The sequence below is a fragment of the Phyllobates terribilis genome, unplaced genomic scaffold, assembly GCF_046119375.1.
Source record: "Phyllobates terribilis strain yellow unplaced genomic scaffold, ASM4611937v1 Scaffold_9__5_contigs__length_417890890, whole genome shotgun sequence".
Classification (NCBI taxonomy): Eukaryota; Metazoa; Chordata; class Amphibia; order Anura; family Dendrobatidae; genus Phyllobates; species Phyllobates terribilis.
In genome coordinates this window covers 354,986,996-355,131,174 of record NW_027362769.1, presented here as the reverse complement: position 1 = coordinate 355,131,174, position 144,179 = coordinate 354,986,996, and positions in this window count along the sequence as shown.

The following is a 144,179-nucleotide window of genomic DNA, read 5'->3' as shown; positions in this document are numbered from 1 at the left end:
ACCCCACTCGCCCCGCTCCCACTCACATGCGCACTGGGGTCGATGTGTTTTGTTTTTTGGGAACACTTACTATGCAATGCTTTATTTCCACCTTCCATGTTACCAGTGCTGTTGGTATTGCCACCTGCAGGTGGCATCTTCCCTGCCGGGGGGTTCTGTACACAGTGTGCTGCCGGCCCTTTAAGGACCACACTGCATGCTTTAAGCAGTGCAGCACCACTGCTCTCAGTATTCCTGGAGCTTCCTGCTTTACTGGCAGGAAGAGAGCCAGGCGTAGCTCCTCCCCCTGCACCTTCCAGCCCTGCTGCAGCTTTCCTGGATACCTGCACTGCCGGAGGCCCTGACCCAGGTAAGCCCCCAGACACAGGGGACCCCGACACGCAGGCACCCGCAGCAGCCCCCACATTGGTGCTGACCGCAGCTGCGGTCAGTACGGCTCCGGGAGCGGCGGCGGCCTCCGGCACTAAGCCCCACCCACCGGACGTGGTCACGCCCACATGGGCAGACCCGGCCCGGGAAGCCACGCCCCCAGCGCCCGGCAGCACGGCTCTCTGAAGCTACTCCTACATGGGCGGGCCCCGCGTGCAAAGCCACGCCCCCTGCACCTGGCAGCACAGTGTGGCCCTCTGAGGCCACTCCCACATGGGCGGGGGACGCCAGGGACGCCACGCCCCCTGAAAACGTCCGCGACGGGACCCCCAAAGCTGACCCGGAGCCGGGTCTACTCTCAGGGGTCCCCGGTCCAGCGGCACCAATTCCCAGAGGCACAGCACCCCCCCACAATCACTCCCTTGGCCACAAAGAGCTTGGCCACAGCAACTCCAGCGGCCGGCCCCAGGCTAGGCCACTCCCCCTCGGCGTCCACCGGCGACGGAGCCCCCGGCGCCGACCCATTACTGGGCCCCTGCGCCGGGGGCCCCGACTTCGCCGCAGACCCCGCCAGGGGAGCAAGCCCCACCACCTTCTTTTTATGAGCCTGCTCTACCGGAGTCGCCGGCCACGCACCTTATGCCTTGCCAGATGCCTCAACAGGTGCATGGGTTCCCAAATGTGATCCAGTTTTTTTAACGGATCCGTGAGTGGGGGGCCCAGACACCTTCCCAGCACACGCTGCCGGAGATGCGGCCCCGGCTGCAGGTGTGCCGCCAGCAGTGCGGGTGGCAGCGGCAGTTACGCTCGCCGCCCCCCGCACGCCAGCAGGCACACCAGGTGCCAGGCTAGTCCCCTCCCTCACAGGGGACCCAGCCTGAGCACCACCACAGGTTTTGCCCGCCGCTGGGCCGCCCTCCGTGCCATGCTCCATGTCAGACACATCCGACACACCACCTTCGTTACTACAAACAGAGGCGGCGCTCTGCGTGCCATGGCCTACATTCTCCCCTGCAGACCCACAACAGAGCCTGAGCCGGGGTGGGTAGCGGGTGCCGCACAACGGGACCGAGGGGCCCCAGAGAGGGGGACATACACAAACTTATGTGCCACAGATGTTTTTTGCTTTTTCTTTACTTTCTTCCTCTTCGTCCCCCTCCCGGTTGCCTCATCCTCGCAGATCTCGTCCCCGAACGTCAGCTGGTTAAAACGTATCGGGGACTCGATCTGCCTGATCTGTTTCATGACGAGGCAACCCCCTCACTGCTGCTACTACCGCCCTCCTCATCCTCCCCTTCGCTCCCGCTGCCCTCTGAAGGGCCAGAATCAGACGGGAGAGCCATCTGCTCAGTGGCTATCCCGCTATGCGATGCCTGGAGATCACTTACCAGGCCACCAGATGGCGGGTAGGGTGCGACCTCCTCCTCACAGTCCTCTTCCTCCTCCTCATCCTCCACCACCGCCACCTGGCTGGAGCTCCGTGACCCCTCCAGAGATCCACTGGCCATGGCTCTGAACCGGTCATCATTCTCGAGTTTTTCCCGGAAAGGCCCGCTGCCGGCCAGGATGGTACACCGCCGGCTCTCCACCTCCTGAATGATTTCCTTGATCTTCCTGACCGCGGTGGATAGCTCAGGCTTTTTGCTGCTAGAGGCCCTTTCGGACCTCTCCTGAGCTACCCTCAACTCCCCCTAGAGGGATTTTAGCTTCCTAGAGGCGTCCTCATACTCGCAGAGGTGCGCATGGATGTGGGAGCCATAGCTGACCGTGGACTCCTTTGCCACCTTGGTGCCCCAATCAAGGGGCACCGCTGCAGCACCCCTGCTCGTACTCGGCCTACCTCCGGGGGGAGGAGCCACCGCGGCCGTGGCCTCGGGGGTCCCTCTGGTCTTCATGCCGGACCCCTTGCCTTTTCCGGACCTGGTCCTGGTCATCCCGGCCGGGATGGTATTCCTCCCGCCCCCCGCTGGCTTGGACCGGTGAGCAGGAGCCGAGGGCCCAGCCCCGGAGGCCAATCCACGAACAAGCCTGCTTTCCTGGGAAGGGGGCAGACAAAAAGTCCCAGATGGAAAAACAAAACCTCCCTTCCCAGGAGCTCTCTCCACACCCCAAACACAGCAGCACATGGCAGGCTCCGCCTCTTCTTCTTCCTGCTACCACGGCTGCTGGCATAAGACTTGCCCTCCAATAGATCCTTGTAAAAGAATTTAAAGTGTACTCATTCAAATTAGAGAGACAATTTAAATTACAGAGCTTAGACCAGCCTCCACCGCGGAGGCGAACAGTTCAGCGAACATACCGGTGTTCGATGAACCGAACTGAACCCGAACACTACGGGGGTGACTCAACACTACTGTTAACGACTAGACAAAACTCCGCCTATTTCAATACATGGAGGATTAAAAGCTATATAATCTTTTTTTTTGTTTCAAGTAATTTTTGTGATTTTAGCGATGCATAAGCCATTAATTTTATGCCATTTGTATTAAAAGTTTATTCCCACAATCATGTTATTTTTCACAAAGCACAGTAAATGCATACTTATTGTTCTTATACAGACTGAAACCAGCATAATGTTTCTTTCTTGTACCTTTGTGTCTATTTTCATCTCTATCTGCCCCTTTGTGCGTTTAACATTACATAGCTGATGTGGCAGTCCTATTCTTACACTGTTAAAACTACATTTCCCACAGCACCCTGCTACTTCTCAGTGCTGCAGATAACACCCTCCCTGACCTGTGTGCTCCTGGCTAGCCCCACCTCTCAGAGTTATCATCAAGCTATTTGAAGTGTAGATGTGGCACTCCAGGGGTCTGGTTTCCACAGTAATAGCAGTATTACGTCTGTGAGCAGGTGGGAGGTCTCCTGGGCAGGAATCCTAAGCATGCCACACCTCCTGCCCAGTCCTGGGAGGGGAAGAACTTCCCCTATATAAACTGGGGCTGAGCAGGGTTAGAGAGAGGAGTTCCAGACAGAGACGGAGTCTGGTCTGGACACGCAGAAACAGGGACAGATAGACATCAGGAGCTCTGTAGGAGCCAAGGAGAAGCGCCAGGGGCTGGAGCTGTTCAGAGCTCGCCCTGGGAGAAGGTACAAAAACCGGACACAGGAGTCCGAGGCTGTGGGGACTAAGATATACCCAGCAGCAGAATCCATCCGGCAGGGGATTCCAGGTCCTCTGGCCATAAAAGCCCGGAGGCTCAGTCACAACGAAGGGACCAGCACCGCCATCCCGGAGCGGAGGCTAACAGGAGGCCCCAGGTCACCAGCCATACGGGTGAGCACCACACGGTATACCCAGGGACGTGGGCTACTTGTAACCGCTGAAAGCAGGGTAGCCAGGAAGGGTACAGACTAACGGGAAGGCCTACAACTCCACCTGGCCAGGGGGACTCCGGCTTACTCGCAGACTAACCAGGCCCCAACTACTAGCCAGTACTCCCGGGGGAATTTGCCTTGTACCATCAGTAAAGACCCTGAACTGTACCCTCGCGTTTCCGTGCTTCCTTGTCGCACCGTTAGTGCTGGGACATCCACACCATCACTCCCAACATCATCCACATCCGCTGCCCTGAGGCCATACCTCTCCCGTTGGGGGTTATATCAACATTGCTGCACACCTATACCACCGGCCTCAGCGGTCTGCCCTGCAGCGGCGGTTTCATAACCGCATTCAACGGGTGGCGTAGTCGGACACTAATACCATCATACCAATAACCACCACTAAGTTTGACCACCCTGGGCGCGGACCGGGTCACCGCCACACGAAGACTACTACCCCCATCGGATCCGGCTCCGGGTATCCCCCGCGCGCACGCGCGCCGCACTACAGCACTGGCCCAGGGGGTGAGTCAATTTTGGCGTAGTCGGCAGGATTACGTGCCCGCAACCACCGGGTACTGCGTGCCTGAAAAAAGAGACTTTTATACTTACCTGTGGTGAAGTTTCCCGCCGTCCGGAGTCGTTTCCCGCCATCTGGAGCCGATTCCCGCCATCCGACGCCATCTTCTGCCTTCTTCCCGCCATCCGTGGAGTTTTCCCGCCATTGGACGCCATCTTGAGGGCGCCGTGCGGGAAGAAGAGGGGCGTGGACTCCGAAAGCCCGCGAGAACTGAATCCCCGCCTCACGTCCGGACGTTGCGTAAGGTCCTGGAAGGAGCCCAGCAGACGCCGACGTCACAGGAGCGCGACGGAAGGTCCTCAACCCTGACGATCCACTGCGGAGCCGCGGCCTACGGAAGAGGATCATCGCAAGGTAGGCCACGGTCCACTAGGGGGGAGGAGGATGTCGGATACGGAGGAGAGATTCACCGCCACAGCCGCCGCCAGCGCCACCGCTGCTGCGGTCATGCCTTTCACCATGCCCTATATCCCGGGGGCAGCCTGGCTACCCCAGTACTCAGGGGAGTCACATACCCTAAATTACTTCAGAGAAAGGCTGGATAGCCTCTTCCAGGTGTATCCCCTCACGGAGGCGCAAAAAGTGAGCATCCTGGTGGCCCAATTAATCGGGGCAGCCCAAAGGGAGGTAAAGTCCTGGCCACCTGGGAGGAAGAGGACTGTCAGAGACATACTAACCCGGCTGAAAGACACATTTGACACCCGCACCTCAGCCGAAATAAAACTAAGATTTTATGGGTGCAAAGAACGGGCACATGAGAGTATAAGAGACTATGCTCTAAACCTACAAGAGGCCCTGAGAGCCATTAAGCAGGCAGACCCTGACAGCGTGGGAAATGAAGATAAGCTGTTGACTGAACAATTCATTGAGGGTCTACTGTGCAATGCCCACCGAACCCAGTTGCGGGCAATGGCCTTACAGGACCCTGACCTGGACTTTGCACAGTTCAAGGACAGAGCCATCCGGGTGCTCCGAGAACCGGCACCAGGTGGCGCTGTGACCCACAGGCGCCCTGCTATCACTTATCACCAGGAGACGGCGCCCTTGTCTGCAGGGCCTGTGGGAGCTGATGCGCAGGCTTTAAACAGTGACCCGGCTACAGACCTGCACCATCAGGTCCAAGAGCTAACTAAAAGCATTGCCGCGCTAACCCGAACTGTGCAGTCTTTACAGGTTTCTACTGCAGGGAAGATCGAGCTGGCATCCGGACCGGAGGACATCCCGTGGCGCCGACCAAGGAGGACCCCACCTGCCAGAGGAAGACCCAGCGATCGATACAACGAGGACGGACGACCTATTTGCCGCCGCTGCAATCAACCCGGACATGTGGCAAGGTACTGTCATTTAAACGGGCACAACCTGGGGTAGAGGGCCAACCCCCAGGCATAAGACCATCAGGCCCATCAAACTGGCATGAAAAATACGTAGGGGGACGTCCAATCTTGCCTGTGGTACTGGATGGCATTCCTATGAGTGCCCTACTAGACACTGGGTCACAGGTCACCACCATCCCGTACGTGCTCTTCAAGCAGTACTGGAATGATTCGGACATAACCCGCTACCCAGACGACGACCTGAGTATCATCGCCAGCAATGGTCAGCCCGTGCCGCAGGTGGGATTCAAGGAGGTGACCATTAAAATCGGTAAAGTCGAACTGGCGGCACAAGGACTGATTATAGTGGACATAGACCGTCATGAGAGTCACCCTAGAATCACCCTGGGAACCAATGTAATTGAAAATTGTCTTGCAGAGGTGATTCTCATTTTACAGCAGGTTGCCAAGAACGCCAGTTCCGGCCAGCAGCGTGTGCTCCAAAAAGAGATCCGGGCACTGATGAAGCGGCAACAGGTGGAACTATCTGGTGGTGAGATAGGTAGCGTGAGAATGTGTGACCCGTTCCCTATTGCCATGCCCCCAAAAAGTGAGATGATGATTTGGTGCCGGGCAGCTATTGGTCTAAGAGGTAGAGACTACCAAGCAATGGTAGAACCCGTCTACTCAGGCAGTAGGCCCACCATTTTGACAGCACGGGGGGTGGTCGATGTACGCCATGGGAGGGTGCCCGTTCGCATCATAAATATCGGTGAGAGAGAAGTACACCTGCCCCGGTATGCCACGCTAGCTAAATTGTTCACCATAAACCAGAATTCTGTACAGGCCGTGAAACCCTTGCCTCCATCTCAACCAGAGGAAAGTAACGGCTCTAAGAAACCAGTGGGGGACTGGTGTCAGCAACTACATCTGGGTACTGACTCCACTCCCTCACACCAGAAACAAGGAGTCTATCGGGTGGTTCAAGAGTACGAGAGAGTGTTTAGTAAACACCCGTTAGACTTCGGGCGAGTAAAGGGGGTAGAACACCACATCCCCACGGGAGACCATCCTCCCATAAAGGAGAGATACCGACCCATACCCCCTGCACACTACCAACACGCCAAGGGGATGCTTAGAGACATGAAGGAGGCTGGGGTAATCAGAGACAGCTGTAGCCCCTGGGCAGCTCCACTAGTCTTAGTGAAAAAGAAGGACAACACTATGAGAATGTGTGTAGACTACAGGAAGGTCAACCGTATCACACACAAAGATGCGTACCCGTTACCAAGGATAGAAGAGTCCTTAGCTGCATTAAAATCTGCTAACTTCTTCTCTACTTTGGATCTCACTAGCGGGTACTGGCAGGTTCCTGTAGCAGAGGCAGACCGGGAGAAGACCGCATTCACCACCCCGATGGGTCTCAGCGAATTTAACTGCATGCCGTTCGGGCTCTGCAACGCACCAGGAACCTTCCAACGGTTGATGGAATGCTGTCTGGGACACCGGAACTTCGACACGGTCCTGTTATACCTGGACGATGTCATCGTCTATTCCAAGACCTACGAGGACCACCTGAAACACCTGGCAGAAGTGTTCGAAGCTCTGGCAAACTACGGCCTAAAGGTGAAACCCTCCAAGTGTCATCTCCTGAAACCAAAGGTGCAATACCTGGGACACGTGGTGAGTGCTGACGGAGTGGCTCCTGACCCTGATAAGATCACCGTAATTAAGGACTGGCCAAGACCCTCCAGCATAAAGGAAGTGCGGCAGTTCCTCGGGTTGGTAGGCTACTACCGAAGATTCATTCCCGGTTTCACCAAAATGGCAGCCCCTATGCAGGACCTCCTGATAGGTCAATCTCGAAAAGCCAAAAACCAGAAGCCGCCCTTTAGGTGGGAAAAGCTGGAAGAGGAGTCCTTTTGAAGGCTGAAGATGGCCCTCCAGGGGGATGAAATCCTGGCATATCCAGACTACAGCCAGCCCTTTATCCTCCACACGGACGCAAGTAACATCGGGCTAGGAGCCGTGCTGTCCCAGATCCAGCAAGGAAAAGAATGGGTAATCGCTTACGCTAGCCGAAAGCTACGACCCACCGAGAGGAACCCTGAGAATTATAGCTCATTCAAGCTGGAGTTCCTGGCAGTAGTGTGGGCAGTGACCGAACGTTTCAAGCATTACCTTGCCTCCTCCAAATTCATCGTGCACACGGATAACAACTCGTTGACACACCTGGACACTGCAAGGCTCGGTGCTCTGGAACAGAGATGGATGGCTCGCCTGTCCAACTTTGAATTCACCATCAAATACCGGGCAGGACGCTCAAATGCCAACGCGGATGCCCTGTCTAGAATGCCGAACTTACCGGACGTAGGGGAAGATCCAGAAGATCTGGAAGAAGTTGAGCTCCCTGCGTTCCACCGTCATGGGATTACCCTGTATTCCAGCCGTGTGAAGGACAGGCGCTCCGCGACGTTCAATCCCTTGCCCCACTACAACTGGGCGGAGACGCAAGACAGTGATCCTGCAGTCCGCCTGGTGAAGGAAATGCTGACCCAAGCCGATGCCAGTCTGGACCCAGACGCCCCAGAGGAGACTAAGCAACTGTGGAAGGAGAAAAGTAGGCTGTTCCTCTACAGGGAGAAGTTGTGCCGGAGAATGGTTAACTCTCGAACGCATGAGTTGACCTGGCAGGTAGTGGTCCCCAGACGAGACGCGGCTATGATTCTGGAGGCGTACCACAACGGAGCAGGACATTTCGGGTGGAAGAAGCTGGAGTTCTTATTGCGTGAACGGTTCTACTGGGTAGGCATGAGAGGAGCCATCGAGAGGTGGTGCAGAGACTGTGGACCGTGCCACCTAAGAAGGAAGGACCGTGCCAGCCAGAAGACTCCCTTGCAGCCCATCATCACCCGACAGCCACTGGAACTGGTAGCCCTGGACCATGTGAAACTGGCTCCAAGCAGATCTGGGTATGTCTACGCCCTCACAATCGTAGATCATTACTCCCGGTTCCTGGTGGTGGTCCCGGTCAAGGACTTAACGGCTCAAACAGCAGCTAGAGCCTTCCAGCAGCACTTCTACCGTCCACACGGGTACCCGGACCAAGTGCTGACAGACCAAGGGCCAGCCTTCGAAGCGGAAGTCTTCCAGGAGTTCTGCAACCTGTATGGCTGCACGAAGATAAGAACAACGCCCTATCACCCACAAACTAATGGACTCTGCGAGAAGATGAACCAGGTGGTGATAGACCTCCTGAAAACATTGCCCCTGGAAGAACGCAGTATGTGGCCTGAGAAGCTGCCTGATCTGGTGGACCTATACAACCACATCCCTGTAGGTTCTACCAACTGTACCCCGGCTTACCTAATGAGAGCGAGACCTGGTAAGCTGCCTATCGACCTGGATATGGGAGTCCTGACGCCCGAGGACACCTCGCCAGAGGCAGACTGGGATACAGGGTGGCGGCAGCAGTATCGGAAAGTGCAGGAGAGCGTGGAGCGAAGTCTGTCTCAAGCTAGAGAAAGGCAAGAGAGGGCTTATAATCAGTATGCTCCCGCTGTTCCCCTGGTACCTGGAGAGCAGGTCTTGAAGAGGAAAAGACGGCTCCACAAGTTGGACGACCAGTGGGAGAAGGACCCATACACCGTACTGCCATCAAGCCATGAGAGCCCAAAGATTTGCGTGATCAGTAAGGATGGAAGAGAAACCACAGCCGTTGTCTCCAGAGACCACCTGAAGAAGTGTCCCGAGCAGCTGCAAAGCCCTGAAGAAGAAGATCAAGAAAACCCTCGACCCGCAGAGGAAAGGGAAGAAATGATCAGGACTGTACTCGGAGACTTCCCCCGGTCTTGGACACAAGTAAACGGTGCTGTCGTGGTACCCGTCCTCACCTTTCTCCAGCCAGCCCCGCAAGTGCCTACAGAAGAACCAGTAGAGCTGGAAGAGCAGCCGGCCCAAGAGGCAGAAGAGTCCACACCAGCAGTACAGGAGGATCAACCCTCTGCTAGTAGTGAGCCTGCCGTGCCCCTAGTGAGCCAAAGAGTGCGCAGAAAGCTGCCCAGCCTGCCCATAACACCTCCTACACCCTGTAGTGCAGGACCAGTTAGTGAGCTCCGTAGGTCCACTAGGGTTACCAGAGGCCAGATGCCCGTACGTTGGAGAATCTAAGTTGGCTAGTTGCTTTAACTATTTTATGGTTACCTGTTTTGTTGTAGCCGTTGCTAATTATGTTTTTCAGTTGCAGATTTCTTTATATGGACTGACAGGTTATGGACAGTGAGCAACCGGAACTCTGTTGTAAATATGTTTGGAGCGTAACCCAGGAATGGACTACAGACTGTTAAAGACTCGGGGCAGGACAGACCCCTACCTGGTTACGGCTCCCTGTTCTTTGGTGAAATGGACACCCTTATTGCTTCCCGGTTACGGACACGCCGTGACCATCTCATGTATTTAATTGTTATTGTTTATACCCTGTTATGTTTAGTCCGGGAGTACTAAATTTCACTAGGGGGGAATGTGGCACCCCAGGGGTCTGGTTTCCACAGTAATAGCAGTATTACGTCTGTGAGCAGGTGGGAGGTCTCCTGGGCAGGAATCCTAAGCATGCCACACCTCCTGCCCAGTCCTGGGAGGGGAAGAACTTCCCCTATATAAACTGGGGCTGAAGCAGGGTTAGAGAGAGGAGTTCCAGACAGAGACGGAGTCTGGTCTGGACACGCAGAAACAGGGACAGATAGACATCAGGAGCTCTGTAGGAGCCAAGGAGAAGCGCCAGGGGCTGGAGCTGTGCAGAGCTCACCCTGGGAGAAGGTACAAAAACCGGACACAGGAGTCCGAGGCTGTGGGGACTAAGATATACCCAGCAGCAGAATCCATCCGGCAGGGGATTCCAGGTCCTCTGGCCATAAAAGCCCGGAGGCTCAGTCACAACGAAGGGACCAGCACCGCCATCCCGGAGCGGAGGCTAACAGGAGGCCCCAGGTCACCAGCCATACGGGTGAGCACCACACGGTATACCCAGGGACGTGGGCTACTTGTAACCGCTGAAAGCAGGGTAGCCAGGAAGGGTACAGACTAACGGGAAGGCCTACAACTCCACCTGGCCAGGGGGACTCCGGCTTACTCGCAGACTAACCAGGCCCCAACTACTAGCCAGTACTCCCGGGGGAATTTGCCTTGTACCATCAGTAAAGACCCTGAACTGTACCCTCGCGTTTCCGTGCTTCCTTGTCGCACCGTTAGTGCTGGGACATCCACACCATCACTCCCAACATCATCCACATCCGCTGCCCTGAGGCCATACCTCTCCCGTTGGGGGTTATATCAACATTGCTGCACACCTATACCACCGGCCTCAGCGGTCTGCCCTGCAGCGGCGGTTTCATAACCGCATTCAACGGGTGGCGTAGTCGGACACTAATACCATCATACCAATAACCGCCACTAAGTTTGACCACCCTGGGCGCGGACCGGGTCACCGCCACACGAAGACTACTACCCCCATCGGATCCGGCTCCGGGTATCCCCCGCGCGCACGCGCGCCGCACTACAGCACTGGCCCAGGGGGTGAGTCATAGACTTTACCCTATTCTTCTGTGCATTGCAAGATCTTTTATATTACCCCGTCTGGCCAATTTTATGCACTGTCATCTGCATCAGTATAGCTGCCTGTGTGCTTTTACATCATTGATCTGTAAGTTGGCTTGCAGCAGAGCTCTCCTGTAATACACTCCTCCAAAATTGATCTTGGAATAACTAGGCAGAGCAGAACTGAGCTGTGTTTTATGCCTGCTGCAAATAGATCTGTGAGTGAAAAAGCTAATTCGGCTCTGAAGATGCATAAAGCACAAGATAATCCCATGCCATGTGCATCAACTGAACATCATATCTGATCTGTCTACAGCAGGGATCAAACACAGTTGAGCTCTATTATAAGAACACTTTGTGATTTTGGGAATAACTCTTTAAATAATAACTACACTTTGAAGAAACTTTTCAGAATAATCCAGTATTGCTTACCAGTTTGCAGACATCCCTGAATTGCTATGGACGCTGAGCGGGTGGGTGGTCACTTGCTACTATGATGCCTTCCATACACAGCACACACAGACATGAGGGATTTCTGTTCTATTTTTCTCTGTAGTACGCAGACAAAAAGAGCAGAGCTAATGTGCTTACTAGAAAGCTTCAACACTATGTGTTTCTGTGCTTATGTCTCGCTTTGTTTCTCTCACCACCTCTCCCTCCCCTCTCCATTAACATTTGTTTAGAGTGGATGATGAGTTCAGAAGGTAGAAGAAGGAGAAATGGCTCATAAGTGAAGAAAGAAGAAAGTTTTTCTGAATACAAAAATTAAAAAAATTCTTACGTTCATTTGTACCATGGATTAATGAAAAGTTTGTAAGGAGATAAACATGGTTGAAGGGACAGTAGAGTGGTTCAGTGGTTAGCATGGTTTCCTAGCAACTCTGGGGTCCCAGGTTCAAATCCCACCAAGGACAACATCTGCAAAGAGTAGGTATGTTCTCTCCGTCTTTGCATGGGTTCCCTCTGGGTACTTCCCACGCTACAAAGACATGTTGATAGGGAATTTAGATTGTGAGCTCCAATGAGGACAGTGATGATGATGTCTGCAAAGTGCGGTGAAAATCAATGGTGCTATATAAGCAAGTATAATAAAGAAATGAATAAATGGAGTGTGTATGTAGATGTTGTTCTCTCGTCCTCCATGTCTTACAATTATCCTGTCACTTGTTAGCTGGCATGATATGGTTAGAACGTGAGCGCTCCGATTTACCTGATCCCGTCCACAGTGGCATAATTTGACGCTCATGAGCCCTAAAATCCCATAACAGGATCCACAATTATCACAGGTCTTTAATAGCATTGACCTTCTGATATGGACCAACGGGACCATTTGAGCACCCTTATGCAACCGCAACTCCTGCACCTACTATAATTTGGACCCTGTCCCTCCAATACTATAGAGCAAAGAGAAGCATCACAAGATAGTTAGAAGAGATGAACATTGTCCTGTTGAAAGACTTACCAGTGTATAAAATCAGTCGCGTATGCAACTGATTGTGAAGATGCGTAAAGTGCACATCACTTAGTAAATACTGAAAGATTGTATAAAACCTATGAAAAGCTAAATGTGGCTATAAAAGATTATGAACAAAGTAACTGAATCACCTACAGATATAATAATTGGATCTTCTCTTATATCAACAACATATTTGTGCTTTGTCATTAGTGACTGGGCTGCTTTTTCATGTGAATACTAGATGGTGGCCCGATTCTAACGCATCGGGTATTCTAGAATATGTATGCGGCCGACCGGGCTCAACTAATCAGTGAAGCAGTATTTAAATGGGTTGTGCACTACTTAAATTAACCCCCCAATGTATCCCCCCGGGGCCCCTAATGAATTTTGGAGGACCGGGGAGCGAGGCTGCCGGTCGGGGTACTTCTGCTGCGAGCAGCCGGGAGATGACCGGCTAGCACAGGGTGAGCGTGTGAGGGAGATGACCGGCTAGCACAGGGTGAGCGTGTGAGGGTGAGCGTGTGAGGGTGAGCGGGTGAGGGTGTGCGTGTGGAGGTGTGCGTGTGAGGGTGACCGTGTGAGGGTGAGCGTGTGAGGGTGAGCATGTGAGGGTGAGCGTGTGAGGGTGTGCGTGTGAGGGTGTGCGTGTGAGGGTGAGCGTGTGAGGGTGAGCGTGTGAGGGTGTGAGTGTGAGCGTGTGCAGGTGTACGTGTGAGGGTGTGCGTGGGAGCGTGGGAGGGTGAGCGGGTGAGAGTGTGAGGGTGAGCGGGAGAGGGCGAGCATGTGGTTGTGAGCGTGTGAGGGTGAGCGTGTGAGGGAGAGCGTGTGAGGGTGAGCGGGTGAGGGTGAGTGTGTGAGGGTGAGCGGGTGAGGGTGTGCGTGTGAGGGTGAGCGTGTGGAGGTGTGCGTGTGAGGGAGAGCGTGTGAGCATGTGAGGGTGACGGTGTGAGGGTGAGCGGGTGTGAGGGTGAGCGTGTGAGGGTGTGCGTGTGAGGGTGTGCGTGTGAGGGTGTGCATGTGAGGGTGTACGTGTGAGTTTGAGCGTGTGCGGGTGTGCGTGTGAGGGTGAGCGTGGGAGAGTGTGAGGGTGAGCGTGGGAGCGTGTGAGGGTGAGCGTGGGAGCGTGTGAGGGTGAGCGTCTGAGGGTGAAGGTGAGTGTGTGAGGGTGAGCGTGTGAGGGTGAGTGTGTGAGGATGAGCGGGTGAGGGTGTGCGTGTGAGGGTGAGCGTGTGGAGGTGTGCGTGTGAGGGTGAGTGTGTGAGCATGTGAGGGTGACGGTGTGAGGGTGAGCGGGTGTGAGGGTGAGCGTGTGAGGGTGTGCGTGTGAGGGTGTGCGTGTGAGGGTGTGCGTGTGAGGGTGTACGTGTGAGTTTGAGCGTGTGCGGGTGTGTGTGTGAGGGTGAGCGTGGGAGCGTGTGAGGGTGAGCGTGGGAGCGTGTGAGGGTGAGCGTGGGAGCGTGTGAGGGTGAGCGTCTGAGGGTGAAGGTGAGTGTGTAAGGGTGAGCGTGTGAGGGTGATTTCCCGGCTGCATCGCCGCTGACCTCCATGCGGCAGATGAGCCGCTAACGGCCGCCATCTTGTTCTGAAATCCCGCGTCGCTGATTGGCCGCGGCCGGACCAATCAGCGACGCAGGATTTCCTGGACAAAAGGACAGACAGACAGACGGGAGAAGAAAATTATATATATTAGATGCCAATAAAAAAATTGCTTGTGCATCTATCAGTGTCAGACAGGGGTGCCAAGGGCCCACCGGTAACTTTGACACTGTGGGCCCACTGTTCACCCACATGCAAATATCAAATTTTTCTCATTCACAAATTTATATAATAATACACTGAGTAGTTTGTTAAATGACTGAGGAGATGTACATAGTGAATCAAGTGCTCATTAGTGTTGAGCCACCCCCATAGTGTTCGGGTTCGGTTCGTCGAACACCAGCATGTTCGCCGAACTGTTCGTCGAACACCGTCGAACACCGTTAAAACCAATGCAAGCAAAAAAAACACATAGAAACACATAGAAAACACATAGAAAACACCTTCAAAGGTGTCCAAAAGCTGACAAACTGCTCAGAAGACACAACTAACACATGGAAAAGTGACAAGTACATATAGTCATACGAAAAGAAAAGAGGTGGAGGAGTAAAAGGAGGAGGAGACACAGATATAGGCATGTCATGGCCTTCTAAAATCAAGAAAGGCTGGAGTAAAAATCTAAAATCAGCCTACCAACACCCACACGTCGTGACAAGAAAATTAAAAATAGAAATATCTTTAGGTAGAATGGCGGTTCCATTCAGAACACTTTCCGTACAAGACGTAGTGGTATCCCCGTTGGGAGTCATGCCAAAAACGGAACCCAATACATTTGGACTAATCCACCATTTGTCATATCCAAGGGGCAGGTCAGTAAATGACAACATCGACGCGGAACCAAGTACAGTAGTATATACTGTACCTCCTTTGACAAGGCAATCAGGCGGGTCAAGAAGTTGGGAAGGGGCACCCTAATGGCCAAAACAGACATTGAGGGGGCGTTCTGGTTACTTACTACCTGTGCCTCCGAATAGTGTCCGCCTATTGGGCTGCTTCTGGGAAGGAGCATACTATATAGATCGCTGTTTGCCCATGGGGTGCTCCACATCCTGCTCACTATTTAAGGCGTTTAGTTGCTTCCTCGAATGGGTCATCATGGACGTTTCTAAGGGGGCACATATTATCCCTTACCTCGACGACTTCTTATGCCTGGGCCCAAAAGATTTGCCACAGTGCGAATACACACGGTAGTCCACCTGTGAGAAGGAGAGAGCTGGAGGGAGAGCGGACACCACAGAGCCGAGGGGTTAGATGGAGAACGGAAGAAGGAAAGAGGGCGTGGGAGGTAAGGGAGTACGGTGGAAGGCCGACCTGAGCTCCCCCACGTTCCTGCTGGGCGGAGAACGGCCCTGGGAAGAAAAGCCGCTTGCGCATCCCTTTGAGGTTACGGGCGTGAGGGGGCAGAGGGACTACGCTGGAGTGCGAAGCAAATACGGCCAGGCCGTTCTGCCCGTGCGACCTCCGTGTCGCCGGGTTTGTGCCAGAGCCGCGGTAGACCCTGATGGCCAGTCCCCCTCTCCCAATACTGGTGCATATCCGCTGGTGGGTCGAGACCCCCCGCGGTGAAGGCAGGTCTAAGCTCTGTAATTTAAATTGGCTCTGTAATTTGAATGAGTACACTTTAAATCCTTTTACAAGGATCTATTGGAGGGCAAGACTGGTGCCAGCAGCCACGGTAGCAGGAGGAGGAAAAGGCGGAGCCTGCCATGTGCTGCTGTGTTTGGTGTGTGGAGAGAGCTCCTGGGAAGGGAGGTTTTGTCTTTTCCATCTGGGACTTTTTGTCGGCCCCCTACCCAGGAAAGGAGACTTGCTGTGGGATTGGCCTCTGGGGCTGGGCCCCCGGCTCCTGCCCCCCGGTCCAAGCCGGTGGGGGGCGGGAGAAATACCATCGTGGCTGGGATGACCAGGTCCGGAAAAGGCAAGGGGTCCGGCATGAAGACGAGAGGGACCCCCGAGGCCACGGCCGCGGCGGCTCCTCCCCCCGGAGGTAGGCCGAGTACGTGCAGGGGTGCTGCAGCGGTGCCCCTTAATTGGGGCACCAAGGTGGCGAAGGAGTGCACTGTCATCTATGGCTCCCGCATCCATGCGCACCTCTGCGAGTATGAGGACGCCTCTAGGAAGCTAAAATCGCTCTGGGGGGAGTTGAGGGTAGCTCAGGAGAGGTCCGACAGGGCCTCTGGCAGCAAAAAGCCTGAGCTATCTGCCGCGGTCAGGCGGATTAAAAAGGCCATCCAGGAGGTGGAGAACTGGCAGTGTACCATACTGGCCGGCAGCGGGCCATTCAGAGAAAAACTGGACAACGACGACCTGTTCAGAGCCATGGCCGGTGGATCTCTGGAGGGGTCTCTGAGCTCGCGGGGTCTTCCTCCTCAACCTCTGGCGGCGGTGGAGGTTGAGGAGGAAGAGGACTGTGAGGAGGAGGTTGCGCCCTACCCGCCATGTGGTGGCCTGGTAAGTGATCTCCAGGCATCGCATAGCGGGATAGCCCCTGAGCAGATGGCTCTCCCGTCTGACTCTAGCCCTTCAGAGGGCAGCGGCAGCGAAGGGGAGGATGAGGATGGTGGTAGTAGTGAGGGGGGCTGCCTCGTCATGAAGCAGATCAGGCAGATTGAGTCCCCGGTACGTTTTAACCAGCTAACGTTCGGGGACGAGATCTGCGAGGATGAGGCAACCGGGAGGGGGATGAAGAGGAAAGCGAAGAGAGCTATGAAAAAGAAAACATCGGTAATAGAGATGAGCGTTGTTCGACTCGAACTGTTCGCCAATCTCAAATTCGAGCTGTTTTGGGCGGTGTTCGAGCCGTTCGGCAAACACGAACGATTTGAGAAAAATTCGGCTGTTCGAGGTTATGTTCGATAACTGTTCGTGCACCAAAATCATAACTGGATTTTTTCTCAGTAATGATGAAAATTAATGTTAATACGCAGTTTGAGTGTACAGCGGGGTGGGGGGAGGGGCAGGGGATGGATCTCTGCAGGAATAATGAAGATCTCCATCAATCTGTCAGCCTATCAGCAGCGCACACACGGAGCGAAGTGCTTTTTTTCACACAAGCAAGGGCATGTGTCATTGGCAGTGTATGTCACATCTCCTTGCCCTATAAGACCAAGCCATTTTCCCCGTCGCCACCATTTTCTCACTGCTGCAGCTGCGTGTTAGACGGCACCGCTGTTGCTGTGTGCGCTATACCTTGTTAATTTCAAGTCAATTTTCGCACATATCTACAGATAGCTTGGGAGTAGGGAATAGTTGTGATTGCAGTCCTTTTAAGGACTAGGTTACAGCATTTCCTACGACTTTTATCAGGCAGGTCTGTGCTCTTAAATAGATAGATTGTGGGAGTAAAGACTAATTGTAATTGGAGTCCTTTTCAGGACTAGATTACATCAGTCTGGTCTGTGCCAGTGCTGTGCAAGTTTTTTTCACAGCATTTGGCTGAATCTAGCAAAGCTAATCCTTTTTGGCCTATTGCAGAGTGTGTTAGTCAGTGGAGTAGCCTATCTGTGTTGCAAGATATACCACCTGTGTATAGAATACCAATTTTTTTACTGCACCTAGTGAAGTAAAATCTTTTGGGCATAGCATCATTCTATTAGTCCATCTATACTGACCTCCATCAGGTTGCAAATTGAATATAATTTTTTTCTGCATCTAGCTCTGAAAAAATATTTGGGCTTCTAGCAGTGTGTGGGATTTGTTCTATTAGTCCATCTATACTGACCTCCATCAGGTTGCAAACTGAATATAATTTTTTTCTGCATCTAGCTCTGAAAAAATATTTGGCCTTCTAGCAGTGTGTGGGACTTTCTCTATTAGTCCATCTATACTGACCTCCATCACGCTGCAAATTCAAAATAATTTTTTGTCTGCATCTAGCTCTGAAAAAATATTTGGCCTTCTAGCAGTGTGTGGGACTTTCTCTATTAGTCCATCTATACTGACCTCCATTAGGTTGCAAATTAAAAATAATTTTTATCTGCATCTACCTCTGAAAAAATATTTGGGCTTCTAGCTGTGTGTGGGACTTGTTCTATTAGTCCATCTATACTGACCTCCATCAGGTTGCAAACTGAATATAATTTTTTTCTGCATCTAGCTCTGAAAAAATATTTGGCCTTCTAGCAGTGTGTGGGACTTTCTCTATTAGTCCATCTATACTGACCTCCATCAGGTTGCAAATTAAAAATAATTTTTATCTGCATCTAGCTCTGAAAAAATATTTGGCCTTCTAGCAGTGTGTGGGACTTTCTCTATTAGTCCATCTATACTGACCTCCATCAGGTTGCAAATTAAAAATAATTTTTTGTCTGCATCTAGCTCTGAAATATATTTGGCCTTCTAGCAGTGTGTGGGACTTTCTCTATTAGTCCATCTATACTGACCTCCATCAGGTTGCAAATTCAAAATAATTTTTTGTCTGCATCTAGCTCTGAAAAAATATTTGGCCTTCTAGCAGTGTGTGGGACTTTCTCTATTAGTCCATCTATACTGACCTCCATCAGGCTGCAAATTAAAAATAATTTTTATCTGCATCTACCTCTGAAAAAATATTTGGCCTTCTAGCTGTGTGTGGGACTTGTTCTATTAATCCATCTATACTGACCTCCATCAGGTTGCAAACTGAATATAATTTTTTTCTGCATCTAGCTCTGAAAAAATATTTGGCCTTCTAGCAGTCTGTGGGACTTTCTCTATTAGTCCATCTATACTGACCTCCATCAGGTTGCAAATTAAAAATAATTTTTTGTCTGCATCTAGCTCTGAAAAAATATTTGGCCTTCTAGCAGTGTGTGGGACTTTCTCTATTAGTCCATCTATACTGACCTCCATCAGGTTGCAAACTGAATATATTTTTTTTCTGCATCTACCTCTGAAAAAATATTTGGGCTTCTAGCTGTGTGTAGGACTTGTTCTATTAGTCCATCTATACTGACCTCCATCAGGTTGCAAACTGAATACATTTTTTTTCTGCATCTACCTCTGAAAAAATATTTGGGCTTCTAGCTGTGTGTGGGACTTGTTCTATTAGTCCATCTATACTGACCTCCATCAGGTTGCAAATTGAATATAATTTTTTTCTGCATCTAACCCAGCCAATAGTTTTGGCCTAATACCACAGTTTGGCCACTCAGCTCTGCTCGGTTCCCATCAATTGTTTTTTTGTGCAAACAACTCCAGAGTTGTGAATTAGTTAACCACCAAAATGAGTGGAAAAAGGCCTGCTGCTGGTGGAAAGGGGAATAGGCGTGTTGGGAAGGGGAAAAAAGGTTGTGTCCGTGGGGTAGGTGTTAAAGCAACAGTAACATCTGCAGAAGAAAGACCATCTTCCAGCCAAACTAAAATGTCTACTTCTTTTAGCGGACAATGTGATAAGATCCCTTTCTTACGGCCACGCCAATCGCTACAAATTCCAGATGAGGCACAAAAACAGCAGGTGCTTCAACGGATATCAAGTGCTCCTTTAAGTGGGCTCTCCTCCACATCAACTTCAACATCACAAATACTCCAGTCCTCAAAGGTGTCACCCCAATCGCACTTGCTTCCTCACAGCTCCCAAATCTCCAGCTGCCCGTCTGAGTATGAGGTAGAACAGATGGTTGAGTCTGCAGAGCTGTTTACTCATACTATAGCCTGGGAATCAGAGGTCGACTCCAGCGCTTCTGTGAATCCAGACGAGGAAATGATCTGCACTGATGCCCAGAATCTTTATGAGTCAGATCCAGGACCAGACGCAGAAGGTTCTGACCATAATGTAGACCCTCATTCCCAAACTGTAACTCCTGATGGTGGAGACAATGAGGAAGACGATGATGAGACTCAAATACCTGATTGGAGCGACAACTTTAGTTTTTTGTCAGGGCAGGAACAGGTTGGCTCTGAGGACGACGGGTGTGATAACGCACAGGGTGATGATGATGAGGTTGGAGATCCCACTTACTGTCAACCCACAGTCAGCCAAGAGATGAGGTCAGCAGAGGAGGTGGAGGAAGATGCTAGTGACGACGAGATCAGGTTGCGCCTTCCTGGACAGAGACGTAGTACTGGAAGCACGTCAACAACTGCATCTTCAAACACAACTCTGCCTCTCACCACAAGTCATGGTGGCTCTTCAGGTCGCATGGGTGCTAAGCCTTGCATAGCCTGGGCATTTTTTCAGATCGATAAAGATGACCCAACTCGTGTTATCTGTAACATTTGTCAGCAAAAGCTAAGTAGAGGCCAAAAAATACATAGTTTGAGTACTTCATGCATGAACCGGCACATGGACATGAAGCATAAGTTGCAGTGGGAAGCTCAGTGTGCTACAATGCGGCTTAGCCGGCCGGGCCAACCACCGTCTGCCATATCTTGTGCATCCGCGGCCTCTTCATCCTCTGTGACTGGGGGGACAGCAGTCACACCTGTTTTGGGGCGCAGACCTGCCACCTCTTTACCCGCAACAGCCAGCGTGATTGGCAGGTCATCATTTTCTTTGGAGGTGGTAACACCAGCTGGTCTTGAGCGCTGTCCGACATCGATAGCACCACCTTTGGATCAAGGCAACCTAACATGTCCGCCTGCATCTTCCTCACAGACCGGCAGTTTGCCGGGGACACCCTTATCAACCCCGTCTAAGCACAATAGCCAGCCCTCGGTCCCTCAGATGTGGACAAGTAAAAGACCATTTCCTCCTAGCCATGAGAAAGCTAAGAGGTTGAATTTCACTATCTGCAAGCTCTTGGCTACAGAAATGCTGCCTTTCCGCCTGGTGGACACAGAGGATTTTCGAGACCTTATGTCCGTCGCAGTGCCCCAGTACCAGATGCCCAGTCGGCACTACTTCTCAAAGAAAGGTGTGCCTGCGCTCCACCAGCATGTCGCACACAACATCACCGCTTCTTTGAGAAACTCTGTGTGTGACAGGGTGCATTTCACCACAGACACTTGGACGAGTAAGCATGGACAGGGGCGTTACATGTCGCTGACTGGGCACTGGGTAACTATGGTGACAGTAGGACAAGGGGCTGCTGTCCAAGTCTTGCCGTCCCCACGAGTTGTGCGTCAATCCTCTTTATGTCAAAGTTCCTCCACTGCTTCTGCCTTCTCAACCTCCTCTCGGTCTTCCACCTGCACCCAAAGCCTGTCTGGTCATGCCACAAGCTTTCTAACTGCGCAGAAGGGATCCTGCACACCTCCTTACTATGCTGGCAGTAGGGCTCAACGTTATCAGGCGGTTTTTACTTTGAAATGTCTGGGAAATGTGAGTCACACAGCTGAGGAGTTGTGGTCAGCTCTGGAGAACTAATTTCATGAATGGTTGTCTCCACTGGACCTGAAACCAGGGAAGGCCGTGTGCGACAATGCTGCAAACCTGGGTGCGGCCCTTCGCCGGGGCAATGTCACACACGTGCCTTGTATGGCTCACGTGTTGAACCTGGTTGTCCAGCAATTTTTAGCCCACTATCCCAGACTAGATGGCCTTCTGCAGAGGGCACGGTCGCTGTGTGCTCACTTCCGCCGTTCGCATCCCACAGCTCAGCGACTTACATCTCTACAGAAGTCGTTGGGCCTGCCACTTCACCGGCTAAAATGCGATGTGCCTACCCGGTGGAATTCAACTCTGCACATGTTGCAGCGACTGTGGCAGCACCGACAAGCCCTGGTGCAATACGTTCTGACGTATAGCCTGGGCCAACGAGATCCAGAGGTGGGGCAAATCACGCTGGAGGAGTGGTCTCAGATCAGGGACCTATGCACCCTTCTGCACAGTTTTGAAATGGCGACGAAGATGTTTAGTGCTGACGATGCCATTATCAGCATGACTATTCCGGTGACTTACATGCTGGAGCACATGTTACACAGAATTCGGAGTCAGGTGGTGGCACAAGAGGAGGTGGAGGAAGTAGAGGAGGAGGAGTTGTATGCGGAAGGGCTAACATCTGCAAGGTCCAGACGGTCGGCAGCACCAAGGCGGCAGGCATGTGAGGGTGGGGGAGATGGTTTTACCAGGGCACATGGTAGCAGCCAAACTAGTGAGGAAGGTGCAGGAGCCCAGGAAGAAGTGGAGGATGAACTGATGGAAGACTCATCAGATGAGGGAGACCTTGATCACTTTCTGTTGTGCGAGGTTGGGGGGAGAGGACAGAGGAAGGAAGCATGATTGTTACCTCGCCACCAACACAACAGGGACTTGGTGCTCCTGGATGCGCAACACACATGAGTGCCTTCTTGCTGCACTACCTGCAACATGACCCTCGAATTGTGAGAATTAGAAATAATCCTGACTACTGGGTTGCCACACTGTTAGATCCCCGGTACAAAAGTAAATTTGCAGAAATTATTCCTGCCATAGAAAGGGATGCACGCATGCAGGAGTATCAGCAGAGACTGTTGCAGAATCTTACATGTGCTTTTCCACAAAACACCAGTGGTGCACGTAGTGAATCTCACAGTTCCAACTTGCCAACCGTGGGACCGTCAAGTGTTCAGCACTCAAACCGTAACAGAACCACAGTATCTGCTGGTAACATCAATTTTGCGGAATCATTTCACCACTTTTTTAGCCCATCCTTTGCAAGGCCACAGGAGACAAGAAGTCTGACACATAGTCAACGCCTAGAGACGATGGTACAGGAGTATCTCCAAGTAAACATTTAAGCCATGACTGTGTCACTGGACCCTTGCTCTTTTTGGGCTTCCAATCTGGATAAATGGCCGGAGCTAGCCACTTACGCCTTGGAGATCTTGTCATGCCCCGCAGCCAGCGTTCTGTCTGAACGTGTGTTCAGCGCTGCTGGTGGTGTGCTGACAGATAAGCGCACGCGGCTCTCCACTGATAATGTAGACAGACTCACGTTCATAAAGATGAACAAATCATGGATCCGAAACGACTTTTCTACCCCTGTGTCATCCTGGGGAGAGTAAAAGCTTGATGATTGGTTAAAATCACCCTACCAACCGTTTTAAGCTTTCAAATTACTAATCATGTTTATCTGTATCTTGGCTGGAAAATAATTTGGGCTTTGTAGCAGTGTGCAGCACTGATTCTATTAGGCCATCTATAATAAGCTCCACCAGATTTAAAATGACTAATCATGTTTATCTGTATCTTGACTGGAAAATAATTTGGGCTTTGTAGCAGTGTTCAGCACTGATCCTATTAGGCCATCTATACTAAGCTCCACCAGATTTAAAATTAATAATAATTTTTAGCTGGATCTAGCCCGGAAAATAATTTTGGGGCTCCGAGATGCGCAAGACACATAAGTGCCTTCTTGCTGCACTACCTGCAACATGACCCTCATATTGTCAGAATTCGAAGTAATCATGACTACTGGGTTGCCACACTCTTAGATCCCCCAAACTTTTCGATCAACCTTTTCATTTTAATAAAGACCAAAAAAATGGTCAATTTTGAAATTATAAGCATTAGCAGGTTATTAGAAACTGAAATCAAACAGTTTTCAACTCAAGACTTTATTCTAGGTGATGTTACATTTTCACATAGGACCCCTTGTTCGAAAGGAGCTTCTGAACTCTCTCGTCCATTGAATTTGTCAGGTTTTGGATGGTTTCTGCTTCAATTGTTTTGCATGAGGACAGAATACCCTCCCAGAGCTGTTGCTTAGATGTGAACTGCCTCCCGCCATCATAGACACTCCTTTTGATGATGCTCCAGAGGTTCTGAATGGGGTAGAGGTCAGGGGAGCATGGGGGTCACACCATAAGTTTGTCCCCTTTTATGCCCATATCAGCCAGAGATGCAGATGTTTTATGTGCAGCATGAGATGGTGCATTATCATGCAAAAAAAATGATCTTGCTGTGAAATACACGGTTCTTCTTCTTGAACCATGGCAGGAAGTGCTGTTTGAGAAAATCCACATACATTATGGAGTTCATCTTTAGCGCCTTCAGGGATCCTAAAGGGGCCGACAATCTCTCACCCCATGATTCCAGCCCAAAACATTACTCCACCTCCTCCTTGTTGGCGCTGTAGCCGTGTTTGCGTGGGGTGTCCATCAACCAGCCATCCTCCACTCCATCCATCTGGACCATCGAGCGCTGCACGGCACTCATCCGTGAACAAAACAGTTTTGAAATCAGTCTTCATGTAATGTTTGGCCCACTGGAGCCGTTTCTGCTTGTGTGAAGTGGATAGAGGAGGTCGACAGGATGGCGTATGCACAGCTGCAAACCTCTGAAGGACCCTGCATCTTGTTGTTCGGGGGACGTTGGAGGCACCAGCAGCTTCAAAAACTTGTCTGCTGCTATGACAAGGCTTTTTTGCCGCTGCTCTTTTAACCTGACGTAATTGCCTGTAGGAAAGAGTCCTCAATTTGCCCTTATCAGCACGCACACGTGTGTACTGTGAATCAGCTACATACTTCTTGATTGCCAAGACACTTCATCCTGATCATCGCACAATGTTGATTGTAGTCATGCCTTGACCTAAACACTCCACAATTTGTTGCTTCTAAGCAGCCGACACATCCTTTTTCTTTCCCATTTTGGCAGAAAATGTAGGCTGCTTAATAATGTGAGACAGCCTTCTTAAGTAGTCTTGCCTTTCATTGGACACACCTGTCAAACTAATTAGCACAGGTGTCTGCAATTGCTTACAGTGATATAAAGAGCCCTGACACACATCACCATCAATGAGTTTAACTGACAAGCAAACAAATTCTTCCCTTATCACTCCTAAACACTTTTTGCATAATAATTTGGAACACAGTGTACATGTGCTTTTCCACAAAACACCAGTGGTTCACGTAGTGAATCTTACAGTTCTAACTTGCCAACCGTGGTCTGTATGGAGTTGTTCAATAAATGCCCAAAATTAAGATAACATAGATGGGAGAGGTCTCTATGAATAGGAATTCCTAAGTATTTGATACCCTGTGAGGGCCAGGCAAGGGGAAAGTTGGACTGGATGGAATCCTATATGGATTTGGGGAGGGAGACATCGAGGGCCTCAGACTTCGCTGCATTGATTTTAAAATTTGACCATGTAACAAAGTGATCTATTTCAGCCATAACAGCATGGATGGATATATGTGATTGAGTGATATATACTAGGACATCATCAGCAAATAGAGAGCACTTGTACTCGGTGCCTCCCACCTCAATCCACCTAATATTGGGGTTATGGCGAATTGATGAGAGCAGGTGCTCCGTCACTAGGATGTATAAGAGAGGGGACAGAGGACATCCCTGCCTTGTCCCATTGGTGATTGTGAAAGGTGATGAAAATGTTCTGATGCACCCCCTGGGCCTTGGGACACCCGGAGCCTGACCCTTTTTGGTGGATGCTGGTGGTTGTAGTCTTCGTGGCGGCGACCCGGTTCCGTGGCTCAGGGTGGTCAAACCAGTGGCGGAACTATTTATGTGGTTTTGATGTTTAAATGTCCGACTAAGCCACCCGTGGATTGCGGTCAGAGTGAATCGCCGCTGCAGGGCAGACCGCTGAGGCTGGTGTTGTGGGTGCAGCAGAGCGTAGCATAACTCCCCACGGGAGGAGTATAGCCTCAGGGCAGTGTATGCGGAGGATGGGGGTGATGGTGCAGGGCAGCAGCAGTAACGACACGGAGTCAGTGATGCAGTCCAGGGCCTTTACTCACAGTTCTTATTATCCAGACCACGTCTGCACGTAATGGCTGCCCACGTCGTACTGTGCTCACCAGGTGAGGGGCTCAGACAACTCCCAGATAACTTTGGAGCGCTTCACAGGAACCCCTTTGTGTGTCCTTTGTCTGGCCTTTCTTACCAACCCTTCTGTCCGGCTGCCTCGGGCCTCCTCTTTGTAAACTTGGCGCCAGTTTCCCTGACCCTATGTGGTGCCTTCCTAGCGGGTGTAGCGAGGGGCTGCTCCACATAAAATGTCACAGCCTCCGGTTTCTAGCTGAGGGTCGTTTCCTGCCTCCACTAGTTTCGGGGACCGGTCTCCCCCTTTGGCCTGACCCCTCCACGCAGGTGGATTCGGGCGTGCGGTGGCGACTCGCCCGTCCGCACCCCTGGGATCCCTTCATTCCTCGTTCCTGGAGCCTTCTCCACTCCTCTTCCTTCCTTCTCCCTCTTCCAGGCCTGGGCCTCTGTTACTAGGCCCGCCTCCGGAGCAGAGCTCATGCAGAGCCCCTGCTCCCTGCCACTTCTGCTCAGACTTCTCTGCACTGAACTAAGATGGTGCCCACCTTTTATACTCCCTTCTCAATGCACCCAGGAACTGCTTCCTCCCTGCTCCTGCACTACAGGGTTCCCCTTCCTCAGTGTTCCCTCCCCCCACTCCAGCCAGGGACAGGGACTGTCGTGCCCATCTCAGAGGCATATTGGTCGCCCTGCCCCACGGCAATGTGGTGTAATGCATGCAGGTGTCGGGTCCTGATCCACACTCCATCCTTACCTGAGAGTGAGATATCACACCTCTGGGTGAGGTGCAATAACTCTGTAGCAACCGAGCCCTCAGGGTGCTACAGTTCCATTTATCTTCAGCCTAGGTGACGTATTGTGATACAGGGCCGTGATTTTGGCTATAAAAGGGTCCCCTAGACCCCTACCCCAAGCTTTTTAAGAGAATCATATATGGCGTGCCAGGAGACTCTATGGAATGCTTTCTCAGCATCCAACGAGAGTATCTAATTACAAATTTTTAACTGCATCTAGCCCAGGAAATACTTTGTGCCTAGTAGCAGTGTCTGCTAGTCAGCGGATTATCCCGGCTGTTAAGCAAGCTACACCACCTGTAGTTTGGACACTTAATTTTTTCAAAGGAAATGCTTCGGGACCACGGGATACTCAGTGAAGAGCATCAGGAGGCACCCCAAGGCATAGGGGCTGGGACTGGCAGTAGGATGCCTTGCGGTGGACAGCCGAGCTCGATCCTTATAAAAGCTTTTTAACTGCAGCAGCTTTAGTGGACGCTACTGGAGCTGGAATTATGCGGCTGCTGGCATGAGACTTGCCCTCCAATAGATCCTTGTAAATGGATTTAAAGTGTATTCATTCAAATTAGAGAGACAATTTAAATTAAAAAGCTTAGAGCTGCCTCCACCACAGGGGGGCTCGCTCGACCCACCAGCGGACAGGCACCAGTATTGGGAGAGGGGGGCTGGCCGTCAGGGTTCACCGCGGCTCTGGCACAAACCCGGCGACACGGAGGTGGCACGGGCAGGAGCGGACTGAACGTGTCGGCTTCTCACTTTTTGGATTTTAGAAGGGCATGACATGCCTATATCTGTGTCTCCCCCTCCTTTTACTCCTCCACCTCTTTTCTTTTCGCATGATTATATGTACTTGTCACTTTTCCATGTGTTAGTTGTGTCTTCTGAGCAGTTTGTCAGCTTTTGGACACCTTTGAAGGTGTTTTCTATGTGTTTCTATGTGGTTTTGTTTGCCTGCCATTGGTTTTAACGGTGTTCGAAGGTGTTCGACGAACAGTTCGACGAACAGTTCGGCAAACAAACGGGTGTTCGACGAACCGAACCGAACTCGAACACTACGGGGGTGGCTCAACACTAATCGGTAACACATAAATTTGTGTATGTCCCTCTCTCTGGGGCCCGCCGGTCCCATTGTGCGGCACCCGCTACCCACCCCGGCTCAGGCCCTGATGTGAGTCCGCAGCGAGGGGGTGGGGAGACTATAGGCCATGGCACGCAGAGCGCTGCCTCTGTTTGCAGTAATGAAGGTGGTGTGTCGGATGTGTCTGACATGGAGCATGGCACAGAGGGCGTCCCGGCGGCGGGCAAAAACCATGGTGGTGCTCAGGCTGGGTCCCCTATGAGAGAGGAGGCTGGCCTGGCACCTGGTGTGCCCGCTGGCGTGCGGGGGGCGGCGAGCGTAACTGTCGCGGCCACCTGCACTGCTGTCGGCACACCGGCAGCCGGGGCCGCATCTCCGGCGGCGTGTGCTGGGAAAGTGTCTGGGTCCCTCACTCACGGATCCGTTAAATCTGGATCACTTTTGGGGACCCAGACACCCGGTAAGGCATCTGGCAGGGCAAAAAGTGCGGGGCCTGCAGCTCCGGCAGAGCCGGTTCGTAAAAGGAAGGTGGTGGGGCCTGCTCCCCCGGCGGGGTCCGTGGCAAAGTCGGGGACCCCGACGCAGGGGCCCAGTAAGGGGTCGGCACTGAGGGCTCTGCTGCCGGTGGACGCTGAGGGGGAGTGGCCTAGCCTGGGGCTGGCCACCGGAGTTGCTGTAGCCAAGCTCTTTGTGGCTAAGGGAGTGACGGTGGGGGGTGCTGTGCCTCCAGGAATTGGTGCCGCTGGACCGGGGACCCCCGAGAGTAGACCCGGCTCCGGGTCGGATTTGGGGGTCCCGTCGTGGCCATTTTCGGGGGGGGCTTGGCCTCCCTGGCGTCCACCTCCCATGTGGGAGTGGCCACGGAGGGCCGCACTGTGCTGCCGGGTGCAGGGGGCTTGGCTTCCTAGCCCATGTAGGAGTGGCCACAGTGAGCAGTACTGTGCTGCCGGGCGCTGGGGGTGTGAGTTCCTGGGTCGGGTCTACCCATGTGGGCGTGGCCTCGCCCGGGGGGTAGGGCTTAGCGCCGGCGCCGGTGGCTGCTCCTGGAGCAACCGAGACCGCAGCTGCGGCCAGTACCAGTGTGGGGGCTGCTGCTGTGGCTGATGCGGGTGCCTATGTGCCGGAGTCCCCTGTGTCTGGGGGCTTACCTGGGGCAGGGGCTCCGGCAGTGCAGGTGTCCAGGAAAGCTGCAGCAGGGCTGGATCGTGCAGTGGGAGGAGCTACGCCTTGCTCTCTTCCTGCCAGTAAAGCAGGAAGCTCCAGGTATGCTGGGAGCAGTGGTGCTGCACTGCTTAAGTCCTGCAGCGTGGTGCTTGATAGGCCAGCAGCATTAAATGTACAGAACCCCCCGGCAGGGAAGACGCCACCAGAAGGTGGCAGTACCGGCAACACAAGTAATATGGACGGTGGTAGTGAAACTGTGCCCAGAAAGTGTACACAAAAAAAGAAAAACATTGACCCCGGTGTGCATGGGAGTGGGAGCGGGGCGAGTGGGGTGATTGTGGACACAAATGGGGATGGTGTGGGTACGAATGTATCTGTGGCTGGGGATGCAAATGGTGGGGTGTCTGCAGTAGGGTGCGTGAATGGAGTGTCTGTTGGTAGCGGGGAGCACGGGGGGGGGGACTGGTCCATCTGCCCCCCCGGCCGCGAGCCCCTGGAGTTTTGCGGGGGTAGTGGCCGGGGCCTCGGGGTCCTCTCGGGGGGTTTCCTCGCCTCTGGACCTCAGGGACGGTGACTTGCGACGCCGTTTTCTGGAGGCCCTAAAGAAGGGAGAACGGACGATCAGGGTAGAGGGAAGAGAGCTGGGTCTGGCCTTTTGGCTAGACAGGCATGGCCAGGCAGCCTTCCAAGATAAAAGGGAGGGGGAAACAGTGTAGTCCCTCCCGACAGCCGAGCAGGGGGTGGCCAGGTGGAATGTGGTCCGTCTTCGGTGGAGGGGCAGTGAAGCGTGCCCGTCTAGAGCGAGGGTCGTGGAGCTCCTCCTGAAGATGGACTTCAGGGCAATTGACATCTTTGCTCTGATCAATCCTTTTGGTACCTCCATCTTTGACATCAGTTTTGTTCGGCCAGAGGGCTTAGAGCTTTTCTGGTCGAATTTTGAACTGGTGAAGGGGGAGCCCGGCTGGCGAGACTTTGCCGTACAGGCGGTGTCTCGCCAAAATGGCGTAAAGAGGGTGACCGTTCTAACAAATAACAAGTCACTCTCAGGGATCGATATTATGATGTGGCTTTCTCGTTATGTGGAAGTCACAGAGGTCCCAAAGAAGAACAGAGACGAGTTTGGCATTTGGTCTGGGGGCTGGATCTTCATGATGAAATTGAAGGTTTCAGGTGGTACTGTCACTCACATCCCCTCCTCGGCATTCCTGGGGAGGGACAGGATCCTGATCTTCTACCAGGGGCAGCCGAAGGTCTGCCACAGTTGCGGTGACCCCCGCCTCTGCAGCGCGGGCTGCAAGGTGCAGAAATGTGCCTTGTGTAGCGGGGTGGGTCATCTGGCCGCGGCCTGTAGTGACATTAGGTGTCACCTGTGTGGTGATCTAGGTCACCCGTATAGCCGCTGCCCCCATTCCTTTTCCAACGCCATCTCTGGTCAGACGGAGGAGGGCCGCGGGGGGGTCCCCAGTGGTTCATCCTCTGCTGGAACTGGAGGTGGGGGCAGGAGGGGAGCTGAGGGGTCAGGGAGGAAAGGAGAGGCGAATACACCTGCCCACCAGTGGCAACAGGTGAGGCTCCGAAGGGACAGGGGGCAGGATAAGCCTCAGGCGACAGGGGTGATGACTGTCCCCTCCTCGGAGATTGCAGCCGGTGCCTCTGAGGCCCTGGGGGAGAATGCGGTGAGCGAGGAGATCAGGAGGATGGAGAGGGAGGAGGCGGCTGCTTCCAATAACTCCTCCCAGTATGAAAGTCTGGATGAGGAGGTGGTGGAGCATCCAAAAAAATCAGGTGACAAAAGTACCAGTAGTCAGAGGAAAAAGAACAGGAAAAGGGTAAAAAAAAAACTAAAGCCCATCCCCCCCTAACTGCTACGGTGTGCCTACGGAAGGGCTCACCGGCTCCCCTCTGATCCCCCACTCCAATCGGTTCCAAGCCCTCGATGACTCTGCTGTGTCGGAGGTTGGGGGTAAGGAGCCCGAGACAACATCTGGGGTGCCTTCGGGGGGCGGTGGGGTCTGTCCCCTGGGGGACTCGGTTGCCCCTGGGGAGGGGACTACCCCGGGGTCCAGAGGCAAGGAAACGTGCTAGGAAGGAGGTGTCCGATGCTGGAGGGGCGGGCATGGACACCTCGGTATCCCTAAAGAGGAGGGGTGACTCGGGCTCCTCTCCTCCTCAGAAGGCGAAAGGAAAAAGGGGGGTACGGGGAAAAATAAGGCCATCTAACTCAATCACCCATGATGGTGGAACCTACCCCATTGACTCTGGCGTCGATTAATGTCGCCAGTATAAAGTCAGATGCAGCCAGATTTACGGCCTTTGATTTTTTCACCCCAGTTGAGGCTGACATTTTATTTTTGTAGGAGACCAGACTAACGGACATGGGGGCCATTTATAAAGCAAAGAGGGAGTGGAGGTGTGGGCCCTCATACTGGTCTCTTGCGGCCGAGCCATATAGCGGGGTAGCGGTCCTTTTTAAGGCCGCTTCGGTGGAATGCAGACGTGTGATTGAGGTAGAAATGGGGAGGTGCTTGGTTCTTGACGTCTTTATGAGGGGACAGGAGCTCCGGCTCATTAATATCTACGGCCCGCAATCTAAGTGGGACCGTAAATGTTTCTTCCTGAAGGACAAGCCCTATCTTTTTACAAGCCGGCAGGTGGTCTTTGGTGGGGATTTTAACACTGTAACTAGATCCCGTGATAGGGCAGGACCCGGAGACAGGCTGGCTTATGATAGCATAGCCCTGAATAGAATAGCAAGTGAAGCTCGCCTGGTGGATGTCCACATCCGGCACACCCCAGGTCACGGGGGTTTCACCTTTCATAGGGGTAGCAGTAGGTCTAGGATAGATAGTTTTTTTTTAAAGGAGGAGGCCGTCTCTTCTGCAGTGTCCGCTGTTGAGGTGGAATTCTCCGATTACTGTTTCATTTTCTTTTCCTTGAATGTTACAGAGATCCCCCGGATGGGGAGAGGCCTGTGGAAGCTGAATTAATCCCTGTTGGAAAAAGCTGATGTAAGACAATCCTTTGAGGAATTTTTTCAGAGTCAGGTACCTCTCTTGGGTCTCTGTAGTACGAAGTCCGAGTGGTGGGAGATCATCAAAAGAAGGGTTGCAAGGTTCTTCCGTCAGCTCTCGAGCCTCAGGGGCCTGAACAGGCACCGCCTGTATCGGGATCTGGGGAGGAAACTCGAGCAGCTCGTCTCGACTGGAGGGGACCGCGAGAAAATCTCCAGGGTGAAGGCCTTGCTCAAGGGGTGCCAGTATGATAGGCACACATCCTTGGATTTTGAGAGGGATTTCGGGAGGTACCGCTCGCCCGACCCTTACAGGAACTGCAGGATGTCAGTGAGTTGTAAGGTGGTAATAGGACTGATCGACAGTACGGGGTCCCTGAACAGATCCAAATCAGGGATCCTGGAGGTGGTCAGATCCTTCTACTCGCACCTCTTGGGGAGGAGGGAGCCTGATCGGGATGAGATGTCGGCTTTCCTGGCTGAAACCATCCCTGAGCCAGGGGATGACCCCTCTCTTCAAGTTTGGGCAGAAGCAATCAGGGAAGAGGAAGTTAGATGGGCGATTGATGGGCTCCGGCCCAAAAAGTCGCCTGGTCCGGATGGCTTAACTTCCGAGTTTTACAAGACTTTTAGGGACTCCTTGGTCCCCCTCTTGACTGAGGTGTTTAATGAGTGTCTCTCCTCGGACGCTCTGCCCAGTTCAATGAGGAAGTCAGCCCTGATTATTCTGTCAAAGGGTAAAGACTCGTCCAGTATTGAGAATTTGCGTCCCATAGCGCTTCTCAATACGGACCGAAAGGTTCTGGCAAAGGTGCTTTTTAATCGGTTGGTGAAATTCGCACCCCGGCTCCTTTCGGGGGCCCAGCACTGCTCTGTTCCAGGCCGCAGCACATTTAGTGCTGTGCTCGGTGTCCGAGAAGAAGTGGAGCAGAGCAGGGCAGGTCACTGGAAGGGGTACTTGCTGTCCTTAGACCAGGCGAAAGCCTTTGACCGGGTTAACCACGAGTACCTCTGGTCCGTCCTTCTGAGGTACGGTCTGCCCGGGAGGTTTGTTGATTGGTTGAGAGTTTTATACAATGGGGCAGAGACTTTTCCGCTCGTGAACGGTTGGGTCGGACCCCCTTTTGAGGTGAAGTCTGGTGTCCGCCAGGGCTGTCCTCTGAGCCCACTGTTATACGTGTTTGCGATTGTCCCCCTACTAAGGATGGTGGAGCTCGGACCATTGGTGGGAGTCGGGATGGACCAGGCGGAGCCAGATGCCACCTTGAGGGTAGTGGCATACGCCGACGATGTTTCCCTTTTTGTAACCTCGAGAGGGGAGGCAGATTGAGTCATGTCTGGGGTTGAGCGCTACTCGGTGGCATCCGGGTCCATGATCAACCGGGATAAGTGTGAAAGTCTCTGGCTGGGAGGGGGAGATCCTAGTTTTGATCTCCCGGACACCCTTCCAGGGCCTCAGGCCACAGCAAAAATACTAGGCATCAGTTTCGGCCCGGGGCACTACCCCCAGCAAAACTGGGAGGGCAGATTTAAGATTGCCACCCAGAAGGTGGATCAGTGAAAAGGCTGGTCCCTAACCCTGAGGGAAAGGGTTAGCCTGGCCAAAGGGTATTTGTTCCCTTTACTAATATACCTGGGCAGTGTCTGCATCTTGCCAGAGCCTCTTTGGACATGGGTCTACAGCCTGTTCTTTCAACTATTATGGGGGAATAGGCTGAACCTAACCAAGAGGGAGGTCACGTACCGCACGAGGAGACTAGGAGGGTTGGGTATGGTCAACCCAGTGGTGTTCCTAGTAAACACCTTTATTAAGGCAAACTTCGCCAACCTCTGTTTAGAGAGGGCACCTGCGTGGGTATTCTCCTGTAGGGGGTGGTTTCGGCCTTTCTTCCAGGAATTGGAGACAGGAGGGCAGGTGAAGGACCTTCGAACGCCTCATGGGCATCTTCCGGCATATGCTACCCCGGTTCTGAAGGTGATCCGTCGGTGGGGTCTGGGAGTGTGGGAGATCAGGATCTTGTCAAGGAGGTTACTTGACAATAGCGTCCTGTTGACCCACTTTCAGAAGCCCCTGGTGCTCAAGGATTGCCGAGCCGGGATCTGGAGGTAGGGCTTGGGTTATTGAACTCTAAACGGATCCCCTTGAAGTTTTGGGACTTGGCTTGGCGCTGCTTCCATGGGAGACTGTATGTGAGGGACAACCTGAAGTACAGGAACTCTGATGACCTGGATTGTCCCCGCGAGGAGTGTGGCGGCATGCTTGAGAGCATGGAGCACTTCCTGCTTCGGTGTACCTTTAATACAGAGGTCTACAGTAGGGTGGGTGCTTCCATTGGCTGTCCCAGGCTGACAGGCCTTTCCTATGCTGAGTGGGCCTATGGGGCATTCAGGTCCCTTGGTTGCCGAGATCGGGGCACTGTTTTCTTAGTTAGCTTAGTGACTAGGTTTTTCACGTGGAACTCACGGTGCTTAGTGTCCACCCAGCAGAAAGCCCTCCCCCGGGATGAGGTGATTAGGAACATCCTGGGTGACCTGGAAAAAGTGCGCTCGCTGGAGTATGAGAGGCTGGGTGCAGGGAGGGCTTCTCTTCTATAGAGGGGGTTCTCATTCAATGTGCCCTAGGGAGAGTTAGGTTACGCGTGTCTGTGAGAGGGTGAGTTAGTCTACTTCTATACTTTATATTTATTTGTAGGGTCAGGTATTTGGGTAGGGTCAGGGAGGGACAGACAGGGACAGTCATCAGGGATAGGTAGTTTAGTATTAGGTTGGTAGTGAGGGACAGGTAGGGACAAGTAGGGAAAGATTGGTAGGGCGGTAGGGACAGGTTTTTTCTTTTCTTTAATAGGGAGGGACAGGGTGTTGTGTGTTAAATTAGGGTGAGAGCCTCTGTAGTCTCCAGTTTCCTGGTGGTGGGCTGCTCCCCTCACATTGTAGTTTTTTGTTTTGCGGTACTGGAATCGGAATATAGGGCTTGCAAGCACTGAACTTCGGTCTGATTTTTGATTTATGGTTGATTCTTTGTGGTTAAATTATCATGTTACTGCTAAGTGTTAAAACAGACTTTTTATGTTGTGTATTGTATGTATATGTGTATTGTATGTATATATATGTGTATTGTGTGTGGGGGGTGTAGTTTTAGGTTGGGTGGGGGATTTCAGGGGGGGAGGGGAAGGGGTGTTTTTGTAAAAAAAGAAAAATGGACGTCCTGCGGGATGCGGGAAAAAGGACCCTTTTTGCGCGTATATGGCCACAAACTTTCATGGGACCTTGTTTGTGTTAAGAGGCCACAGACTTTCGTGGGACCTTGGGTGTTTAAAAATGGTGGTGGGGAAAAAAATAAATAAAAAAAATGAAAGCAATTTTCGGGTGTAGAGTGTTAGTTTTGGCCAGGTGGCCCATCTCTTATTTTGGGCGGTGGGCCAGTTATTTAGTTTTCCTTTTTGGGGTTAGGTGTAAATGTGCAGGTATGAATGTTGCGGATGTTAGGGGTCTTGTGCGCTTTAGGGCGTGGCCTGGCTGGTAGGTACGGAAGGTCTTCCCTTGCTGGGGGGTCTTTTGGAAAAACGAAGACGTTTTGTGTCTTGTGTTTAGTGTCAAGTGTCATGTGTTAGTTTGTTGGATTTGGGCTATGTCTTGCTGGGGTTTTTTGTTTTTCTTGTATAATGTTTGTGTTTGTGGTTTATATTTGTGTTTTGTTTTTGTGTTTTTGTACTTTTATATAAATTAAAAAAAAGAGTTCCAGCTCCAGTAGCATCCTCTAAAGCTGCTGCAGTTAAAAAGCTTTTATAAGGATCAAGCTTGGCAGTCCGCCGCAAGGGATGCTACCGCCTGTCCCAGCCCCTTTGCCTTGAGGCGCCTCCCCGATGCTCTTGACTGAGTGTCCCGGGGGCCCGAAGCGTTTCCTTTTAAAAAATTAAGTGTCCAAAGCACAGGTGGTGCAGCTTGCTTAACAGCTGGGCTACTCCGCTGACTAGCAGACACTGCTACTAGGCCCAAAGTATTGCCTGGGCTAGATGCAGTTAAAAATTTGTAATTAGATCTGCAGGCGGTGTAGCTTCCTTAACAGCTGGGCTACTCCGCTGGCTAGCAGACACTGCTACTAGGCCCAAAGTATTGCCTGGGCTAGATGCAGTTAAAAATTTGTAATTAGATCTACAGGCGGTATAGCTTGCAAAACAGCTGGCTACTCCGCTGACTAGCAGACACTGCTACTAGGCCCAGAGTATTGCCTGGGCTAGATGCAGTTAAAATTTCGTAATTATATCTGCAGGCGGTGTAGCTTGCTTAACAGCTGGGCTACTCCGCTGACTAGAAGACACTGCTACTAGGCCCAAAGAATTGCCTGGGCTAGATGCAGTTAAAAATTTGTAATTAGATCTACAGGCGGTGTAGCTTGCTTAATAGCTGGGCTACTCCGCTGACCAGCAGACACTGCTACTAGGCCCAAAGTATTGCCTGGGCTAGATGCAGTTAAAAATTTGTAATTAGATCTACAGGCAGTGTAGCTTGCAAAACAGCTGGGCTACTCCGCTGACCAGCAGACACTGCTACTAGGCCCAAAGTATTGCCTGGGCTAGATGCAGTTAAAATTTTGTAATTAGATCTACAGGCGGTGTAGCTTGCTTAACAGCTGGGCTACTCCGCTGACTAGCAGACACGGCTACTAGGCCCAAAGTATTGCCTGGGCTAGATGCAGTTAAAAATTATTATTAGATACAAAGGCGGTGTAGCTTGCTTCAGATGGGCTACTCCGCTGACTACGAGACACTGCTACTAGCCAAAAATGATTGGCTGGGTTAGATGCAGTAAAAAATTGTTATTAGATACACAGGCGGTGTAGCTTGCTTCACAACTGGGCTACTACGCTGACTAGCAGACACTGAAGCTTTGGAGCAGACCTCTGATTCCCAGGCTGTAGTATGAGTAAACAGCTCTGCAGACTCAACCATCCGTGTTACCCCATACTCAGACGGTCAGCTGGAGACTTGGGAGCTGTGAGGAAGCAAGTGCAATTGGGGTGACACCTCTGAGGACTGGAGTATTTGTGATGTTGAAGTTGAGGTGGAGGAGAGCCCACTTGAAGGAGCACTTGATATCCGTTGAAGCACCTGCTGTTTTTTGTGCCTCATCTGGAATTTGTAGCGATGGGCGTGTCCGTAAGAAAGGGATCATATCACATTGTCCACGAAAAGAAGTAGACATCTTAGTTTGGCTGGAAGATGGTCTTTCTTCTACAGATGTTACTGTTGCTTTACCACCTACCCCACGGACACAACATTTTTTTCCCTTTCCAACACGCCTATTCCCCTTTCCACCAGCAGCAGGCCCTTTGCCACTCATTTTGGTGGTTAACTAATTGGCTCCTTTGTAGCTATTTGCACAAAAAATGATGGATGGAAACCGAGCAGAGCTAAGTGGCTAAACTGTGGTACTAGCCCAAAAGGATTGGCTGGGTTAGATGCAGTAAAACAATTTTATTAGATACACAGGCGGTGTAGCTTTCTTCACAGCTGGGCTACTCCAATGACTACGAGACACTGCTACTAGGCCCAAAAGGATTTCCTGGGTTAGATGCAGCAAAAAATTAGAATTAGATACACAGGCAGTGTAGCTTCCTTCACAGGTGGGCTACTCCGCTGACTACGAGACACTGCTACTATGCCCAAAAGGATTTACTGGGTTAGATGCAGTAAAAAATTGTTATTAGATACATAGGTGGTGTAGCTTGCTTCAGATGGGCTACTCCACTGACTACCAGACACTGCTACTAGGCCCAAAAAGATTTCCTGGGTTAGATGCAGTAAAAAATTAGAATTAGATACACAGGCGGCGTAGCTTCCTTCACAGGTGGGCTACTCCGCTGACTACCAGACACTGCTACTAGGCCCAAAAAGATTTCCTGGGTTAGATGCAGTAAAAAATTAGAATTAGATACACAGGCGGTGTAGCTTCCTTCACAGGTGGGCTACTCCGCTGACTATGAGACACTGCTAATAGGCCCAAAAAGATTTCCTGGGTTAGATGCAGTAAAAATTAGAATTAGATACACAGGCGGTGTAGCTTCCTTCACAGGTGGGCTACTCCGCTGACTACCAGACACTGCTACTAGGCCCAAAAAGATTCCTGGGTTAGATGCAGTAAAAAATTAGAATTGGATACACAGGCGGTGTAGCTTCCTTCACAGGTGGGCTACTCTGCTGACTACCAGACACTGCTACTATGCCCAAAAGGATTTACTTGGTTAGATGCAGTAAAAAAATGTTATTAGATACACAGATGGTGTAGCTTGCTTCAGATGGGCTACTCCACTGACTACGAGACACTGCTACTATGCCCAAAAGTATTTACTGGGTTAGATGCAGTAAAAAATTGTTATTAGATACACAGGTGGTGTAGTTGCTTCAGAAGGGCTACTCCACTGACTACCAGACACTGCTACAGGCCCAAAAGGATTGGCTGGCTTAGATGCAGTAAAAAATTGGTATTAGATACACAGGTAATGTAGCTTGCAACACATATAGGCTACTCCTATGATTAACAGACACTGCTACAGGCCCAAAAGGATTGACTGAGGTACATTTCGCCAAAGGCTGTGAAAAACACTTGCACAGCAATGGCACAGACCTGCCTGGCAAAATGTGCTATGAACTGCTGTAACCTAGCCCTCAAAAAGGCTGCAATTAGAACTAGTCCCTACTCCCTAAACCTATCTCTCTATGTAACTGGAAATTCGCTCGCAATTCACACAGTTATACTGTATAGCGCCCACAGCAGCAGCGGTGCCGTCTAACACTCAGCTGCAGCAGTGAGAAAATGGTGGCGATGGTGAAAATGGCTGGGTCTTATAGGGCAAGGTCATGTGACATACACAGCCAATGACACATGCCCTTGCTTGTGTGAAAAAAAAGCACTTCGCTGCATGTGTACGCTGCTGATAGGCTGACAGACTGCACCGCCCCACTGTAAATGCGGGAAAGAAAAAAAAAATGGAGATCGGCATTATTTCTGCAGAGATCCATCCCCTGCCCTTCCCCCTGCCCACTCTACACTGAAACTGTCTATTAACATTGATTAACAGTATTACTGTGAAAAAATCCAGTTACGCTTTTGGTGCACGAACAGTTATCGAACATAACCTCGAACAGCCGAATGTTTTGCAAATCGTTCGAGTTCGTCGAACGACTCGAACACCGCCCAAAACAGCTCGAATTTGAGATTGGCGAACAGTTCGAGTCGAACACAGCTCATCTCTAGTGCTCATATTTGGGGGCTAGTCAACAATTCCTGCACAGGGGCCCACCAGGAGATTTACCTGTTCCCATTTGGGCCAGTCTGAGCCTGGTTGCTATAGGTTTAAAGGCCACATTCAGTATTTGGTCAGTATTTTACATCAAACTAGGAGTGGGTGAAAAATGCAGAAGTGATGATATGTTTCTATTATACTTTACCTCTGATTGTTCCACTCCTGGTTTTGGTTTACAAATGCTGATGTAAAATACTGACCAAATACTGAACATGTGAATGTGGCCTTAATGTGAGACATCTGGACTGTATGACAGCTAGGAGATACATTTTACAAGGCCCTCTACAAGTATGTTGAAAGTGTAGTGCCCATTTAATATTTTTTATTGCTTTTTGGAAAATCTGGAAAAAAGTGTCACGCATAGTGTAGGAAAGGCTAAGTGAAACACGAAGGGATGAGGGGAAGGAAGCCCAGACACTAGGGAAAGGGGGAGTGGAGACCCCTAGGCTGATCTAATAACACCCTGCATACCTTACCATCCTTATATTAGTTCCACACCAATCGCCGAGCAGGAAACCTAAGCCCTGTATATCCCTAGAGCTATGCCCTTAATAGGGAAGTGTGGGTGAGCACTGGTCAGTCTCCACTATAAACTAAAGACAACAAGGGAGACAAACAAAGGGGGAAAACTTAGCTTGAGCAGACACCAGAGAGATAACACCAAAAGTCCTCCAAGGGCACCAGAGAGGAAGCTATCTGACTGCTATAGCTCCAAGCTTTCACAAGAGAAAATGTGAATATCACCAGTGACTCCTTGAAGCAGACTGAGAGTTTATAAACACACAGACCATGGTGTGTCAATCAAAACAGGAGGGAGGTTGCCACTGGGTCCAAAAATGAGAAGGATTAAGAAGGCGTCTGCAATGCCAAATGCAGTGACCCTCTGCAGCCAGATGCAGAGTGACTGTCCGTTACATCTGACACACCCATGACAAAAATATCAAAAAGAAGCACATGCATTTGTACTTTTCACTTTGTTTTCAATAACACAAAGTGTCACAAAAATACATATTTAAAGGGATGGTCTTATGTTCTTTTCTTCATATCCTCTTATGTTTTCCTCTGCAGCATATGAGAAGCGCAGGGACACAGAGGATTGCTGGATCAAGCAATCTGGTCAGCTTTAGAGCAGCACTTGCAAGCTATGCAGCAAACAGCTTGTAAGCATGCAATCCCTGCCTAGGATGGCTGGTAAATGGCAATTTTGGCAATGGATAGTATGATGCAGAATTAAAAATTCCTCTGTTCTTCAGGATTTGTAATAAGTGGTAAATTGGAAAGTTATTTGTTTTTACAAGTTTGTTTTTAGGCTGTGTTCTCCTCTTGTGTCATTCTTATATAGGTTACAGAGAGAAGTCATAGCAGTAGTTGGTGCTCAGAATGTTATTTTGTATTTGTTCATATATATATATATATATATATATATATATATATATATATACAGTATATATATATATATATATATGTATATATATATATACTGCATATGTTACTGATATCTATGAGGTGGTGAAATGAATAAAAAGAAACCTGGAGTAATACTATCACAGTTTTTCTTTTTCTTATAGTTGTGTCTGGAAGTGATAGTTCAGCTGTCCAATCTAGGACAGGGGTGTACTGAGCTGTCAGTGTGGTGACAGACAGCTCAGATATCCAATCGGAGGCTGGTGCGTGCTGAGCTGTCAGTATGTTTAGTGACAGTTCAGCAGTCCAATCAGGGCCGGGGCATTCCGGGGCTTCCTCCATGTGTCTGCTATTCAAGTGATGACTTGGCTATTTAGCTGGCACTCTGCCTCCAATAAGTGCTGGTTGTAGCTCTGCTCAAATGGTGTGCATTTGCTCTGTTCTCTGTGTTCCTGCATTTGATTTTTACTCCCCGACATTGGACCTTGCCTTTGACCATCCATTTGTCTTACCCTTTTGTCTTGATCTGCTACCTTACCGGAATTCTGACCTTGGGCAGTTACCTGACTACACCTTTCCCTGAGCCCTTTGTTTATGACTAGCGTCACAAATACTTTCAGGAAATATTGAAGATTTCTATGAAAAGACAGCAAGCAGTTATCTTAAAAAGTATAAGGAATTTATACTGTAAGTATATTGGATAATTATATAGCTTTTCATCATAAAAACTGAAAAAACCCTTTAAGAAAAAAATTCCCTCTTGCAACAAACACATACAGGCTTCTCTTTGCAAAGTTTGTAATCTAGTGAATAGTGCGGACAATCAAAGTAAAACCAATGTTTTCCCATTGAAGACTCCAGAAGTATCACTCCCATTTTCCAGGAGTCTCACAGAGGCCCAGAAGAGAAGCCTCCTCATTCAGGAGGCTTCTCTTCAGCAATGAATGACGCACATGAACACTCAGTCTTATGTACATGTTTATGGTTCTGTGTCCTTTAATAAGTCCTAATTATGAGTCAGGCCCCTACAGATAGTATTACAGACAGTATATCTAATAGAATATAATGAATTATTAATTTACCCCGAAGCTGTTGGCATATTTTATTTAGAAAGAAGATGAAGAGTCTTTATCAAAGTCGTACAGCTCTAACATGTCAGCGTACACTTGCGCCCTACTCGCGCTTACACAAACTTCTCTCTTTGATTAACCTTTGCTGGATTTGCGATAATATGGGGGGCATGTAACTCGACGAACAAACTTTAATATTTTTATCATTTCCGAAAAAATGAAATATAAGAAATAGACTTTTGCCTAGATGTGATTTACGAAAGATATGTTGTTGAGGGATTTCAAAGGAATAGATATGAGTGCCCTTCAAAAATACATATACATATGTAATCAAAATCAATCAACCCTTGTTACAAGCTTGGATTATTTGTAACATTACAAACTTTCTATGAAGCAATAACATTGCAAATAGCTGAAAACAACTAATATAATGTGTAGTTTCTCCAAATTCATAACAAAATGACACTTTTACTGCCTGCTCAGTCTCAGAATTAGTCACTCCTTCCTGAAATGCAATTTTAGTACTTAGATACTACTACAAACATAAAGGAGGATGGTTGAATATCCCTATAATGCCTTGCAGCAATCACATCACATGGTAAAGTGCAGCCAGTATAAAAGCAGAAGCAGGGAATGCGGCAGCCATCCTCTGGCGAATCTGGATAGTGAGAGGACATCACTAATTTACCAATAAAGCTAAAAGGGAAGTGATTCATTAATTTACCAATGAAACTAGGAGGGGAATGATTCACTTATTTACTAATGAAACTAGGAGGGGAGTGATTTACAAATTTACCAATGGAACCAAGAGTGGAGTAATTTACGAATTTACCAATGAAACTAGGAGGAGAATGATTCACTAATTTACCAATGAAACTAAAAAGGGAGTGTGAAGATATTCAAGGTAATCACCTGTCGATCAGTGGGCACTGGCGGGTGGGTTTTACAGAGCTCTACATATGCAAATCCGACACCTCTTGCAGCAAGCTGGAGGTAGGGGGGCTGAGAAGCAGGGAGTGAGATCCCTCACAGTGGCTGCAGGCAGGCAAGCCCACCCCCCATGCCATGTGCTTTTTTGGGCACACTACGATACTTCAATACCTAATTATGGGAAGACGATACATCCGAGTGATACACAGAATATATTTTCGGAAACCTAAAAGAATGGAGAATCTCACTATTCCTTTCTTCACCGCCCAGCAAGCAAGAATAGGGAGATATGCGACACAGCCTTTCAGAAACCCCCAGGGCCTCTGTGTTTGGTCTCCACGCATAGCAGGGGCCCGGTTGGGTCCGTTGACACCAGAACTGGTTCCCGAAGACCATCCAGTAAGGAGGTATGGCCCATTTTAGTTTTGGGAGCTCTTAGCTTGGAAAGAACAGGGGTGGAGACTTGGGCTCAACCAGGGGAGCAGTAGGCGGAGTGAGCCAGAGAGTTTGAAGGTCTCTGTAGCTAGAGCTTATTGTCTTTCACTGGGGAGGTCGGGACGTCAAGTTGTGTGAGGAAAATCGTGCAACAGCAAAGAAGGCCCACAAACCTCCCATGCGGCAGCCCTTCCCCCGAAAGCCAGATCATCCATCTAAACCGGTAACTGACTAGTAATTACTGCTTTATATATTTTGTACCAATGGTTTTGTGTCTGCAACTCTAACCACTGTGTATGTATAATCCTTATGTATAAAGTTTGCTGTTTAGTGTGCCCTTATGGCGATTAAATATATAATTGAACCTTGGGATGTTCTTTTATCTCGATCCACGAACCTTATGTCAGTTGTTCGGTCCAACGAACACGCTACCAGGCTGGTTTCTAGCCCGATATAAGTCCGTTATATCAAATAGAAACTGGTGGCAGCTCTCCCAGACCGACTAGTCTCTGCGTCACTGGAGCTAGTGAGCGAAGCCTCTCAGCCTGTCAGGGTTGTGGGCAAGTTTGGTGCCACGTCAGTAACTGATTGGGCCACCTCTACTCAATCCCTGGTGCTTTCCTGTACCTGTTTGGACAGGGGATGTCTGTGCATACTGTAACAGTCCTTGAGGGGGTGTGGAACATCATGTAGATGCAGAGGGCAGGTCCGTACCACATGCTCCATCTGACGTAACTGTGACGTCAGGCGGGAAGCGGGGTGTGGATCCATAACATTAGGCAGCAACAGCGAGATTCTGCGGGGTTCCTCTGGTGTCGTTTCTTCATAGGGACTTTCATTAATTTATCAATGAAATTAGGAGGGGAGTAATTTCAATTACAGTTTTCAATTAATGGATGTGAATATATACAGTTAACATCCAGTACGTTTCCAGGCCGCTGCTCAGTATGGTATCATATGTCTAAGTGCATTCAGCCACACTATAGTATTGGGATGTCTGGAGTTTTTTTTACCAATTTGTTCTGAACTTATGATAGACAAATAGTAGACGCATTATGTGCTCTTGTTTACATTGAGTCCTCTTTCCCTTTTGTGTGCAATATTATTGTCAGCATCTAAAATACCGAGATCGATATGGGAAATGACCACAAGACATATACCATATAAATAAGGGAAGGTGTTCCTTGTTGCCATTGACTTTGGAAAAGAAGTGGGTATATACAGGCACCTCCTTGTAGTTCCCTGTTTGATACAGGGATCACTTTGTATCACGTGTGACAGCACCATTCTTTGCACTTTTTTTGAGCACAAAAAAGATTAAAGGTATTTAATAAAGGTTATTTTTTAACGCTCTAGATATGCAGTCAGTACCAAATGCTACATTTTCCTACATAAATATTTTGGCAACTATACCCTTGCTATAGCTAAGGTGTTTTGGGGGGCAGGTGATGTTTGGACATGACGTGGATTATTTCAGTTTTCACCTCTGGCAGCAGAAAAGCTAAAATTGTCCCTGCCTGAGTCTGTAGCGTGAACACTTTGTTGCAAGGTTCCTAAAAGTTTTAAAAACAAAATATCATCTCAGAATTGTCAGGTATTAAAATTCTGTAAAAAAAAACTGCTACCATTAGAAATTTCACCACCTACTCATTCTTTATGAAATCTCTTGTCACATCACACATTTCATCTCTACGCGGATTCCTTGCATCCTCTGCAATTCTTGTCCTTCAGAAAAATCAGCCCCCATCTAGAATCATTCTTCTCGGTGACAGCGACGAGCATCGTCTGGCAGATTCTGTTTTGTTGAGTGTGATTAAAAGCACACATACAGCCCACTGAGAGACGCATACACACCATCACATCTAAACAATGCGCGTCCCGAAAGCATGTATGACAATGTTATGATTACTGCAAATGATGAAACCGCTGAAGATGATCAAGCTATAATTTCATATATTAACATGTGGAATATAGGCATATCACAAGGTAACGTGCACATCAGTGTCTGCATTAAATAAACTGGACTAGATTGCAAAATATGCAGAAATAGCACCATTCTTTTTTATGGGTATGTCTGGTATTGCAGAGCCAACCTATTTAAATAAAAAGGGTTTAGTTGCAGCACTAAGCATAGCCTGTGAAAAATAATGATAATTTTTGGACAAAAAAAATATTTCTAATTTCATATGCCATTTCATAAGGATGCTTTCACATGCGTTTAGATACCTGTTCAGTGGCTCCATCGGGGTTTATGTCCAAACTTCCCGCAAAATGGGATTCGGGTGTATGCGCCAATGGGCCATAGACTATAATGGTGTCGACAGAGTGAATTACCATAATGGTGTTCTCCGATGTGTATCATTTTCGGGTGGGTACGCCTACTGAGGCAGACACTGAAACGAAGTAGACTGCATCTGAGTTCTCACTTCGCCCGAAAATGATGCACAACAGAGCACACCATTATAATAATTCACTCTATCGACATCATAATAGTCTATGTCCCCGTCTGCACATACGCCCGAATCCCGTTTTGCGGGGGGGTTTGGAAGAAAGCTCTGATGGAGCCACTGAAAAGGGTGCCTGAATGCTGTGTGATGGCAAGTGGCTTTCGCCTGTAAAATAGTCACTGTACTTTCAGACAACTTGATCTCATTTGATAATGTTATAAATAGAGAATATAGCAGAAAAGGGTGTCCAGCTCACCAATGAGTGATTGAGATGTATATCGGAGCATGGACAGCGTTTCATCCCAAGCGCCAAATTGGAAAAGGAAAAATAAGTTCAGCTTCATGAGCAAAACATCTTCATTCATTATAGTGTAAGTACAAAAATTAACAACTTGTTAAAATCCTCGTAACATCTACACGCTTCAGGTGCTCATGGCACCCTTAATCATGATTATAAGTTCTGCTGTTCCTTGTTATGCCCTCTGAATTCAACACCATTTATGCCCCTATAAATAAACTTGTTAATTGTTTCAACCTCATCTCTTTGTGAGTATATACGGAGTGTGTACAGGGGTTTCCATTGGCAGAGGAGGAAGACACTCCTGCATCCCATTACAGCTCCCAGCAACATTCGGGTGGAGGCACTGTGCCATATTGAGGTGAGAACTTCCAAACACCCTGCCCACGGAGGCGGTTTAAAGGGGTATTACACTATTTTTTCTTTTTTCGTTGTATATATTGGGGGTTGCCCTCTCGATGGCTCAGCACCTTTATCTACACATCCTTCATGGACAAGATTTTAATTGCGAGCCACCCATGATTTTCCACATGGAGAAGTAGGACATTAGTGGTAGGCACCATCCATATCAAAAGGTACACCTTGAGGTGGTTGGATGGCTTTTGCGATCTTTGATCAAAAAATGGTAACTAAGCACCTTATGTTTTCAATGTTTATAGCAATATTGGAGTTCATGTATTCATTAGTTGCAGTGTGCTGACGCATAGTGTATATACCATATATTTTAGATTATAAGACTCACCTGTTTTCCCTGAAAATTTGTGAGGAAAATGGGGGTGTGTCTTTTAATCTGAAGGTAGCTTATCAGGGGGTCAGCAGCGGTGGTGCGGGGTCCCAGGAGGCAGGATCACTGCCGCAGGAGGCTTCCGGCAGCAGGATTGGGGCGATACTGCGGGCCCTGGGCTGGAAGGAGGGGATGTCCCAGCGTTGCGAGGCTGCTTTCCCTGGGCTCTCCTAAGATGTCGGCCCTAAGTCCAGCAGCCATTTTCCCAAAGCCCACCACAGGGAAATCAATAGAAAGGGGACTTCGCTCAGCGCCGACATCTTAGGAGACCCAGGGTCCACAACCTCGCAGCGCCGGGACACGCCCTCCTCCCAGCCCGCAGCATCTCCGCAATCCTGCTGCCTGCCTCCTGAAGCAGCGACCCTGCCTCCTGTGACCCGTTCCACCACTGCTGACCCCCTAGTAAGCTACCTTCAGATTATAAGACGCACCCCCATTTTCCTCTCAAATTTTGGGGGGAAAAAGGTGCGTCTTATAATCTAAAGAATACAGTACATACACTATGCGTCAGCACACTGCGACTAATGAATACATGAACTTCAACTCCCCGGCAAGCTACCGTAAAATGGGACAATAAGACGCACCACCATTTTATTTAAAACATTTCTTTCCTATTCTTCTTCCCAAAATTTGAGTTGCGTCTTATGGTCCGCTGTGTCTTATTGTCCACAAAATACAGAATATGCTTGTATATTGGCCACATGGCATATTTGTGCACCTGTACATTCATTTATGACTAAAGGTGTGTTGGGCCCCATGTTTGTTTGTCTTTTTTGTAGTACACATCTGAACATGGCCTATTACTTGCTTAAAAATTCCATAAACCACCTTTTTATAAACTTGCAGTACAGGGCAGATACATTTCTACAATATTAAACGTGACTTCGGTTTAATGTAAGCTTTTTTTTTTTTTAAAAAAAGAAACCGCTAAAACAGAATGTCTTTTAACCAACCAACCCAACAAAGTCATTCTACAGCCCAGCAAGAATACAATACCATAGATGTAGTTTCCAAAAAAAAAAAAAATCAGTAAAATGCTTTCAGAGGTATTTGCTTGTTAAAGCTCTCAGCAAAGGTCATACAGAGTCTCTGGCTGATTCTCCTAATAAAAGCTTTGAAGAGAGGAAATTCTTCTAGCACGAAGGAGAAGATAGCACCAAAAAAAAAAGGAAGACGTTGACCCTTTTGCAAGGGTTTCAAATGAAAGTTCAGTTTCTTGACAAAAGTTTTCTTTTAATTTCTACCTCATTTGAAATGGTCAGAACTATATATATATAAAAAAGCTCCTATCTTTAATGTAATGCATGACACCAATTACATGGGGTTGAGTGCGTGGCTCCTGCATACACACATCTTGTATTAGAAACATTTTTAATTAGAGCCTGGTATCATTATTAAGTGTTGTGTTTGGCCCATCATTAGTAGAAGACTAACACAGACTACAGAGAATCAGGGTTTTGTGAGACTTTCTATTGTGTCAAATTCGGAGAGTTCTAATCAATGGTACAGAATGGATGTAGCCGAAGAAACATTTGACTTTTCAAATACACATTATATCCTTTGGTTGCGTTAAATGATTGTGAGCTATACTAAACCAGTATTATACCAGGTTTCCCCTCTGCAGATTCCATCTCTAATTTTCAGTTGTTTCTGAGCTAGTGGGTGGAGTCTATATAATACAGTGGGGAAAATTTGATACACTGCTGATTTTGCTAGTTTTCCCACCTAGAAAGAGTGGTGAGGACTGTAATTTTTTATCATATGTACACTTCAACTATGAGAGACAGAATCTAAAAATGAAAACCAGAAAATCACATTGTATGATTTTTAAATAATTAAAGTGCATTTTATTGCATGAAATAAGTATTCTATCACCTACCAACCAGCAAGAATTCTGGCTCTCACAGACTTGATAACGTTTCTTTAAAAAACCCTCCTACTCTGCACTCATTACCTGTATTAATTTCACCTGTTGGAACTTGTTACCCGTATAAAAGATACCTGTCCACACACTTAATCAATCACACTCTAACCTCTCCACCATGGCCAAGAGCAAAGAGCTGTCTGAGGACACCAGTGACAATATTATAGACCTGCAGAAAGCTGGGATGGGCTACAGGACAATAGGCAAGTAGCTCGGTGAGAAAGCAACAACTGTTGACACAATTATTAGAAAATGGAAGAAACACAAGATGACTGTCAATATTCATTAGTCAGGGGTTCCATGTAAGATCTCGCCTCGTGAAGTAAGGATTATTCTGAGAAAGGTCAGGAATCAGCCCATAACTACACAGGAGGAGCTGGTCAATGACCTGAAGAGAGCTGGGACCACAGTCTCAAACATTACCATTACTAACACAATATGCCGTCATGAATTAAAATACTCCAGGGGACGCAAGTTGCCCCTGATCACGCCTGCACATGTTCAGGCCCATTTGAAGTTCACCAATGACCATCTGAATGATCCAGGGGAAACATAGGAAAAGGTCATGTGGTCATATGAGACCAAAATAGGCCTTTTTGGTATCAACTCCACTTGCCATGTTTGGAGGAAGAAGAAGGGTGAGTACAATCGCAAGAACACCGTCCCAACCACAAAGCATGGCGGGGGAAACATCATACTTTCGGGGTGCTTTTCTGCGAAGGGGACAGGACGACTGCACCGTATTGAAGGTAGCATGGATGGGGTCATGGATCGTGAGATTTTGGCCAACAATCTCCTTCCCTCAGTAAGTGCATTAAAGATGCATCATGGCTGGGTCTTTCAGCATAACAATGACCTCAAAAACACAGCCACAACAACTGAGGAGTGGCTCCTTAAGAAGCATTTCAAAGTCCTTGAGTGGCCTAGCCAGTCTCCAGACCTGAACCCAATAGAAAATCTTTGGAGGGAGCTGAAACTCAATGTTGCCCAGTGACAGCCCCAAAACCTGAAAGATCTGGAGCAGATGTGTATGGAGTAGTGGGCCAAAATCCCGGCTGCAGTGTGTGCAAACCTGGTCAAGAACTACAGGAAAAGTCTGACCTCTGTAATTACAAACAAAGGTTTCTGTACCAAATATTAAGTTCTGTTTTTCTATTGTATCAAATACTTATTTCATTCAATAAAATTAATTATGTAAAAATTATACAATGTGATTTTCTGGATTTTTTTTAAGATTCTGTCTCTCATAGTTGAAGTGTACCTACGATAAAAATTACAGACCTCTCCATTCTTTTTAGGTGGGAAAACTTGCAAAATCGGCAGTGTATCAAATACTTATTTTCTCCACTGTACATACATACACGAGAGATCACTGCTCTCTTGTCTCCATGTAACTCATTTACATAAGAAGCAGCACAGAGGGCTTTATACTACTGTACTGAGTAGTGTACCTGTGAATCCAGCACGTGCTGAGATAAACCCATTTTAGAAAGCAGCAGCGCCATCTGCATATCTCTCTGTATCTCTCTGCTCCTCAACTCTCCATAGACTTCAATATACAGCTAAAATATGATAACTGAGCTGGCAGACTGTCTTCTCTTGAAGGAGACAGATTTCAGCTCTTTTTAGAGTGAATGATGGGTTCTGGAGGAATAAAAGGCATATGTCTCTGATAAAACATTACAGAATTTCTTATAATCACTTGTACTATTGAATTATGGGAATTTTACTGAAATAACAATCGAACTATACCTTCACTACAGTGCCAATTGTGCCACTCAATATAGAAAAACAAGGTGTTTTTTTACTTCATATCTTTTGGCAGGGGTCCCGAACCAGTATCTCGAGAGCCACATGTGGCTCACGGACAGGTGATATGTGGCTCGCGACTGTCTACCAGCTTGGAGCATTAGCACCAGGTGTAGCAACCAGCTATTAAGAGTAGATCTCTAGATGATGACTTTTGTGTGTAAAATAGGAAACCCCGGAGCTTGGCATACAGCCATGGTGTGATTTCAGTGGAAAAGCTTTGGCTGTCACTATACCGTTAATGGGGGCTCTGGGTGTCACTACTGTATGTGGGGCAGGAGCTGAATGTGGCTTGCGACCCTCTTTTATAGCTGAATGTGGCTCTCAAGGTCAGAAAGGTTGAGGACCTCTGCCTTAGGGTATATTTACATGTGCAGAAACTTCCTCAGTTCTAGTCATCTATCTGATTGGGGTTGTTTTGGTGGGAAATAGATTTGGCCAAAAAGACTTGTACTTCCTTGGTTCAGCGTCCACTTTTGTACTCCATGGCAGTACAAACTTCCTCAGCTGGCATTCGAAAGCTGGCATCGGGGGTGCCTCTCGTAATTATTAAGTCACCATGACCTCATGATGTCTAATGACTTGGCCTCACATGACGTTATGATGCATCGCACCATGACTTCATGACATCTCAGGGGCTTAGGAATTGCAACAGTTGCCCAGGATGCTGGCAAGTGAAGGTTGGGGACATTTGCACTGCTCTATTCCAGCTGCCATTGAGTACCATAGTGGCTGCCGTACCAGGGTAGTGCAAATTTTTGTTCCTGATCCCTAGTAGAAACTACAAGGAATTCTGTGAGCCTCAGTTTCTCCAGATGAATTGTACCATTGTTGACATTTCCACAATTCATCTGCCACACATGTGTATATGCTTTTATATTTCTTAACCCTTCTCCTAAAATTCACCCCTAACGCAATCCTTTAAAAGGGAATTTGTTACCAGGTTTTCGCCAGCTAATATGAGAGCAGCATAATGTAGAGACAGAGACCCTGATTCCAGTGATGTGTTACTTCCTGGACTGCTTTCTGGAGTTTTGATAAAACTAGATTATCACTAAAGGACTAGTAAACCTGCTGCCATGTAGTCCTCACTATTTATGAGATCTATATGACTCTGCCCCCAACCACTGATTGGAAGTTTTCTGCCTATGCACAGTGTACACAGAAAGCTGCCAATTAGTGGTGTGAGCAGAGTTATACACAGCTCAGCATTTGGAGAACTGGTAGATCTACAGCAGATAAAACAATGATTTTATCAAAACTGTAGTAAGCAGCCCAGTAAGTGACACATCGCCGGAATCATGGTATCTGCCTCCACATCATACTGCTCTCAGATTACATAGCAAAAGCTTGATGACAGATTCCCTTTATCCTCACTAATTTTACAAAGTATTTTCCTCCATGCCACCTTTAGTATACATTTTAGCAGTGAACATTGCAGTCTCTGTCCACCATCTCAATTCTTGATTGTTTAGCCTGCAGCCAGTAATTTGGATATTAACATGTCCCATAATGTCATATTCAGGCATCACATAGGGAAGTATGACTAAAATACATCAATTAGAAGTTTATGTACGTGATAGTTATACAGAAAATTCCAAATCGAAAGTAGCATGCTGGAAAACGGCGTATGGAGGTCTCAAGCATAGGAGAAGCTGCACACCGTGCTCCATTCAGCAGCATGCATATCACATGCAGCCTATTAATAACAGCTCACAGCTGTCTCTCGTAGCCTTTATTGATTATTAAAAAGGGAGACCCCAAAAAAACGACATGGAGTCCCCCTTATTTTTAATAACCAGCTGAGGGAAAGCAGACAGCTGGGGCCTGGTGTTATTCTGGGAAGGGGCCAATATCCAAAAAGGTTTCTAGTCTATTAATATCAACTCACAGCTGTCTATTTAGCCTTTGCTGGTTATTAAAAAGGGGAGCGACCCCCCAAAAAAGGATGTGGAGTTCCCCTTATTTTTAATAACCAGCAAAGTCTAAATAGACAACTGCGGTCTGATCTTAATAGGTTGGCAAAGGGCCATGGATATTGGCCCCCTCCCAGACTAATAAGACTGGCCCTCAGCAGACGAAAAAGTGGTACATCCCATGTAGAAGTTTCAACAAGGAAAGGTTGGACCCTCTAGACTTCTGTCAAATGTCTCTAATTTGAATACTTTTTTTCCCAGGACATATGAGTCTTCACTCTTCAACTTGGTGGTCTCCATAAGAAGAAATAGTACCACCTAGTCCTTTCTCAAAGGCCTCTCAACCATCCTACCAATCCCTATTCTATTCTGATGAGGGATGATAACTCAAAATCAGGAATGGTTGGTTGATTGGTTGGTTTGTTGGCTGGTTAGTCGGTTGGTCAGTCAGCCAGTCTAAAAATCTTACTTTGTGTGGCAAAGCTTGTAAAAGAGTCATGAGCCTTGTTGCCAGGGAGTATGGTCTGGCCTTTAAAGAAGTTGTCCATTACTTTATATGAACCCCCCAATGTATCTCCCCGGGGCCTAGAAATGTTTTTGTAAATACCTTGCGGTGCCTTCTCTGCCTCTGAGCGGCGCTGGCTACTCAAAGGCATCACGTGACCCATCACTGATGTCACGTCAAGTGAGGCGTGACATCAGTGATGCATGGGTGGGGTTACCCTGTGCGTCACACCCTGCATCCACTGCGCGCTTTCCCAGTGAATGAGGAGAGGGAGAGCGTGCGGTGGATGCTGGGTGTGACTTGTGGGGTAACCCCACCCACAACCCAGCATCCACCTTGGAACGCAGAAGTGAGCACCCCCTGCTGCAGCCAGAACTTGACGTGACATCAGCGGATGTCAGAGCCGGCTGCAGCCGGGGGTCACGTGATGCCTGTGAGCAGCCAGTGATAGCGCCGCTCACAGGCAGAAAAGGCACCACAAGGTATTTAGAGAAACACTTATGGGCCCTGGGGGAATAGAATCATAGAATCATAGAATCATTGAATCATAGAATGGTAGAGTTGGAAGGGACCTCCTGGGTCATCTGGTCCAACCCCCTGCTCAAAGCAGGATTCACTAAATCATCTCAGACAGATGTCTGTCCAGCCTCTGTTTGAAGACGTCCATTGAAGGGGAACTCACCACCTCTCGTGGCAGCCTGTTCCACTCATTAATCACCCTAACTGTCAAAAAGTTTTTTCTAATATCTAATCTGTGTCTCCTCCCATTTAGTTTCATCCCATTGCTTCTAGTCTTTCCTTGTGCAAATGAGAATAAAGATGATCCTTCTACAATGTGACAGCCCTTGACATATTTGTAGACAGCTATTAAGTCTCCTCTCAGTCTTCTTTTTTGCAAGCTAAACATTCCCAAATCCTGCAACCGTTCCTCATAGGACATGGTTTGCAGACCAGTCAGCATTCTGGTCGCTCTTCTCTGAACTTGCTCCAGTTTGTCTATGTCTTTTTTAAAATGTGGTGCCCAAAACTGTACACAGTATTCCAGATGAGGTCTGACCAAAGAGGAGTAAAGACCGATAATGACTTCACGTGATCTAGACTGTATGCTTCTGTTAATACATCCCAGAATTGTATTTGCCTTTTTTGCTGCTGCATCACACTGTTGACTCATGTTCAGTCTATGATCTATTAGTATACCTAAGTCTTTTTCACATGTACTGTTGCTTAGCTCTATTCCTCCCATTCTGTATATGCTTTTTTCATTTTTATTGCCCAGATGTAGTACTTTGCATTTTTCCCTGTTAAAAAACATTCTGTTGGTTGCTGCCCACTGCTCCAGTTTAATTAGGTCTTTTTGAATCCTCTCTCTCTCTTCTCTAGTATTAGCTATCCCTCCTAGCTGTTAGAACCTTGCTGTTAGGTTTTTTTTCCTTTGCTGGTCACATGACCTTGTTGGCCTATTTAGTCCTGCTCCGCCCTTCTGGCTTTGCTGGACTTCATTGTATATCTACTTTCTAGCTAGCCTGTGCTCTGTATCTAACTCTGTTAGTTTGCTTGGTCTACGGACCTCTAGGTTCTATCTATTTTGTTTGTTCGTCTGTCTGCTGCTATTTCTGTTAGGAGGTGTCCCTTATTCCTCCCAGTCCTTAGTACTTGTAGGGATTCCCTCCCCAAATCTATAGGTCTCCGTACAGACTAGATTAGGACTTTAGCAGGTCTGATCGCAGGATCAGGTTCCCTGTTACATCGTAGGGATTCAGCTGAGTCTTATAGTAGGGACAGATCTCCTCTCTTTCCTTAGCTTTGGTAGCAGAACATAACAGTAAGTCCAGCCTGTAAATTCTCTAAGGAAAGATTTTTTTTTGTTCCATCATGGTGTCGGTTCAGGATTTGGCTAAACACCTGCAGGGACTCTCTCTGGAAGTGGCCGAGCTCCGTCAGCACGTGAGTAACTGTCCTGGAGGATATTTCTTGGAGCCTAAGGTATGTTTGCCGGATTTATTTTTTGGTGAACATCGAGAATTTTTTTCATTTAAAAATGCTTGCTTATTGTATTTTCGTTTGAGACCCAAGTCCTCTGGGGATGAATCCCAGCGCGTAGGGTTCATAATGTCACTTTTGCGCAAAGAGCCTCAGGAGTGGGCCTTTTCTTTGCAACCTAGTGATACATGCTTCAGATCAGTGGATAGTTTTTTTTCTGCTTTAGGACTATTATATGATGATCCTGACAGTGTGGCATCAGCTGAGACTGAGTTGAGACGTTTAAAACAAGGATCAGGTAATATGGAAAAATATTGTACACATTTTCGTCGTTGGTCCACTCAAACAGGGTGGAACGATTCTGCTCTGAAAAGTCTATTTCTTGCTGGGCTCAGTGAAAAGGTTAAAGACCTGCTAATTGCTTATCCTACACCTGAGGATTTGCAACAGGCTATGCAATTAGCTATACGGGTGGACAGAAGACTGCGTGCTAGGGTTAATGAGAGCAAATCCTCTGCTATGTCAGTTTCTGGTTATGATAATGTGTGTACTAACAGTGGTGAACCGATGGAGATTGGATCGGTGGCACCTCGCTCTCAAGAAAAACACCGTCGTTTTTCAGAAGGCTTGTGTTTCTATTGTGGAAAATCTGGTCATTTGATTAAAGGCTGTGAGCTTCGTATGAAGAAAGAAAAAAAAATGGTCAGTCACGCCCGTATTGCCTGTTTAAATTCCAAGGGTATATTTTTAGCTGCTTCCACGATTGCTCAGGAAAAATTAATGGAATTTCGGGTGTTTGTTGATTGCGGGTCTACACTGAATGTTATTGATGGGGGATTCGTGGAAAAACTCAATTTAAAACCTGAACCTTTATCATCCCCCATTGCTGTGGTTTCTGTGGATGGTTCCCCTTTGAAGAATATTACTCTCAAGGTCAGTGAATTTCCTCTCACTATTAATGGTGTTCACCATGAGAAATTGGATTTGGTAGTGTTGAATAACTTGCCTTCTCCAGTAATATTGGGTTTGCCCTGGTTAAAATTTCACAATCCTGTACTGGATTGGTCTACCAGTGAAATTAAATCCTGGAGCCATAAATGTTATGACAAGTGTTGTAACGGGCGTATTGCAGCTTTGGATAGGGGAGAATTGCCTGTTCCTATTCAGGATTTTTGGAGAGTTTTTTCTGAGAAAGAATCGCAGGTTTTGCCTCCCCATAGAGACTATGATTGTTCTATTGAATTTGTCCCTGGAGCGACTCTTCCTAAAAGTCGTTTATTTAACCTTACTATTCCTGAGAGGAAGGCTTTGGAGGAATACATACAGACAAGTTTGGCCGCCGGTCACATTAGGCCCTCTAAGTCTCCTGTGGCGGTTGGATTTTTTTTTGTAAAAAAAAAGGACGGCGGTTTACGTCCTTGTCTGGATTTTCGTGAGATTAACAAAATTACGGTACGCAATCCTTACCCACTGCCATTGATTCCTGATCTGTTTAACCAGTTATTGGGGGCCAAGTGGTTCTCTAAAATTGACCTTAAGGGGGCATACAATCTGTTGCGCATGAAGGAGGGTGATGAATGGAAGACTGCTTTTAACACTCCTGTGGGTCATTTTGAGAATCTGGTTATGCCTTTTGGTCTTACTAATGCTCCTGCATTTTTTCAGAATCTGATTAATGACATCCTTAGACCTTTGATCGGTAAAAATGTGGTTGTGTATTTGGATGACATTTTGATTTATTCGCCAGATCTGGAGTCTCATTGGCGGAGCGTGCGTGAGGTATTACAGTTATTAATGGACAATTCGCTTTTTGCTAAGCTGGAGAAATGTGAGTTCGCTGTACAGAGAATTAGTTTTTTGGGCTACATTATCTCCAGCAAAGGTTTTGAGATGGATCCGGTTAAGGTTCAGGCTGTGCAGGAATGGCCTAGGCCTATTGGTTTGAAATCAATACAGAGGTTTTTGGGTTTCGCCAATTACTATAGAAAATTCATAAAAAATTTTTCTAGTATTGTGAAACCTCTGACTGATCTCACCAGGAAAGGTGCTGATGCGGTTCAGTGGTCTTCTGAGGCCATTGAAGCTTTTGTGTATCTCAAGGAGAGGTTCACCTCTGCTCCCATCCTTATGCAGCCTGATGTTACTAGGCCGTTTTTGGTTGAGGTTGATGCTTCCTCTGTGGGGGTTGGCGCAGTATTGTCTCAGGATAACGGGGATGGATTACATCCCTGTGCATTTTTTTCAAAAAAATTTTCGGAGACTGAATTGAATTACGATATTGGTAATCGGGAATTATTGGCTATTAAACTCGCATTTGAACACTGGCGCCACTTCTTGGAAGGTGCGGAATTTCCCGTTCAGGTTCTTACGGATCATAAAAATCTGATATATCTTGACGCTGCCAAGCGCCTGAATGCCCGTCAGGCTAGGTGGGCACTGTTTTTCTCGCGGTTTAATTTCTCCGTTACTTACATCCCTGGTACTAAGAATGTTAAGGCGGATGCCTTGTCTCGCAGTTTTTCTCCCATAGTCGGTGCTGAGAAAGAGGAAAACATTTTACAAGAAGGTGTTGTGATAGCTGCTTTAGACTCCGTTTTGGAAGATGAGATTCTTAAAGCTCAGGAGAATGCCCCATCTAACACTCCTCATGGGAGGTTGTTTGTGCCTGGGACCTTTAGGAGAGATTTGTTTGTTGAGTGTCACGAATCTCGGTTGGCAGGTCATCCCGGAATCTCTGAGACCAAGAGACTGGTGGGTCGCAGTTTTTGGTGGCCTGGATGGCAGAAGGAAGTCATTAAGTGGGTGCGCCAATGTACTATATGTGCTAGATCTAAGTCCTCACATACTCCTGCTGCGGGGTTGCTTTGTCCTTTGGAGGTCCCCAGTGCTCCTTGGACACATTTGGCTATGGACTTTATAACTGACCTTCCCCCCTCTGAGGGTTTTACTGTCATCTGGGTGGTCGTGGACCGTTTTAGCAAGATGTGTCACTTGGTTCCCTTCGTCAAACTGCCCTGCGCTAAAACTCTCGCTAAGGCCTTTGTCAAGGAAATTGTCAGACTTCATGGCGTTCCTACTGACATTGTTTCTGATAGGGGTCCTCAGTTCGTGGCTCGTTTTTGGCGTGCCTTTTGTGACAGGTTGGGAATTCATTTGTCGTTTTCGTCCGGATATCATCCTGAATCTAATGGCCAGACAGAAAGGAAAAACCAGGATGTTGAGCAGTTCTTGCGTTGTTTTGTGGCAGACAATCAAGAGGGGTGGTCTGAGTTTCTGCCACTTGCCGAATTTGCTCTGAACAATCATACATCTTCTTCTGCTGGTTGTTCGCCTTTTTTTTGTTGTTCTGGGAGACATCCGTCGTTTGGGTCGTTCTCCAAGTTGGGATCTGCCGTGCCTGAGGAGGAGAATTTTTCCGGTGATTTGGAAAGAGTTTGGACGGATGTGCGTGGTAATCTTCAGGAGGCCAACAGAAAATCTAAAGACTACTTTGATAGGAAACGACAGGAGGTTTTGTTCGCTGTTGGTGACATGGTTTGGTTGTCCTCTAGGAATCTGCGGTTGAGGATTCCTTCTAAGAAATTGGGTCCCAAGTTTGTAGGGCCCTTTAAGGTGCTTCAGGTTGTCAACCAATCTGCTGTTAGGTTGGAGGTTCCTACCTCCTGGAGAATTAATCCGGTCTTTCATGTCTCTCTGTTAAAAAAAGCTGTTGTGTCGGATGGTGACGCCTCTGCCTCTGTTCCTCCGGTGGTGGAGGACGGGGAATATGAAATTTCTCGCATCCTTGACTCTAGACGGTATAGAGGTAGTTTGCAGTATCTTGTGGCCTGGAAAGGTTTCGGACCCGAGGATAACTCTTGGGTGAGGTCAGATGATGTTTCCGCGTCCAGACTTATCAGAGCGTTTCACAGGAGATTTCCTGATAAGCCTGGTCCTAGGGGATCCGGAGGATCCTCTTAGAAGGGGGGGTACTGTTAGAACCTTGCTGTTAGGTTTTTTTTCCTTTGCTGGTCACATGACCTTGTTGGCCTATTTAGTCCTGCTCCGCCCTTCTGGCTTTGCTGGACTTCATTGTATATCTACTTTCTAGCTAGCCTGTGCTCTGTATCTAACTCTGTTAGTTTGCTTGGTCTACGGACCTCTAGGTTCTATCTATTTTGTTTGTTCGTCTGTCTGCTGCTATTTCTGTTAGGAGGTGTCCCTTATTCCTCCCAGTCCTTAGTACTTGTAGGGATTCCCTCCCCAAATCTATAGGTCTCCGTACAGACTAGATTAGGACTTTAGCAGGTCTGATCGCAGGATCAGGTTCCCTGTTACATCGTAGGGATTCAGCTGAGTCTTATAGTAGGGACAGATCTCCTCTCTTTCCTTAGCTTTGGTAGCAGAACATAACACTAGCTTTGTGTCATCAGCAAATTTAATCAGCTTACCCTCAATTCCTTCATCTAAATCATTGATAAAGATGTTGAACAATACAGGTCCCAGGACGGAGCCCTGTGGTACCCCACTTGAGACATTCATCCAGCTGGATGTGAAGCCATTTACAACCACCCTTTGAGTCCGATCACTAAGCCAGTTATGAATCCACCTAACAGTTGCCTGGTCCATTGCATACTTGGTCATTTTTTCAATAAGGATGGTGTGAGATACTTTGTCAAATGCTTTGCTGAAGTCAAGATATACTATATCTACAGCATTTCCCTGATCCACCCAGTCAGTGATTCTGTCATAGAAGGAAATTAAGTTAGTCTGACATGACTTGTTAGTTACAAACCCATGCTGACTCTGGTTAATCACTTCATTCTTATCCATGTACTTACATACATGTTGTTTAATAATTTGTTCAAAGATCTTTCCTGGTATAGAAGTCAGACTCACCGGCCTATAGTTCCCTGGGTCCACCTTCTTCCCCTTTTTGAAGATAGGAACAACATTTGCTCTTCTCCAGTCTTCTGGGACTTCTCCTGTTCTCCAAGAATTTTCAAAGATTATGGAGAGTGGTTCTAAAATTTCTTCTACGATCTCCTTCAGTACTCTGGGGTGTAATTCATCTGGACCTGGAGACTTGAACTCATTTATGTTAGCTAAATATTCCCTCACAATCTTTCGGTTTACAGATAACTTGGATTCCTCTATTCCTTTAAAAGGACAGTGAAGATCAGTTGATGTTACATTTTCTTTCTGAGAGAAAACAGATGCAAAATAGGAATTAAAAAGTTCGGCCTTCTCAACATCCTCTCTTACCATTTCTCCATTTTCATCCTGTAAAAATCCTATAGCATCTTTGACTTTTCTTTTACTTTTGACATACCCCCAAAATCCTTTTTTATTGCTTTTGACATCTCTTGCAAGAATACATTGGGGGATCATATAAAGTAGTGGACAACCGCTTTTAAGACTCTCTATGCCAGCTTGGCAGTTTCCAAAAAGAGAAACAGTGCCCCTTAGACATCCTATCCTGGTGACATGTCTATTTTGAACTTCCTTGTGTATATCTAATATTGAATAACGGCAGTCACTAGGTGTCTACAGTCCAATAAGGCTTACAGTATATTGTGGAAAGAAACAAACACCTATTGATTGCGGAATACATCTCAATACGCATCTGTCAAAAAACAATATTCTAAATAAGCTGACCTTTAAGATAACAATGATCCAGATCCAGTGATAGACATTCTCACACTGATATTTTTCATAGAATAGAAGATTCAGCAGGGTCTCGCATGCTTCAGTTCCCAAGTAATCTGCACTGCAGACGTTGTATTGCTATATCCCTTGTATAATATATAAAGAATATTAACTCTCTGTGCTGTATGCTCAGCATTATTCCAGTCCAATCCATGCATATTATAGACTACTTTCTTGGTAATTACATCCTAATGGCTAATGCACATTACTATATTATAATCTCCGAGATGTACAAAGCCATATTATGACAGCACCTGATTAAAATCACATTATACCCTGCCCATTAAGTAGGAAACACCATTAAAAGGGTTCTACTTTGATTACCTATCCACAGGAAAGACCAAAGTCTGCCCAATCGGATCCTTACCAATCACAAGAATGGAGTCCTAATGCTCCCTTTGTATTGCAGTAGTTAGCATATGCAACCACGACTCCATTTATTGTCCATAGGATTGGTCACACATGGTCACCAATGCTCCTTTCCAATAGCGAACTTTGAGTCCCCATAGAGAACAGCGAATATTTTCAAATTCATAGAATCATAGAATGGTAGAGTTGGAGGGGACCTCCTGGGTCATCTGGTCCAACCCCCTGCTCAAAGCAGGATTCACTAAATCATCTCAGACAGATGTCTGTCCAGCCTCTGTTTGAAGAAGTCCATTGAAGGGGAACTCACCACCTCTCGTGGCAGCCTGTTCCACTCACTGATCACCCTAACTGTCAAAAAGTTTTTTCTAACATCTAGTCTGTGTCTCCTCCCATTCAGTTTCATCCCATTGCTTCTAGTCTTTCCTTGTGCAAATGAGAATAAAGAAGATCGTTCTATAATGTGACAGCCCTTGAGATATTTGTAGACAGCTATTAAGTCTCCTCTCAGTGTTCTTTTTTGCAAGCTAAACATTCACAAATCGTGTAACCGTTCCTCATAGGACATAGTTTGCAGACCGGTCATCGTTCTGGTCGCTCTTCTCTGAACTTGCTCCAGTTAGTCAATGTCTTTTTTAAAATGTGGTGCCCAAAATTGGACACAGTATTCCAGATGAGGTCTGACCAAAGAGGAGTAAAGTGCGATAATGACTTCACGTGATCTAGACTGTATGCTTCTGTTAATACGTCCCAGAATTGTATTTGCCTTTTTTGCTGCTGCATCACACTGTTGACTCATGTTCAGTCTATGATCTATTAGTATACCTAAGTCTTTTTCACATGTACTGTTGCTTAGCTCTATTCCTCCCATTCTGTGTATGCTTTTTTCATTTTTATGGCCCAGATGTAGTACTTTGCATTTTTCCTTGTTAAAAACCATTCTGTTAGTTGCTGCCCACTGCTCCAGTTTGTTTAGGTCTTTTTGAAGCCTCTCTCTCTTCTCTAGTGTTAGCTATCCCTCCTAGCTTTGTGTCATCAGCAAATTTAATCAGTTTACCCTCAATTCCTTCATCTAAATCATTGATAAAGATGTTGAACAATACAGGTCCCAGGACAGAGCCTTGTGGTAACCAACTTGAGACATTCATCCAACTGGATGTGAAGCCATTCACGACCACTCTTTGAGTCCAATCACTAAGCCAGTTATGAATCCACCTACAGTTATATGAAAAAGTTTGGGCACCCCTATTAATCTTAAGCTTAATGTTTTATAAAAATTGGTGTTTTTGCAACAGCTATTTCTGTTTGATATATGTAATAACTGTTGGACACAGTAATGTTTCTGCCTTGAAATGAGGTTTATTGTACTAACAGAAAATGTGCAATCTGCATTCAAACAAAATTTGACATGTTCATAAGTATGGGCACCTCACCAGAAAAGTGACATTAATATTTAGTAGATGCTCCTTTTGCAAAAATAACAGCCTCTAGTCGCTTCCTGTAGCTTTTAATGATTTTCTGGATCCTGGATGAAGGTATTTTTGACCATTCCTCTTTACAAAACAATTCCAGTTCAGTTAAGTTTGATGGTCGCCGAGCATGGACAGCCCTCTTCAAATGATCCCACAGATGTTCAATGATATTCAGGTCTTGGGACTGGGATGGCCATTCCAGAACATTGTAATTGTTCCTCTGCATGAATGCCTGAGTAGATTTGGAGCGGTGTTTTGGATCATTGTCTTGCTGAAAGATCCATCCCCTGCATAACTTCAACTTTGTCACTGATTCTTAAACATTATTGTCAAGAATCTGCTGACACTGAGTGGAATCCATGCGTCCCTCAACTTTAACAAGATTCCCGGTGCCGGCATTGGCCACACAGCCCCAAAGCTTTATGGAACCTCCACCAAATTTTACTGTGGGTAGCAAGTGTTTTTCTTGGAATGCTGTGTTTTTTGCCGCCATGCATAACGCCTTTTTGTATGACCAAACAACTCAATCTTGGTTTCATCAGTCCACAGGACCTTTTTCCAAAAAGAAATTGGCTTCTCCAAATGTGCTTTTGCATAACTCAGCCGACTCTGTTTGTGGGGTGCTTGCCGAAACGGCTTCTTTCGCATCACTCTCCCATACAGCTTCTCCTTGTGCAAAGTGCGTTGTACAGTTGACCGATGCACAGTGACACCATCTGCAGCAAGTTGATGCTGCAGCTCTCAGGAGGTGGTCTGAGGATTGTCCTTGACTGATCTCACCATTCTTCTTCTCTGCCTTTCTGATATTTTTCTTGGCCTGCCACTTCTGTCCTTAACAAGAACTGTCCCTGTGTTCTTCCATTTCCTTACTATGTTCCTCACAGTGGAAACTGACAGGTTAAATCTCTGAGACAGCTTTATGTATCCTTCCCCTGAACAACTATGTTGAATAATCTTTGTTTTCAGATCATTTGACAGTTGTTTTGAGGAGCCCATGATGCCACTCTTCAGAGGAGATTCAAACAGGAGAACAACTTGCAAGTGGCCACTTTAAGTAGCTTTTCTCATGATTGCATACACCTGGCTATGAAGTTCAAAGCTCAATGAGGTTACAAAACCAAAAAAAGTGCTTTAGTAAGTCAGTAAAAAGTAGGTAGTAGTATTTAAAACAAGAAAATGATAAGGGTGCCCATACATATGCACCTGTCAAATTTTACTTGAATGCAGATTGCACATTTTCTGTTAGTACAATAAACCTCATTTCAAGGCAGAAATATTACTGTGTCCAACAGTTATTACATATATCAAACTGAAATAGCTGTTGCAAAAACACCAATTTTCATAAAACATTAAGCTTAAGATTAATAGGGGTGCCCAAACTCTTTCATATAACTGTAACAGTTGCCTTGTCCATTCCATACTTGGTCATTTTTTGAATAAGGATGGAGTGAGATACTTTGTCAAATGCTTTGCTGAAGTCAAGATATACTATATCTACAGCATTTCCCTGATCCACCCAGTCAGTGATTCTGTCATAGAAGGAAATTAAGTTAGTCTGACATGACTTATTAGTTACAAACCCATGCTGACTCTGGTTAATCACTTCATTCTTATCCAGGTACTTACATACATGTTGTTTGATAATTTGTTCAAAGATCTTTCCTGGTATAGAAGTCAGACTCACCGGGTTATAGTTCCCTGGGTCCACCTTCTTACCCTTTTTGAAGATAGGAACAACATTTGCTCTTCTCCAGTCATCTGGGACTTCTCCTGTTCTCCAAGAATTTTTAAAGAATACGGAGAGTGGTTCTAAAATTTCTTCTACGATCTCCTTCAGTACTCAGGGGTGTAATTCATCTGGACCTGGAGACTTGAACTCATTTATGTTAGCAAAATATTCCCTCACAATCTTTCTGTTTACAGATAACCTGGATTCTTCTATTCCTTTAGTAGGGCAGTGAAGATCAGTTGATGTTACATTTTCTTTCTGAGAGAAAACTGATACAAAATAGGAATTAAAAAGTTCGGCCTTCTCAACATCCTTTCTTACCATTTTACCATTTTCATCCTGTAAAAATCCTATAGCATCTTTGACTTTTCTTTTACTTTTGACATACCACCAAAATCCTTTTTTATTGCTTTTGACATCTCTTGCAAGCCTTAATTCATTGTCAGCTTTAGCTAACCTGACACTTGCCCTACAGGTTCTGCAGACTGCATTATAATCTTCTTTAGATATGCCTCCCTGTTTCCATTTGATAAACATTTCTTTCTTTCTTTTTAGCATGTGTTTAAGTTCTGTGTTCATCCATCCTGGTTTCCTTAAATACTTCCCATTCTTCATACTTTTCGGGATTGTTATCGATTGTGCTTTGAGAATCTCATCTTTAAAAATTTCCCATCCTTCCTGGACATTTTTGTCCTTGAGGACATCCAGCCATTGGATCCCTCCTATTCTCTTTCTGAGTCGCTTAAAATCTGCCTTTCGGAAATCTAACCTTGAAGTTTGAGTGTTCACATGTCTTCCTCCTCTAGTTATCCAAAATTCTATAATAGCATGATCGCTGCCTTCTAGGGTCCAAGCCACTTTTACCTCCTCAACCATTTCCTCCTTCGAATTCGTATGTTAGAATTTTCCCCAAAAAATGTATTTTCAGTTAATTGATTTGCCGTGAATTACATGTACTGAAAAGCCCCAATTTCCCTGAAAAAAAAAACAAATATGACACTCAGAGGTCTCCTTAGACTGTATCCAATCTCTTTCAACCTTTTTAATGGAAACACAGTCTCAGTAATGTGAAAGTGACCTCAACATGTAAGGCTATGGGTAAATGGATGGTAACTGTTCTTCAGTTTTGTATTGAAACACACAGTATCTGTAGAATTTGTTTGCTCTTTTATGACTTCCTCTCCCTATCTCTATTTCAAAGCTGTGAGATGTGACATCCTCTCCAGATTCACCACAAAATGGCTGCTTCATTTCCTGCTTTGGCTTTTTTACAGGCTATGATAATCTCTCCTGATAGGCTGTTATATCATGTGATGTGATTGCTGCAAGATATTATGGAGAAGCCGTGACTGAGATCATGTGAGGTTTCCCCACTTTATGCAATCTTCTGAATTGTTGAAAATGGCAGAGGGCATTTTTGTCAAATTTTGTGAATCGAATCGCAAAATGATAGAATTTGCCAAGTCCAGCAAATTTCCAAAAATTAGATTCACATCAAACTGATTCGCTCATCTTCAGTCCTAAATTCTTTGGATTGGTAAAAGTCTTAGCAGCCAGATGCCATTGTATACAGATATAACATTTTCCTTTAGCTAGTGCCCTTTCAGTAACTGGCTTCAGGCATTCTTAGTGCAAGCACATGAAATATGTCACTTTCAGCCATATAAATACCCGGAGCTAAGGATATATATGGATACTATCTTTGGTGCTCACAAACTTCATGGGGGTGTAGCATGGTGAAGGTACGATGAGGAATTTCGTCGACGCTTGGCGCTCTGCCTGCATATAGATTGGGCCGTTGAGGTGACTGATGTGTGGATGCAGTTAATTTTTGCCACGAGGGTCAGCGGAATCCAAGCCCAGTGGGACATATTAGCTATATGACGAGGGACATTGTCGGTTCTATACAACATGCAAGTTCCGATGCTTCCACAGACAGAAACAAAATCCCAGAATGGGCTCCAGTACAAAGGAGAACCCCAGTGGTTAGGGAAAAATTAATGAGGGAAGTTGCTATAGGACATATGGCAGGGCCGTTTAGAGCTCCACCGCTAGAGAATTTGAGAGTTTCCCCTTTAGGTCTGGTACCGAAAAAAGAAGCAGGAAAATTTCGCCTCATTCATCACTCCAAGGTCTTCTGTTAATGAAGGGATAGCAAAAAAGGAGGCTGTAGCTAAATATATGTCCTTTGACAGAGGTATTTTTGGAGCATTGAGCGGGTAGAGGTACCCTGTTAGCAAAGTCAGACATACAAGTGGCTTTCCGGTTACTGCCTGTTCACCAGGATTGTTTCCATTTACTGGGTTGTTACCTCAAGGGTGATTATTTCATAGATATGTGTTTGCCGATGGGAAACTCCACCTCTTGTTATTATTTTGAACTGTTCAGTTCATTTTTGCAATGGATTCTGAGATACGAGACGGATATCCCTTCGATAACACATTATCTTGATGACTTTCTGTTTGTGGGTCCAGGGGACTCAGCAATTTGTAATTAGGTTAATATCAGAATCGGGAGTTCCATCGTCAGCTGAAAAAATAGAGGGACTGTACACACGATTGACTTTTCTGGGCATTGAATTTGATTCTGAGTGCATGTGTTTCAGGTTGTAAGAGGATAAAGTCAGGAAATTGCAAGATTGTGTTGTATACGAGGGTCAATCAATAAGTAATGCCTCCTATTTTTTTTCTCCTTAAATAAGGTAGTTATGTTAAATATTCGAATTTGGCACAATTCCTCAAACCTTCTTCTCCAATCCACAGCAATTGCATCTTCCTGCACCAACAGGTGGCAGGATTGTATCCGTTTGCAAAATGGCTGACATTGATGTTCGTATTAGACAACGTTCTGTGATTGAATTCTTGCATGCAGAAGGTGAAACGCCCATTCTAATTCATGAGAGACTGAAAAATGTGTACGGTGATGCAACAGTGGATGTCAGTACTGTTAGACGATGGGTTCGTCGCTGTAACACAGCTGAAGGGCTATCACCGTTGGCTGACAAAATGCTGAGTGGCAGGCCAGTAACCGCAGTGACTCCAAGCAACATTCAGCGAGTCGATGACATCATTCGTGATGACCGCCGGGTGACTGCAGATGAATTGTGTGGCATTATCTGCCTCAGTAACGGCAGTGTGATGAAAATTATTGGACAACTGGGATACAGTAAAGTTTGTGCACGGTGGGTCCCAAGAATGCTTTTTACCATGCTGGAATACATGCCCTTGTTAAACGGTGGACCAAGACTGTGAAAATGGATGGAGATTATATTGAAAAGTGACAAATTAATCGTTAATGTTGTGGTTTTCAACCTATGTAATTGCATTTGAATTTCTTGCCAATTAAAAGGAGAAAAAAATAGGAGGCATTACTTATTGACTGACCCTCGTAAGTCAGCAGTGTAAAGAAAGTAACCTTACACCAAATCTAGATCCTACTAGGCCTCTTGATCTTTGCGTGTAAATAAATGGCCATGAGGAGGGTATTTATTAGGAAATGTTCTTTGGCAATGAGAGGTATCATTCAGCCACACCATTTCGTAAGAGTTACATGTAATATAAAAGGGTGATTTGTCATTGTGGAAAGAATTTTTTAGTCATTTAATTCGAGGACAATGTTCCAGGATGAGGAGATGTCAAGTGATGATCTTAGCTTGTTTACAGATGTGGTGGAGGGTTTCAGTTTTTCAGAAATGCTTGGAAATTCTTAGAGTAGTGAGTGGTGACCTTCGCATTGGGCCAATATAGAGCTTACGAGGAACCTGACCCTTCTTGAATTCTTTTCGGTGGTAGCTATACAGTTGTGAGGTGAGGAGTTGAGCAATATGAGAATTTGTTTTTGGACAGATTATAGCTCGGTTGTTGAGAAGGTTAACTCACAGATATCAGCGCCCCCCCCAGGTATCGACAGATATCAGCGTTCCCCCCAGGCATCGGCCTTGTTGAGGCACTTGGTGTTCAGATGCCTCCAGCATAATATTTGGTTCAAGGCTAAATATATTCCAGGGTTTCAAAAAGCCGTAGCTGTTGCTCTATCCTATTCACAGATTCAAGCCTTCAGGTAGCTTCATCCATCCCCAGAGCCTATGGGGTGGCAATGTCCCAGTTTCTTATGGACCATGGTAGAAAGGAATTCAGTTTCAGTGGAAACATGACGAGGACACTTGAAAGCATGGAGTGATTGGCTTCTATGTGCGAAGGGTATCGTATTGGAGGAAAAGTCATCTTTATTATTAATAACAATTGATTACTTAGACGTCTTGAGGCAGTCAGGTGCGTCGGCTACTAAAGTGTCGAATGTTTAGCGGTTGTGGCTATCTTTTTTAAACTAAATGGGAAAGCTTTTGTGTCTAAAGGATTTGCAATAAGACAGATTGTTAAGGGCTGGTGAAAGGAAATGGTGGCTTTCGACAAGCACCATCCAGTATCATTCCAAATACTGACTAGATTGATGCAAATATTAAGGATAGTATCTAAGAGCTCAGAAGAGGTGGTGCTATTTAGAGGGCTTTCTTATTGGCATTTTTGGGGGCCTTTAATGGAACCCGTCAGTAGCATCAAGACTCTTAAGACATCTATAGGGGCATGCAGGTCACAGGAAGCTGAACAAAATGATACCTTGATATCTGCGATCTGATGTCTTATTCCAGAGAAATATGTGACACCCCAGGTCTGGTCGCCACAGTGGCAGCAATATCATGTCTGAGAGCAGGTGGGAGGTTCCGTGATTGGGGACAATTAGCATGCAGCACCTCCTGCCTCAGTCCAGGGAGGGGAGAAATCTGCCCTTTATAAACTGGATCTGGGGCGGGGTTAGACAGAGTCCAGTGAAGTTCCAGAGAAGTTCCAGACAAGTTGCAGAGAGGGACAGGTCAGCAGCACACTTAGGAGTTCCTGTAGGCAGAGGAGGAACATGAGGCCAGGAGGGGAAATAGCAGAGTTCGTCCTGACCAGAGACTTACTAAGCTGGACACTGGAGTCCGAGGCTGTGAGGGTTATAAGCCCAGCAGCAGAAAACCACCACACAGGCGACTTCAAGTCCTCTGGCCCAAGGAAGCCCGAAGGCTCAGCCACACAAGAGGGACCACTACTGCCCTGGAGGAGTGAGAAGCACGGAAAGCCCGAGACTCCAGTCATACGGGTAAGAACAACACGGTACACTCTGGGACGTGGGCTACCATTACACTACAGCAGAATAGCCAAGGAAGAGTGAAGTCTGCACGGTAGGCCAACAAACTCCCCCTGACCAGCAGGATTTCCCAGTTGCTCTCAGACTGACCAGGCCTCCTTTGTTAACCTGTATTCTGGACGGGTCCCTTAATACCACCAACAGTAAAGACCCTGACTTGCATGACAGACTCCGTGTGGTTACTGCTGCTCCCGCGCATCATCACCACCAACATCCCTATACACAGCCCTGAGGGTACACTCCTCCTGTGGGGAGTTGTACTACACTCTGCTGCACCTACAACATCAGCCTCAGCAGTCTGCCCTGCAGCGGCGGTTCATCCTGACCGCAATCCACGGGTGGCATAGTCGGACATTCAGCATACAGACTGCCATTTAGTTTGACCACCCTGAGCCACGGACCGGGTCACCGCCACGCGGAGACTACAACCCCCAGCTTCCCGCAAAAGGCCCGGTTCCGGGTTCCCCACATGGCCCAGGGGACGCGTCAAATACACATTTTTCTTATATGTAAATCACCTTTTCCAGGCTTTGGGGAGGATGTTGCCTGGAAGATAACTCCCCATCCAGGGAATATTTTATGTAAAAAGGAGAGTTACCAGTGTGAGACAAGTAACTAACCCAGAACAATTTAAATGAACTTTGTCTTCTTGCAAACACATTTTTTGCAGCTCTGAGCTCTGCTGTATTGTGACGAACCCCCTGGGCCGTGGGGTACTCGGTAGCCGGGCCGGTCGGTGCTTGGGGATGTCACGGTGGCAGTGACCTGGTCTGTGACCCAGGGTGGTCAATTAAAGGGAAAGTTAAAAGGGGACTAAAGTTTTTAAAGATAATGTTCGTGATGCTACCTGTTGTATGCGGCTATATGGGGCCGGGGCTGCAGTACAGGGAAAGTTAAAAGGGGACTAAAGTTTTTAAAGATAATGTTCGTGATGCTACCTGTTGTATGCGGCTATATGGGGCCGGGGCTGCAGTACAGATCCTCTGGAGCTAATGGTGACACAGTAGAGTTGGTTCAGCTCTCCACAGGCAGAGCTTAGCTCCATGGCAGGATATAGGGGTTTCATGAGGTAGATGTTGCTTGTGCTGTGTAATGCAGGGCTGGTGATGGCGCAGCAATAATTCTAAGACACAGTGGGGTGCAGTCTTCAAGGTTTTACTCACAGTTATCACGCTGCTCCTGGTTACAGCTGCCAGATTATAACCACCCACGTCGTCCTGCATTCAGCAAGGAAGGGGTTCAGCAGCTCTCAAGTATTTCAGGAGTACTTAAACGGGACCCCGTTCTATGTTCCTTCCTCGGTCGTCTTCCTGCGCTGGCTCTCACTCTCCTGCCCTGCGCCTCACAATCAGTGTCCCAAGCTGGTAGCCTCGGATCTTGTCGGGCGACGTGCAGTCCACTGGACCCTCTGTGGCCACCTTTTCGGCAATGTAATTGTGGTGGTTGGCAGCTGCACCTTACAAGTACAGTAGCTTCCGGTTACCTAGCTGGGCCTGATTATTCTACACTAGTTTAGGGGCCGGTCCCCCCTGCCGCCTGATCCCTCCACGTCCATGTAGATTCGGGTGCATGGGTGGCTTCCTGTCTCTCTCTAGAGCCTTCCCTCTGCTCCCATCTTCTCTCACTCTCTCTCCTGGGCCTCTCAGGCTAGGCCCGCTCTTCTCTCTCCTGAGCGGCGCTCCTTCTGAGCTCCCACTCCCCACTATTTCTCCTCTGTACTCACACTGCACTCCTGCTCCCAGCACTGGAGCAGGAGACTGGCTTGTTCTAGAACCTTCTTTTTATACTCCTTCTGACGGTGCTCCCCTGATCTACTTCCTCCACCCACACCCACTACATGGTTCCCCCTCTCTTGGTTCCCCCCCTTCCAACCAGGGACAGGGCTCAGCATTGTACACGTGCATCTTGCCCCTCCTGCTGGTCTGGAATGGTGTAGTGTTGGATGCAGATGGGTGGGTCCCGGACAGTACTCCCTCCTTACCTGAGAGTGGGGTACCACACCTCTGATGATGCAGTACCTCTGTGGCGACTGAACTCGCAGGGGCGCCACATATTGCATCAATATTGCAACCCTGTCTGCCTGTGAGATGGAGGTTTGAGCTGAGGGGAACCTGCAGATGTGTCAGGTATAACAACACACAGCTCTGCAGTGAGATTTGGAGAGCAGAGAGCGGCCATCACACTGGTAACTACCCCTTCATGTAAAATAAGCTCTGGAGGCGGAGTTATCTTCCAGGCAACATCCTTCCCAGAGCCTGGAAGAGGTCATTGACATAAAGTAATAAAATATGATTTATCTACAACAAGGCATCTGATATGAGGCATACAGGTATCACTTTTTTCAGCAGTCTATAACCTGTATGCCCGTATCAATAGTTTAGATAGGTCAAATATGGTGACAGATTCGCTTTAAGGATTGGAGAATTAGTCCTTCCTGCAAAAATGTTCAATTAAAGGTCTCCTGTTCAAGGATGTATTCGTATCGGAAAATGTCTTGAGAATCTGTATATGGAGATCAAAGACATATGTCTTTGGAAGGGCTACATAGTAAATGAGTTGTGAACCACATTTAGTCCAGTCCACATGGTTAAGGAGTATTTAAGGCTAAGAGGTTCGAGTAATGGATTTCTTTTGCACATGGACATTTCTCCATTGACTTGTTACTAGTGTTGAGCGAGCATGCTCGACACTGCTCGGTACTCGCCCGAGTATCTCACTACTCGGGATGTTCGGCGAGCACCGAACATTTCCGGGTTACTTGGGCGGGAGCTCGGGTCTCTGCCCTGCACGTTTGGCGCTCATTACAGAGCCAATGAACATGCAGGGATTGCCAGCCAGTCACTGGAATGCCGCAGCCATGTTGTTTGTGGGCATTACACTGATTGGCTGGCCGCACAGCGTCACCTCGAGTATTAAAAACCGGGCGCCGCCATCTTGTGCACAGTCACTCCAGATCAGACAGTGTAAGGTCAGTGCTGCTGAGCTAGGGAGAGATTTATACTCCGAAATAGTTAGTGTAGGGTCTCTAAAGCCTGCCAAATCAAACAAACAGTCCTTCTCAGGACTAACATCCATCCCAGATATCAGGCAGGCAGGCAGGCTGTATAGGAGATGCAGTGGTTATACCAGCAAACGCTGTATTACAGTCCTGTGTGCTCCTGTTGGTCAAATTGCTAGACTTATCACCCCAGTCTCAGGGGCCAGCAAAATTTTTTTTTTTTTTCATCTAAATCCTGTATTTTTTTTCCCTCAGTCAGACAGTCCAAATACGCGTCTTATTAACCTTTTGGTATCCCCCCCCCAAAAAAAAAAATTGAGTGTGTCTGTGACTGTTCAGACACCAATATACAGTATATGTTTAAAAAAGTCTGGTGGAGGCCTGAAAAATATAACTGTGGTTTTGCAGTTCCACGGGTGAAATCTCTGTATTATCCTGTTTTTGCCATTTTTTGCCGTAAAAAAAACCTATAATAGTGTCTCCCTGACTGGTCAGACACCAATATATCTGTTTAAAAGAGTCTGGTGTACGCCACATAACTATAACTGTGGTTTGGCAGTTCCATGGGTCAAATCTCTGTATTTTCCTGATTTGGCTTTTTTTGCCATAAAGAAAAACAGTAATAGTGTCTCCCTGATTGTTCAGACACAAATATATCTGTTTGAAAGATTCTGGTGTAGGCCAGAAAAATATAACTGTGGTTTTGCAGTTCCACGGTTCAAATCTCTGTATTATCCAGCTTTTGCTTTTTTTTCCCTAAAGAAAAACAGTAATAGTGTCTCCCTGATTGTTCAGACACAAATATATCTGTTTGAAAGATTCTGGTGCAGGCCAGAAAAATATAACTGTGGTTTTGCAGTTCCACGGGTCAAATCTCTGTATTATCCTGTTTTTGGCATTTTTTCCATAAAGAAAAACAGTAATATTGTCTCCCTGATTGTTCAGTCACAAATATATCTGTTTAAGAGATTCTGGTGTAGTCCAGAGAAATAGAACTGTGGTTTACCTCTTCCACGGTTCTAATCTACTTTTTATTACCCTTTTACCATTGATAGTGCGAGTGTAAGCTATTTTACTTCATTTACAAAGGGCAAGGCGCGTGGCAAGGGACGTGGAACTGAACGTTCTGGTGATGGTCGGGGCCGTGGCCAAGGTGAAAATGTGCCACAACCAACAGCCACATCTTCTCGCTCCCACTTCTTGACCGAATTACTAGGGAACCACACTACAACACCAGTATTGCGAACTGATCAGTGTGAACAGGTTATTAATTGGATAGCAGATAATACTTACAGTTACCTGGGCACCACCACCTCCGGTCTGTCTTCCACACAGTCAAGTTTTAGTAGCCGTGAGTCTCGACCGCATACTCCTCCTCACCCTGATGCTCCTTCCTCCCACCATGCCGAGTGTCGTGAGACAGCAACTGATCCCACACTTGGACACTCTGAAGAGCTGTTCACTGGTCCATTTCCATATTTGTGCCCCTCGCCTGCTCCGTTTGAAGTGATGGAAGAGGAGATCCCATGTAGCGATGCCCAAATATTTGAACAGCCATGGCCAGAGGAAGTTGACGCTAGCAATTTGTCACAAGAGGTGGACGATGACGAGACACAATTGCCAGGAAGTGAGGAAGAGGATCGTGGTGCGCAAGTGGAAGGGGAGGAGGTGGTGAATAATCTAGTAACTGACCCAATGTGGCAGGAGGACAGGCAGAGCAAGGCCAGCAGCACACAGGGGGAGGGAGGCCGAGTACCGCAGCAGGCAGGAAGATGCAGTGTGGTGGCCGCACACAGAAGGCGGGCAACAGTTCCCCGTAACACCAACACGAGGGACGTTGCCAGTGCAACCGCTAGGTCTTCCAGAGTCTGGAATTTTTTTAAAGACTCTGCTGATAACCCCAAAAAGGCCACTTATACCACCTGCCATGCCAGCATAAGCAGGGGTGACAAAACTACCAGCCTGACGACCACCAGCATGATCAGGCACATGGCAGCAAAGCACCCGACATTGTGGGGCGAGCCCCAGGGTCCACGACCAGTGTGAGCGGGTGTCACCACTGCTTCTTCCACTGTTGTGCGTGTAATAGAACCCCCTGTTGTGTGTGCAAGGCAATCCCCTGTCCATACTGCATGCAAAGATGCCCCCTCCTCTCAGTCTTCACTTGTTATGGCAGTTTCTCAAGAAACAGCATCAACGTCCACTTCCACGTCCCACCGCAGCGTTCAATTGTCCATATCCCAGACCTTTGAACGAAAGCGCAAATTCGCAGCCAACGCCCCACAGGCCACAGTCCTAAATTCGCCCATTTCATGACTGCTTGCATTGGAAATGCTGCCTTTTAGGCTGGTGGAGACAGAATCCTTCCGCAACCTAATGGCGGTGGCCATCCCTCGGTACTCGGTCCCCAGCCGACACTATTTTGCTCGGTGTGCCATCCCCGCACTACACAAGCACGTGTCCCAAAACATCTGCCGTGCCCTCAACAACGCAGTTACTGGGAGAGTCCAACTGACAACAGACACGTGGACAAGTGCTTGTGGCCAGGGACGGTACATCTCCCTGACTGCAAACTGGGTAAACATAGTGGAAACCGGGACCCAGTCGGACCTTGGGACGGAAAACATCCTCCCCACACCGAGGATTGCGGGCCCTATGTCACTCAGAGTTGCCCCCACAGTGTACAGCTCCTGCACATCATCCTCCTCCTCCTTCTCATGTTCAGCCTCCATCTCAGATATCACCACATCAATTACAAGCTGGAAGCACTGCAGTACTGCCTCAGCCAAGCGGCAACAGGCTGTGCTGAATCTCATAAGCTTAGGTGATAAACCTCACACTGCTTGTGAGTTGTGGACAGCTGTGAAAGAGCAGGCAGATCTGTGGCTGAGACCGCTGAACCTACATCCAGGCATGGTCGTGTGTGACAATGGCCGTAACCTGGTGGCGGCTCTGAGACGAGGCGAGATCATACACGCACCGTGCCTGGCTCATGTGCTTAACCTCGTGGTTCAGCGGTTTCTTAAATCGTACCCCGAGTTGCCAGATCTGCTCGTCAAAGTACGCCGCCTGTCAGCTCATTTTCGCAAGTCGGCTACAGCTTCCGCCGCCCTTGCTGTGTTGCAGCAGCATTTGCAGCTTCCGGCACACCGACTGGTGTGTGATGTCCCCACATGTTGGTACTCTAACCTCCACATGTTGCAAAGGATTTGTGAGCAGAAGAGAGCAGTTGTGGAGTACCAGCTGCAACAAGGCCATCGATATTCAGGTCAGACTCCACACAAAAGACCTCAGGAGTGGACCTGGATGTCTGACATATGTACCATCCTGACAAACTTTGAGGAGTCCACCAATATGGTGAGTGGCGATGATGCCATCATTAGCATCAGCATCCCACTTGTCTGTCTTTTGCAACGCTCTCTGCAGAGAATTAAAGAGGAGGCATTGCAGCCAGAGTATGATGAGATGGATCAAGAAGCCGTAGCGGGCGATTACACACAGCCCAGCCTCATCTCATCCCAACGTGCATTGGGGGACAATGAGGGAGAGGAGGAGGAGGAGGAAGAAAAGGAGCTGGTATCATGCGCTGTAGTCGGTAGTACATGTACAACTGTCATACCGTCGGTTCAGCGTGGGTGGCCTGAGGACAGGGGGGAGGAGGAAGAGGAGGAGGATGAGGAGGAGAGCATGGTCAGTCGTCATCTTGGTGAGGACACGGAAGTCTTGCCCGTTACCAGTCTGGCACGCATGGCTGACTTTATGTTACGCTGCCTTAACCGTGACCCTAGCGTTGTCAAAATGTTGGGTGACAGTCATTACTGGTTGGTGACACTTTTAGACCCCCGCTACAAGGAGAACTTTCACTCTCTTATTTCTGAGGTGGAAAGGTATACAAAAATGGGGCAGTACCAGAAGGCCCTTGCTGCAGAACTGTTAAAAAAATTTGCATCTGAACACGCTAGCGGCAGATGTCACAGTTCGTTGACCAACCAAGGCGTACAGGCGAGAAAGACGCAACTCCAATCCAGCAGAGGCAGGGGAACACTGTCAATGTTCTGGGCCATTTTTCAGAGACCCGCCCAGCTTACAGGACCTGAGGCGCGGGGTACTCTCACAAGGAGTGGAAAGTTTCAAAAGATGGTGAAGGAGTACCTTGCCGACCGTACCAGCGTCCTCCGTGATTCCACTGTGCCTTTTAATTATTGGGTATCCAAGCTGGACACTTGGAATGAACTCGCTCTGTACGCCTTGGAGGTCCTGGCCTGCCCTGCCGCTAGCGTGTTATCAGAGCGTGTTTTTAGTGCCGCTGGGAGATTTATAACTGATAAGCGCACTCGCCTGTCAACTTACAATGCTGACAAGCTGACCCTTATCAAAATGAACAAGGGCCAGACTTCTCATCACCACCAAATGACAGCAGAGTAGCATAAAGTCAAATCCACTGTGTTGTTTCGGGAGGTGTATTCCCATGCACCGCTTCACACCCACACATGGGTATACGCTTCCTCGTTTCGGCTGTTTTATCTTCTTCTCCTTATCCTCAGCCTCCACCACCACTATACCACCAAGGTGCCAGCATTGCAAGTTCCTCCGTCCTTATTTTTGGCAGCTTTTGCTTGCAAGGCATAAGCAAATACTATGGGACACCCACTCCCATCCACTGTGTTGTTTCGGGAGGTGTATTCCCATGCACCGCTTCACACCCACACATGGGTATACGCTTCCTCATTTTGGCTGTTTTTTGCTCTTCTCCTTATCCTCAGCATCCTCCACCACCACCACCATACCACTAGGGTGACCTTGGTCCGTGTTTCCAGCATTGCAAGTTGCTCCGTCCTAATTTTTGGCAGCTTTTGCTTGGAAGGCATAGGCAAAGACTATGGGAGACCCACTCCCCAATAATGGAAATAATGTTTTTAATATGCTGTACTGCATGGCTCTTGTAAGGGGCATTAAAACCGTCTTGTTAAGCTACTGTGACCTCCACGTCTCTTCCAAGGGGCATTAAAACCGTCTTGTTAAGCTACTGTGACCTCCACGTCTGTTCCAAGGGGCATTAAAACCGTCTTGTTAAGCTACTGCGACCTCCACCACTCTTCCAAGGGGCATTAAAACCGTCTTGGTAAGCTACTGCGACCCCCACCACTATTCCAAGGGGCATTGATATTGTCTTTTTATTCCACTGTGACCACCACATCTCTTCCAAGGGGCATTAAACCGTCTTGTTAAGCTACTGTAACCTCCACTTCTCTTCCAAGGTGCATTAAAACCGTCTTGTTAAGCTACTGTGACCTCCATGTCTTTTCCAAGGGGCATTAAAACCGTCTTGTTAAGCTACTGCGACCTCCACCACTCTTCCAAGGGGCATTGATATTGTCTTTTATTCCACTGCGACCTCCACCACTCTTCCAAGGGGCATTAAAATCGTCTTAAGCTACTGCGACCTCCACCACTCTTCCAACGGGCATTGATATTGTCTTTTTATTTCACAATGACCTCCACATCCCTTCCAAGGGGCATTAAAACCGTCTTGTTAAGCTACTGTGACCTCCACGTTTCTTCCAAGGTGCATTAAACCATCTTGTTAAGCTACTGCGACTTCCACCACTCTTCCAAGGGGCATTGATATTGTATTTTTATTCCACTGCGACCTCCACCACTCTTCCAAGAGGCATTAAAACCGTCTTGTTAAGCTACTGCGACCTCCGCCACTCTTCCAAGGGGCATTGATATTGTCTTTTTATTTCACTGTGACCTCCACATCTCTTCCAAGGGGCATTAAAACCGTCTTGTTAAGCTACTGTGACCTCCACGTCTCTTCGACGGGGCATTGATATTGTCTTTTTATTCCACTGCGACCTCCACCACTCTTCCAAGGGACATTAAAACCGACTTGTTAAGCTACTGCGACCTCCACCACTCCTCCAAGGGGCATTAAAACCGTCTTGTTAAGCTACTGCGACCCCCACCACTCTTCCAAGGGGCATTGATATTGTCTTTTTATTTCACTGTGACCTCCACATCTCTTCCAAGGGGCATTAAAACCGACTTGTTAAGCTACTGTGACCTCCACGTCTCTTCGACGGGGCATTGATATTGTCTTTTTATTCCACTGTAACCTGCACCACTCATAGAAGGGTCATTAAAACCCTCTTGTTAAGCTACTGTGACCTCCATGTCTCTTCCAAGGGGCATTAAAACCGTCTTGTTAAGCTATTGCGACCTCCACCACTTTTCCAAGGGGCATTGATAATGTCTTTTTATTCCACTGTGACCTCCACGTTTCTTCCAAGGGGAATTAAAACCATCTTGTTAATCTACTGTGACCTCCACGTCTCTTCCACGGGGCATTAATATTGTCTTTTTATTCCACTGTTACCTCCACCACTGTTCCAAGAGGCATTAAAACCATCTTGTTAAGCTACTGTGACCTCCACGTCTCTTCCAAGGGGCATTAAAATCATCTTGTTAAGCTACTGAGACCTCCACCACTCTTCCAAGGGGCATTAAAACCGTCTTGTTAAGCTACTGTGACCTCCACGTCTCTTCTAAGGGGCATTAAAACCGTCTTGTTAAGCTACTGCAACCTCCACCACTTTTCCAAGCGGCATTAAAACTGTCTTGTTAAGCTACTGCAACCTCCACCACTCTTCCAACGGACATTAAAACCGTCTTGTTCAGCTACTGTGACCTCCACCACTCTACCAAACGGCATTAAGACTGTCTTGTTAAGCTACTGTGAACTCCACGTCTCTTCCAAGGGGCATTAAAACCATCTTGTTAAGCTACTGTGACCTCCACGTTTCTTCCAAGGGGCATTAAAACCGTCTTGTTACGCTACTGCGATCTCCACAACTCTTCCAAGGGGCATTGATATTGTCTTTCTATTCCACTGCGACCTCCACCACTCTTCCAAGGGGCATTCAAATCGTCTTGTTACGCTACTGCGACCTCCACCACTCTTCCAAGAGTCATTAACATTGTCTTTTTATTTCACTGTGACCTCCACGTCTCTTCCAAGGGGCATTAAAACCATTTTGATTAGCTACTGTGACCTCCATCTTTCTTCCAAGGGGCATTAAACTGTCTTGTTAAGCTACTGCGACCTCCACCACTCTTTCAAGGGGCATTGATATATGTCTTTTTATTCCTCTGCGACCTCCACCACTCTTCCATGGGGCATTAAAACCGTCTTGTTAAGCTACTGTGACCTCCACGTCTCTTCCAAGGGGCATTAAAACCATCTTGTTAAGCTACTGTGACTTCCACCACTCTTCCAAGGGCATTAAAACCGTATTGTTAAGCTAATGCGACCTCCAGCACTCTTCCAATGGGCACTGATATTGTCTCTTTATTCCACTGCGACCTCCACCACTCTTCCAAGGGGCATTAAAACCATCTTGTTAAGCTACTGCGACCTCCACCACTCTTCCAAGGGGCATTAAACTAATCTTGTTAAGCTACTGCGACCTCCACCAGTCTTACAACGGGCATTAAAACCGTCTTGTTAAGCTAATGCGACCTCCAGCACTCTTCCAATGGGCACTGATATTGTCTCTTTATTCCACTGCGACCTCCACCACTCTTCCAAGGGGCATTAAAACCGTCTTGTTAAGCTACTGTGTCCTCCACGTCTCTTTCAAGGGGCATTAAAACCGTCTTGTTAAGTTGCTGCGACCTCCACCACTCTTCCAAGGGGTATTAAAACTGTCTTGTTAAGCTACTGTGACCTCCACGTCTCTTCGACGGGGCATTGATATTGTCTTTTTATTTCACTGTGACCTCCACATCTCTTCCAAGGGGCATTAAAACCGTCTTCTTAAGCTACTGTGACCTCCACGTCTCTTCGACGGGTTATTGATATTGTCTTTTTATTCCACTGTAACCTGCACCACTCTTAGAAGGGTCATTAAAACCCTCTTGTTAAGCTACTGTGACCTCCATGTCTCTTCCAAGGGGCATTAGAACCGTCTTGTTAAGCTACTGCGACCTCCACCACTTTTCCAAGGGGCTTTGATATTGTCTTTTTATTCCACTGTGACCTCCACGTTTCTTCCAAGGGGAATTAAAACCGTCTTGTTAATCTACTGTGACCTACATGTCTCTTCCACGGGGCATTAATATTGTCTTTTTATTCTACTGTAACCTCCAACACTCTTCCAAGGGGCATTAAAACCATCTTGTTAAGCTACTGTGACCTCCACGTCTCTTCCAAGGGGCATTAAAATCGTCTTATTAAGCTACTGAGACCTCCACCACTTTTCCAAGGGGCATTAAAACCGTCTTGTTAAGCTACTGTGACCTCCACGTCTCTTCCAAGGGGCATTAAAACCGTCTAGTTAAGCTACTGCGACCTCCACCACTGTTCCAAGGGGCATTAAAACCCTCTTGTTAAGCTACTGCGACCTCCACCACTCTTCCAAGGGGCATTAAAAGCGTCTTGTTAAGCTACTGTGACCTCCACGTCTCTTCCAAGTGGCATTAAAACTGTCTTGTTAAGCTACTGCAACCTCCACCACTCTTCCATCGGGCATTAAAACTGTCTTGTTCAGGTACTGTGACCTCCACCACTCTACTAAACGGCATTAAAACCGTCTTGTTAAGCTACTGTGAACTCCACGTCTCTTCCAAGGGGCATTACAACCATCTTGTTACGCTACTGCGAACTCCACAACTCTTCCAAGGGGCATTGATATTGTCTATTTAATCCACTGAGACCTCCACCACTCTTCCAAGGGGCATTAAAATCATCTTGTTAAGCTACTGCGACCTCCACCACTCTTCCAAGGGGCATTGACATTGTCTTTTTGTTTCACTGTGACCTCCACGTCTCTTCCAAGGGGCATTAAAACCATCTTGTTAAGCTACTGTGACCTCCACGTTTCTTCAAAGGGGCATTAAACTGTCTTGTTAAGCTACTGCGACCTCCACCACTCTTCCAAGGGGCATTGATATATGTCTTTTTATTCCACTGCGACCTCCACCACTCTTCCATGGGGCATTAAATCCGTCTTGTTAAGCTACTGCGACCTCCACCAGTCTTCCAAGGGGCATTGATATTGTCTCTTTATTCCACTGCTACCTCCACCACTCTTCCAAGGGGCATTAAAACCATCTTGTTAAGCTACTGCGACTTCCACCATTCTTCCAAGTGGCATTAAAACCGTCTTGTTAAGCTTCTGCGACCTCCACCAGTCTTCCAAGAGACATTGAAACCGCCTTGTTAAGGTACTGTGACCTCCACGTCTCTTCCAAGGGGCATTAAAACCATCTTGTTAAGCTACTGCAACCTCCACCACTTTTCCAAGGGGCATTAAAACCGTCTTGTTAAGCTACTGCGACCTCCACCACTCTCCCAAGTGGCATTAAAACCGTCTTGTTAAGCTACTGTGACTTCCACGTCTCTTCCAAGGGGCATTAAAGCAGTATTGTTAAGCTACTGCGACCTCCACCACTCTTCCAAAGGGCATTAAAACAGTCTTTTTAAGCTAATGTGACCTCCACCACTCTTCCAAGGGGCATTGATATTGTCTTTTTATTCCACTGTGACCTCCTCTTCTCTTCCAAGGGGCATTAAAATCATCTTGTTAAGCTTCTGTGACCTCCACTTCTCTTCCAAGGGGCATTAAAACCGTCTTGTTAAGCTACTGCGACCTCCACCACTCTTCCAAGGGGCATTAAAACCATCTTGTTAAGCTACTGCGACCTCCACCACTCTACCAAGGGGCATTTGACGCGCCCCCTGGGCTGTGGGGTGCTCGGCAGCCGGGCCTCTGGTTGCTGGGGGATATCACGGTGGCTGGCCCGGTCCGTGACCCAGGGCGGTAAGTAAAAAAGGGGGGAATCATCTATTTATATGGGGTTTTGAAATAATGTTCGTGACGCCACCTGTGGAATGCGGCAAAGGGGTGCCGCCGCTGGGGAGCAGTCCTCTTGATCTGGTATTACGGCAGCAGGGATGGCGTGGCTCTCCACAGGTAGAGCTAGCTCCAGGGCAGTGTAGGATGTGAAAGTTGCGCTGGGCGTTGTAGTGCATTGAGGGAAAGGTGGCGCAGATAAAGAATGGATGGAGGCAGTGCTGTGCAGTCATCCGAGTCTTTACTCTCAGTTCTTATGACAATTCCACTGGTGCACTGTACAGTTGTCGGCCTCCCACATCGCGCTGCGTTCACCAGGCAGGGGTTCAGCACTTCCTCAGGAAGATTAGGAGTACCCGACAGAACCCCACTTTTTTGTGTTCCTAGCTAGACCGACTTCACGCTGGGTCTTTCTCCCTCCTGCCCTGCGCTGCCCACTCTCAATCCCACTCGGGCGCTCTGAAGTCCCTCCTGTGCGTCGGAGTTCCCGGACCTGCTTGACCCTCACGGGGATTAGAATGCGGCTTCGGCAACTGACTATATAAGCCCGAAGCTTCCGGTTTTCCCAGCCGAGACCTAGAGTAACATGGCTGGACCAAGGGCCGGTCCCCTTCTTGCGGCCTACGATCCCTCTGTCTTCTGACAAATGCGGGGCATACGGGTGCCGTCCCGCTCTCGCCGTACCCCCTAGGATCCCTTCTTAGAATGGAGCCTACTCCTCTGCTCCCCACCTGGGCCTCTAGGACTGGGTCCTACTTGTGAAGCATATCTCCTAATGAGACTCTGCTCCCTGACTGTTCTCCACTGACTCCTCTACTGAACTCTCCTGCCACTCTAAAATGGCTCCCCTTTATATATCTGCTACCATGGTGCTCCCCTAAACTGATTCCTCCACTCACACCCACTACTGGTTCCCCCTACCTCTGGGTTCCCCCCACTCCAGCCTGGGACAGGGCAGCGCTCCCTCCTTACCTGAGAGAAGGGGATACCACACCTCTTTGTGAGGTGCAGTACCTCTGTGGTGACTGAACCCTCAGGGGCGCCACGCTTTCCCCTGGTAAAACACAGCACGTCGGCGGGCTGGAACAGAGTAAAACAAGGATATCATTGACATGCAAATTTTTAGATGCATCACATATAAGATCATAAAACACAACATTTCTTCCCTTTATAGGAGGCACTTTTTCTTGAACGTTACTGGTTACATTTATCAACATCATAAGAGCATTTTTTTATAACATTTCTTTAACAGGGTAAAACAGTAGCAGCATGAGGGACCCGTCCGCAAACACTCAACGTAGGCCCTAGGCGTGGCTGCAGGGCATATGTGATCCTGGAGTTGGACCACGTCTTCCGCCACGCCAAACAGGTTTTTCCTCTGAGGTCATGGTGGCCGATATAAAACCAATAGGAAGCACCTTAAGAAGTGCAGAACTATTTACAAGATCAGTCTCTGGCTGTTCACAGTTCCCAGCCTGGAGTCTATATACCCTGACGGGTAACTAGGCACACACCATTAGAAAAAGAAAAACACTATATCAACTTTCCGATACTGCACCATGACGGGTGACTATTTACATTTAGTCCCAACTACTGGCCTAATAGTGGGGTCCCCGCCTGGGGTACTGCTGATTTTTACCTGACCTAGCCGGGTCATACGGTATGTCCTGCGGGGGGTGTCCTCGATGACGCGGTACACTTGCAGGGCATACCACCCACGCTCCCCGTGGTGACGTGTATAAGTGACTCTATCACCAGGGTATAGATTCCGGTCGGGATGGCCCTGTTCCAGCTTGGGCTCAACATCCCACTGGTTCACGAAGATGTCTCTTGAAAAGTTGGCATCTCTGATGAAGCCCCACCCAGCCTTCAGGTTGAACTTGACCACGAGTCCCTCCTTGCGGGGGGCTGGGGTGGGCTGACTCCACTTGACGGGCTTGAGCCTTCTCGGCCTTAATCCGGGCCTCCAGACGTTCACACCGTGCCCGCCTAGGGCGCCGCTCCTTCTCCAACTGCTGGAGCTCCCACCTACAGAATTCCTTCCTCCGCAGGGCTTTGGCCTGGGTCTCCTGCGGAACCCCATCAGCCCCCCCCCGGTTGTCCCTGCAAAACTCTACTCCGCTGGTGTAGGTAACCAGGGGCGCTGGTGTCGGGAGTAGCAGGTACGGCTGCTGGTCCTCTATCCGGGCGGACCAGTCCAAGGCTGGCACGCCATACACCCACTCGGGTGCCAGAGGTGGGGGCTCCGGGATGGCATCGAGTAGTAGGCCCCTGACTTCGGCGCCCGGGAGTGGAGGTTCCTGGAGGGCACCGGGGGAAAGGCCCTTGAGTTCAGCGCCCGGGGGTGGAGGTTCCGGGCCGAACAGCAGCTCCAGAGAGGGCATGGCGGAATAGGGGGAGTGATGATGAAGGAGGCCCAGGAGCAGGTCGGCGCTTGTAGCGCCCGGTACAGGGGATTCTTTCCTACCTGCTCCTGTGCTGCTCACGGCCTCCTGGGATTCAGCAGGCTCTGCCGAGGCTGGGATGCCGCTGCTGGCTTCCGGTGCTGCTCTCCGCCGTGCTGCCATCTTTTCCAACAGCTCAGTTCTCCATCTGGCGACCGCTGCCTGCTGAGCCTGTTCCACTTGTCGGCTCAGTTCCAGGACTTCACTTTGGAGGAACTCCGCGTCCTCCGGGGACAATTTTCTGGCTGCTCCCTCCTGGGTGAGGGGGGTCGCTTTCCACTGCAGCAGGCCAGAGGCGGAGGCTTGTTCCTGGTGTCCGTCCATGCTGGCTGCCGGGTGCGGTCTGTCTAGACTGGTTAAGACCACACCCTGTCTCCATTCCTTCTCTCCTCCTCCTCTCCTCTTTCGGGGGCGGTCCCATGGCTGTTTGCTGTCGGTCACTCCTTGTGACGGCCTCCCTGCCTTGACGGACACATCTATGCGGACAGTCACAGTTGCAAGGGGCAGGGTACGCTTTTGGCTCCATTCTGGGATCCGGCCCACGATGGGAGGTTCCATATGGTTGTCTTTGATCACGCACATAATGGCGCCCGTTCTTCTGGGGCGGGCGCCACATTCAGTATCATAACACAATTCTTTAGGCACACTTCACCCACCGATAACGGGTTGGTCACGTATCCTGTTCGTGACGCCAAGGCTGACGAGCCCCCTGGGCCGTGGGGTACTCGGCAGCCGGGCCTCTGGTTGCTGGGGGATATCACAATGGCTGGCCCGGTCTAGGACCCAGGGCGGTCAGTAAAAAGGGGGGAATCTTCTATTTATATGGGGTTTTCAAATAATGTTCGTGACGCCACCTGTGGAATGCGGCAAAGGGGTGCCGCCGCTGCGGAGCAGTCCTCTTGAGCTCGTGTTACGGCAGCAGGGATAGCGTGGCTCTCCACAAGTAGAGATAGCTCCAGGGCAGTGTAGGATGTGGAAGTTGCGCTGGGCATTGTAGTGCAGTGAGGGAAAGGTGGTGCAGATAAAGAGTGGACGGAGGCAGTGCGGTGCAGTTAGCTTCCGGTTTTCCCAGCCGAGACCTGGAGTAACACGGCTGGACCAAGGGCTGGTCCCCTTCTTGCGGCCTACGATCCCTCTGTCTTCTGACAGATGCGGGGCGTAAGGGTGCCGTCCCGCACTCACCGTATCCCCTAGGATCCCTTCTTAAAACTGAGCCTACTCCTCTGCTCCCCACCTGGGCCTCTAGGACTGGGCCCTACTTGTGGAGCAGAGCTCCTAATGAGACTCCCTGACTGTTCTCCACTGACTCTTCTACTGAACTCTCCTGCCACCCTAAAATGGCTCCCCTTTATATATCTACTACCATGGTGCTCCCCTAATCTGCTTCCTCCACCCACACCCACTACTGGTTCCCCCTACCTCTGGGTTCCCCCCACTCCAGCCAGGGACAGGGCTCAGCAGGAAAACAAATTGCATCTTGTCCTTCCAGCCGGCCTGGAGCAGTGTAGTGTTGGATGCAGATGTTGGGGTTCCGGGCACCGCTCCCTCTTTACCTGAGAGAAGGGGATACCACACCTCTGGGTGAGGTGCAGTACCTCTGTGGCGACTGAACCCTCAGGGGCACCACCCATTGATATTGTCTTTTTATTCCACTGTGACCTCCACGTCTCTTCCAAGGGGCATTACAACCGTCTTGTTAAGCTACTACGACCTCCACCACTCTTCCAAGGGTATTGATATTGTCTTTTTATTCCACTGTGACCTCCACGTCTCTTCCAAGGGGCATTAAAACCGTCTTGTTAATCTACTGTGACCTCCACGTCTCTTCCACAGGGCATTGAAATGTTGTTTTTATTTAACTCTAACCTCCACGACTCTTCCAACGGGCATTGCATTTCCTCATAATTTTAGTCAGATTTTGCTTTTCAATGCATAGGTGAACACTAAGGGAGACCCACTCCTCAATAATGGGTAGAAGGTTTTTAGCATGCTGTAATCTACGTCAAGGGGCATTGCAGTTCCTCATAATTTTTGGAAAGCCTTTCATTCACTGCTTAGGCCAACAGTGTACAGGAGACCCAGTAACTATAAATGGAAAAAATGGTTTAGTTAAGGCCCTCTGACCTCCATGTCACTTCCAAGGGGCATTGGAGTGCCTCGAAATTTTTGGTAGGCATTGCACTCACTGTATGCCCTATAACTGTGTAGCCGAACCTCTCCTTTTGGTACAGAAACATATCCTACAAGACATGTGTTGACTGGCCTGATATTGATGTGAATGGTCCCTGTTCCTCCTGCTCTTTCTCCTTTGCCACCATCTCATCCATCATTCATTACCTGAAGCTTTGTTTTAACGGGAGTCATAGAATGGGATAGTAGCAGAAAAACATCCAGCAATCCTCGGAGGAGGTAGGATATGCGCCAAAACACTGACCACCTCAGGCCTAGCCACTACTACATACATGCGCTTGCATTCCAAGGAACAGAAAGCTAAGGAGATGGATGGCCTCATGATCATGAATAATTTACTCGTTGTGTAGGAGGCCGACCACTGCTGCTGTCTACCTTCTGAACTTTGTGTTGATGCCTGATTGACCCAGGACCCGCAATCCTCTATGTCTGGAGGACGTGTTGCATCCCAGTGTCCAACTGTGTCCCGGCTTCCACAATATTAACCCAGTGTGAAGGCGTCAGTGAGATGGACCATCCCTGGCCACATTCACTTGTCCACTTGTTTGTGGTTAGGCTGTCCTTCCCACTAAATGCACTGGGGAGGGCACAGGTAATGTTTTGGTATGCGTGCTTGTGTATAAGGCACACCGGGACAAATAGGGGCGGCTGGGGACCGTTTATGAAACACCCGGCCGCCCCCAGGCGACTGGGGACCATGTTTGGGCACCCGGCCGCGGGGCGGCTGGGGACTGAGCATGAATACCAGGGCGCCGATGCAGCCATGATGTAGTAGCCAGATTCCGCCTACACATGCCTAAAAGGCCCAATTTCAAGTGCAAGCAAGCAAGCAGTATGGTGTTGCAGCCTAGGGGTGGGTGGGTGGCAGGCTGCATTCTTGCGCTTGCATTGCAAGGAATGGGGGAGGTACAATTGAACACTGCCCTGGGACAAGGACTTGCACAGGGATGGTTGCAAGTCTGTATCTTCTGATGCAGCAAGGATCACTTCTGATGGGCACACTTTTAGGCAGTGACCTGGGTGTCAGAGATGCTTCCAGGGGTCTTCCTCCTGCTGTTCCCATGTCTTTTCTGCAATGTATGCATGTGACTAGCCTAGGGGAATGGGGTTAACTCGGTACCCGGGCCTTTAGCCTGGCCTTTAGGGATGTCACGGTGGTCGGCTCCCGGGCCCGTACCCTGGGCCTCTCCTTTAAAAGGGTTGGTGATTTTGGTTAAGTTTATAAAAGAAAGAGTTTGTGACGCCACCTGTGGCTTCTGGTGAGGATCACCAGCGCTGCTCAGTCCACTGAGGCTGATGATAAGGCAGCTTGATGGTATAGCTCCCCACAGGTGGAGCTGGGCCTTAGGGCAGTATAAGAACGGGGATGCAGGACAAAGAGACTCCGCCGGGCCAGAACAAGAACAGGGATGGACACGATAGTCACTTCAATTCCTTTTACTGGTGGAATTTCAGGCACTCCCCGGAGCACTGTAGGTTGAAGGGTGTATGTCCGGATCCTCCCCAATGAGCAGGTTTTGGGCCTCCTGGTTCTTGCTTCTGCGTAGCAAGTTTCTGACCTGCCTGGAGCTAGGCCTAACTTTGTCTCTGTCCTGCGCTGGCTGACCTTGTGGTAGGGCCTTCTCTTGGAGTGCACGCTCCCGACCTACGGGACCTATGTGTCTCCTGGCTCTGGTACGTATCAGCACTTTAGCGATCCTGGGACCTGTAGTTCTCCAGGGTTTCCGGTTTACCTTACTGGGTTGTGGAGATCCCGGTAAGCTTCGGACCCGGTGTCCGGTAACTGCTTCTTCTTCGGGGTGAGCTAATTAAGCTCCTCTGCCCCCTATGAACTAACTCTCTACTCTTCGCCTTCGGCCTACTCGGACCCTCAATAGGCTACTCACACTAACGGCAGCGCGCCGCACTTCACCGATCTTATGGCGCCGACACACCTAAAGCTCACCTCTCTGAGCTACACTGAGTCTTGATCTGGATAAGCTCCACTGCAGGATAGCAGTTGCAGGAGCTGGAACAGGCTTTTGTCCTCTGAGGTAACTCTTCTCAGACTGCACTGGACTCACTGCTAAACCAGAATAGACTAACTGCTGCCTGGCTCCACCTTCCCTTATATATCTCCCTAACGGGCTCCCTCTGGTGGTCTGAGGTGGAAGGTGAAGATGTGTGAATGGTTATGGGGGCCTCTTGTGGAGGAATCCTTCAATACATCCTTCTAGGATCTGTGATACCAAGCTCAGCTGGGCTTCACATTCCCCCCTAGTTAAACTCAGCACTCCCGGGCTGAAGTACATTTTATAAAAACAGTAACAATAGGAAATATAAGCAATACTAGAACATTCTTCCCTTTATGGGAAGCACGAATCTTAAACGTTGCATAACAAAACAATTACAGAGTGTCCTCAGAATCCAAGTCTCTTGTGGTGAGGTTCCCAGAAAAGATGTCCATCTCACAAGGTAGAGTACTTTGTTGGTTTTGAGGGACCTGTCCTAAACCCCCTACGTAGGCCCTGGGGTGGCTGCAGGGCACGAAGATGCGGAGTTGGACCTCCACAAAAGCCACTCCAGACAGGTTTTGCTTCTGAGGTCACCTAAAAGGGGCACTCCAGGGAGCGCAATTATATACATCAATAGTTTTTGGGCTGCACACAGTCCTCAGCCACGCAGTTCATTATGCAAATAAAGAATTAATAGGAAAAAGCACAAATTAATAAACATACATGAAAATAAACAGTTATGCAGTACATTACAATTTAATACTCAATACCCCAGGGGTAACAATCTACACTCTCTGAAATTTTGCTACTTTACTCAGTGTGCCTAGCAGGAGGTTTTACCTCTTGTGCTGCGTACTGATCTGCGTAGTGCAATAGGTGGTGGGGTGTCAGTGTCTATATCCTCAGTTACTCTACCAGTTCTACGCGTGACCATGTTGTAAAACTGCCTTAACCTCTCTCTTGGACTGGCAAGTCTACCATTGGCTGGGCCCTCTTGCTCCGCTCCTGCCGGGGATCCTTCATCTGGGGATACTTCTTGAGCTGGCTGTTTTACAGCACTTACAGGTTCAACTTGCTGTGGAGGGTTTTCTGGCTGTTCATTGAATTGGAGTACTGGAATGATTACTGCACCTCCTATTTGAGGCCAATCCTCTGGGAAGTCTCCTAGGTCAGTGTGGATCACTGTTTCTTTAGGTTCTTCCTGGGTTGTGAAAGACACTTCTTCCTGAGTCTTTAGTAGTTGTGGACACAATTTTAGATGGTCCCTGGACACTGTAGCAGATGTTCTTCCTCCATCACGACTAATTACGCAGGTCTTTTTGTTGTCAAACCTTGATGGTAACACAGTGTAGGGGTCTTTTTCCCACTGGTCGTCGAGTTTGTGGTTGCGTCTTTTCCTTTTTAGTACTGTTTCACCAGGTGTGAAAGGTTCTGCGGGTGCGTTTTTGTTGTATTGAATTTCCTGTTTTTCTCTCACCCGAGTAAGACTGTCCTTGACACAAGCTTGTCCCCTTCTGTACTGCTCTTGTCTGGTGGTGTCCCAGTCCTCAGTGGTCATATCAGCTTCAGGTTCAACAACACCAAGCTCCAAATCCATGGGCAGCTTTCCTGGCCTTGCCCACATGAGATATGCCGGAGTGCAATTGGTGGAACTGACTGGTATATGATTATACAGATCCACTAAGTCAGGTAGTAGGTCTGGCCACTGATTTCTCTCTTCAAGTGGTATGGTCTTCAGTAGGTATATGATGATGTTGTTCATCTTTTCACAGAGACCGTTAGTTTGGGGGTGGTATGGTGTAGTCCTGATCTTTTTACACCCGTAGAGATGGCAGAATTCCTTGAACAACTCAGGCTCAAAGGCCGGGCCTTGGTCAGTCAGTACCTGCTCAGGGTATCCATGGGGTCTGCAGAAGTACGCTTGGAACGTCTTCGCTGCTGTCTCTGCTGTCAGGTCTTTGACAGGGGAGACCACCAGGAACATGGAGTAGTGATCCACCATGGTCAGGGCATAGGAGTATCCTGGCCTGCTGGGTGACAGCTTGACAGGGTCCAGGGCCACGATCTCCAGGGGTCAAGTCGTCTTGATGGGTTGCAGGAGTGCCTTCTGGCTGCTGAAGTCTTTCCTTCTTAGGCCACAGGGTCCACAGTGCCGGCACCACTTCTCAATGGAGCTGCGCATTCCTACCCAGTAGAATCGACACTTCAGCTGGGTCTCTAGCTTTTTCCAGCCAAAGTGCCCCGCCTGATCGTGGTAGGCCTCCAACACCATCTGAAAGTCTGTCTTGGGGACTACTATCTGCCACACCATCTCGTGCGTTTTGGGATTTACGTACCTCCGGCACAACTTCTCCCGGTAGATAAACAGCCGGCTCCTCTCGTTCCACAGCTGCTTTGCTTGGAGAGACGCATCCTTCTCCAGAGAGGCACCTTCTTGGGTTATCAGGTGTTTAATGCGGCTGACAACCTGGTCAGAGTCCTGGGTCTCTTTCCAGCTGTGATGAGGCAGGGGGTTTAACGCGGCTTCCTGGAGACTCGTTGCTCATGGATCATCCCATTCCGGTGAAAGGCAGGTAGCTCAAACTCTTCCAAGTCATCCACTTCTTCTTCTGTGTCTGACTGGTGAGGCATCCTAGACAGGGCATCGGCGTTGGCGTTCTTGCGGCCCGCCCGGTATTTAATTGTAAATTGGTAGTTTGACAGCCGAGCCATCCATCGTTGTTCCAGACCCCTCAACTTAGCTGTTTCAAGATGGGTCAAGGGGTTGTTATCAGTAAAGGCAGTGAACTTGCTGGAAGCCAGATAGTGCTTGAATCTTTCTGTGATGGCCCAGACCAAGGCCAGGAACTCCAACTTGAAGCTGCTATAGTTCTCTGGGTTCATCTCAGTCAGGCAGAGCTTCCTGCTTGCGTACGCGATGACTTTCTCTTGCCCATTCTGCTTCTGACTCAAGACAGCTCCCAGTCCTTCGTTGCTGGCATCTGTATACAGCAGGAACGGTTGACTGTAGTCAGGGTAGGCTAGGATCTCATCACCTGTCAGGATCTCCTTCATTTCTTGAAATGATTCAGCCTGTTCTTTACCCCAATGGAATGGAGGGGTTTTGCCTTTGGGGGACTGCCCTACCAGGAGGTCTTGCAGAGGAGCTGTTTTCTTAGTGTAGTCCTTTACGAACCTCCGGTAGTATCCTACTAGTCCCAAGAACTGACGCACCTCCTTGAGGTTCTTCGGCTCCGGCCACTTCAGGATGGCTGTGACTTTCTCCGGGTCTGGTGCTACGCCTTCCAGACTGACAATGTGTCCCAGGTACTGTACCTTCCTCTTGAGCAGGTGGCACTTTGAGGGCTTCAACTTCATCCCGTACCGGGACAGTGACTCAAATACCTCTGCTAGGTGTTTCAGGTGGTCCTCGTACGTTCTGGAGTACACAATTACATCGTCCAGGTAAAGTAACACAGTCTCGAAGTTGTGGTGTCCCAGGCAGCACTCCATCAGTCTCTAGAACGTTCCGAGGGCATTGCAGAGTCCAAACGGCATACTGTTGAACTCGCAGAGTCCCATTGGGGTGGTGAAGGCCATCTTCTCCCGATCCTCCTCAGCCACAGCGACTTGCAAGTACCCACTAGTGAGGTCAAGGGTAGAAAAGTAATTTGCAGACTTTAAGGCAGCTAGGGACTCCTCTATGCGTGGCAAAGGGTATGCATCTTTATGCTTAATGCGATTTACTTGACGGTAATCTATGTTATGCACACGCCCGGGCTAAGCGGCGTGTGCGGGTGATTGGTAGTGATTCCACTGGACCGTGCCGGAGAGTGTATGCCTGGAGGGGCGTGACTAAGTATTCACCCGATCCGACCAGGGTCGCACGACGGCATACGACGCCAGTGCACCAAGGAGGAACCGAGCAGAGGGACCAGGTGCTACTCCAGGACAGACCCCGGACACGGCTGTTGACCCACACAGGGAAATACAGGAACAGACTGGTATGCAGGCAGGCGGGTATGCAGGCAGGCGGGTATGCAGGCAGGCGGGTATGCAGGCCGGGGGGTAAAGGTAAGCACAGATAGAGTGCAGACGGGGAGGCACTAGCAAGTAGGAACACAGGCGGGATAGGACCCAGTACACACCGGGATTCAGGAACAATACAGGCAGAGGGGTACAGGCAAGCACAACTAGAGTGCAGAAGACTGAGCAGGGAGGACAGGGCTCTGTTCACACTGAACAGACAGGAAGGGAAAGGCAGAGCCAGACACCCACAGGGTACTTGCAGTGAAGTAGCGAGTGGACCACAAACTCACAAACGGGAGTACAGAGACAACAGGCAGGAGATAGGTACGAGTTCAGACTCTGCAGGAAAAGGAAGGGAACGGGCATAGAGGCAAAACAGGTAAAGGATAGGAGAGAGTTCAGACTGGAACTGAGTGTACGGAGGAGACCGACACTGCAGCGGGATACAGGAGCGGGTCTGGGAATACTGCCCCCAGAGAGGCGGAACGAACAGGCAAGGAGCGTGTTCAGACAGGACAGACAAGATACAGGAGCGGGTCTAGGTAATCGGCCCCTAGAAGGCGGGAGGAACAGGCTAGGAGCGTGTTCAGACAGGACAGACAAGAGAACACAGAAAGGACTCAGTTCAGACACGGGAACTAATACCGCAAAGCAGGAGACATACAGGACACAGTTCAGACACGGGAGCTGACACCGCAAGGCAGGAGAAATACAGGACTTAGTTCAGACACGGGAACTAATACCGTAAAGCAGGAGACATACAGGACACAGTTCAGACACGGGAGCTGACACCGCAAGGCAGGAGAAATACAGGACTTAGTACAGACACGGGAACTAATACCGTAAAGCAGGAGACATACAGGACTTAGTTCAGACACGGGAACTAATACCGTAATGCAGGAGACAAACAGGACTAGTTCAGAAACGGGAACTAATACCGTAAAGCAGGAGACATACAGGACACAGTTCAGACACGGGAGCTGACACCGCAAGGCAGGAGAAATACAGGACTCAGTTCAGACAGGCCTGGAAATACAGCCTCCAGGAAAGGCGGACAGGGAAACAGGAACGGGACCTGGCAACTTCAGAGTGCAAGCACACACTGAAAGAAACACATATGCACAGGCAGGGATAGAAGGGAGCTGCTGAGCTATATACCAAGAGACAGACAGCGATAGGCTGAGGACGCACAAGGGGTGTGACCCACAGCAGGTACAAAAGGCAGGAAGTAATCGGGCGCCGCCCTTAAGCAGCAGAAACAGACACAGACACAAACAAGACAGCATGGAGGGAAGCCAGAGAGACATTCTGGACAGGAGATCAAGTGCGCGCTCCTGCACAGTGGGAGATGGACCACTATGCAAGGACGCCGCCAGGTATGTTACAGTACCTCCCCCCTTACGCCCCCTCTTCTTCAGGCCTGCCAGAATCTTCCGCAGGGAATTCGAGGACCAGTCGTTCACTGGGTTGGAGGGGGACAGAGACTTGAGGGTAATCTCTGCTTCGAGGTACATCTTGTCAAGCTCACAGGAAGAAATAGACGGGTTATCAGGTACATAATGAGGAAAAGTCACTGTCTCTTTGTTATCTGGTGGTACCCCGGAGGATTCAGGAAACAACTGGAGGTCCTCCGCCGGGTCAGAAGAGTACTGAGGCTCAGAGAAAACATCTGCTTCAGAGTACACTAGGTCGGACTCACTGGAGGAAGCAGGCGAGGTATCAGGTACAGGAAATAGGAAAGTCTCTGTCCATTCACCACCAGGTGGCACCCCGAAGGGTTCTAAACACAACTGGAGGTCCTCCGCCTGGTCGGAGGGGTGTAGAGACTCGGGAGTAACTTCTGCTTCGGAGAACACTAGGTCGGACTCACTGGAGGAAGCAGGCGAGGTATCAGGTACAGGAAATAGGAAAGTCTCTGTCCATTCACCACCAGGTGGCACCCCGAAGGGTTCTAAACACAACTGGAGGTCCTCCGCCTGGTCGGAGGGGTGTAGAGACTCGGGAGTAACTTCTGCTTCGGAGAACACTAGGTCGGACTCACTGGAGGAAGCAGGCGAGGTATCGGGTACCGAGTATAGGAAAGTCTCTGTCCATTCACCACCAGGTGGCACCCCGAAGGGTTCTAAACACAACTGGAGGTCCTCCGCCTGGTCGGAGGGGTGTAGAGACTCGGGAGTAACCTCTGCTTCGGAGTACACCAGGTTGGACTCACTGGACGAAGCGAGCGAGGTATCAGGTACAGAGTATAGGAGAGTCTCTGTCCTTTCGTTACCAGGTAGCACCCCGAAGGGTTCAGGAGGTCTCAGGGAGGACAGACCCAAGCGTGACTGCTTGCCTCTAAGTCTAGCACGTCTGGACTGCCTCTTGAGGTTGGGAGAGGTATTCCTGAAAGCGTAGTCACCCTGTGAGGATTCTGGGTGGGCAGTAGTCTCATTGGGCTGGAGAACTATTACGCTACCCACACACATTACCCATTGGGGCTGCTCCGGGATATTGGGAAGTGAAGCTTCAGCAGGAGCCTCCGGGTTAGGATCATCGAAGACCATTAGAAAGGCCACCAGGAAGGCCATTAGGTCCCGGAGGATCGGATCCTGTGTCTCATATAGGGGGTTGATCCATTCCAAGGCATCCCCCGCCAGGTAAGACATAATAAAGGCCACTTTAGCCCAATCGGAAGGAAAATAAAGAGGGTAGGCCTTAAAGTGTAGCATGCATTGCTCCACAAATGCACGACACTGTCTTGGATCCCCATAGTAACGTGGCGGATCCGCAGGAACGAGAGCTGATAGATCCATCTGGACGAGTGAGTAATTCGCCTGGAACTCAGCTAAAGGAAAAAAAATTTATTTATTTATTTTAATGCATGTATTCGCTGGAAAAACTTCTCAGAGAGCGAAGGCCGTGGGGCTCAACGGGAACCATGGCCTGAGCATGCTGTTATGCACACGCCCGGGCTAAGCGGCGTGTGCGGGTGATTGGTAGTGATTCCACTGGACCGTGCCGGAGAGTGTATGCCTGGAGGGGCGTGACTAAGTATTCACCCGATCCGACCAGGGTCGCACGACGGCATACGACGCCAGTGCACCAAGGAGGAACCGAGCAGAGGGACCAGGTGCTACTCCAGGACAGACCCCGGACACGGCTGTTGACCCACACAGGGAAATACAGGAACAGACTGGTATGCAGGCAGGCGGGTATGCAGGCAGGCGGGTATGCAGGCAGGCGGGTATGCAGGCCGGGGGGTAAAGGTAAGCACAGATAGAGTGCAGACGGGGAGGCACTAGCAAGTAGGAACACAGGCGGGATAGGACCCAGTACACACCGGGATTCAGGAACAATACAGGCAGAGGGGTACAGGCAAGCACAACTAGAGTGCAGAAGACTGAGCAGGGAGGACAGGGCTCTGTTCACACTGAACAGACAGGAAGGGAAAGGCAGAGCCAGACACCCACAGGGTACTTGCAGTGAAGTAGCGAGTGGACCACAAACTCACAAACGGGAGTACAGAGACAACAGGCAGGAGATAGGTACGAGTTCAGACTCTGCAGGAAAAGGAAGGGAACGGGCATAGAGGCAAAACAGGTAAAGGATAGGAGAGAGTTCAGACTGGAACTGAGTGTACGGAGGAGACCGACACTGCAGCGGGATACAGGAGCGGGTCTGGGAATACTGCCCCCAGAGAGGCGGAACGAACAGGCAAGGAGCGTGTTCAGACAGGACAGACAAGATACAGGAGCGGGTCTAGGTAATCGGCCCCTAGAAGGTGGGAGGAACAGGCTAGGAGCGTGTTCAGACAGGACAGACAAGAGAACACAGAAAGGACTCAGTTCAGACACGGGAACTAATACCGCAAAGCAGGAGACATACAGGACACAGTTCAGACACGGGAGCTGACACCGCAAGGCAGGAGAAATACAGGACTTAGTTCAGACACGGGAACTAATACCGTAAAGCAGGAGACATACAGGACACAGTTCAGACACGGGAGCTGACACCGCAAGGCAGGAGAAATACAGGACTTAGTACAGACACGGGAACTAATACCGTAAAGCAGGAGACATACAGGACTTAGTTCAGACACGGGAACTAATACCGTAATGCAGGAGACAAACAGGACTAGTTCAGAAACGGGAACTAATACCGTAAAGCAGGAGACATACAGGACACAGTTCAGACACGGGAGCTGACACCGCAAGGCAGGAGAAATACAGGACACAGTTCAGACAGGCCTGGAAATACAGCCTCCAGGAAAGGCGGACAGGGAAACAGGAACGGGACCTGGCAACTTCAGAGTGCAAGCACACACTGAAAGAAACACATATGCACAGGCAGGGATAGAAGGGAGCTGCTGAGCTATATACCAAGAGACAGACAGCGATAGGCTGAGGACGCACAAGGGGTGTGACCCACAGCAGGTACAAAAGGCAGGAAGTAATCGGGCGCCGCCCTTAAGCAGCAGAAACAGACACAGACACAAACAAGACAGCATGGAGGGAAGCCAGAGAGACATTCTGGACAGGAGATCAAGTGCGCGCTCCTGCACAGTGGGAGATGGACCACTATGCAAGGACGCCGCCAGGTATGTTACAATCTACACATATTCTCATGCTCCCGTCCTTTTTCCTAACCAGCACTAGGGGAGCCGCCCAGGGACTACAACTATCCCTAATCACTCCCACCTTCCTCATGTCATGCAGCATTTCTTTTTCCCTCTGGTAGTGAGCTGGGGGTATAGGCCTATAACGTTCTTTGATTGGGGAATGGTTGCCTGTGGGGATATGATGTTGAACCCCCTTAACCCTCCCGAAGTCTAGTGAATGTTTACTGAACACCTGCGAGTATTCTTGAACCACCCGGTGTACACCCTGTTTTTGATGGGCAGGAGTGGTGTCTGTCCCAATATGGAGCTGCTGACACCAATCCTCCACCTGGGTTGCAGGGTCATTATCCTCCACCTCTTCTGGAGAAAGTTAAGGACTCCGCCTCATGGATACAGTTGTTGTTGACAGCATGTAATTTGGCAACAGTGGCATAACGTGGCAGTTTGACCTCATCTTCCCCTAGGTTAAGAAGACGGACAGGCACCCTCCCATTACGTACATCTACCACTCCCCTGGCAGTTAAGAGCGTGGGTCTGTGCTCAGAGCAAAGGGGTTCTACTACCGCCTGGTAGCTCTGTCCTCTAAGGCCTATGGCTGCTCTACACCAGATGAGCATTTCACTCATTGGGGGAACGACAATGGGTATTGGGTCTGTTACCCTCACGTTACCGATTTCACCATCTGTTAACTTTACTTGCTGTTGATACATCAGGACGCGGATCTCTCTCTGCAGTGCCCTCCTCTGTCTCGGTCTGGCAGTGTCAGCGATCTGTTGGAGCAAGAACACAACCTGTCCCAAACAGTTACCAACAACGTTAGTGCCTAGTACCATATATGGGTTGCTGTCATCAGGGTTAGTCTCCACTACAATAAGTCCCTGGTCCTTCAGCTCCACTCTCCCCACCTTTACAGTCACATTCTTAACCCCGAGTAGGTTAAGGGGGAGTCCATTTGAAGCATATACAGACAATTTTTGGAGCTGGTGGACGTAAGTCGTCCATGGACCAGAACCTCTTGTAGAGGACTTCAGGCATGATGGTTACCTGAGATCCTGTGTCGAGCAGGGCATGCATTGGGATCCCGTCCAACACAATGGACAGGAAAGGTCTTCCTCCGACGAACCTGTTGTACCAGTCTGATGGGCCTTGTGAGTCTAGTCCTGGGTGTCGGCCCTCGGACCCAGGGTTTTCTCGTTTAAAGGACACTTCTGGGCGAGGTGTCCGGACTTGCGGCAATGGTAGCAGGTAGGGTCCTTCGGTGGACGGCGCTGGTCACTGGTCCTCGGCGAGGGTGGTGTTGGCCTCCTCCTCCTCTGCATCCAGGGGACATCCTCAGGGCTATCGGCTAACAGGATCTTCCCTCCTTCCTCAGGCTCCGTCCGCAGCTGCAAAGCACTCAGCACAGTGGTCAGGGTTTTGCTCAACTGACGCACCTCCGAGCGCAAACTGTCCTGCTCTCTAGGGGACGTTGCTGGAACCTTGGCTTCAGCAGTCACTGGGGAAAAGGTGGGTGTTGCATGCACTGGAGTAGCCCCACCCTGGTAACGTTGGATGGCATTTGTTTCCAGGGGCTGCAGTCCATTTATAGCCATGTCCTTGAGGTTGTCAAAGGTGGCATCTGGATGATCCCGGGACCACCAACGCACAGTCCTGCTCTCCTCTGGAGACCTCAGACCCCGGACAAACAGTTCCTTCAGCATTTTGTTCTCATTCTCAACGCTGGTTGGACTAACCTGGTTCAGAGCCCGCAGGGCCCCTTGAAGACGCCAGGCGTAGTCCCGAAATTTGTCCTCTGGTTGTTGGGAACAGCTGTAGAACCTCATCCGGAGGTCCGCCTCAGTAAGGTCCTCAAATACAGTCTGTAGTTTTTGGAATATTGTGGACACTGACTCCTGGTCTGCGGCTGACCATGTTTCCACTTCCTGCTCCGCAGCACCGGTCAGTTGTCCTAATACAACGGCAGCTCTTTGTTTGCCGGTCATAGAGTACATGTCTAAGATGTAACATACCTGGCGGCGTCCTTGCATAGTGGTCCATTTCCCACTGTGCAGGAGCGCGCACTTGATCTCCTGTCCGGAATGTCTCTCTGGCTTCCCTCCATGCTGTCTGTTTGTGTCTGTCTCTGCTGCTTAAGGGCGGCGCCCGATCACTTCCTGCTTTTTGTACCTGCTGTGGGTCACACCCCTTGTGCGTCCTCAGCCTATTGCTGTCTGACACTTGGTATATAGCTCAGCAGCTCCCTTCTATCCCTGCCTGAGCATAGTGTTTTCCTTCAGTGTGTGCTTGCACTCTGAAGGTGCCAGGTCCCGTCTTTGTTTCCTTGTCTGCCTTTCCTGGAGGCTGTATTTCCAGGCCTGTCTGAACTTAGTCCTGTATGTCTCCTGCTTTGCGGTATTAGTTCCCGTGTCTGAACTAAGTCCTGTATGTCTCCTGCTTTGCGGTATTAGTTCCCGTGTCTGAACTGAGTCCTTTCTGTGTTCTCTTGTCTGTCCTGTCTTAACACGCTCCTTGCCTGTTCGTTCCGCCTCTCTGGGGGCCGTATTCCCAGACCCGCTCCTGTATCCCTCTGCAGTGTCGGTCTTCTCCGTACACTCAGTTCCAGTCTGAACTCTCTCCTGTCCTTTACCTGTTTTGCCTCTATGTCCGTTCCCTTCCTTTTTCTGCAGAGTCTGAACTCGTACCTAACTCCTGCTTGTTGTCTCTGCAAGTACTGTGTGAGTATCTGGCTCTGTCTTTCCCTTCCTGTCTGTTCCGTGTGAACAGAGCCCTGTCCTCCCTGCTCAGCCTTGTCTGCACTCTAGCTGTGCTTGCCTGTAACCCTCTGCCTGTATTGTTCCTGAGTCCCGGTGTGTACTGGGTCCTATCCCGCCTGTGTTCCTGCCTGCTAGTGCCTCCCTGTCTGCACTCTAGCTGTGCTTGCCTTTACCCCCCTGCCTGCATACCCGCCTGCCTGCATACCCGCCTGCCTGCATACCAGTCTGTGTGCCAGCCTACCAGCCTGTTCCTGTATTCCCCTGTGTGGGTCAACAGCCGTGTCCGGGGTCTGTCCTGGAGTAGCACCTGGTCCCTCTGCTCGGTTCCTCCTTGGTGCACTGGCGTCGTATGCCGTCGTGCGACCCTGGTCGGATCGGGTGAATACTTAGTCACGCCCCTCCAGGCATTCACTCTCCGGCACGGTCCAGTGGAATCACTACCAATCACACGCACACGCCGCTTAGCCCGGGCGTGTGCATAACAGCATGCTCAGGCCATGGTTCCCGTTGAGCCCCACGGCCTTCGCCCTCTGAGAAGTTTTCCAGCGAATATATGCATTAAAATAAATAAATAATTTTTTTTTCTCTTAGCTGAGTTCCAGGCGAAATTACGCACCGTCCAGATGGATCTATCAGCTCTCGTTCCTGCGGATCCGCCACGTTACTATGGGGATCCAAGACAGTGTCGTGCATTTGTGGAGCAATGCATGCTACACTTTAAGGCCTACCCTCTCTACTTTCCTTCCGATTGGGCTAAAGTGGCCTTTATGATGTCTTACCTGGCGGGTGATGCCTTGGAATGGATCAACCCCCTATATGAAACACAGGATCCGATCCTCCGGGACCTAATGGCCTTCCTGGTGGCCTTTCTAATGGTCTTCGATGATCCTAACCCGGAGGCTCCTGCTGAAGCTTCACCTCCCAATATCCCGGAGCAGCCCCGATGGGTAATGTGTGTGGGTAGCGCAATAGTCCTCCAGCCCAATGAGACTACTGCCCACCCAGAATCCTCACAGGGTGACTACGCTTTCCGGAATACTTCTCTCAACCTCAAGAGGCAGTCCAGACGTGCTAGACGTAGAGGCAAGCCGTCACGCCAGGGTCTGTCCTCCCTGAGACCTCCTGACCCCAACCTTGAAGTCCCTACTGAAGCTTCATCTCCCTGTATCCCGGAGAAACCCCAATCGGTAATGTGCGTGGGTAGTGCACCAGTTCTCCTGCCCGAAGAGACTTCTGCCCATCCAGACTCCACACAGGAGAACTTCCTGCACCCGGCATCAGATGCTTCTCTCTCTTTAACCGGTGTGCATGTCCAAGGATGCTCCAAAGCTGTGGTTACCTCTGAGTCTGTGCACCTCTACTACCTGGCGGAGGATCCCCTGTTGCCTCCTGAATCCTCCGGGATACCACTCGATGACAAATGGAGAGAGACTTCTCTACACCCGGTACTCAATACTTTGTCCGCTTCGTCCTGTGAGCCTGACAATGGGTACCCCAAAGTGGTAGTTACCTCCGAGTCTCTACACCCCTCCGACCAGGCGGAGGATCTCCAGTTGTCTCCTGAACCCTTCGGGGTGCTACCTGGTAACGAAAGGACAGAGACTCTCCTATACTCTGTACCTGATACCTCGCTCGCTTCGTCCAGTGAGTCCAACCTAGTGTACTCCGAAGCTGAAGTTACTCCCGAGTCTCTACACCCCTCCGACCAGGCGGAGGACCTCCAGTTGTGTTCAGAACCCTTCGGGGTGCCACCTGGTGGTGAATGGACAGAGACTTTCCTATACTCGGTACCCGATACCTCGCCTGCTTCCTCCAGTGAGTCCAACCTAGTGTACTCCGAAGCAGAGGTTACTCCCGAGTCTCTACACCCCTCCGACCAGGCGGAGGACCTCCAGTTGTGTTCAGAACCCTTCGGGGTGCCACCTGGTGGTGAATGGACAGAGACTTTCCTATACTCGGTACCCGATACCTCGCCTGCTTCCTCCAGTGAGTCCGACCTAGTGTACTCTGAAGCAGTTGTTTTCTCTGAGCCTCTGCACTCTTCTGACCCGGCGGAGGACCTCCAGTTGTTTCCTGAATCCTCCGGGGTACCACCAGATAACAAAGAGACAGTGACTTTTCCTCATTATGTATCTGATAACCCGTCTATTTTTTCCTGTGAGCTTGACAAGATGTACCTCGAAGCAGAGATTACCCTCAAGTCTCTGTCCCCCTCCAACCCAGTGAACGACTGGTCCTTGAATTCCCTGCGGAAGATTCTGGCAGGTCTGAAGAAGAGGGGGCGTAAGGGGGGAGGTACTGTAACATACCTGGCGGCGTCCTTGCATAGTGGTCCATTTCCCACTGTGCAGGAGCGCGCACTTGATCTCCTGTCCGGAATGTCTCTCTGGCTTCCCTCCATGCTGTCTGTTTGTGTCTGTCTCTGCTGCTTAAGGGCGGCGCCCGATCACTTCCTGCTTTTTGTACCTGCTGTGGGTCACACCCCTTGTGCGTCCTCAGCCTATTGCTGTCTGACACTTGGTATATAGCTCAGCAGCTCCCTTCTATCCCTGCCTGAGCATAGTGTTTTCCTTCAGTGTGTGCTTGCACTCTGAAGGTGCCAGGTCCCGTCTTTGTTTCCTTGTCTGCCTTTCCTGGAGGCTGTATTTCCAGGCCTGTCTGAACTTAGTCCTGTATGTCTCCTGCTTTGCGGTATTAGTTCCCGTGTCTGAACTAAGTCCTGTATGTCTCCTGCTTTGCGGTATTAGTTCCCGTGTCTGAACTGAGTCCTTTCTGTGTTCTCTTGTCTGTCCTGTCTTAACACGCTCCTTGCCTGTTCGTTCCGCCTCTCTGGGGGCCGTATTCCCAGACCCGCTCCTGTATCCCTCTGCAGTGTCGGTCTTCTCCGTACACTCAGTTCCAGTCTGAACTCTCTCCTGTCCTTTACCTGTTTTGCCTCTATGTCCGTTCCCTTCCTTTTTCTGCAGAGTCTGAACTCGTACCTAACTCCTGCTTGTTGTCTCTGCAAGTACTGTGTGAGTATCTGGCTCTGTCTTTCCCTTCCTGTCTGTTCCGTGTGAACAGAGCCCTGTCCTCCCTGCTCAGCCTTGTCTGCACTCTAGCTGTGCTTGCCTGTAACCCTCTGCCTGTATTGTTCCTGAGTCCCGGTGTGTACTGGGTCCTATCCCGCCTGTGTTCCTGCCTGCTAGTGCCTCCCTGTCTGCACTCTAGCTGTGCTTGCCTTTACCCCCCTGCCTGCATACCCGCCTGCCTGCATACCCGCCTGCCTGCATACCAGTCTGTGTGCCAGCCTACCAGCCTGTTCCTGTATTCCCCTGTGTGGGTCAACAGCCGTGTCCGGGGTCTGTCCTGGAGTAGCACCTGGTCCCTCTGCTCGGTTCCTCCTTGGTGCACTGGCGTCGTATGCCGTCGTGCGACCCTGGTCGGATCGGGTGAATACTTAGTCACGCCCCTCCAGGCATTCACTCTCCGGCACGGTCCAGTGGAATCACTACCAATCACACGCACACGCCGCTTAGCCCGGGCGTGTGCATAACATAAGATACCACATATCTTCCGTTTGAATCCAGACAGGGTATCTGGTTTGCCGTTGTACTGGGGGAGCCACTTTGCTCCAGGAATGTACGGTAAAGTCATAGGAATAACAGGTGTTACAGGCGCTGCTGGTGGAGCAGCGGCTTTGGCCTGCCCATTATCGGACGCGGGCTGAACTACAGGGACGTTGACCGGTAGGTGGGCGTTCTGCTGTTCGACGGACATCTTAGCTCCCCCCTAGTTAACCGTGGCCTACCTTCTGGTTTTTCTTCCGGTAGGCCGCAGCCCCGCAGGTGACGGTTGTCTTCAGGACCTTGCGTCGCTTGTGTCCTACGTCAAAGCGTTCAGCGATGCTCCTTTCAGGACCTGGTGCTTCCTGATTTGACGTCGAGGCGTGGGGCGTGTCCGGGACTTCGCGCTCTTTTGCAGGTACGCCCCTTATTTTCCCGCGGTTACGCCCTTCTTCTCGCTCAACGGCCCAACAATGACGGCTATCTTCACCACAACTTTACGTACACAGTTCAGAATAAAGGCGCACAGTACCCGGTGGCAACGGGCACAATACTCCTCCGTTGCAACGGGCATGCAATCCTGCTCGTGACGCCAGTAAGAGAGATGTGGCACCCAGGGGAATGGGGATAACTCGGTACCCGGGCCTTCGGCCTAGCCTTTAGGGATGTCGCGGTGGTCGGCTCCCGGGCCCGTACCCTGGGGTCTCTCCTTTAAAAGGGTTGGTGATTTTGGTTAAGTTTATAAAAGAAAGAGTTCGTGACGCTACCTGTGGCTTCTGGTGAGGATCACCAGTGCTGCTCAGTCCACTGAGGTTGATGATAAGGCTGCTTGATGGTATAGCTCCCCAGGTTGAGCTGGGCCTCAGGGCAGTATAAGAACGGGGATGCAGGACAAAGAGACTCTGCCGGGCCAGAACAAGAACAGGGTCGGACACGATAGTCACTTCAATACCTTTTACTGGTGGAATTTCAGGCACTCCCCGGAGCACTGTAGGGTGAAGGGTGATCCTCCCCAATGAGCAGGTTTTGGGCCTCCTGGTTCCTGCTTCTGCGTAGTAAGTTTCTGACCTGCCTGGAGCTAGGCCTAACTTTGTCTCTGTCCTGCGCTGGCTGACCTTGTGGTAGGGCCTTCTCTTGGAGTGCACGCTCCCGACCTACGGGGCCTATGTGTCTCCTGGCTCTGGTACGTATCAGCACTTTAGCGATCCTGGGACCTGTAGTTCTCCAGGGATTCCGGTTTATCTTACTGGGTCGTGGAGATCCCGGTAAGCTTCGGACCCGGTGTCCGGTAACTGCTTCTTCTTCGGGGTGAGCTAATTAAGCTCCTCTGCCCGCTATGAACTAACTCTCTACTCTTCGCCTTCAGCCTACTCGGACCCTCAATAGGCTACTCACACTAACGGCAGTGTGCCGCACTTCACCGATCTTATGGCGCCGGCACACCTAAAGCTCACCTCTCTGAGCTACACTGAGTCTTGATCTGGATAAGCTCCACTGCAGGATAGCAGTTGCAGGAGCTGGAACAGGCTTTTGTCCTCTGAGGTAACTCTTCTCAGACTGCACTGGACTCACTGCTAAACCAGAATAGACTAACTGCTGCCTGGCTCCACCTTCACTTATATATCTCCCTAACGGGCTCCCTCTGGTGGTCTGAGGTGGAAGGTGAAGATGTGTGAATGGTTATGGGGTCCTCTTGTGGAGGAATCCTTCAATACACCCTTCTAGGATCTGTGATACCAAGCAGAGCTGGGCTTCACACATGTGTCACACAGCACATGGCCAGATAAGATTTAAAATGTTAAAATGACATTTCCCAGTGAATGCATTTGTCACGGTTGAAAGAAATACAAAAGTGCAAAAACGCATAAAAAATGCTACTTGTGAACATAGCCCAAGGTGTGGAGGATTATTTTTGTTTTTTGGTTATTTATTTTACCTTATACTCAAGTCTTTACCCTGGAAAGGATGTTCCTTAACATATTTCACAGGAAAGCAGTTTCAGTTTCGTTTTTGAACGTTTTATTGTGAGCCCGTAAAAGTGGCTTAATACCTCTGATCACGTTGTTGACAGCAATGACCTGGAGGTCATAAATGCTTCCTGGGGCGATCCCCATGCTGTGCCCATGTCATTTGAGCACTGTCACTATCGTTTTGGGCACTTTTTAGGCTTTTAAAAGACTGCCGGGGGTGCTGCTGCAAAAATGCTCGGGTCTCCCATAGACTAACATTGGGCTCGTTGCTCGGGTCGAGCACCCGAGTATCACGGTGAGCTCTGCCTGAGCTTCCAGCACCCGAGCATTTTAGTGCTCGCTCAACACTAATTATTACCCATTGGTTTTGATTTGGTTCTGGTTACTGAATCTTTTGTTATCTTTTTTTTTTTTCAGGCCACAGGCAGTCAAAAGTTGTTTTTGTTATAGGACATTCATATATTTTCTGGGTGCAATGGACAGCCAGAGTTCATTCGGGAGGAATCAACTTGGGAAATCAGAATGTTGCAGAGTCCAAACGGCACACTATTGAACTCTCAGAGTCCCATCGGGGTGGTGAAGGCCGTCTTCTCCCGATCCTCCTCAGCAACAGCTACTTGCCAGTACCCACTAGTGAGGTCAAGGGTGGAGAAGTAATTTGCAGACTTTAAGGCAGCCAGGGATTCCTCTATACGTGGTAAAGGGTTTGCATCTTTATGTGTAATGCGATTTACTTGTCTGTAATCTACACACATTCTCATGCTTCCGTCCTTTTTCCTGACTAGAACTAGGGGAGCTGCCCAGGCACTACAACTATCCCTTACTACCCCTGCCTTCTTCATGTCGTGCAACTTCTCCTTCACCTTTTGGTAGTGTGCTGGTGGTATAGGCCTGTAACGTTCTTTGATGGGTGGATGGTCACCCGTGGGGATATGGTGTTGGACCCTTTTAATCCTCCCAAAGTCAAGTGGGTGCTTACTGAATACCTGCGCGTATTCCTGAACCACCCAGTGTACACCCTGCGTCTGATGGGCAGGAGAGGTGTCTGTCCCAACATGGAGCTGTTGACACCAATCCTCCACCTGGGTTGCCGGGTCATCATCCTCTACTTCGTCTGGTGAGGTTAAGGACTCCGCCGTGTTTATGGAGTTGTTATTTACTGTGTACAGTTTGGCAACAGTGGCGTAGCGTGGTAATCTAACCTCGCCCTCCCCATAGTTTAGGAGGCGTACGGGCACCCTCCCACTGTGTACATCCACTACCCCTCTGGCAGTCAAGAGTGAGGTCTATGCTCCGAGATAAGTGGCTCTACTACCGCCTGGTAGCTCTGTCCTTTGAGACCTATTGCTGCTCTACACCAAATCAGCATTTCACTCATCGGGGGAATCACAATGGGTACCGGGTCTGTCACCCGTACATTACCAATTTCACCGCCTGTTAGCTTTACCTGTTGCTGGTACATAAGGGCTCGGATCTCTTTCTGGAGCGCCCTTCTCTGCCCTGGTCTGGCAGTGTCAGCTATCTGTTGGAGCAAGAACAACACTTCTCCCAAACAGTTACTAACAATATTTGTGCCAAGTACCATTTACAAGTCTGTATCATCAGGATTAGTCTCTACTACAGTTAGTCGCTGGTCCTTCAGTTCCACTCTTCCCACCTTTACTGCCACATCCTTAACCCCGACTAGGTTAAGGGGGAAGCCTTTTGAGGCATACACAGAAAGATTTTGATCTGGTGGGTGAAGTTCGTCCATGGACCAGAACCTTTTGTAGAGGACATCAGGCATGATGGTTACCTGAGATCCTGTGTCTAGCAGAGCAGGTGTCGCGATGCCGTCCAGCACGATGGACAGGAAAGGTCTTCCTCCCTTGAACCTAGGTACCAGTTTGATGGGCCGGAGGGGTCTACTCCTGGGTGTCGGCCATCGGCCCCAGGGTTTGCTCGTTTAGAGGACAGCTCCGGACGGCGTGACCTGTCTTGTGGCAGCGGTGGCAGACAGGGTCCTTCGGCGGGCGGCGTTGGTCGCTGGTCCTCCCAGGGGGTGGCGTTGTCCTCCTCCTCCTTCTCATCCAGGGGACATCCTCAGGGCTGTCGGCTAGCAGGATCCTTTCTTCCTCCTCGGGCTCCATCCGCAGCTGCAGGGCACTCAGGGTTTTGCTCAACTGACGCACTTCAGAGCGCAGGCTGTCCAGCTCACTAAGGGATGTTGCTGGAACCTTGGCTTCAGCAGCCACCGGGGAAAAGGTGGACGCTACAGGCACTGGGTTGGCCCCACCCCGGTAACACTGGATAGCAGTTGTTTCCAGGGGCTGCAGTCCTTTTATAGCCATGTCCTTAAGGGTGTCAAAGGTGGCATCTGGATGATCCAGGGACCACCAACACACAGTCCTGCTCTCCTCTTGAGACCTCAGTCCCCGGATAAACTGTTCCTTCAACATTTTATTTTCATTATTGATGCTGGTTGGACTAACCTGTTTCAGAGCTCACAGGGCCCCTTGTAAACGCCAGGCATAGTCCCAAACACTGTCCTCCGGTTGCTGAGAGCAGTTGTAGAATCTCATCCGGAGGTCTGTCTCAGTACGATCCTCAAAGACAGTCTGTAACTTTTTAAAGATTGTGGACACTGACTCCTGGTCTGCGGCCGCCCAGGTTTCTACTTCTCGCTCCGCAGCACCAGTCAATTGTCCCAATACAACAGCGGCTCTTTGCTTGCCTGTCATAGAGTACATGTCCAGTATACCGCATATTTTCCTTTTGAATCCAGACAGGTTTGCCGCTGTACTGGGGGAGCCACTTCGCTCCAAGGATGTACGGTAGGGCCATGGGTATGACAGTCGTTACAAGCCCTGCTGGTGGAGCGGCTGCTCCGGCCTGCTCGGCGTGGGTTGATCATCAGGGCCGTTAACCGGTACTCCGGTGTTGTGCTGTTCTTCGGACATTCTGGCGCCCCCCTAGCGAACCGTGGCCTACCTTTTTTTTCTTTTCTTCCAGCAGGCCGCAGCTCCGCAGGTGACGGTCTTCCTTCAGGACCTTGCGTTGCTTGCGTCCTTCGTCAGAGCGCTCACCGGGGCTCCTTCCAGGACCTGGCACTTCCTGGTTTGACGTTGAGGCGTGGGGCGTGTCCGGGGCTTCGCGCGCTTCAGCAGGTACGCCTTTCAGTTTCCCACGGTTACGCCCTTCTTCCCGCTCAGCGGCACAACAATGGCGGCGATCTTCGCCACAGTTAAATATACAGTTCTGATTAAAGGCGCACAGTACCCGGTGGCAATGGGCACAACACTCCGTCATTGAAGCGGGCACGGAATTCTGTTCGTGACGCCAGGAAGAGATGACGCGCCCAGGGGATGGGGACGACTCGGCGCCCGGGCCTTGTTGTTGCCTGATCTTGGGGGATGTCGCGGTGGTCGGCTCCCGGGAAGTACCTTGTGGTCACTCTTAAAAGAAGGGGGAAAGTTATATGGGATAGGGAATGTTCGTGACGCCACCCGTGGTGTCTGGTGAGGATCACCAGCGCTGCGACAGTCCTCTGAGGCCAGTGTTTAGGCAGCTTAGTTGGTACGACTCCCCACAGGTGGAGTGGGGGCCTCAGGGCAGTGTAGGAAAAGGATGCAGAACAGAGGGGACCCAGCTGGGTCAGAGGAAGAATAGGCACACACACAACAGTTCACTTCAGTATCTTTACTGGTGGTGTTTCTGGCACGGTAGAGGGGACTTCAAAGTGAAGGGTGCATATTAGGACTCTCCCCAGTGAGCAGGTGTGGGGCCTCCTGTTCCTTTCCTTTCCTTGATAAGTTTCTGACCTGCCTGGAGCTAGGCCTAACTTGGTCTCTGTCTTGCACCTGCTGACCTGGTGGTAGGGCCTTCTTTTGGAGATCACACTCCCTGGTCTCTTGGGCCTCCGTGACTCCTGACCCTGGTACGTAAACAGCTTTTGGTGATCCTAGGACATATAGTTCGCCAGAAGCTCCGGTTGTTTCTGTTGGATGTAAGGAATCCCTGAAGACTCGGACCCGGTGTCCGGTAAATGGTTTTGGGGTAAGCTGGTTAAGCTCCTCTGCCCCCTATGTTGCTTGCTTACTCCACTCGCCTTCGGCCATGCTCGGGGCCCTCTCTAGGCTCCACATGGGCAGTAGGCCTTGCTACTCTTCACTGCTCTTTTGGAGTCGGCACGCCCTAGACTCACTAACTCGGGCTCTCTGAGTCTGGACTGAACTGACTGAGCTCCACTGCAGGCTAGCTTCTGCAGGAGCTCCTCTCAACAGACTCTGACTGAAACTAAGATTCAGATTTCACTGAGCTGCCTGGCTCCACCCTCCCTTTATATATCCCTAACAGGCTCCCTCTTCTGATCTTAGGAGGAAGGTGGAGGTGTGTGAATGCTATGAGAGCCTCTTGTGGAGAAGTTCATCCATGCACCCCTCTGGGATCTGTGGCACCAATGCGCAGCAGGGCGCCACACATAGATGTGTCCGTCAAGGCAGGGACGCCGTCACAGGGAGTGACCGACAGCAGATCGCCATGGGAACGTCCCCGAAAGAAGAGAGGAGGCGGAGAGAAGGAATGGAGACAAAGTGTGGCCTCAATCAGTCTGGCCAGACTGCACCCGGCACCCAGAATGGAAGGAAGCAAAAGTCCAGCCTCTGCCTCTGGCCTGCCGCAGCATCAAGTGACCCCCCTTACCATAGAGGGAGAAGTGGAGAAATTGTCCCCGGAGGACGTGGAGTTCCCCCAAAGCGAGGTCTTCGAGCTGGGCCAACAGGTGGAGCAAGCCCAGCAAGCAGTGGTCGCAAAGTGGAGAAGCGAGATGCTGGAAAAGTTGGCAGCACCGCGGAAAGCAGCATCGGAGGCCAGCAGTGGCGCCCCAGCCCCGGCGGAGCCCGCAGAGAACCAGGAGGCCATATACAGCACAGGAGCAGGTAGGAGAGAATCCCCAGTCCCGGGCGCTGCCAGTGCCGACTTGCTCCTGGGCCTCTTTCTCCAGCCCTCGCCGTATGCTGCCGTACCCTGGCTGGAACAGCTGTGCAGCCCAGAACCTCCACCCCCAGGAACGGAACCAGAGGATCCCCCACCTAGTGTCTTCCTGGAACCTCCACCTCCGGGCGCTGCACCGGAAGACCTCCTGTATAGCGCCCATCCAGAACCTCAACTACCGAGCGCTGAAGACCAGAGCCTGCTGCTCGGTTCCCTCCCCGAATAGCCACCTCCGGCACCGGCCGCTACAGGGGTATTGCACCTCTGCCAGAGGTGTGGTATTCCACTCCCGGGTAAGGATGGAGTATGGACCAGGGCTCAGTTAGCTGCATGCATCACACACACACCATTTCCGGGGGACAGCTCAACGGTGCTCCCATTTATACAGTAATGCAGGCACAACAGACCATGTCCCTGGCTGGAGTGGGGAGGGGGGGAGGAAAACCCAGTGATGTAAGAGCAGAAGGGGACAGTTTCTGAGCATAGGTAGGAGCTCATTGGGTGCTGGTCACCTGAGCTCACACACAGAGGGGAGGTATAAAAGGTGGGAACCATCTTAGATCAGGGTTCAGTCAATCAGCCAGTTCAGAGTGAGAGGAGAAGACAGGGAGTGGAGGATCTGCAAGAGCTCTGCTCAAAGGCAGGCCTAGGGTGAAGGCCGGAGCCTGGGAGGAGAAGTAGGAGTAGGCCTAGAGAAGAGGCCGAGGGAAGGAGGAGAAGAAGGAACAGGAAAGAAGGAGAAGTGACAGAGAAACAGAAGGGCTCAGAAACAAGAAGGCAGAGGGGACCCTAAGGACCAACGTGAAATCGGGTGACTGGTCAGTCAAGAAAAGGGTACCGGATCCCAAATTGGTGGAGGTAAATTATCCCTCAGCCAAGAACTGGAGGTCGTGATCATTACTTGGTGCGACCCCCTGCTAAACCTTGCTAGGAAGGCACCATATAGGATAGCGGGAAACGGGGCCCACGTTTACCCTCATAGATCCGCGGCAGCTGGACAAAAGCTTGGTCACTGGTGGGGCACAAGCCAGAGGAAGGATAGAAGGGAATCCTGTGCCATGCTCCTGAATTGCCTGGGGGTTGACCGAGCCCCTCACCTGGTGGACGCAGCACGGCTTGGGCAGTCACTACCTGTACAGAAATGGCTTGGAGTATACGAACTGTGAGTAAAAGACCCTGGACTGTAACACGTTGTCTTTGTGCTTCTTACTTTGCCAGCACTAACGGTACTGGGACTCCCTGCACCATCACCCCCACCATCTACACCTCGCTGCCCTGAGGCTACACTCTTCCCGTGGGGAGTTATACGATCTCAGCTGCACACACCATCAGCCTCAGGGGAAAGGGGACTGCCTTGCAGCGGCGGTTCATAATAGCCGCAATCCACGGGTGGCGTAGTCGGACATTGCAAAGCACATAGTAGACTACCACTGGTCTGACCACCCTGAGCCACGGGACCGGGTCGCCACTACTACCCCCCATCGTTACACTGAAGCCCGGTTCCGAGTGCCCCACGGCCCAGGGGGCGAGTCAGCTTTGGCGTAGTCGGCAGGATTGTGACCAACCCGCCACAAACGGGTATTGCGCACCTGAAAAGAGACTGTTTCACTGTAATAAAAATGGCACCCCCCCCAGAAGAACGGACGCCATAATGTGTGCACCAAAAGACAACAGGAAGCCACCTCCCATCGTGGGCCAGGTCATGAGTGCGGCTGTAGAGATGTCCATCAATGTGGGGGGGGCTGCCCCTGAAAGTGATTGTCAGCAGATTGCCCCAAGACCACCCCCAATGGGGGCAGAAAGAGAAGAAAACTGCGGGGCCGGGTGTGGTTTGGATCAGTCTCACCGGACCACACCCGGAGATGGAGAGAGGAGCCAGCTCCAGTACTTTGGCGAGGGCCCTGCTACAGGCCGAACCACCATGCAGCTTCACGGAGCTGCTAGCACAGCTCCCCGAGGAAGACCCGGAGTATGTGAGGGCTGCGCTGGAGGAGTTGGACCGGAAGATGGTCCGGGCGCAGCGGGACGTGATTGCTGGGTGGAAGGAAGAGATAGCCCGGCGGGCTGTGACCCAGCAGCAAGAGGCACCGCCACTAGCCAGCAGCACGCCTGTCTCCGGGGGCGGTGAGAGAAGATCGGAGGCTGAGGACGACGCCGCGGAGGAGGCCATAGCCGCGGAGGCAGGTAACGGGGAAGTCCTTAACCCGAGTCCAGGGGCCGCAATCCTGTCCCTATTTCCCGTCACGGCACCCAAAGCCCCGGGAGCCGTAGCTGCCGCCACACCTCCCCCGCTGCCAACTAGGCCCCAGGCCGTACACACCGCCATCGAGCCCCGCCCCGCGCCGTGCCCTTTAACCCCGGGCGCGAACGGAAGCCGACCACTGCAGGCCTGGTCGCAAGGCCTAGTGCCCCCGGGTGCCGCTGCCCCGCCAGCACCCCCTGCCTCTGCTGTGCCACCCCCGGGTGCGACTAGAAGAAAACGACCACCGCAGGCCTGGTCGCAAGGCTGAGTACCTCCGGGCGCCGCTAATCCGCTCGCGCCCCTGGCCTCTACAAGGCCACCCCTGGGCGCGGATCTGTTCGCCCAGCACACCAGTCCGGATGGGCTCCCTTTCATCTGGCCCCCCGGATATGTTAATCCCTGCCTACGGAGAGGCCCGTCCGCGGAGGCCGGAGTCCCACCTGAACCCCTGATACCTGCTCCGGAGCCCATGGAAGTCTCCCAGCCCCCACTTGAAGACGCCCAGTTTGAGTGGGACCCGACCGGAGAAAATCTAATGGGGTTCACCCAGGAGACACGGGCGGACGCAGAACGCCGACGGGAGTCCTGTCGCCAACAGTTGGCGATGTTCGAGAGGGAGCAGCGGGAACAGCGTGTTAGGCAATAGCAGCTACAGGCCCGAAGCGCAGAACAGAAGATGCGCACCCGGCGAGATCCCCGAGCTGCCCGCGGTCCCCGAGCCACCGGAACTGTCGTAAAATTTCAGATGGAACACGGCTGGGGATTCATCAGAGACCCAAACACCATCAGTGACGTATTCGTGACCCGAAGGGATGTGGAGAGCCACCTGCCGGAGGGTCATCGTGGACGGGATTTGTATCCTGGCGACGTGGTGTCCTACACCCGACACCAAGGCGTGAAGAGGTGGTACGCCCTCCACGTCCATAGAGTAGTAGAGGAGGAGGAACAGCACTACTCAGATCCAGAGTACCAAGAGGACCCGGATGGGTCTGAAGATCGTCACCACGAGGAGCAAGGCGCATCAGGAGGACACCGTAACCAGTAAACGGTAGAGTGTGACTGTACATAGTTACCTGTCAGGGTACAGAGAACTGTTTTGGGACTGTTTCAGATTTGAATGTGGTCCCCGTTGGGACTGTTATCGGACTGTTACCTGCTAAAGTTGTCCCCTTCCCCAAGTAACCTGGCTGAGGACTGAGAACGGCCGCCCATGTAAATAGTTGCGCTTTCTAAAGCGCCCCCTGCTGGTTTTATAAAAGTACTGCAACGTCTACCTCAAGACTGGTTTGCTAGAGTGTTGCACCTTTAAGAAGAATGAACACCTGGTCGCAAGTTGCACCGCGGCCAGTACCCAAGAATATGTTTTACTTAAAAATGTTTTATATGAAGGGTTTTATATGCTGCTATATGATAATGAGAATGTTTTATGTGATAAAAGAGTTCCGGTAGTATTAACAATGACAAAGAAAAGTGTTTCCCATAAAGGGAATTGAACGATGTCATCCGTTTTCTAATGTGAAAAGTTATTGAAAAAGTTGTGCATGTCTTGTAATCAAATGTCTTTACTCTTTTCCAGCCCGATGACGTGCTGTGGTTTACCAGGGGGGAATGTAGTGCCCCGAGGGTTCGGCCGCTACAGGGGTATTGCACCTCTGCCAGAGGTGTGGTATTCCACTCCCGGGTAAGGATGGAGTATGGACCAGGGCTCAGTTAGCTGCATGCATCACACACACCCCATTTCCGGGGGACAGCTCAACGGTGCTCCCATTTATACAGTAATGAAGACACGACAGACCATGTCCCTGGCTGGAGTGGGGAGGGGGGAGGAAAACCCAGTGATGTAGGAGCAGAAGGGGACGGTTTCTGAGCATAGGTAGGAGCTCATTGGGTGCTGGTCACCTGAGCTCACACACAGAGGGGAGGTATAAAAGGTGGGAACCATCTTAGATCAGGGTTCAGTCAGTCAGCCAGTTCAGAGTGAGAGGAGAAGACAGGGAGTGGAGGCTCTGCAGGAGCACTGCTCAAAGGCAGGCCTAGGGTGAAGGCCGGAGCCTGGGAGGAGAAGGAGGAGTAGGCCTAGAGAAGAGGCCGAGTCAAGGAAGAGAAGAAGGAACAGGAAAGAAGGAGAAGTGACAGAGAAACAGAAGGGCTCAGAAACAAGAAGGCAGAGGGGACCCTAAGGACCAACGTGAAATCGGGTGACTGGTCAGGCAAGAAAAGGGTACCGGAACCCAAATTGGCGGAGGTAAATTATCCCTCAGCCAAGAACCGGAGGTCGTGATCATTACTTGGTGCGACCCCCTGCTAAACCTTGCTAGGAAGGCACCATATAGGATAGCGGGAAACGGGGCCCACGTTTACCCGCATAGATCCGCGGCAGCTGGACAAAAGCTTGGTCACTGATGGGGCACGAGCCAGAGGAAGGATAGAAGGGAGTCCTGTGCCATGCTCCTGAATTGCCTGGGGGTTGACCGAGCCCCTCACCTGGTGGACGCAGCACGGCTTGGGCAGTCACTACCTGTACAGAAGTGGCTTGGAGTATACGAACTGTGAGTAAAAGACCCTGGACTGCAACACGTTGTCTTTGTGCTTCTTTCTTCGCCAGCACTAACGGTACTGGGACTCCCTGCACCATCACCCCCACCATCTACACCTCGCTGCCCTGAGGCTACACTCTTCCCATGGGGAGTTATACGATCTCAGCTGCACACACCATCAGCCTCAGGGGACTGTCTTGCAGCGGCGGTTCATAATAGCCGCAATCCACGGGTGGCGTAGTCGGACATTGCAAAGCACATAGTAGACTACCACTGGTCTGACCACCCTGAGCCACGGGACCGGGTTGCCACTATTACCCCCCATCGTTACACTGAAGCCCGGTTCCGAGTGCTCCACGGCCCAGGGGGCGAGTCACTTGCCCTAGCGGAGAGGAGTTATGCTGGGACAACCGGGGGGGGACCTGATGAGGTTCTCACAAGAAACCGAGGCCGCCGCCCAACAGAGGAAAGAGTTCTGCAGGCGGGAGCTCCGGCAACTGGAGAGGGAGCAGCGTGCGTAACAGGCACGCAGTGAGCGCCTGGAGGCCCGTGACAAGGCCGCCAAGGCGCAGGTCCGCCAGGCGGAGTCAGCCCACCCCAGCCCCCGTGAGGAAGGCCTCATAGTTAAATTCAATCTGAAGGCTGGGTGGGGCTTTATCCGCAGTCCCGACTTCGAAAGGGACATATTTGTAAACCAGCGGGATGTGGAGCCAGAGGTGGAGGAAGGCCATCCCGACCGGAACCTGTATCCCGGAGACCGTGTCACATTCACCCGGCACCATGGTGAACGTGGCTGGTACGCCCTGCACGTGTATCGTGTCAGCGACGACACACCCCTGCAGGAAGTCCCTCGTGACCCGGCTGGGTCAGGGAAGTATGAAAAGTACCCCAGGCGGGGTTCTCACTATTGAACCAGCAGGTGGGACTGAACACTAACTATAAATAGTCACCCGGAAGGGTGTAGTAGCTCAAGTTTGAAGTAATAGTTTTCTTTGAGTGTAAAAGTTGAAAATAATGTTTTCCTAAAATAGTGTGCATTTACATGGTTACCCGTCAGGGTATACAGGTTGAGGACTGTGAACAGCCGGACGTTGATGTTGTAAATAGTTCAGCACTTCTTAAAGTGCACCCTATTGGTTTTATATCAGTAACCATGACCACAGAACAAAAACCCGTTTGGTGTGGTGGAAGTCGTGGTCCAACTCCAGGATCACCCATGCCCTGCAGCCACGCCCAGGGCCTACGTTAAGGGTTTGCGGACGGGTCCCTCATGCTGCTACCAGTTGCACTTATTGAAAAGAAAAATGTGATTTAAGAAAATTTTATAATGTCTATGAAAAATGTAACCTGTAACATTTAAGAAAGGTGTGCCTCCCATAAAGGGAAGAAATGTTTTGTTTTCTAATCTTATATGAGAATGCATTCTTAAAAAAAATTTTGCATGTCAATATATCCCTGTTTTGTTTTCTTCCAGCCCGTGGACGTGCTGTGTTTTACCGGGGGGGAATGTGGCGCCCCTGAGGGTTCAGTTGCCACAGAGGTACTGCACCTCACCCATAGGTGTGGTGTCTCCCTTCTCTCAGGTAAGGAAGGAGTGCTGCACGGAACCCCAAACACCTGCACCCAACACTACACTGCTCCAGGCCAGCTGGAGGGGCAACATGCAGAGCGCAGCTGCTGAGCCCTGATCCTGGCTGGAGTGGGGGGAACCCAAACGTAGGGGGAACCAGTAGTGGGTGTGGGAGGAGGAAGTAGTTAGAGGGAGCACTTTGGTAGGAGTATATATAGGGAAGCCATCTTAGGGTGGTAGTTCAGAGAGAGATGAGTGGAGTCAGAGGAGAGCAGTTCAGAAGAACAGTCTGGGAGCAGAGTCTCATTAGGAGATCTGCTCCACAATTAGGGCCAAGTCTGGAGGCCCAGGAGGGGAGCAGGGAGTAGGCTCCGTTCTAAGAAGGGATCCTAGGGGGTACGGCGAGTGCAGGAAGGCACCCGTTCGCCCCGCATCTGCCAGAAGACAGAGGGATCGTAGCTGCATTCTAGTCCCCTGAGGGTCAAGCAAGTCTGTGTAACTCCGACGGACAGGAGGGACTTCAGTGTACCCGAACAGGACTGAGAGTGGGCAGCACAGAGCAGGAGGGAGAAAGACCAGTGTGAAGACGGTCAAAATAGGAACACGAGAAAGTGGGGTTCTGCCAGGTATTCCCAAGTTGCCTGAAGAAGGATTGAACCCCTGCCCGGTGAACGCAGCGCGACGTGAGAGGCCTGCACCTGTACAGTGCACCTGTGGACTATCTGAAGAATTGTGAGTAAAATCTCGGATGACTGCACTGTACTGCCTCCGTCCATTCTTTCATCAGCGCCATTGTTTCCCCTGCACTACAACGCCCAGCGCAGCCCACACTCACTCACTTCACTGCCCTGAGGCCTGCTCCACCTGTGGGAAGCCGTCCCATCACAAGCTGCCCTAACATCTGCCTCAGAGGACAGTTGCAGCGCTGGTGATCCTCACCAGGCACCACAGGTGGCGTCACAAACTTTCTAAAAATCTTCCCCTTTTTGCACTGACTGCACTGGGTCACAGACAGGGCCAGCCACCGTGATATTCCCCGCCAACTGGAATCCAGAGGCCCGACTGCCAAGTACCCGACGGCCCTGGGGGCGCGTCACATAGGTAGCTCGAAGGTGACAATGTGGATTTGCTTCGAGGAGGCAGGGTTCATTTGAAATAGGAACAAATATTTTTTTTTCAGGGTTACAAGAAAGGCCTGAAAAAGCCTTAATTCTTTTTAGAATACAAAGTAGGTTTATTTTGTCCTCCTAGGTGGTCGTTCTCTTCCATGACCGAGTAGGTTTCTTCACAAGGCCCACTGTACAGCAATGGTTTGCCTTCGTTTTGTTGCTTGTCTAAGAGATTGGTTGGAGAAGATGTATGGTGGTGCAGAGATGCGGAGAGCTTTGTGGATGAGAGTGATATGCTATAAGGTCATCTCTACCAAGTGATAACTAGTTAAATAGAATCTGTCAGCAGCTATGTAATCTGAAGACAGCAGGAGATAGAGGCTGAAACACAGAATTCTGGGATGTGTCACTTGTCAAAGTGTGTGGTGTTGTTTACTAACTATGAAGGATTTATCAGTAAGAGATTAACATTCCCGGACTAGTCCAGCAACACCCCCTCCTAAAATTAGCAGCTCACTGTCTATGGATTTTGTACATGGAGAGCCTACTGTGGGTGGGGTTAGCTTCCTCAGCTCTGCTTCATTCTAAAACTAAAAGCTCTGATTGCATCAGAACGGCTGCACCCAGTAAACTAAGTGATACATCGTTGGATTTAGCGTCTCTTTTCCTACATCATGCTGCTCTCTCATGAGGTAGCAAAAACCTGCTGACAAATTCCTTTTAAGTGTTATCTTGTTTCCTTTTTTTCCACTAATCTTTGGTACAATTAACACAGTCAGTGAATCTCCTGCCAGCTGCCAATAGGCTTTTAGTACTGTGGAGTTTTCCTATTGATATGCAAGAAATGTCTTCTGTGTTTTGAGCTGTGCAATTATGTATAATTCGTTTATGCCGTGGTGTTTTGTTGTCACTACAGTGGGTAAAGCAATTTTAGCTCCGCACAACCTCTCATAGCAAAAATGTCAATAGGAGCTTATTTAGAGCAACTCCATTGCCACATTTACTAGAGCAATATTTACTGCTGGGGCTTCCCAAGGCATATAAGACTGATTAACTAGTCTTTTACCAATTCAGTTGCAGATAAACTTGCAAAATTGTTGAGAAATTAGAAACTGATAGTAGGTTCCTTCAATCTCTCTTCAAAAATAGGTCATTACTGAGTAAAAGGAACACTCAAGACAAACTGACACACTACTGAAGGTTCTAAGTGGAGTGGTGCATGACATGAAAAACCGTAGATAGAAGGCATGCATCACACCTCTGAACTTTTTTCTAGGCAAAACAGAGTATCAGTTTTCCTGAAATGTTTCTTTAACACTCTGAACTCCATGTATTAGTCTAGCTTGCTTTATTTGTCCCGATCTTTATCTACAAGCTCTGTTCCTGGCGGGTCTTCTTTCAGTTTTTGCCCATTTCCTGTGTCTTCACTCACATCCCAAATAAAGAGGAAAAGCGCAATGTGAATTAAGGCTTAGTCACTGGTTTAACAGATTAAAAATATTAAATTCTGAACTCTCAATTCATGCAGTTCTTTAAAGGAGTTGTCCACTACTAGGACAACCCCTTCTCATACTCCATGCTTGGCCCCGATAAAATAAAAAAGCTTATACTCACCTCCCGTGCGGGAGCCATTCTCGCGGTGTTGGCACTCGCTCTCCCCGGGGCTACCGTGCGGAGCATGTGACCCTGGCGCCCAATCAGGGCTGGCGTCACTGTCCCTGCCTTAGTATGAATTGAACATGAAGAGGAAGTGAGAGATCACCTGCAACCCAGACTTCCTCTTCATGTTCAATTCGACAGGAGTCAGGGACAGTGACGCCACCGCTGATTGGGTGCCGGGGTCATGTGTCACAACAACAGCACGAGAGCCCCGGGGAGAGTGAGTATAAGCTTTCTTTATTTTATCGGAACCAAGGGTGGGGTATGAGAAGGGGTTGTCCTAGTAGTGGACAATGCCTTTAATCTCAAATTATTTGTATTCCAAAGATTTTGCTGCAAATTTTGCAACAGTTCCATGAGATAGTAGGCATCCAGTGTTAATTCTTTCCATTACATGTGGATAAGGGTTTCAAAACAAAATGTCTACAATATACAGTATTGCATTTTGAGAGGAAAAGAGAGAGAAAATGAGAGAAGGAAACTGATTAGACAAGAGATCAAGTGAGAGAGTGAGAGCAATCGAGTAAGAGAAAATGAGAAAGACAAATCAAGCGAGCAAGAGAGTGACAGAGAAAAAGAAGCCAACAAACAATGTAAAGTAATCAAAAGAGAAAGCATAAGCTTGTGAGAGAAAGAAAAAGAGCAAGCAAGCAGGAGAAAGAGAGAAAGAAAAGCAAGCAATTGAATTAGAGAAAGCCAGAAAATGAGAGAGATAATATCAGTGAATGAGAGAGCAAAGGAGACAGGAAGTGAGAAAAAGAGCGAGAGCAAGAGAAATAGAGAAAAACAGCAAGAGCAAACAAAATAAAGAGTAAGCCAGAGAAAAAGACGTAGAGCAAGATAGCAAACAAGAGAAAACAATCGAGAAAGAGAGCAAACTTGTGAGAGAAAAAGGAAGTGCAAGCAAAAGAAGAGCGCAAAAGCATGACAACGAGCAAAAAAGTGAGCAAGCCGGCAAACAAGGGGAAACAAGCAAGAGAAAAAGATATTTGAGAGAAAGAGGGAAAGTGAGCAAGGGAAAGAGAGATAAAGATAAGCAAGCGGTGAAACGAGAGAGAGAACAAATGAGAGGAGAGAAAGTAAGTAAGAGAGCAAGCCAGAGAAAGAGAGAGAGCACAATTGAGCTCGAGAAATAGAGCGAGGAATAGCAAGAGAACAAAATAAGTGAGCGGGATAAAGAGTATACTGTGATGTATGATGTCTTGAGGTCAGAAAAGCCATGCTTATTGCTTAACATCCTTTATCTTTCCAGCAGTCAGAGCTCTGAAGAATGTACATACATATATCGTGGCTCGCTTTACATTAAATGCATGGTGTATTTTAGGATGAGAAGACCTCGGGGAACCCATGAGGTCTCCAGGCCCATAGGTTACTAACTTCTGTATTACTCCATTCAGTCTTTTTTTCTTTATTAATTGGCAAAGAATTCAGTACAATCGGGGGCTTTTCTCCATCACTTGTTTTTTTCTCTTTTTTTTGTAGTCACATTTATCAGCTTCAGAATTATCCGTGTTCTTTAGAAGTGACTTCCTGTGGATCTTTTATTTGCTGTAATAAATGCACCAGAGGCGGTTGTATATAAATACTTTCCACCATGAACCTCAGGATTAAATATTTAGTAAAAATCTTTGGGCTCCGTGGTTGTATACAAATTAGAAGACACTTTAAATTATCCTAAATGTTTTCTTAGCAAGTCCGTCAGTATATGAGCACACACACCCAGCGGGGAGCTGAATTACCGATCGTTGGCATTAATAAATGGACTTGGCTTGGTTTATGATAGCTACAAGTACAGAATGAAGGCAATAAGCAGGTTACGTATTTCTATTAACACCACACAACATATTGTTATGGATTTAGACAGATTTTTGCTAAAATGCAACTGTGATATCTGTTTGCTTTTTTTCAATAGGATCATTAAAGGGGTGCTGTATTCCCAAAGGATATGGAAAAAATGTGGGAATCCCCCGATCCCTGATCTACTAACAAAACAATGATCCAGATTTTAGAAGCCAAAATAGCTGTGCAGCGGCCGTGAGGGCCTAGGGTACTCGGTAACCGGGCTAGCAGTCTTCCAGGGAGGTCATGGTGGCAGTGGTCCAGCTCCGTGGCCCTGGCCTAGCAGATAAAGGGAGTATTTACAGGGGATTCGTCCTGGGCACTGGTCACTAGGTCCAGGAGGGTCCGGTCAGTCTGGAAGCAATCGGAGTCCACCCCGTCAGGTGGGTTTGGAGGCCTGGCTGCTGCGCTTCGCCGTTGCGGGCCCCGCTGCCTGTGAGCTATCATGCGGTCCCTTTACTTAACTCCTGCCCTAAGCTCCTTTCTAGCAAGTGGTGAGAACCTATAATGGGTACTGCCATTCTTGGATGCAGTTCCGGGCTCTAGTTATACCGCTGTGCTGCCGGGCCTCTGCTTGTGGCCAGGAAACTTGCAGTTTCCTGTCCCCCAGATTCGGACTCTGGCGTCCTCTGCTCCGCTGCCTGGGGTGAGCTCTTCACTTGCTCTGCTCCCCATAACTTTCTCCTTTTTCCTCTGCTGCTTTCTCCCCCTCTCCCTTCCCTCTCACACTCACTGACTAACTCCTCCCACCAGCCGGAAAAGGCAGCTCCCCAAAATAGGGTGTAGAGCTCCCCCTTCAGGTCTGGGATCAGAACCTGTGTGTGCATGTGGGGTCTACCTGACGTGGGAAGCTCCTCCTGCTTTCAAAGGTAATATCACCTCCGGTGAAGGAGGCAACGCTACTGTGGCAACCGGCCCATGGGGTGCCACAGCTGCATATCAGAGGGAACAGAGAAAAGAGGTAGCAAGGGTTTTTAACCGCTTCCGCATGACCTGTAGACCTTACACATCCCTGTGGTATGGGTCCTACTCTGCACTAGACAGAAGCTCAGCTACACCCAATCGTGTAGCTGGAGAAGCGGTGTCCCAACTGTCAGAGACAGCTGGAATTCCCATAAAGAAGGCACCAACGGTTTATTGCCATCTCTGCGTTCTCCATCACTGTATAAGCAATGCTAAAGAAGCAATGAATACACAGAAATAGATGTGCTGAAGGCGAGTCTTCCTCCGTATCCAAAGGTCAAGTGGTCGCTGTGTATAGTGAGAGAGCAAGAACTGCTGGGACATAGGAAACCTAGACAACTCTGCTAGGCAGCTAGCAGGCTGCATTTCCCCTGTAACTTGGGCAATTATGCCAGCCCCAGTGAAAATAAAAATACTTCAATATTTAAATGCCCCCCCCCCAAAGGTCTTTTTATGATCTTATGGGGGACACAATTTGTAAAATAAATGAAAAATAACTAAAAAAAAATGCCACTTTCAATCCAAATCGCTGTTGCTAGGCCCCATAAAAAAAGAGTGTGCAATGTATAATAATTGTTGCAGTATGGGGAACACATTTTTAAATGTATTTTAGTGGTCCTTAAAAACAGACCCTTATTTCTTTTATTTTTTCACCTATAGTGCTCGATATCAGCAAGAAAAAAGAGAATGTGACAGTGTCATAAAAATAAAGCCCTATATGTAACAAAAAAGGTGCTAAAACTACTTAAATATCCAAACGAGAACAAATGTTATAGCTGTTTAAACCGCATGTATGAAAAAACTCTAAAATGTGACTTGTCAGGAATGGGGATGAACGGGACCCTGTCTTGAACTGCTGGTTAAAGGGGTTGTCCAGGTTTGTAATCCGATCTTTATATGCTTTGTATAGTATTGTCTCTTGATCGGAGTGTAGAATGGTTTACAAGAGGAATAATAATTAATAATAATAATTTTTATGTTTATAATAATAATAATATTTTTTATTTTTATAGCGCCAACATATTCCGCAGCACTTTACAATTTTAGGGGGGACTTATACAAACAATACAGAATAAGCATTTCTCAAATCAAAAGGAGTGAGGGCCCTGCTCGCAAGCTTACTGTCTTTGAAAGAAGAGTGTCTCTTGCTCTAGAGGACCTATACTGCCTTGAATTACACATACAACTTACTGCATTGAATTGTTACTTTGCAAGGCTTAGTTTCCCCTGTGGTGGTGCTGTAGCAAAACGGGAAACTTATTACCAGGTTTCCGCAAGATTTACAGCTGATGTATGGGGTCTCGGCAGGGAGAAACTTTGCGATCAGCATATTGTGAAAGGACCCTTCCAACAAGTAGACATTGTCCAAAGTAGAAAGTCCCTTTAACTTTCATTGACTTCAATGGATAGAGCCATACACTCCATGGTCAGCGGGGTGCTCTCTCTCCTGTAGAGTGTAAGCTCTTATGATCAGCGGGGTCTTCTCTCCTGTGGAGTGTAAGCTCTTATGATCAGAGGGTTCTTCTCTCTCTCTCCTGTAGAGTGCAAGCTCTTATGGTCAGTGGGGTCCTCTCTCTCCTGTAGAGTGTAAGCTCTTATGATCAGTCGGGTCCTCTCTCTCCTGTAGAGTGTAAGCTCTTATGGTCATTGGGTTCCTCTCTCTCTCCTGTAGAGTGTAAGCTCTTATGGTCAGCAGGATCTTCTCTCTCCTGTAGAGTGTAAGTTCCTATGGTCAGTGAGGTCCTCTCAATCTATCCTGTAGAGTGTAAGCTCCTATAGTCAGCGGAATTCTCTCTTTCACTCTCCCTCCTTCATCCCTTTAACTCTCCTAGACTTCAATGGATAGAGCCATATACTCCATGGTCAGTGGAATCATCTCTCTCCCGTAGAGTGTAAGCTCTTATGGTCAGTGGGATCCTCTCTCTCCTGTAGAGTGTAAGCTCTTATGGTCAGTGAGGTCCTCTCTATCTATCCTGTAGAGTGTAAGATCTTATGGTCAGTGAGGTCCTCTTTAGCTATCCTGTAGAGTGTAATCTCCTATGGTCAGCAGAATTCTCTCTTTCACTCTCCCTCCTTTACCCCTTTAACTCTCCTAGACTTCAATGGGTAGAGTCATATACTCCATGGACAGCGAGGTCACCTATCTCCTGAAGAGTGTAAGCTCTTATGATCAGCGGGATTCTCTCTCGCATTCCCCCTCCTTTACCACACATGTATTTAACAAGCTTTCCAGTATGAAATTCGAACAAATTTATTCGACGTGAACCAAATTTTGGGGAAAAATTCTCAGAAGTCGGCGTATTCAAATTTCAAAAGATTCACTGGTCACTAGTCACAGTGGCTCAGTGGTTAGCACTGTAGCCTTAGATCGCTGGGTCCTGGTTCAAATCCCACTAAGGACAACATCTGCAAGGAGTTTTTATGTTCTCCCGAATTTGTGTGGGTTTCCTCTCACACTCCAAAGACATACCGATAAGGGATTTAGATTGTGAGCCCTCAGTGTAAAGAGCTGTATAAGTGAATAAAATAAATAAATGTGATTTATTGTTAAAAAGTAACTCTAAATTATAAAAAAAAGTCATAAAGTTAGAAGTAAAAAAGTCCATGCAACGCATTTCAACTAGTGATAAGCGAGCGTGGTCGCCACTGCTCGGTACTCGCCCGAGCATTTCACTGCTCGAGATGCTTGGAGCTCTGCGAGTATTTCCTGGTTGCTCTTATCCCCTCCCTGCATGTTTGATGCTCTTTAGTAAAGATGGGCGTTGTTCTACTCGAACTGTTCGCCAATCTCAGATTCGAGCTGTTTTGGGCGGTGTTCGAGCCGTTCGGCGAACACGAACAATTTGAGAAAAATTCGGCTGTTCGAGGTTATGTTCGATAACTCTTCGTGCACCAAAATCATAACTGGATTTTTTCTCAGTAATGATGAAAATTAATGTTAATACGCAGTTTGAGTGTACAGCGGGGTGGGGGGAGGGGCAGGGGATGGATCTCTGCAGGAACAATGAAGATCTCCATTTTTTTTTTCTCTTTCCCGCATTTACAGTGGGGAGGTGCAATCTGTCAGCCTATCAGCAGCGCACACACGGAGCGAAGTGCTTTTTTTCACACAAGCAAGGGCATGTGTCATTGGCAGTGTATGTCACATGTCCTTGCCCTATAAGACCAAGCCATTTTCCCCGTCGCCACCATTTTCTCACTGCTGCAGCTGCGTGTTAGACGGCACCGCTGTTGCTGTGTGCGCTATACCTTGTTAATTTCAAGCCAATTTTCGCACAAATCTACAGATAGCTTGGGAGTAGGGAATAGTTGTGATTGCAGTCCTTTTAAGGACTAGGTTACAGCATTTCCTATGACTTTTATCAGGCAGGTCTGTGCTCTTAAATAGATAGGTTGTGGGAGTAAAGACTAATTGTAATTGGAGTCCTTTTCAGGACTAGGTTACATCAGTTCCTATCAGTTTTTGCCAGGCAGGTCTGTGCCAGTGCTGTGCAAGTTTTTTTCACAGCATTTGGCTGAATCTAGCAAAGCTAATCCTTTTTGGCCTATTGCAGAGTGTGTTAGTCAGTGGAGTAGCCTATCTGTGTTGCAAGATATACCACCTGTGTATAGAATACCAATTTTTTTACTGCACCTAGTGAAGTAAAATCTTTTGGGCATAGCATCATTCTATTAGTCCATCTATACTGACCTCCATCAGGTTGCAAATTGAATATAATTTTTTTCTGCATCTAGCTCTGAAAAAATATTGGGCTTCTAGCTGTGTGTGGGACTTGTTGTATTAGTCCATCTATACTGACCTCCATCAGGTTGCAAACTGAATATATTTTTTTCTGCATCTACCTCTGAAAAAATATTGGGCTTCTAGCTGTGTGTGGGACTTGTTGTATTAGTCCATCTATACTGACCTCCATCAGGTTGCAAATTAAAAATAATTTTTATCTGCATCTACAGTACCTCTGAAAAAATATTTGGGCTTCTAGCTGTGTGTGGGACTTGTTCTATTAGTCCATCTATACTGACCTCCATCAGGTTGCAAATTGAATATAATTTTTATCTGCATCTAGCTCTGAAAAAATATTTGGCCTTCTAGCAGTGTGTGGGACTTTCTCTATTAGTCCATCTATACTGACCTCCATCAGGTTGCAAATTAAAAATAATTTTTATCTGCATCTACCTCTGAAAAAATATTTGGGCTTCTAGCTGTGTGTGGGACTTGTTGTATTAGTCCATCTATACTGACCTCCATCAGGTTGCAAACTGAATATATTTTTTTCTGCATCTACCTCTGAAAAAATATTGGACTTCTAGCTGTGTGTGGGACTTGTTCTATTAATCCATCTATACAGACCTCCATCAGGTTGCAAACTGAATATATTTTATTCTGCATCTACCTCTGAAAAAATATGTGGCCTTCTAGCAGTGTGTGGGACTTTCTCTATTAGTCCATCTATACTGACCTCCATCAGGTTGCAAACTGAATATAATTTTTTTCTGCATCTAGCTCTGAAAAAATATTTGGCCTTCTAGCAGTGTGTGGGACTTTCTCTATTAGTCCATCTATACTGACCTCCATCAGGTTGCAAATTCAAAATAATTTTTTATCTGCATCTAGCTCTGAAAAAATATTGTGCTTCTAGCTGTGTGTGGGACTTGTTGTATTAGTCCATATATACTGACCTCCATCAGGTTGCAAATTAAAAATAATTTTTATCTGCATCTACAGTACCTCTGAAAAAATATTGGGCTTCTAGCTGTGTGTGGGACTTGTTCTATTAGTCCATCTATACTGACCTCCATCAGGTTGCAAATTGAATATAATTTTTATCTGCATCTAGCTCTGAAAAAATATTTGGCCTTCTAGCAGTGTGTGGTACTTTCTCTATTAGTCCATCTATACTGACCTCCATCAGGTTGCAAATTAAAAATAATTTTTATCTGCATCTACCTCTGAAAAAATATTTGGCCTTCTAGCTGTTTGTGGGACTTGTTCTATTAATCCATCTATACAGACCTCCATCAGGTTGCAAACTGAATATATTTTTTTCTGCATCTACCTCTGAAAAAATATTGGGCTTCTAGCTGTGTGTGGGACTTGTTGTATTAGTCCATCTATACTGACCTCCATCAGGTTGCAAACTGAATATATTTTTTTCTGAATCTACCTCTGAAAAAATATTGGGCTTCCAGCTGTGTGTGGGACTTGTTCTATTAATCCATCTATACAGACCTCCATCAGGTTGCAAACTGAATATATTTTTTTCTGCATCTACCTCTGAAAAAATATTGGGCTTCTAGCTGTGTGTGGGACTTGTTCTATTAATCCATCTATACTGACCTCCATCAGGTTGCAATCTGAATATATTTTTTTCTGCATCTACCTCTGAAAAAATATTGGGCTTCTAGCTATGTGTGGGACTTGTTCTATTAATCCATCTATACAGACCTCCATCAGGTTGCAAACTGAATATATTTTTTTCTGCATCTACCTCTGAAAAAATATTGGGCTTCTAGCTGTGTGTGGGACTTGTTCTATTAATCCATCTATACAGACCTCCATCAGGTTGCAAACTGAATATATTTTTTTCTGCATCTACCTCTGAAAAAATATTGGGCTTCTAGCTGTGTGTGGGACTTGTTGTATTAGTCCATCTATACTGACCTCCATCACGTTGCAAACTGAATATATTTTTTTCTGCATCTACCTCTGAAAAAATATTGGGCCTTCTAGCAGTGTGTGGGACTTTCTCTATTAGTCCATCTATACTGACCTTCATGAGGTTGCAAATTCAAAATAATTTTTTATCTGCATCTAGCTCTGAAAAAATATTGGGCTTCTAGCTGTGTGTGGGACTTGTTGTATTAGTCCATCTATACTGACCTCCATCAGGTTGCAAATTAAAAATAATTTTCATCTGCATCTACAGTACCTCTGAAAAAATATTTGTGCTTCTAGCTGTGTGTGGGACTTGTTCTATTAGTCCATCTATACTGACCTCCATCAGGTTGCAAATTGAATATAATTTTTATCTGCATCTAGCTCTGAAAAAATATTTGGCCTTCTAGCAGTGTGTGGGACTTTCTCTGTTAGTCCATCTATGCTGACCTCCATCAGGTTGCAAATTAAAAATAATTTTTATCTGCATCTACCTCTGAAAAAATATTTGGGCTTCTAGCTGTGTGTGGGACTTGTTCTATTAATCCATCTATACAGACCTCCATCAGGTTGCAAACTGAATATATTTTTTTCTGCATCTACCTCTGAAAAAATATTGGGCTTCTAGCTGTGTGTGGGACTTGTTGTATTAGTCCATCTATACTGACCTCCATCAGGTTGCAAACTGAATATATTTTTTTCTGCATCTACCTCTGAAAAAATATTGGGCTTCTAGCTGTGTGTGGGACTTGTTCTATTAATCCATCTATACAGACCTCCTTCAGGTTGCAAACTGAATATATTTTTTTCTGCATCTACCTCTGAAAAAATATTGGGCTTCTAGCTGTGTGTGGGACTTGTTGTATTAGTCCATCTATACTGACCTCCATCAGGTTGCAAACTGAATATATTTTTTTCTGCATCTACCTCTGAAAAAATATTGGGCTTCTAGCTGTGTGTGGGACTTGTTCTATTAATCCATCTATACAGATCTCCTTCAGGTTGCAAACTGAATATATTTTTTTTCTGCATCTACCTCTGAAAAAATATTGGGCTTCTAGCTGTGTGTGGGACTTGTTCTATTAATCCATCTATACTGACCTCCATCAGGTTGCAAACTGAATATATTTTTTTCTGCATCTACCTCTGAAAAAATATTGGGCTTCTAGCTGTGTGTGGGACTTGTTCTATTAATCCATCTATACAGACCTCCTTCAGGTTGCAAACTGAATATATTTTTTTCTGCATCTACCTCTGAAAAAATATTGGGCTTCTAGCTGTGTGTGGGACTTTCTCTATTAGTCCATCTATACTGACCTTCATGAGGTTGCAAATTCAAAATAATTTTTTATCTGCATCTAGCTCTGAAAAAATATTGGGCTTCTAGCTGTGTGTGGGACTTGTTGTATTAGTCCATCTATACTGACCTCCATCAGGTTGCAAATTAAAAATAATTTTCATCTGCATCTACAGTACCTCTGAAAAAATATTTGTGCTTCTAGCTGTGTGTGGGACTTGTTCTATTAGTCCATCTATACTGACCTCCATCAGGTTGCAAATTGAATATAATTTTTATCTGCATCTAGCTCTGAAAAAATATTTGGCCTTCTAGCAGTGTGTGGGACTTTCTCTATTAGTCCATCTATGCTGACCTCCATCAGGTTGCAAATTAAAAATAATTTTTATCTGCATCTACCTCTGAAAAAATATTTGGGCTTCTAGCTGTGTGTGGGACTTGTTCTATTAATCCATCTATACAGACCTCCATCAGGTTGCAAACTGAATATATTTTTTTCTGCATCTACCTCTGAAAAAATATTGGGCTTCTAGCTGTGTGTGGGACTTGTTGTATTAGTCCATCTATACTGACCTCCATCAGGTTGCAAACTGAATATATTTTTTTCTGCATCTACCTCTGAAAAAATATTGGGCTTCTAGCTGTGTGTGGGACTTGTTCTATTAATCCATCTATACAGACCTCCTTCAGGTTGCAAACTGAATATATTTTTTTCTGCATCTACCTCTGAAAAAATATTGGGCTTCTAGCTGTGTGTGGGACTTGTTGTATTAGTCCATCTATACTGACCTCCATCAGGTTGCAAACTGAATATATTTTTTTCTGCATCTACCTCTGAAAAAATATTGGGCTTCTAGCTGTGTGTGGGACTTGTTCTATTAATCCATCTATACAGATCTCCTTCAGGTTGCAAACTGAATATATTTTTTTTCTGCATCTACCTCTGAAAAAATATTGGGCTTCTAGCTGTGTGTGGGACTTGTTCTATTAATCCATCTATACTGACCTCCATCAGGTTGCAAACTGAATATATTTTTTTCTGCATCTACCTCTGAAAAAATATTGGGCTTCTAGCTGTGTGTGGGACTTGTTCTATTAATCCATCTATACAGACCTCCTTCAGGTTGCAAACTGAATATATTTTTTTCTGCATCTACCTCTGAAAAAATATTGGGCTTCTAGCTGTGTGTGGGACTTTCTCTATTAGTCCATCTATACTGACCTTCATGAGGTTGCAAATTCAAAATAATTTTTTATCTGCATCTAGCTCTGAAAAAATATTGGGCTTCTAGCTGTGTGTGGGACTTGTTGTATTAGTCCATCTATACTGACCTCCATCAGGTTGCAAATTAAAAATAATTTTCATCTGCATCTACAGTACCTCTGAAAAAATATTTGTGCTTCTAGCTGTGTGTGGGACTTGTTCTATTAGTCCATCTATACTGACCTCCATCAGGTTGCAAATTGAATATAATTTTTATCTGCATCTAGCTCTGAAAAAATATTTGGCCTTCTAGCAGTGTGTGGGACTTTCTCTATTAGTCCATCTATGCTGACCTCCATCAGGTTGCAAATTAAAAATAATTTTTATCTGCATCTACCTCTGAAAAAATATTTGGGCTTCTAGCTGTGTGTGGGACTTGTTCTATTAATCCATCTATACAGACCTCCATCAGGTTGCAAACTGAATATATTTTTTTCTGCATCTACCTCTGAAAAAATATTGGGCTTCTAGCTGTGTGTGGGACTTGTTGTATTAGTCCATCTATACTGACCTCCATCAGGTTGCAAACTGAATATATTTTTTTCTGCATCTACCTCTGAAAAAATATTGGGCTTCTAGCTGTGTGTGGGACTTGTTCTATTAATCCATCTATACAGACCTCCTTCAGGTTGAAAACTGAATATATTTTTTTCTGCATCTACCTCTGAAAAAATATTGGGCTTCTAGCTGTGTGTGGGACTTGTTGTATTAGTCCATCTATACTGACCTCCATCAGGTTGCAAACTGAATATATTTTTTTCTGCATCTACCTCTGAAAAAATCTTGGGCTTCTAGCTGTGTGTGGGACTTGTTCTATTAATCCATCTATACAGATCTCCTTCAGGTTGCAAACTGAATATATTTTTTTTCTGCATCTACCTCTGAAAAAATATTGGGCTTCTAGCTGTGTGTGGGACTTGTTCTATTAATCCATCTATACTGACCTCCATCAGGTTGCAAACTGAATATATTTTTTTCTGCATCTACCTCTGAAAAAATATTGGGCTTCTAGCTGTGTGTGGGACTTGTTCTATTAATCCATCTATACAGACCTCCTTCAGGTTGCAAACTGAATATATTTTTTTCTGCATCTACCTCTGAAAAAATATTGGGCTTCTAGCTGTGTGTGGGACTTGTTCTATTAATCCATCTATACAGACCTCCATCAGGTTGCAAACTGAATATATTTTTTTCTGCATCTACTTCTGAAAAAATATTGGGCTTCTAGCTGTGTGTGGGACTTGTTGTATTAGTCCATCTATACTGACCTCCATCAGCTTGCAAACTGAATATATTTTTTTCTGCATCTACCTCTGGAAAAATATTGGGCCTTCTAGCAGTGTGTGGGACTTTCTCTATTAGTCCATCTATACTGACCTCCATCAGGTTGCAAATTCAAAATAATTTTTTGTCTGCATCTAGCTCTGAAAAAATATTGGGCTTCTAGCTGTGTGTGGGACTTGTTGTATTAGTCCATCTATACTGACCTCCATCAGGTTGCAAATTAAAAATAATTTTTATCTGCATCTACAGTACCTCTGAAAAAATATTTGGGCTTCTAGCTGTGTGTGGGACTTATTCTATTAGTCCATCTATACTGACCTCCATCAGGTTGCAAATTGAATATAATTTTTATCTGCATCTAGCTCTGAAAAAATATTTGGCCTTCTAGCAGTGTGTGGGACTTTCTCTATTAGTCCATCTATACTGACCTCCATCAGGTTGCAAATTCAAAATAATTTTTTGTCTGCATCTAGCTCTGAAAAAATATTGGGCTTCTTGCTGTGTGTGGGACTTGTTGTATTAGTCCATCTATACTGACCTCCATCAGGTTGCAAATTAAAAATAATTTTTATCTGCATCTACAGTACCTCTGAAAAAATATTTGGGCTTCTAGCTGTGTGTGGGACTTGTTCTATTAGTCTATCTATACTGACCTCCATCAGGTTGCAAATTGAATATAATTTTTATCTGCATCTAGCTCTGAAAAAATATTTGGCCTTCTAGCAGTGTGTGGGACTTTCTCTATTAGTCCATCTATACTGACCTCCATCAGGTTGCAAATTAAAAATAATTTTTATCTGCATCTACCTCTGAAAAAATATTTGGGCTTCTAGCTGTGTGTGGGACTTGTTCTATTAATCCATCTATACAGACCTCCATCAGGTTGCAAACTGAATATATTTTTTTCTGCATCTACCTCTGAAAAAATATTGGGCTTCTAGCTGTGTGTGGGACTTGTTGTATTAGTCCATCTATACTGACCTCCATCAGGTTGCAAACTGAATATATTTTTTTCTGCATCTACCTCTGAAAAAATATTGGGCTTCTAGCTGTGTGTGGGACTTGTTCTATTAATCCATCTATACAGATCTCCTTCAGGTTGCAAACTGAATATATTTTTTTCTGCATCTACCTCTGAAAAAATATTGGGCTTCTAGCTGTGTGTGGGACTTGTTCTATTAATCCATCTATACAGACCTCCATCAGGTTGCAAACTGAATATATTTTTTTCTGCATCTACCTCTGAAAAAATATTGGGCTTCTAGCTGTGTGTGGGACTTGTTCTATTAATCCATCTATACAGACCTCCATCAGGTTGCAAACTGAATATATTTTTTTCTGCATCTACCTCTGAAAAAATATTGGGCTTCTAGCTGTGTGTGGGACTTGTTGTATTAGTCCATCTATACTGACCTCCATCACGTTGCAAACTGAATATATTTTTTTCTGCATCTACCTCTGAAAAAATATTGGGCCTTCTAGCAGTGTGTGGGACTTTCTCTATTAGTCCATCTATACTGACCTTCATGAGGTTGCAAATTCAAAATAATTTTTTGTCTGCATCTAGCTCTGAAAAAATATTGGTCTTCTAGCTGTGTGTGGGACTTGTTGTATTAGTCCATCTATACTGACCTCCATCAGGTTGCAAATTAAAAATAATTTTCATCTGCATCTACAGTCCCTCTGAAAAAATATTTGGGCTTCTAGCTGTGTGTGGGACTTGTTCTATTAGTCCATCTATACTGACCTCCATCAGGTTGCAAGTTGAATATAATTTTTATCTGCATCTAGCTCTGAAAAAATATTTGGCCTTCTAGCAGTGTGTGGGACTTTCTCTATTAGTCCATCTATACTGACCTCCATCAGGTTGCAAATTAAAAATAATTTTTATCTGCATCTACCTCTGAAAAAATATTTGGGCTTCTAGCTGTGTGTGGGACTTGTTCTATTAATCCATCTATACAGACCTCCATCAGGTTGCAAACTGAATATATTTTTTTCTGCATCTACCTCTGAAAAAATATTGGGCTTCTAGCTGTGTGTGGGACTTGTTGTATTAGTCCATCTATACTGACCTCCATCAGGTTGCAAACTGAATATATTTTTTTCTGCATCTACCTCTGAAAAAATATTGGGCTTCTAGCTGTGTGTGGGACTTGTTCTATTAATCCATCTATACAGACCTCCTTCAGGTTGGAAACTGAATATATTTTTTTCTGCATCTACCTCTGAAAAAATATTGGGCTTCTAGCTGTGTGTGGGACTTGTTCTATTAATCCATCTATACAGACCTCCATCAGGTTGCAAACTGAATATATTTTTTTCTGCATCTACCTCTGAAAAAATATTGGGCTTCTAGCTGTGTGTGGGACTTGTTGTATTAGTCCATCTATACTGACCTCCATCAGTTTGCAAACTGAATATATTTTTTTCTGCATCTACCTCTGGAAAAATATTGGGCCTTCTAGCAGTGTGTGGGACTTTCTCTATTAGTCCATCTATACTGACCTCCATCAGGTTGCAAATTCAAAATAATTTTTTGTCTGCATCTAGCTCTGAAAAAATATTGGGCTTCTAGCTGTGTGTGGGACTTGTTGTATTAGTCCATCTATACTGACCTCCATCAGGTTGCAAATTAAAAATAATTTTTATCTGCATCTACAGTACCTCTGAAAAAATATTTGGGCTTCTAGCTGTGTGTGGGACTTGTTCTATTAGTCCATCTATACTGACCTCCATCAGGTTGCAAATTGAATATAATTTTTATCTGCATCTAGCTCTGAAAAAATATTTGGCCTTCTAGCAGTGTGTGGGACTTTCTCTATTAGTCCATCTATACTGACCTCCATCAGGTTGCAAATTAAAAATAATTTTTATCTGCATCTACCTCTGAAAAAATATTTGGGCTTCTAGCTGTGTGTGGGACTTGTTCTATTAATCCATCTATACAGACCTCCATCAGGATGCAAACTGAATATATTTTTTTCTGCATCTACCTCTGAAAAAATATTGGGCTTCTAGCTGTGTGTGGGACTTGTTGTATTAGTCCATCTATACTGACCTCCATCAGGTTGCAAACTGAATATATTTTTTTCTGCATCTACCTCTGAAAAAATATTGGGCTTCTAGCTGTGTGTGGGACTTGTTCTATTAATCCATCTATACAGATCTCCTTCAGGTTGCAAACTGAATATATTTTTTTCTGCATCTACCTCTGAAAAAATATTGGGCTTCTAGCTGTGTGTGGGACTTGTTCTATTAATCCATCTATACAGACCTCCATCAGGTTGCAAACTGAATATATTTTTTTCTGCATCTACCTCTGAAAAAATATTGGGCTTCTAGCTGTGTGTGGGACTTGTTGTATTAGTCCATCTATACTGACCTCCATCAGGTTGCAAACTGAATATATTTTTTTCTGCATCTACCTCTGAAAAAATATTGGGCCTTCTAGCAGTGTGTGGGACTTTCTCTATTAGTCCATCTATACTGACTAGTGTTGAGCCACCCCCGTAGTGTTCGAGTTCGGTTCGGTTCGTCGAACACCCGTGTGTTCGCCGAACTGTTCGTCGAACTGTTCGTCGAACACCTTCGAACACCGTTAAAACCAATGGCAGGCAAACAAAAACACATAGAAACACATAGAAAACACCTTCAAAGGTGTCCAAAAGCTGACAAACTGCTCAGAAGACACAACTAACACATGGAAAAGTGACAAGTACATATAGTCATGCGAAAAGAAAAGAGGTGGAGGAGTAAAAGGAGGGGGAGACACAGATATAGGCATGTCATGCCCTTCTAAAATCCAAAAAGTGAGAAGCCGACACATTCAGTCCGCTCCTGCCCGTGCCACCTCCGTGTCGCCGGGTTTGTGCCAGAGCCGCGGTGAACCCTGACGGCCAGCCCCCCTCTCCCAATACTGGTGCCTGTCCGCTGGTGGGTCGAGAGAGCCCCCCTGTGGTGGAGGCAGCTCTAAGCTTTTTAATTTAAATTGTCCCTCTAATTTGAATGAATACACTTTAAATCCATTTACAAGGATCTATTGGAGGGCAAGTCTCATGCCAGCAGCCGCGTAATTCCAGCTCCAGTAGCGTCCACTAAAGCTGCTGCAGTTAAAAAGCTTTTATAAGGATCGAGCTCGGCTGTCCACCGCAAGGCATCCTAGTGCCAGTCCCAGCCCCTATGCCTTGGGGTGCCTCCTGATGCTCTTCACTGAGTATCCCGTGGTCCCGAAGCATTTCCTTTGAAAAAATTAAGTGTCCAAACTACAGGTGGTGTAGCTTGCTTAACACCCGGGATAATCCGCTGACTAGCAGACACTGCTACTAGGCACAAAGTATTTCCTGGGCTAGATGCAGTTAAAAATTTGTAAGTAGATACTCTCGTTGGATGCTGAGAAAGCATTCCATAGAGTCTCCTGGCACGCCATATATGATTCTCTTAAAAAACTTGGGGTAGGGGTCTAGGGGACCCTTTTATAGCCAAAATCACGGCCCTGTATCACAATACGTCACCTAGGCTGAAGATAAATGGAACTGTAGCACCGAGGGCTCGGTTGCTACAGACGTATTGCACCTCACCCAGAGGTGTGATATCTCACTCTCAGATAAGGATGGAGTGTGGATCAGGACCCGACACCTGCATGCATTACACCACATTGCCGTGGGGCAGGGCAACCAATATGCCCCTGAGATGGGCACGACAGTCCCTGTCCCTGGCTGGAGTGGGGGGAGGGAACACTGAGGAAGGGGAACCCTGCAGTGCAGGAGCAGGGAGGAAGCAGTTCCTGGGTGCATTGAGAAGGGAGTATAAAAGGTGGGCACCATCTTAGTTCAGTGCAGAGAAGTCTGAGCAGAAGTGGCAGGGAGCAGGGGCTCTGCATGAGCTCTGCTCCGGAGGCGGGCCTAGTAACAGAGGCCCAGGCCTGGAAGAGGGAGAAGGAAGGAAGAGGAGCGGAGAAGGCTCCAGGAACGAGGAATGAAGGGATCCCAGGGGTGCGGACGGGCGAGTCGCCACCGCACGCCCGAATCCACCTGCGTGGAGGGGTCAGGCCAAAGGGGGAGACCGGTCCCCGAACTAGTGGAGGCAGGAAACGACCCTCAGCTAGAAACCGGAGGCTCTGACATTTTATGTGGCGCAGCCCCTTGCTCCACCCGCTAGGAAGGCACCACATAGGGTCAGGGAAACTGGCGCCAAGTTTACCAAGAGGAGGCCCGAGGCAGCCGGACAGAAGTGTTGGTAAGAAAGGCCAGACAAAGGACACACAAAGGGGGTCCTGTGAAGCGCTCCAAAGTTATCTGGGAGTTGTCTGAGCCCCTCACCTGGTGAGCACAGTACGACGTGGGCAGCCGTTACCTGCAGACGTGGTCTGGATAATAAGAACTGTGAGTAAAGGCCCTGAACTGCATCACTGACTCCGTGTCGTTACTGCTGCTGCCCTGCACCATCACCCCCATCCTCCGCATACACTGCCCTGAGGCTATACTCCTCCCGTGGGGAGTTATGCTACGCTCTGCTGCACCCACAACACCAGCCTTAGCGGTCTGCCCTGTAGCGGCGGTTCACTCTGACCGCAATCCACGGGTGGCGTAGTCGGACATTTAAACATCAAAACCACATAAATAGTTCCGCCACTGGTTTGACCGCCCTGAGCCACGGAACCGGATCGCCGCCACGAAGACTACAACCACCAGCATCCACCAAAAAGGGTCCGGCTCCGGGTGTCCCAAGGCCCAGGGGGTGCGTCAGAACATTTTCATCACCTTTCACAATCACCAATGGAACAAGGCAGGGATGTCCTCTGTCCCCTCTCTTATACATCCTAGTGACGGAGCACCTGCTCTCATCAATTCGCCATAACCCCAATATTAGGTGGATTGAGGTGGGAGGCACCGAGTACAAGTGCTCTCTATTTGCTGATGATGTCCTAGTATATATCACTCAATCACATATATCCATCCCTGCTGTTATGGCTGAAATAGATCACTTTGTTACATGGTAAAATTTTAAAATCAATGCAGCGAAGTCTGAGGCCCTCGATGTCTCCCTCCCTAAATCCATATAGGATTCCATCCAGTCCAACTTTCCCTTTGCCTGGCCCTCACAGGGTATCAAATACTTAGGAATTCCTATTCATAGAGACCTCTCCCATCTATGTTATCTTAATTTTGGGCCCTTTATTGAACAATTCCATACAGACCACGGTTGGCAAGTTAGAACTGTAAGATTCACTACGTGAACCACTGGTGTTTTGTGGAAAAGCACATGTACACCGCGTTCCAAATTATTATGCAAAAAGTGTTTAGGAGTGATAAGGGAAGAATTTGTTTGTTTGTCAGTTAAACTCATTGATGGTGATGTGTGTCAGGGCTCTTTATATCACTGTAAGCAATTGCAGACACCTGTGCTAATTAGTTTGGCAGGTGTGTCCAATGAAAGGCAAGACTACTTAAGAAGGCTCTCTCACATTATTAAGCAGCCTACATTTTCTGCCAAAATGGGAAAGAAAAAGGATGTGTCGGCTGCTGAGAAGCAACAAATTGTGGAGTGTTTAGGTCAAGGCATGACTACAATCAACATTGTGCGATGATCAGGATGAAGTGTCTTGGCAATCAAGAAGTATGTAGCTGATTCACAGTACACACGTGTGCGTGCTGATAAGGGCAAATTGAGGACTTTTTCCTACAGGCAATTACGTCAGGTTGAAACAGCAGCGGCAAAAAAGCCTTGTCATAGCAGCAGACAAGTTTTTGAAGCTGCTTGTGCCTCCAACATCCCCCGAACAACAAGATGCAGGGTCCTTCAGAGGTTTGCAGCTGTGCATATGCCATCCTGTCGACCTCCTCTATCCACTTCACACAAGCAGAAACGGCTCCAGTGGGCCAAACATTACATGAAGACTGATTTCAAAACTGTTTTGTTCACGGATGAGTGCCGTGCAGCGCTCGATGGTCCAGATGAATGGAGTGGAGGATGGCTGGTTGATGGACACCCCACGCAAACACGGCTACAGCGCCATCAAGGAGGAGGTGGAGTAATGTTTTGGGCTGGAATCATGGGGAGAGAGATTGTCGGCCCCTTTAGGATCCCTGAAGGCGCTAAAGATGAACTCCATAATGTATGTGGATTTTCTCAAACAGCACTTCCTGCCATGGTTCAAGAAGAAGAACCGTGTATTTCACAGCAAGATCATTTTTCTGCATGATAATGCACCATCTCATGCTGCACATAAAACATCTGCATCTCTGGCTGATATGGGCATAAAAGGGGACAAACTTATGGTGTGACCCCCATGCTCCCCTGACCTCTACCCCATTCAGAACCTTTGGAGCATCATTAAAAGGAGTGTCTATGATGGCGGGAGGCAGTTCACATCTAAGCAACAGCTCTGGGAGGGTATTCTGTCCTCATGCAAAACAATTGAAGCAGAAACCATCCAAAACCTGACAAATTCAATGGACGAGAGAGTTCAGAAGCTCCTTTCGAACAAGGGGTCCTATGTGAAAATGTAACATCACCTAGAATAAAGTTTTGAGTTGAAAACTGTTTGATTTCAGTTTCTAACAACCTGCTAATGCTTATAATTTCAAAAATGACCATATTTTTGGTCTTTATTAAAATGAAAAGGTTGATCGAAAAGTTTGGGGGATCTAAGAGTGTGGCAACCCAGTAGTCATGATTACTTCGAATTCTGACAATATGAGGGTCATGCTGCAGGTAGTGCAGCAAGAAGGCACTTATGTGTCTTGCGCATCTCGGAGCCCCAAAATTATTTTCCGGGCTAGATGCAGCTAAAAATTATTTTTAATTTTAAATCTGGTGAAGCTTATTATAGATGGCCTAATAGGATCAGTGCTGCACACTGCTACAAAGCCCAAATTATTTTCCAGTCAAGATACAGATAAACATGATTAGTAATTTGAAAGCTTAAAACGGTTGGTAGGGTGATTTTAACCAATCATCAAGCTTTTACTCTCCCCAGGATGACACAGGGGTAGAAAAGTCGTTTCGGATCCATGATTTGTTCATCTTTATGAACGTGAGTCTGTCTACATTATCAGTGGAGAGCCGCGTGCGCTTATCTGTCAGCACACCACCAGCAGCGCTGAACACACGTTCAGACAGAACGCTGGCTGCGGGGCATGACAAGATCTCCAAGGCGTAAGTGGCTAGCTCCGGCCATTTATCCAGATTGGAAGCCCAAAAAGAGCAAGGGTCCAGTGACACAGTCGTGGCTTCAATGTTTACTTGGAGATACTCCTGTACCATCGTCTCTAGGCGTTGACTATGTGTCAGACTTCTTGTCTCCTGTGGCCTTGCAAAGGATGGGCTAAAAAAGTGGTGAAATGATTCCGCAAAATTGATGTTACCAGCAGATACTGTGGTTCTGTTACGGTTTGAGTGCTGAACACTTGACGGTCCCACGGTTGGCAAGTTGGAACTGTGAGATTCACTACGTGCACCACTGGTATTTTGTGGAAAAGCACATGTAAGATTCTGCAACAGTCTCTGCTGATACTCCTGCATGCGTGCATCCCTTTCTATGGCAGGAATAATTTCTGCAAATTTACTTTTGTACCGGGGATCTAACAGTGTGGCAACCCAGTAGTCAGGATTATTTCTAATTCTCACAATTCGAGGGTCATGTTGCAGGTAGTGCAGCAAGAAGGCACTCATGTGTGTTGCGCATCCAGGAGCACCAAGTCCCTGTTGTGTTGGTGGCGAGGTAACAATCATGCTTCCTTCCTCTGTCCTCTCCCCCCAACCTCGCACAACAGAAATGTGATCAAGGTCTCCCTCATCTGATGAGTCTTCCATCAGTTCGTCCTCCACTTCTTCCTGGGCTCCTGCACCTTCCTCACTAGTTTGGCTGCTACCATGCGCCCTGGTAAAACCATCTCCCCCACCCTCACATGCCTGCCGCCTTGGTGCTGCCGACCGTCTGGACCTTGCAGATGTTAGCCCTTCCGCATACAACTCCTCCTCTACTTCCTCCACCTCCTCTTGTGCCACCACCTGACTCCGAATTCTGTTTAACATGTGCTCCAGCATGTAAATCACCGGAATAGTCATGCTGATAATGGCATCGTCAGCACTAAACATCTTCGTCGCCATTTCAAAACTGTGCAGAAGGGTGCATAGGTCCCTGATCTGAGACCACTCCTCCAGCGTGATTTGCCCCACCTCTGAATCTCGTTGGCCCAGGCTATACGTCAGAACGTATTGCACCAGGGCTTGTCGGTGCTGCCACAGTCGCTGCAACATGTGCAGAGTTGAATTCCACCGGGTAGGCACATCGCATTTTAGCCGGTGAAGTGGCAGGCCCAACGACTTCTGTAGAGATGTAAGTCGCTGAGCTGCGGGATGCGAACGGCGGAAGTGAGCACACAGCGACCGTGCCCTCTGCAGAAGGCCATCTAGTCTGGGATAGTGGGCTAAAAATTGCTGGACAACCAGGTTCAACACGTGAGCCATACAAGGCACGTGTGTGACATTGCCCCGGCGAAGGGCCGCACCCAGGTTTGCAGCATTGTCGCACACGGCCTTCCCTGGTTTCAGGTCCAGTGGAGACAACCATTCATGAAATTGGTTCTCCAGAGCTGACCACAACTCCTCAGCTGTGTGACTCACATTTCCCAGACATTTCAATGTAAAAACCGCCTGATGACGTTGAGCCCTACTGCCAGCATAGTAAGGAGGTGTGCAGGATCCCTTCTGCGCAGTTAGAAAGCTTGTGGCATGACCAGACAGGCTTTGGGTGCAGGTGGAAGACCGAGAGGAGGTTGAGGAGGCAGAAGCAGTGGAGGAACTTTGACATAAAGAGGATTGACGCACAACTCGTGGGGACGGCAAGACTTGGACAGCAGCCCCTTGTCCTGCTGTCACCATAGTTACCCAGTGCCCAGTCAGCGACATGTAACGCCCCTGTCCATGCCTACTCGTCCAAGTGTCTGTGGTGAAATGCACCCTGTCACACACAGAGTTTCTCAAAGAAGCGGTGATGTTGTGTGCGACATGCTGGTGGAGCGCAGGCACACCTTTCTTTGAGAAGTAGTGCCGACTGGGCATCTGGTACTGGGGCACTGCGACGGACATAAGGTCTCGAAAATCCTCTGTGTCCACCAGGCGAAAAGGCAGCATTTCTGTAGCCAAGAGCTTGCAGATGGTGAAATTCAACCTCTTAGCTTTCTCATGGCTAGGAGGAAATGGTCTTTTACTTGTCCACATCTGAGGGACCGAGGGCTGGCTATTGTGCTTAGACGGGGTTGATAAGGGTGTCCCCGGCAAACTGCCGGTCTGTGAGGAAGATGCAGGCGGACATGTTAGGTTGCCTTGATCCAAAGGTGGTGCTATCGATGTCGGACAGCGCTCAAGACCAGCTGGTGTTACCACCTCCAAAGAAAATGATGACCTGCCAATCACGCTGGCTGTTGCGGGTAAAGAGGTGGCAGGTCTGCGCCCCAAAACAGGTGTGACTGCTGTCCCCCCAGTCACAGAGGATGAAGAGGCCGCGGATGCACAAGATATGGCAGACGGTGGTTGGCCCGGCCGGCTAGGCCGCATTGTAGCACACTGAGCTTCCCACTGCAACTTATGCTTCATGTCCATGTGCCGGTTCATGCATGAAATACTCAAACTATGTATTTTTTGGCCTCTACTTAGCTTTTGCTGACAAATGTTACAGATAACACGAGTTGGGTCATCTTTATCGATCTGAAAAAATGCCCAGGCTATGCAAGGCTTAGCACCCATGCGACCTGAAGAGCCACCACGACTTGTGGTGAGAGGCAGAGTTGTGTTTGAGGATGCAGTTGTTGACGTGCTTCCAGTACTACGTCTCTGTCCAGGAAGGCGCAACCTGACCTCGTCGTCACTAGCATCTTCCTCCACCTCCTCTGCTGACCTCATCTCTTGGCTGACTGTGGGTTGACAGTAAGTGGGATCTCCGACCTCATCATCATCACCCTGTGCGTTATCACACCCGTCGTCCTCAGAGCCAACCTGTTCCTGCCCTGACAAAAAACTAAAGTTGTCGCTCCAATCAGGTATTTGAGTCTTATCATCGTCTTCCTCATTGTCTCCACCAACAGGAGTTACAGTTTGGGAATGAGGGTCTACATTATGGTCAGAACCTTCTGCGTCTGGTCCTGGATCCGACTCATAAAGATTCTGGGCATCAGTGCAGATCATTTCCTCGTCTGGATTCACAGAAGCGCTGGAGTCGACCTCTGATTCCCAGGCTATAGTATGAGTAAACAGCTCTGCAGACTCAACCATCTGTTCTACCTCATACTCAGACGGGCAGCTGGAGATTTGGGAGCTGTGAGGAAGCAAGTGCGATTTGGGTGACACCTTTGAGGACTGGAGTATTTGTGATGTTGAAGTTGATGTGGAGGAGAGCCCACTTAAAGGAGCACTTGATATCCGTTGAAGCACCTGCTGTTTTTGTGCCTCATCTGGAATTTGTAGCGATTGGCGTGGCCGTAAGAAAGGGATCTTATCACATTGTCCGCTAAAAGAAGTAGACATTTTAGTTTGGCTGGAAGATGGTCTTTCTTCTGCACCTACCCCACGGACACAACCTTTTTTCCCCTTCCCAACACGCCTATTCCCCTTTCCACCAGCAGCAGGCCTTTTTCCACTCATTTTGGTGGTTAACTAATTCACAACTCTGGAGTTGTTTGCACAAAAAAACAATGGATGGTAACCGAGCAGAGCTGAGTGGCCAAACTGTGGTATTAGGCCAAAACTATTGGCTGGGTTAGATGCAGAAAAAAATTATTTTTAATTTGCAACCTGATGGAGGTCAGTATAGATGGACTAATAGACCAAGTCCCACACACCGCTAGAAGCCCAAATATTTTTTCAGAGCTAGATGCAGAAAATTTTTTTATTCAATTTGCAACCTGATGGAGGTCAGTATAGATGGACTAATAGACCAAGTCCCACACACTGCTAGAAGCCCAAATATTTTTTCAGAGCTAGATGCAGAAAAAAATTATTTTTAATTTGCAACCTGATGGAGGTCAGTATAGATGGACTAATAGGCCAAGTCCCACACACTGCTAGAAGCCCAAATATTTTTTCAGAGCTAGATGCAGAAAAAAATTATTTTTAATTTGCAACCTGATGGAGGTCAGTATAGATGGACTAATAGACCAAGTCCCACACACCGCTAGAAGCCCAAATATTTTTTCAGAGCTAGATGCAGAAATTTTTTTTATTCAATTTGCAACCTGATGGAGGTCAGTATAGATGGACTAATAGACCAAGTCCCACACACTGC